Here is a 143804-nt window from a genome sequence, read left to right as displayed (position 1 = left end):
AGCTCATGAGATCCAGCCCTCTGTTGGGCTGACAGCATGGAGCCTGCTGGGATTCTCTCTCCCCGTCTGTCTGCCCCTCCCCGGCTGGCGCGTGTGTTCTCTCTTGAAATAAATAAATAAACATTAAAAAAAAAAAATAAAGCTAGATCAGAGCCATTTTTTCTTCATAATACTGACTTGGAAGAGTCACATGTTCTTTGAAAACTTGTACTTAATGCTATTTGTGATTTTATTTCCATGGTGTGTTTAAATGTTTTCTTTATTTCTTGGAATTTGAGAAAGTGGTAATTGGGTTCAGTATAGGGTTAGTAGACTTTTTGTCTGAAAGGACAGAGGTAGTACATAGCAGGGGTGCAAGGGCAGCTGGCTCCGGGGTTCTAAAATCCCAGGTTCTAAAGCAGACCGGGTTCTGTTACTGGCTGCTTACAAAATCAGAGAAGGGAGTATTGTTGAAACACCACAGGAATGTACGTCAGTAAGGCCCATGCCACGAAAATCAGCTACCTAAAGACTAAATTGTAATGTTACCCTGTAATAATTTGTATATTAATCAAAACAGGAAGGACATAGGGAAAGTGAAAGGCTAGTGTGTGTGTGTGTATATAGTATATAGTATATATAAATAAACACATGCACATAAATAAACAAATACAACAAGCATAGACAAAACATGTCAACCCAGTATATTTTAGGTTTAGTTTAGGTTTCTGGAATTGGCCTTGAGGTGATTGTCCATCGTTCACTTCTTCAAGGCTAATCCCCTACTTCCAGGCCTTGGGTACGTTGGGTGTTGGCATTAGTCTTTGCAGTTCCCCCAGCAGTGTTTGTATTATTTCTGGATGATTATGTCAGTGGTGGGGAGTTCCAGGATCCTCCTTTTAGATTTTCCTGCCATAATGGTTCTTACGCTATGGGTCAGAGATAAGGGAATTCTGCCAGGTGCCAAGCATGTCTGTATTGCAATTACACATTTAGACACTGTGGAAAGAAAACCACAGAGTCGTAGCTTGCTGCAGCTGGGTTTAATCTGAGTTCATTGGAGTTAAGACTTTTTAAAAAGTTATCTACCACCAGCCTCCACTTTGACTTGGTGGGGTGCCACAGTGATATATATATTGGATCCTTAGTACTTTGTCATCTTACAGATGGTGTGGAATAGTATTTTCTTTTCCCCCGTGTATAGTCATTCTCATGAATGCTTATATGAAGGATCTGTATGAAGATTTATAGTATGGATTGTGGTGATGGTGCAAAATCCTTTGCTGAAGCGGTTCTAAGTTTAATTTGTCAATGTCTGGAAGTTGGGTAGTGGGCTGTGATTTTCCACTGGGGTGAGTCAAGTCAGAGTTTTGGTTATTAGAGACTTATTCTTACAGACATCCAGTAAAATTCTAGTACACAGCTTGGCATACTGCGGACCCTGAGTCAAATCTGGCCCTCCAGCTATTTTTGTACGTAGAGCTTTATACAAACTTAAATGTATTCATTGGTTCTTTGAAATCACAATGACAGAGTTCAATATAGCACAGGGACTATTTGGCCTGCTTTGCCTAAAATGTACTGTATGGATCTTTAGAGGAAGTTTGTTGACCTCTGCTATAATAGGCTGCCTGTCTGTTTCGTTGCAAGGGACTAATTAGTTTCCGATTAGTTAGCCACTAAAGATCTCTGCAGGACAAAGCATTCTGATTTCCTGTTTCATTCTCACTGGTCTTGACAGTTCATGTGCCCACTTTGTCTTTGGTAATTAAGTGTTTCCTACTTGACTTCTGCTACTCTGGGTCCTCATCATTCCTACTGAAATCAGGGAGTCCATCTCAGTGATGGTATATCACCTACAATCATACCTGACCTATAGAGGAGAATAACCACTTAGGCTTCAAGGGTGAAGGTGCTCCACTTACCCGTTTCTCAATAAAGTTGTGGAAAGAGTGTTCTGTTCCCTCAAGATGGGATGGGGAATGGGGGCTGTGTATCACACATGATAAATCCGTTGCAACATTCCTATCTCCCTAGGATTTGCTCCTTCACATTTTATTGTGGAGTTCTGCTGGTATGTGAACTCTTTCTGCTGGTATGTGGGTCACCAATGAGTCTGTGGTGCCATCTAAGCTGTTAGAGCTTTCCCCAGACCCATGAGCTAGAATGTATTAAACCCATACTGTCTAAAAAGCGCACCCATGTCAATGAATTTGGCCCAGTTTATTTGTTGTATTTCAGCCTTCTAGGTTTGGCATGCTTACAACTGTTTCTCCCGTAGGGTACCCAGCTTTCTTCTCCATATTACTGGAGTTGGAACTATTTTGTTGTGCAAGCTATTTTATCTTGCACTGTGTTGTATTCCTGTTACTGTGGATTGTGAACTGAACTACTTATGTCACCAGGGGCATAGCACGTAGTTTGGGTGGGTCTTGAGGAGGAGCATTTGCTTCCAAGACTTCTAACCCAAATGAGATTTTTCCTCAGTATTTTTAAGCAGAAGGCTCATTTCAGAAACGAAAGGGCAGGATAATTCCCTAATATGGGAGAGTCAGTGTCTTATGCATTCAAGATTGTGAGCTTCCTGTTGGTCCGACTAGATGCCCCCATTCCAGTTTTCAAGTACTCATTCCTCATCAGTGCCCTAATTTTCACACGAACAACTAGTTGAGACAGCCATTCTAATTGTGGTGTTATTTTTACCTGTGCAATTAAATTTCATGTTTGATTTTCAACAGTGTGAGTCTTGTGGCCACAAGAAATGTGCTTTTTAAGAGCTGTCTTGAAGCTTTCTGGTTCTCAGACCTTGAATTGAGCTTGTCGTAGTAAATCTGAGCATGTCATTTCGTGTGCAAGTCCAGCCATAAGAATCCTTGTACTCATCACTAGTGAGGTAGCAGCCAAACATAGCATTTACTTGGACTCCCAAGCAAGTGCTTTTGTTTGCCTATCTTCACAATGAGCTACAGGTGATAGCTTGATTTTCATAACGCAGCTGAATGGCTTTCCCATTGTCAGGGAGCTTAGCTCCTGGCTCCAGAACAAAGGCTTGATGAAATCACACACTTGATGAATCTCCACATCTTTTTTTAAAAACTTTTTTTTTCAACGTTTATTTATTTTTGGGACAGAGAGAGACAAAGCATGAACGGGGGAGGGTCAGAGAGAGAGGGAGACACGGAATTGGAAACAGGCTCCAGGCTCTGAGCCATCAGCCCAGAGCCCGACGCGGAGCTCAAACTCACGGACCGCGAGATCGTGACCTGGCTGAAGTCGGACGCTTAACCGACTGCGCCACCCAGGCGCCCCATCCACATCTTATCTCTACCAGTGTACCTCCTGCAGTCACTGTCCGTCTCAATTTTGTATAAGTCTGGGTGTATGATCAGGAGACAAAAATCTCTCCTTGATTTCTAGATCTACATGGGAAGAGTTTACAAAGATGTAAAGAGCACTCTATCCTAGAACTGAACAGAATAATAAGGTAAGATTTGTAGGGGTGCCTTCTCCCCAAGACTGGGGTCACATTTTATTTGTGAAGGTATCATTGCAGTCCATTGCTTGTGAATAAGTTGGCTGGGTTTCCTGGGGCAGAGGTGGTCAGCAGGCATTGGGCAAGCATTTGGAATGCAGACAAGCCAAGTATCCACAGCAAATAAGTGTTCAATTTGCAGACATTCCTGGCTGGTGGGTAAGTGCTCAGAAGACTGAGATCCCCATACACTTGTATTTCTAGAACAATTAACTGCATTTCCCAACACTTGGGGTATATACTTTGTTAGAGACTGTTCTTTAAGTGTAATCTAGATGGAGACACATTAAGTGATGTAAAGTAGCTTAGTGGTCTTGGTCAACAATCACTGGGTGCCCTCAATGAGCCAGGCCCCGTGACATGTACTGGAAAATAATGTTCTTCAAGCAGATGTAATGCTACCCTTAATATGCAAAGAGCTCTCCAAAAGAAAGGGGATGCTCCTGTCAGACAGCTTTTTGGGGAGATGAATATATTCTGTATTTTCCTTGTACTGCTCATTACACGACTAAACATAAGTGTCAGAGCTCATCCTCAGAATACTTAAGATCTACGCATTTCATTGCATAGCACTTATATCTCAGTTAAAAAGAAAAACCAAAAGGAAAAATGTACAGGTGTGGCATGAAAGTAAACACATTTGGGTCTGTTCAGCCCAAAGGACTTCAGTTTGAGACCCCTGGCAGTAAGTGCAATCTGTACGAAGCATTTGAGATGCAGTATTGGTGGCAGCATGTAATTTCAGGGTTCTGGTCTTTTCATGGATAGAATGAAGTATCTCGGGTTGTGAGGGTTATTTTGGTTTATGGTAATGAAACTGGAACTTCCAGTGTTTGTCATCACTTGGATAGCATTCTGTAGATCAGCATTTGGGCTGCTGTTCTGTGTTTAATTTATTAAAGAATTATTAATTTTTAACATAGGAGTTATCCTTTGAACTGTATCAGATTAAAAGATAAAGTGAGTAGGAAGCCTTGTTAAGAAAGGAATAAAGGGGCGCCTGCGTGGCTCAGTCAGTTAAGCGTCTGACTTCGGCTCAGGTCGTGATCTCACAGTCGTGAGTTCGAGCCCTGTGTCAGGCTCTGTGCTGACAGCTCAGTGCCTGGAGCCTGCTTCGGATTCTGTGTCTCCCTGTCTCTCTGCCCCTCCCCTGCTCATGCTCTGTCTCTCTCTGTCTCAAAAATAAGTAAAAACATTTAAAAAAAGTTAAAAAAAAAAAGGAATAAAAATGACATAAAAACTTGGTGAAAAACAGAAGTGATAATAGGAAAAGGAGGTTCTCCAGGAAGACTTCTAAATAGACCAGTGTGAAGGTGTCTGATTGGGCATTGCTCCTTTGCCGGGGTGAGAGGAAGTCCATAAACCTTAATTGAACTGAGCCTCAATTAGGACCCACTGAGGCTGTTGAATACTTGTAATGTCTTCTGAGTTTTTTTTTTTTAAATTTTTTTTTTCAACGTTTTTATTTATTTTTGGGACAGAGAGAGACAGAGCGTGAACAGGGGAGGGGCAGAGAGAGAGGGAGACACAGAATCGGAAACAGGCTCCAGGCTGCGAGCCATCAGCCCAGAGCCCGACGCGGGGCTCGAACCCACGGACCGCGAGATCGTGACCTGGCTGAAGTCGGAGGCCTAACCGACTGCGCCACCCAGGCGCCCCTCTTCTGAGTTTAATAAAACCTTTCCACCATTATTTTTCTTATCTTTTTGGGTTATTTAGAATAGCTTATGGTTACTTGCCTTGTTTGTCCTTACCTTGCCCAAAAGAAATCCAAAATATTCGTGTATACATTTGTGTTTGTATATAGGATACTCGATTTTCTCACCTGTTTGAATTTTTGCAACAATGATTGGATGAATCCATTTATAATTGAGTATCTTGTCTCCTTGGAATGTTGGGCCATTAAGCCCTGGGACATTTGCTGTATATGTCACTGTTTTCTACTTAGTGCCTAGCACAAGACCACAATTTCTTAATTATTTGTGGAAAGAATGAAGGAATAAGCCCATTATGATAACTTAAGAGGAGGTTCAGAGCTCCAAGCCACTCTAAGCTCCATCAAATGAAGCCCAAGGGTGTTAACCAAATAGAACACTTCATTTTTATCCTCTGTGTACTATCCAGCAGTATTCTAGGCCAGTGCTGTCCAATGGAAATACAAATGTGTAGGTCATGTATATGAGCAAAGCTTTCCTATACCTGTAATAAAAAAAAAAAGAGATACACTTTATCCCATCTATTCAAAATATTTCGGCATGTAACCCATATAAAAATTGATTTTAAATTCTTTTCGTCATACCAAGTAGTCAGAATTCATTGGACATAAAATTTTTGTGACATGTACTTGATATGTGTTTGAATCGTGTAATAAATACAGTGGAGAAAGTAGATGTAAGTTTACCCAACCATATTTAAGTTCTCTAATAAGTGAATCTGCAAGTGAGTTTTACATTTAAAATATAAAAATAAATAAAACTTAAAATCCTGTTTTACTAACTGCCTATCAAGTACTCAATAGCATGTGTAGCTGCTGGCTACCAAAATGGACAATGCAAGTCTAAAATGATGTCTGATTATTATTTGGGAATAAGAACCTCAGGAGATCAAACATTAGAGACAAGCCTATCTACATTAAATTGTGGATCTCTTTTTTACTAATTGGAAGGTGTTGGACAAATGATTAGTGTTCTCTCTAATTTTATCAGCTATTAAGTAGGGCTAATGATACCTATTGTAGAGAATTGTTATGATAATTAAGTGAGCAGATATACATAGAGCTCCTAGTGAGAAAATGTGTCACATATCCTCAGGAAATTGTAATCGATGTTATTGACTTTCATACCACAGATTATACCATTTTTAGTGAATCTCACATATATCATCTGCAGAGAGAGAGCTAATGTATGATGTTTGATTGATGGATTAGTAATGCTTGCTGATTAATGATTGATGTGGAAAGGACTCCAGTTAACCCTGTGTCAAGAGTAATGAAAATTGCCATATTTACTTAGATTCTTAAGTTGCACTGAAGTGATCTTGGCATCAGATTTCGCATCAGGCAGATTTCACCATCAGTGTCCCAGGATGGCAGCCATTGATTTGACCCATGGTAAGTCATTGTTGATTCTCATTTTCAGAGGATTCTGAAATGTAACCCCTATACAATATAGGGTCCAGGGATCTGGGCCTAAGCAGTTAGGCTGCTGGTTCATTAGAGCTAAAATTTGCCAGAGAATGCTGTTCTCTAAGTCAGCTTCCTGGTGTGTGTGCTTTGGGAGTTGGTGCTGCATAATCCCATTGATGAGTTCTGTTATCTTGGGCAAATAAAGAATCAGATTTCCCAGGGATTGGGTTTCCATACCTGCAAAATAAGACTGTGGCCCCTTTCTACATGGGCAGTGTGTCTGGCACATTCTTTTGTGGCTTCAGGTGTGGCTGGGCTACTCTGGTGTTTAATGGCAATAGTGTGTATTTGCATGAGATTTCTTGAGTGTGTAGGGATATACGGGACTCTCAGAATAGGATGGAATGACTTTCAGGTGGGTGATTCTGGGAGATATGCTTGTGTTGCATTCTAAGAACCTAAGTGTTATTTTTTCCCTGAGATCTTTCTAGAGATCCTTTTCCCCTTCATGAGGAAAACACAGAGGCAGAAAGGATGGTGGCTGTCTGGCTGAAAAATTATCATCAGGTAAGAAATAATCACATCAATCAACAGAATGCCATATTTACATCTACCAGGTGGACACATTCCTTCTAGGCACATCTACGTCCTGAGCTTCCTAAAGCAAATAAAGCCCCACGCAAGGACTGAGTCCCGAATTGAAGCTTCCCTGGAAGTGGAAATTCATTGCAAAGGGATTACAGTGAAAAATAGTCTCAGTATTTCAGTAATCAATCCTGAAGCTCAAGGATTTCAAGTGCAGGCTTCCGCCTTGCTGTGTGCTCTGACATGGTAAGATGTAAGTGTCCTTTTCTTAAAGAATTCAGTCATTTTATGCTGTTTATCGAGAATCCGTAGCGTGCTCAGAAGTCTATTGCAATAGAGGGAAATAAGAAGAGAGCTCCTACTCTGGTTATGCTGAGATAAACTCAAGTTTAAAATGTGACATTAAAACCATATGAGTGGAGAGGAGCAGTGAGTGAGTCTAGATCGAGAGAAGAGTACCTAGGACCACAGAACCATGAGATAATCTCATGACCCTGCATCGGTATTGAGTCTCCCATCCTGAAAAAACGTGTTCCTTTGGGGTTTTTTGGTGAACGTTGGTGGGGATGTTTCTTAGGCCAACCCCGGTGTGATGGTTTAGATTGCAGTGACCTTTGACGACGTGGCATTGGACTTCACCCAGGAGGAGTGGATATTACTGGACCTCTCTCAGAGAAACCTATACAGAAACGTGATGCTAGAGAACTACCAGAACCTGGTCACAGTAGGTAAGTAAGGCTGCCACCATTCCTGATATGGATCATGTACTTAATGTGTTTCCAGGCTTGGTGGTGCCTAATCTGAAACAGAATTGGAAATAGGAGATGCATAGTCCCTGCACTAATGGGCTGTAACCTGCAGTGGGTATTCTGGAAATGTGGCCATAGGGCCCACAGTAACACCATCGCTCTGCTAAGAATTTACATTCTCAGACTCCATTTTTGACATTCTGAATTATAAAGCTGGGGTTGTTGCCCCATCTTCTATGTTCAGTAAGCTATCCTGACGATTGTGATGCGCTCCAACGTTTGAGACCACTGCTCTAGTGATTTCCCCATAGAAAAGGAAGATCTCCTTTCCTTATCTCCTTTATTTCCTTTGGGTTTTTTTTTTTTTTTAATGTTTATTTATTTATTTTGAGAGAGAGAGTAGGGGGAGGGAAGAGAGAAAGGTAGGGAAAGAGTTAGGGGGGTGGGGAGGGGGCGGGGAGAGAATCCTAGGCTTTGACAGTGCAGAGCCTGATGCAGGGCTCGAACTCACAAACCACGAGACCGTGATTTGACCTGAGGCAAAGTCAGATGCTTAATCGACTGAGCCACCCAGGTGCCCCTTCTTTATTTCCTATTTGAATAAATGTCTTATGCTTTTTTTAAATATATATGTACGTTTGTTTTGGCTTTCAGGGGTCAGAGATAATGATTTTTTGTCACAGAAAGGGAGCATTTGCCTTTTTGGTCCTTTGGAATAATTTCACTGCTTTCATTAGAAATAAGAGTTTTAGGGGCATCCGGGTGACTCAGTTGGTTAAATGTCCAACTCTTGATTTTGGCTCAGGTTGTGATCTCATGGTTCGTGAGTTCAAGCCCCACATCCAGCTCTGTGCTGACGGTGCAGAACCTGCTTGGGATTCATTCTCTCTCTCCCTCTCCCTCTCCCTCTCCCTCTCCCTCTCCCTCTCCCTCTCCCTCTGCCTCTCCCTCTCCCTCTGCCTCTCCCTCTCCCTCTCCCTCTCCCTCTCCCTCTCCCTCTCCCTCTCCCTCTCCCTCTCCCTCTGCCTCTGCCTCTCCCTCTCCCTCTCCCTCTCCCTCTCCCTCTCCCTCTCCCTCTCCCTCTCCCTCTCCCTCTGCGCCCCTCCCCTGCTTGTGCTCTCTCTGTCTCTCAAAGTAAATAAGAAACCATTAAAAAAAAAAGAAATATAGTTTTGGATTCATCAGAAGCCTTGTGATCTCTTGCGTGAGTCTCTCCTATTAACGTACCTTTTCCTGTGGACAGAATATCAACTGTCGAAACCTAAGCTGATCGCTTGGTTGGAACAACAAGAGCTAAGGGCAGTGGAGCAGGGTATTTTGCAAGGTGAGTGTGGTGACAGACATCACTGGTGAATGAGAAGCATGTCACTGGTCAATCTGAGGTATGACATCTTTGCAACTTTAATGTGTAACATTTTTAAGATACATTTTGTCTCAGGGCTGAAGCCATTTGTCTTTGATGTTTTGGGATACCTTGAACTTCCTTCAGTCTTCTATTGAAAATTTCTGTGATGTCACAAATGACCTGGTTCTTCTACAGGTTTATCTTTGGCGTGTCCTTGTCCACGTGGTTTTCATGTGTCTACTTGATAATATTGTTACCTGGATAATATTTTGATAGTTTCACATCATATTTGGTTTTCAGAAAGTTATTTTTTAGTAAGCCACTAAAGTGTGTTCCCACACACTTTTCGTTGTATTTTTCCCATGAACAAACTGATGCAATCTTTTTTCTTTCTTATTTCACTAATTTTAATATGAAAATAAAACTGAGTCTTCTTTTAAGATTGTTTAGCCTATGGTTTATTTCTACAGATGTTTGAATCTGTGTCTTTGTTTTACTTCAGAATGGGAGACAGGACTTCAGACTAAAGGGTCAGAATCTCACCAGGATTTTTTTGGAGGAAAAACAGCCAGTGAAATACAAAAAGTAAGACTGATTTGAGATATTTCTTTTCTTTTTTTTTTTTTTTTCTTTTTTTTTTTTTTTTAAGTTTATTTATTTATTTTAAGGGAGAGAAAGCAAGCGACCGGGGGAGGGACAGAGAGAAGGGGAGAGAAAGGGAATCCCAGGCAGGCTCCACAGTGTCAGCCTGACTCAGGGCTTGAACCCACAAACCATGAGATCATGACCTGAGCTGAAATCTGATGCTTAACTGACTGAGCCACCCAGACACCCCTTTTTATGATATTTCTTCTATTCTGCATTCAAAAAAGATTGGTAGTTCTGTTATAAAAACTCAGTGCAGTTTGGAGATATTTGAGACAAATGGCATTGACCAAAGACAAAGCAGAGATACTCTGAATATGATGATTTAGGGTTTATAATCTAAATCTGTTTTGAAAATTGTTGATTCCTCGATACCACAAGTACACATTCCCCAAGATATAACTTGTCATTGAGTCTTTAAACATTTTCATGAAATTTTACTAGAAGGGTGCCTGGGTGGCTCGGTCGGTTATTAAGCGTCCAGCTTCAGCTCAGGTCATGATCTCACGGTTCATGGGTTTGAGCCCTGCCTTGGGCTCTGTGCTGACAGCTCAGAGCGTGGAGCCTGCTTCAGATTCTGTGTCTCCCTCTCTCTGTGCCCCTCCCCTGATTGCACTCTGTCTCTCAAAAATAATAAACATTAAAAAAAAAGTTAGGGGCTCCTGGGTGGCTCAGTCAGTTGAGCGTGCAACTTCAGCTCAGGTCATGATCTTCCGGTTCGTGGGTTTGAGCCCCAAGTTGGGCTCTGTGCTGACAGCTCAGAGCTTGGAGCTTGCTTCAGATTCTGTGTCTCCCTCTCTCTGTGCCCCTCCCCTGCTCACACTCGCGTGCACGCTCTCAAAACAAACAAACAAACAAAAATAAATAAATAAATAAATAAATAAATAAATAAATAAATAAATTTTTACTGGAATGATCACGAGAGTAGAATAATGGCATCAGTTTTTGGCAGAGGAATTCCCTGGTTTAACCTGAAAGAAATCAACAGGAACTGTATTTATGTAATAAAAGTGGTAAGAGTCCTTATCATGTTTTTAGCATTCTAAGGTTGAAACTTATCATCAGTCTGAAAACGCTGTCATCATCTTTCATCCCTTCATCAACAGGAGAGGACCCACCATGGAGTAGAACTCTCTGACTGTCAGCAAAGTGGGAAAGACTTGAGGAAGCACTTCAACCTTAAGACACACGTGAGAACTCAAAATAGAGAGAACGCTTTTGAGTGTAACCCGTATCACAATGGCTTCCTTACTCCTCAAAAGAAAAACTCTACTAGAGAGAAGCTTTCTGAGTTGAATCGGTGTGGTAAAATCTTGCGCCTGACTCCACCTATCATGTATGAGAGAACCAGCCTGGCAGGGAAGTCTTTGGAATGCAGCGACTGTGGGAAAACATTCATTAATCATTCCCATTTTCAGGCGCACATGAGGATTCACACTGGAGGAGATTTTGATGAATGGAAGCCGTTTATAAGAGCTTCAGTCTTCTCAGCAGGCCATACTGAGCATGTGCAGACACACACTCAAGAACCCCATGAATGTAAACAATGTGGGAAATCTTATGCAGATTCCAAGTGCCTCAATAATCACATCATTCGACTTCACACTGGAATAAAACCCTTTGAATGTAGTGAATGTAGGAAAGCCTTCGCTACATCCTCCCGTCTTTATGTGCATTTGAGACATCACACTGGAGAGAAACCCTATCGATGTAAAGAATGTGGGAAACACTTCCAGTGGCCCTCGCTCCTTCGTAAACACGTTCGAACTCACAGTGGTGAGAAGCCCTATAAATGTAAGGAATGTGGAAAAGCCGTCAGTCGTTCGTCAGTTCTTAATGAACATTTGAGAATTCACACTGGAGAGAAGCCGTATAAATGTAAGGAATGTGGGAAACGTTTCGCTTGGCTCTCGGTCCTTCGTAAACATGTTCAAACTCACAGTGGTGAGAAGCCCTATAAATGTAAGGAATGCGGGAAAGCCCTCAGTAGTTCCTCAATTCTTAACGAACATTTGAGAATTCACACTGGAGAGAAGCCGTACAAATGTCAACAATGTGGGAAAGCCTTCACTAATTCCTCACGACTTAGTGTACATTTGAGAACTCACACTGGAGAGAAACCCTATCAATGTAAGGAATGTGGGAAAGCTTTCGTTTGGCCCTCAGTCCTTAAAAAACATTTACGAACTCACGGTGGAGAGAAGCCCTATGAATGTGGTGAATGTGAGAAAGCCCTTGGTAGTTCCTCGTATCTTCATGAACACTTGAGACCTCACACTGGAGACAGACCCTTTCAATGTGGTGAATGTGGGGAAGCCTTTAGGACTTTCTCCTATTTTCGTAGCCATTTGAGAAATCACTCTAGAGAGTAACCCTGTGAATGTAAGCACTGTGGGCAAGCTTTCACTGCTGCTTTCATCTGGATTCAACACTTAAGAATCCACACTGGAGAGAAGCCCTGTTGATGTAAGGAATGTGGGAAAGACCTCACTTGGTCCTCCAGCCTTCACAAGCGTATACAGACTCACAGTAGAGGGAAGCCCTGTGAGTGTACGGGATGTGAGAAAGCCTACACCACTTCCACAACTGCAAATACACATTTGAAGTCCCACTGGAGAGAAGCCCTTTGAGGGTACACACGGAGGGGAGGCGTTCACCGTTTGCTCAAGCCGAACTCCATGTGTGAAAACTGATACCGCAGAGCAACCCCTTAGACATAAAGGAGTGGGAGAAAGCCTTCACGTCATGGTCACAACGTAACACCTAAAAAATGCACCATAGATTATGTACAGAATAATTGTGACCAAATTTGTTACCCAGTTGATTTCAAAAACATGACCACCACACTGGGGGAAAATTGTATGAATATGAGGAATGTGGAAAAGTCTCCAGGTGTCCCACTGAATACATGAAAAAACTCACTAATTAGATGCCCCGTGAAGTTAAGCAGTGTGGGAAGGCAACCAGTCTCCTACAGAGCACGCTGGAGGAACACAGTGAAGTGGTTAAATGTAAGAGACGTGGAACTCCGCTTATAGGATGGGTTTATATATCTGTTATGAACATGTGCCACTCTGCCCTGACCATTTTGGGGAAGGGTCTGGCTTCCTGCCCCTGAGAGTTTTGCTAGTCTAGTTTCTACACCTTGGTTGCAGCCTGGTCCCAAGTGAGACTACCACCGTTAGACTTAATGCTGTTCAAGCCACCCGGGTTGTCTGGTCGCGTGGACCTTGTCTAATACTGTGAAGACGGTGAACATTTGAAGTAGTTAGTTCACTGCTCAGAGAGTCCACTGATGGTGCCTCATGGAGGTGAAGGTGTGGGGGTGGTATATGTCTCTAAATTTCCTGAAAATGCTCTTGGTTCTGTCTCACACCTGATCTTTCTGGGTCAGAAAAGACTTTAGAAATGGTGAGGGTTATACACCCAGATTTCATAGCTCTGCAAAGAGAGCTACACACCCAGTACTGGGTTAGAAAATACTTTCAATCTCAGTGTGCGGAGAGGTGGGGAACAGAGCTCCTAGATCACCACAACCCGGAAGAAACCAATCATGTTGTTTGCCTGTGTTTAGAAATAGCTGCAGCTGGCACGTGACTTGCTGGTTAGTTTCTCATCCTTTCATATGTGGGAGACAGAGAACCTTGTGAACATGGCAAGTCCTGATAATCTGCAGTACTTGCTGCCACCACTGGCAGTTCTTCAAATTGACCTTTGGATAGAGACGCAGAATCCACCAGAACCTTGTTTCCGTACTGAGTTGACACATTCATACACTCGTGACCCTTGAGCAGCCTTTACTTTTGTTGTGGGTGGCCTCGGAGGCCACAGCAGCTTAATGTCATGTTCGTTTGGGTTTAAACCAGTGGAGTACACGCCGAGTCAAATGTAGTGATGATCCTGATCAGAAGTGACCTGGGCACATTTGTCTTAGGTTTATGTTTGGAGGAGGTTGGGATATGAAGTGATTCTCTTGGGTGTAGGTGGGGGTGTAGGCTTCACTGCTTCGTGTGGGTTGCAGTATAGAATATGCTGGCCTTCGGTGGCATCATTGGATTATTGCAAAACCTACCTGTCCTCATTCCAACGATCTGATACCCTCATCAGTAACATCTGTGTTTGTCAATAACCACGCTTGCCGACTTTTTGTCTCATTAGGATCCTCTTTTCGTAGTCTGATTGTCTCTTCCTTAATAAGAATGTCTTCTAGATGGGGAAATGCAAAGCACTTTCCGCCTGGTGGGTCTCACTGCTGTGACCTCCTTTTCCTATGGGAGAAGCCTGGCAGTGTAGTTCAGTTCTGCTGGAACCATTCTTCCCAGAGAAGCTTGATTGCCTCAGTGATGTACACTGTGGTACCCCCCCATGCTGGACCCCTTCATCTACAGCCTGAGGAAAAGGATGTGATGGGGGCCCTGGGAAGTCTTCACCTAAGAGAGATGGGCCCTGATGGGCCACTGGTCTCAGAACCGAGAGGATATTGTGGGCCCCAAATGCAAATGTTGTGGATTTAAATCTTGTGGTTATTTTTCTCTTGTAATAGAAACTTCATTTCCTCTGTTCCCAGAGCACCCATGACGTGCTTGTATTTGTCTTTGTATTTGTTTCTCAACAACCTCTTTAGTAGTTCCTTTGTTACCTTTCTTCCCTAATTACGGTTCCAGAATTCTTTGGTCAGATTTCCTGTAGCCATTCCTGACGTGGCCAACATTAGATGTGAAACACTTCCATCAAGTGCTGGCCTGCTTTCCTCAACTGCCCTCTCAAATGTTGATACTCTTCAAGTGCATTTATTTGGGTGCATTATTCACATGAAGAAGGGGCATGAAAAGGCTACTACAGTTGTAATTAAAGTCCTTGCCATGTCAAAACTGTTCATCCTGTTTTACATGTATAATTTCATGCAATTATGATGTTTCTTACAGAGATCTTCTCATTTACCCCATTTCCCACCAATAGCTTGTGATTGCAATGGATTCTACCATAGAAACAGGGATGTGATTTTCAACTTCCAGTGTAGGAATGTGATTTGAGTGGTAGTTTGCTTAGGAGTTTCTATGTAGTATGTTGCATAGGAGAAGTCTGAGATACTGCCTCATTCTTTGCCTTCTGTCATCCTCCTATCAATCCCTCTTTTCTTATCCACGTTTAATTGCACCTTTATTTTCCATCATTGCTACCTTAAGATATGCCCCGGGACCTCAGGTGGAAACTCCTTTTCTCATTGCATGATTGGCAGCTGGTGGAGGGAAAGAAGAATGAAAAATGAGTGTGTGATGGGTAGAGTTTCCCTTTGGGAATATGAAACCATCTGGAAACAGCGGTAATGGTTGCACAAAACAAAAACAGAAAAAAAACACAATGTATTTGATGTGAACAGAATAGAATTGTACACCTAAGTGTTTAAAATAGTGAATTTTGTTACAGATATTTAAACACAATAAAAAAGTAACAAGAAGAAAAGACTGAGATTCCTTTCTGATAATATCTTTAATTCTGTAATAAGGTAATAGGCAGTTGCTGGGATTTTTTAGAGAAATCTTTTTTTTTTAATTAAAAAAGATTTTTTTTAATGTTTATTTTTGAGAGAGAGACACACAGAGACAGAGCACAAGTTGAGGAGGGGCAGAGAGAGGGAGACACAGAATCCAAAGCACATTCCAGGCTCCAAGCTGTCAGTACAGAGTCCGACACAGGGCTCAAATGCATAAACTACGAGATCGTGACCTGAGCCAAAGTCAGATACTTAACTGACTAAGCCACCCAGGTGCCCCTCGAGAAATCTTTTAATACTAGCCCTGAACAGTCTAGAACAGAATCTCAAAAATTCAATATTGACATTCTGGTCTGTTTAATAATTTCTTGTGAGCGCTGCCCTGTGTAGTGTAGACTTTTAAAAGATCCCTGTTGTCTACCCACTAGGTGCCAACACATACGTGTGATAACTAAAAATGACTAGACATTGCCTTTGCATAGGGGGCCAAACCAGCCTGACAACCGCTGGAGAAAAATTCTATGGGTGCTAGAGTCGATAGTGTTAGCTTTTACACTGATGGCAATAAGAGGAAGAAAATTGTGGGGAGGATAAAACATCAGTTTAATCTTGGAAAGGGTGAGTTGAGGAGCCTACAGAACACCTCACTGGTAACAGAATATCAGAGGTCAGATTTACTCGTGTGTCCATTGGTCTGTACTGATGCAGGTATAAACAAGGACATACTCCAGTTTGAGAGCCTGCTTCTCTCCTCTCCTGCAACACACATACTCACCACCAAATGCAGCAAAGGCTGAAAAGTGACCACATACATTTTGGATACTACTGGCTTAGCCATCTTTTGCTTTGATCTAGTTATATGATAAGTTAACTTAAGATTTCCTTAAGATTAATGCACTGAAATTCCTGGGACCACAAGATGGCAGAATATGAGGTCCCCACTTGGATCCCCCCCCCCCCCCCACAGCAACAATAATCAGTCAGCCTTCCATGAACAAAAGTGCTTTGTGGAAGTTTTGGAATCCAGGTAGGAGACTACAAAACCCGAGTAGAGTCCACAAACTGGGAGGGTCATTTTGAGAAGGGACACCTATGCCCAGATGGCCGGCTCACTGGCTGTGGTTCCAGCTACACATGTGGAAGCAGCCATGTCGTCATGTGGACTTTGCTACAGCCCCATTTGGCCTTGTCACCAGCACCATCACTCAGGCCCTGGAAGGAAACATCCAGCCATGCCTCTCAGGTAATAGGCCTGCTGACCTCACTCTGAGATGCAGACTTTGAGCAAGCCAGCCGGTGACCCACCTGAAGCCTCTCTTTAAAAAAAAATTTTTTTTTGATGCTTACTTATTTTTGAGAGAGAGAGAGAGACAGAGCACGAGCAGGGGAGGAGCAGAGAGAGAGGGAGACACAGAATCCGAAGCAGGATCCAGGCTCCAGGCTCCAAGCTGTCATTGTCAGCACAGAGCCCAACTTGGGGCTTGAACTCACAAACCATGAGATCATGACCGGAGCCGAAGCCGGAAGCTCAACCAACTGAGCCACCCAGGCGCCCCCCACCTGAAGCCTCTCTTAGCTGTGGTCTTCCCCACAGAGGAATCCAGAAGGACATGTGTCCATCTGTGAGCCTGGAGGCAGGCCTACTAACCTTGGTCTGACTGCAGATCTTAAAGCAGCCCACAACCCAGCTCCCGGCACCAGGCCACAATATAGGAGGAGTCCTGCCCATCCTGGGACCCTGGGGGAGACTGGCCCATCAGTGCCCCCTGAGGCAGGCCTGCAGAACCTGGTCATGGCTGTGGGCCCTAAGTAGCCTTGTGAATTGGCTCCAGGCCCTCTCAGCTGTGGTCTGGGGCCATTTGTGCCTGCCTAGTCGCACAACTAGAAATGCTACCACCATCTTTGGACCCTGAAGAGAGTGCTTGTCTTGGTGTTGGCCAAGGTCTTGGAGGGACGACCTTTGACCAGGGTCCAAAAAAGGATGATGGCCCTGACAACGGGACAGTATAGGACAGACTCCAATGCAGACCCAGTAGCAGCCATGTGACTGGTGTCAACCCCACTTGACTATGATTCTGGAGGTAGAACCCATCAGTCCAGGGACCCATACAAGACAGTTTTTACCTATGAAAACAGTCTATACACTCTTAAAGAGATGTTTGCTCTTTCAGTTATGGAGACACAAATGGCAAGCCCCGTTGCCTGCAGATAGAGCCAACAGACCATTAAGTAGCCTACACGGAGCTGAGAGATGAAGGACTTTCTGTAACTATGTGACCCTAGAACGACTGCAAGAGTGATTGATTACTCAAATGTGCAGATCTAACACAGAGGCAATGATCCCAAGAATTAGGTAAACATGTTACCACCAATGCAATTAACCCCAAGCTGAACACCTACAGCGGTAAATGCAACAAACATTACCAACCTTTATATATATACCACTAAATATTAAGACTTGTATACCATTCAAAACAGTGTGATATGAGCATAAGTAAATGCAATACGAGTGCAGGAGTGTCCAGAGACCAATACAGGAATTCACTGTAATCAAGTTGGAATTTCAAATCTATAGGTCAAGAATAGCTTGTAAGTGGTACTGAATCCATCATCTTTTCTAGGGAAAAGAACTACTGGATCCAGTACCCTACCCCACATGTAAAATATATCCTATGAGGATTAAAGACTTTGGTGTTTTGGAGCACCTAGGTGGCCCAGTCAGTTAAGCATCCAACTTCGGCTCAGGTCATGATCTGGAGGTTCATGAGTTTGAGCTCCTTGTCGGGTTCTGTGCTGACAGCTCAGAGCCTGGTTTGGATTCTGTGTCTCCCTCTCTCTCTGCTCCTCCCCTGCTCATGCTCTCTCTCTCAAAAATAAACATTAAAATTTTTTAATAAAAAAAAAAGTTTGGTGTTTTTATTTTTTATTTATCTTTTGGTGTTTTTAAATAGATTATATTTAAGAAGTAAATTACAAAATCTGTATATAATTGAGATTTTTAAGGCAAGTAGGAAATCCATATATAATTTTTAAAAAATATTTATTTTTTGGGAATGCAAGCTGGTGCAGCCACTCTGGAAAACAGTCTGGAGGTTCCTCAAAAAATTAAAAATAGAACTACCCTATAACTCAGCAATTGCACTACTAGGTATTTATCCAAGGGATACAGGTATGCTGTTTCGAAGGGACACACGCACCCCAATGTTTATAGCAGCAGTATCAACAATAGCCAAAGTATGGAAAGAGCCCAAGTGTCCATCGATGGATGAATGGATAAAGAAGATGTGGTATATATATACAATGGAGTATTACTCGGCAATCAAAAAGAATGACATCTTGCCATTTGCAACTACGTGGATGGAACTGGAGGGGATTATGCTAAGCGAAATTAGAGAAAGACAAATGTATGACTTCACTCATATGAGGACTTGAAGGCACAGAACAGATGAACATAAGGGAAGGGAAACAAAAATAATATAAAAACAGGGAGGGGGCAAAACATAAGAGACTCAAATATGGAGAACAAGCTGAGGGTTATGGGAGGGGTTGTGGGAGGGGGGATGGGCTAAATGGGTCAGGGGCACTAAGGAATCTACTCCTGAAATCACCGTTGCACTATATGCTAACTAATTTAGATGTAAATTAAAAAAAAATAAAACTAATAAAAAATATTTATTTTCGGGAGAGTGCAAATGGGGGCAGGGTGGCAGAGAGAGGGGGACAGAGGTTCTAAAGCAGGCTCTGTGCTGACAGGCTGACAGCAGGCTGACAGCCCGATGCAGGGCTCAAACTCACAAACCATGAGATCATGACCCGAGCCAAAGTCGGGTGTTCAACCGACTGAGCCATCCAGGCACCCTCATATACAATTTTTTTTTTATTTTTTTAAGTTTATTTTTTAATTTATTTTGAGAGAGAGAGTGTGGAAGGGGCAGAGAGAGATGGAGAGAGAGAATCCCGAGCAGGCTCTGCACCATCAGCACAGAGTCTGATGTGGGGCTTGAACTCACGAACTGTGAGATCATGACCTGAGCCGAAACCGAGTCAGACACTTAACCGACTGAGCCACCCAGGCTCCCCCCTCATATATAATTTTTAAAAGCACTTTTTTGGGGGCACCTGGGTGGCTCAGTCGGTTAAGCATCCAACTCTTGGTTTCAGCTCAAGTCAGGATCTCATGGTTCCTTGAGTTCGAGATCCACCTCCAGCTCTGTGCTGACAATGCAGAGCCTGCTTGGGATGCTCTGTCTCTCTCCCTCACTCTCTCTGCCCCCCCTGCCCTTGTTCTCTCTTGCTCTCAAAATAAACATTAAAAAAACAACATTCAATGATATTTAAGAAAAATTAAAATAAAAACACTTCTTTGCCTATAAAAATTTAATGATTTATGCAATAAACATGAAATATTAATGTAGCAAAATAGGTATCAATTCAATAGATGGGTACAAAACATTTAATGAGTCACATGAACAAGTCTGGATGAAATATGTTTTAAATCAGTATTTCAAAAGATGTTTTATTAACTGTACAAAGATAACCCACTCAAAATCACAGCAAATATAACTTTAGAACCATTCCTGAATAAGGGAAGAATGCCCAGTGTTAGTGGTTTTTCACAAAGCAAGAACAAAAATATATATGTGAACAAAATATGAAAGATTTATAAAATTGTCATTACATTGAAAACACAAGGAATCAATGATTAGAGTTTACCATTACGTCCAGTGTAACCAAAAACAAATAAGGGGAGGGGCACCTCAGCTCAGGTCATGATCCCAAGGGTTGTGAGATGAAGCCCCCCCCCCCCCCCCCCCCCCCCCCCCCCCCCCCCCCGTCAAACCTGCGTAGGATTCTCTCTCCCCTTTCCCCTCTCCCTGACTCGAGAACTCTCTTGGTCAAAAACAAAAAACAAACCAGACTTCTTAGCTATATAAAAATTAAAAGTTTCTACAGTTATTAATGAAACATTAACTTAACAAGAGACATATCAATTCAATGTATGCATAAAGCACGTTGCATGATGTACATGGACATTTCTTTCACTTTTTATTGATGAACAACTGACATACAATACTGGATTACCTTCAGACGTCCACGTAGCAATTTGATATATATATCCTATACAATGCACACATCCTAAAATAGTCACCACAGTAAGTCTAGTTACCATCTGTCACCAAAGTTGTTACAATGTTGGATTGGCTTATATTCCCTATTGTGAACATTATATCCAGTGTCCCAGTTATTTTACAACCGGAAAACTGTACATCTTAATCCCCTTCACTTATTTCCTCCATTCCCTCCCACTCCCCTCCACTAAGTCTTGAGTAGATGTACTCTAGTCCTGTTTAAAGAGATCTTTACTAACTGCACAAAGGCCATCCAATGAAAACCACAGCAAACGTGATTAGGGGAGCAACTTTATAACCATGCCTGAAGAGAGGAATACCTGGTATCAGTGCGATCTCACAAAAACAGATATACATATTTGACACAGAAAAAGGAACGATTTACAGGAACTGTCATAACAATGAAAGCAAGGCATCAACGACTAGACTTTAGCGTCGTGTCCAACGTAAACGACAATGAGAGGAAATCAAGAAATCAAGGCCTAGAGACGGGATGGACTGCGGCAGACAGACTATGTGATCGACTCTCGGGCTTAACGACAAGGACAACGACCCTAGAGTCTCCAGGACGTGCAGGGAGGCCGGCAGGAAACCATTTACTGAGGATGTGGGGTTGAGCCCATTGGCGCCCTGCCACCGCCCCAGGGAGCTGGGCCCCGCCCCCTACCCCCGGCTCGGTCCCCACCCCGCCCCGCGCAGGGTCCCGCCCCCCGCCCGTAGCCGCGCCCCCATACCTGGTTCCTGCCCCAGCCTTGTCCTCCGGGCGGGATCCAGGCCTCAGGCCCAGCGCGAAGCCCACGCCCGAGAGGAGCCCAGTTCCGCCGTCTCAGGTGGAAGCCCCGCCCCCCCGTTCCCGGCAGGAAGCGGAAGTGGTGTCACGCGTTCGCCGGAGTTTCTTCGCCTGCTGCTTCGCGCAGCATTGAGCACGTTGGGCTGCTGGTGGTTGGACGTGGGCCCGCTGTGGTGGGGAAGGCGTGAAGGGAGGCAGGACGTGGGCGTCCAAGGCCGGTTTTAGTCGGGGTCGGCGGTGGGCCGCGCGGCTCGCATCCGCCTAGACCGCCCGACAGGCCGCTGAGGCCGGCGGTTTTGGCGCGGAGCCGCTGTGGTCCTGCTGGGAGGGCGCGTGCGCGGGGTGTTCGTGGCCACTGTGCTCGCCTGTCCTGCAGTGTGCAAGCGGCCTTTGTGACTTTTGTCCCAAAGGAAAAGAGTTTCTGCTGCTGGGAGTGGCCCAGACTCCGCCGCGTTACTCGCAGCCTCAGGGACCCGGCCGGTGAGCGTTCTGGAAAGTTGGTTCAGCGGGGCCTGTGTTTCCTTTCGGTGGGGAAGAGGCAGTTTTATCTGAGAATGTGGCTTTGTCTGCGCTCGTCTTTTCTTCGGGACACACTGTCTTAGGCAGGTGATATGCTTTTTCGGATGTGTGTAGTGTGCATGTTTCAGTACCTAGTTATACACACGTGCTCCACTGGTCTTTGTACTAAAGAGAAACCGTTTTCACGTCGCTTTTCCTGAGACCCTCCTGAGCCTGTCCATTCCCACCAAGTTGCAAGCCAGGGACTCCGGGAGAAAAGAATGGAGGCGTGAATACTCCATTTTCAGAATAACTGGATTTCCCATTAACGGGGCATTTGGACTAAGTTTTTTCCCGACATTTTTTGCGTAAAATCTTAAACCTAAAGGAAATGTAAGCAACTGTTGCTATGAATGTGCACCGAAGCAGATTCACCCATTTTCGCATTTTGCGTGGTTGCGCTCTTTGGATAAAGAAATGTATTTTTTAGCGGATTGTTTGCGAGTAAATAGGAAATAAATTGTAGACATGATACATGACCTTTAAATACTCGGTAATGCATGTTGTAAGGATGAGGTTTTACTACTGAAATCATAATACAGTGATTCAGCCACAAAAATTAAAAATGTTATGCAATATGTACTGTATAAAAAGTAAAATTTTCCACTTTACCTCAGAATATGTTTTGGATCTCGGATGTATTCAAGGTTTATATATGACAATTGTTTGTCTCTTAGGCTCTTCTAACCTGCGGCAGAGCCATTGTTTCTTCATGATACTGACTTGGAAGCCTCACACGCTCTTTGCGAAACTCAGAGTTTCTGAGATTTCTGATGTTTCCGTGCTGTCTTTATTTAATTTTTTTAAATGGTTTTTATTTTGAGAAAGAGACAGAGTGTGAGCGGGGGAGGGGCAGAGAGAGAGAGAGCCGGGAAGACATAGAATCTGAAGCAGGCTCCAGGCCCTGCGCTCTCAGCACAAGAACTCCACCCAGGGTTCAGATCCTGACCTGAGCGGAAGTCCGACGCTTGGAGCCATCCCAGGAGCCCCTATTTATTTATTTTAAATGTTTGTTTATTTTGGGGAGAGGGAGCCTGAGTGGGGGAGGGGCAGTGAGAGAGAGGGACAGAGATTCCCAAGCGGGCTCTGAGCTGACAGCAGAGAGCCCACTGTGGGGCTCAAACTCAACAAACAGTGAGATCATGACTTGAGCTGAAGTCTGCCTTTTTATTTTTTTTATTTATTTTTATTTTTAATTTTTTAAATTTTCGATAGAGTGGGTGCGAGTGGGGTAGGTCCAGAGAGATAGGGGAACAGAGGTCCAAAGCGGGCTCCCTGCTGACAGTAGAGAGCCTGATACAGGGCTGGAACTCAGAAACTGGAATCATGACCTGAGCTGAAGTCAGACGCTGAACGGACTAAGCCACCAACACCCCTGTCCTCCCAAATCCATGCTTAACCGACTGAGTCACCCCAGGTGCCTTGCATGCTGTCTTTATTTTCTGTAATTTCATACACTGATAAGTGAGTCCAGTAACCAGGCTTGCCAACTTTTTGTCTGAAAAGGCCCAGGTAGTAATGTAGCTAAAGTGCTGAAAATACGGGTTCATATAAGAAAAATGCCAGGTAAAGGTTAGTGAGTAACTGCAGGTGGGCTGTGAAGATCAGGTCCATTACTGTCTTGGAGTCCATCATGCAGGGTCTTGTGGCTCAGGCAGTACTTCTTGCCGAAGGGGGAAGTTTAGGTTTTCATCAGGGGATCGTTTGCCCACATGGTCTTTTGTCTGAGTTCAGAGAGAACCTGGAAAGAAGACCTTAATCAGTTAGAAAGTTTGAGGTGAAAGTGGAGGTGGCTGAAGTCCTCTTGCATTGAGTACATTCTGCTTTGCTGGCCATCCGGCCTGGAATTCTTCAGCTCTGCCTTTGTAGTTGCACAAGCAACCATACCCCTTACTAAACAAATGTGTGTGGTTTTGTCTAGTAAAACTTCATTTGCACAGTAAAAATTTTTTTTAAAAAAAGGGGGGGCGCCTGGGTTGCTCAGTCTGTTGAGTGTCTGACTTCGCTCAGGTCATGATGTCACCGCTTGTGAGTTCGAGCCCCATGTCGGGCTCTGTGCTGACAGCTCGGAGCCTGGAGTCTGCTTGGGATTCTGTGTCTCCCTCTCCCTCTGCCCTAACCCACTCGCGTTCTGTCTCTGTCTCTCTCAAAAATAAATAAACATTAAAAAAACAAAACTTCATTTGCAGAAACAGGCCTGTCAGTTTTAGTTTCCGAACTTCAGTTTCAGAGGCTTCAAAATCTCTGTCACAAACTATTTTGTGGGTGATGTGTACCTAATTATATCGCGTAAGGGAGTTTTAAATGTACATCAAGTGTCATTTGATCTCCATCACAGTCCATTTGTAAAGTACCCCATCAAATTTAGTCATAGTCTCATGAAAATATTTTACCTAAAAACTAATGTTATCCTGTAATAACTTGTATATTAATCAAAATGGGAAGGATGTAGCAGAAGTGAAAGCCTAGTTTATGCAAATAAATACATGGACATAAATAAACAGATACAAGCATAGACAAAATATGTCAACCCAGTACAGTTTAGGTTTAGTTTACGTTTCTGGAATTGGTCTCGAGGTGATTGTAGATGTCCATGGTTTATTTCTTCAAAGCCAATCCTCTATTTCCCAGTCCTTGGGCAAACTGGATGTTGGTGTTAGTCTTTGCAGTTCCCTCAGCAGTGTCGGTATTATTCCTGGATGATTATGTCCAGTGGTGGGGAGTTCCAGAATCCTCCTTTTAACTTTTCCTACTATAATGGCCCTTACCCTATGTGTCAGAGATAAGGGAATTCTGCCAGTTGGCAAGAATGTCTATATTGCAGATACATTTATGCTATAGCTGGGTTTAATCTGAGTTCATTGGACTTTTTATTTATTTTTACTAAAAAAGAATTTTTTTTTACTGTTTATTTTTGAGAAGGGGGGAGACACAGAATCCGAAGCAGGCCCTAGGCTCTGAGCTGTCAGCATACAGCCTGATGTGGGGCTTGAACCCACAGACTGAGATACCTGAGCCGAAGTTGGACGCTTAACCGACTGAGCCACCCAGGCGCCCCTGGAGTTAAGACTTTTTAAAAAACTACTGTGCTACGGGTGCAGAGCCCTACTTGGGGCTTGAACCCACAAAACTGTGAGATCATGACCTGAGCTTCTAAAAGCAAGAATCAGATGCTTAACCATCCAGGTACCCCACTCCTTGATTTGTTGCTATACATTGGAAGAGTAACAGAGATACAAACAACTCACAGACCCTACAGGTGATGGAGAGTAATAGGGAAGTTCACATTTGTATAGGGCCCTTCACCCCAAGACTGGGTCAGACCTTATTGTCAGTGATATCATTGCAGTCAACTGTTTGTAAAGAAGTTTGCTGGGTTGCCTGGGGCAGAGGTAGTTGGCACAATGGGCAAGCATTTGTAAACCTCTGGATTACAGTCAAGCCATGACTGGTGAGCAGATGAGTGGAGGGAACCATGGGTGACAACAGGTATAAGAAACAGCACCCGAGTATCCACATTAGGGGTTCTGTGGGGAAGAAGTTTACAGACATGCCCTAGCTGGTGGGTGAGTGCTCAGAAGCATGAGACCCCACACTCATATTAGAGTACTTAACTACATCTCCTGAAACCTGGGATATATATTTTGTCAGGGACTGTTATTTCAATGTAATCTAGATAGATGTACTGTGTTTTTTATAAATTAAAAAAATTTTTTTATTAAATGAGCCTCCACACCTACTTTGGGGCTTGAGCTCATGACCCTGTGATCCGGAGTTGTGTGCCCTGTTGACTGAGCCAGCCAGGCGCTCCTAGTTAGATGTGCTTTGAGTGACGTAGGGACTCTGTGGTCTTGGTCTGTCAGTCAGCAATCACTTGGTGCCCTCACTGAGCCAGGGCCTATGTCACGTATTGGAAAATAAAGGGCATCTTTGATACCCAAAGAGCTCTCCAAAAGAAAATGGATCTCCATGTCAGACAACATTGTCATAAATCATTACTACACATAGAGTTCTTTACGGTAGGTGATTCAATATCTCTAATGTGATTCAATTTCAAAATTTGTACCCAATAATATTGTTGCACAAGGTATAAACCAATGCTTGACAGAAACATAAGAAGAAGTGGACAAGTCCAAAATCCACTGGGAGATTTAAGAATGTTTTTCCCTTATTGTTTCTTTAAATAGAAAAAAGTCAGCATATATATTTGTAAACGTTTTACAAACTGAGTAACCTATCTAGGAACTGATAGAAACTGAAAGAAATCAGAAACAGATTGTCTGGAATTAGGGTGAGGGAGTGAACTAGAAGGCTGAAGAGGGCTTTTCAGGGAGACGAGTATGTTGTCTGTGTTTTTAGAAGTTCAATATGCTGTCCATTCTCTATTTTTTTTTTTAAGACTGTGATAAGGTGAGTAACTACAGTTGTTAGAGCTCATCCAGAAAATACTTAAGATCTACACTTTTGATTGCATAGCACTTACATCTCCATCAGAAAAGGAAACAAAACCAAATGGAAAAATGTTTGGGCACATGCCACAAAAGTAAACACATTCGTGGGCTTATTCAGCCCAAAGGCCCCATTTTGAGACCCCTAGGAGTAAGTGCAATCTATACTAGCATTTGAGATGCAGTGTTTGTGACAGCTTGTTATTTTCAGGGTTCTGGTCTTTTCACCTGTAGAATAAGAATTCTTGGAAAAAAAGATTTTTGGGTCATGAGGGTTAATTTCATTTATGGTAAAGAAACTGGAACTTCTAGTGTTTACCATCATTTGGATTCAGTTTTGTAGATCAGCATTTGGGCTGCTGTTCTGTGTTTAATTTATTGAAAAGTCATTAATTTTTGTAAGTTCATTTATTTATCACGTGCACACGTGTGGGAGGGGTAGAGAGAGAGAGTGGGGGAGAGACCATCCCAAGGAGGCTCCACACTGTCAGCGTGGAGCCTGATTCCCTCTCGAGCCAATGAACTGTGAGATCATGACCTGAGCTGAAATCAAGAGTAGGATCCTTAACTGACTGAGCTACCCTTGTGTCCCAAAAGTCATTAGTCTTTAACATAGGAGTTATCGTTTGAACTGTATCAGGTTAAAAGATATTAAAGTGAGAAGGAAGCCTTATGATTTTTTTTAATGTTTTATTTTTGAGAGAGACAGAGAGAGCATAAGTAGGGGAGGGGCAGAGAGAGAGGGAGACATAGAATCTGAAGCAGGCTCCAGCTAATATAGCTCAGAGCCTGACGCAGGGCTCGAACTCAAGAGCTGTGAGATCATGATCTGAGCTGAAGTCGGATACTTAGCCGACTGAGCCACCCAGGCAAGAAGGAAGCCTTATTAACAATGGAGTAAATATAAAAACCTGGTGAGAAGTGATAATACAAAAAGAAGGTTTTCTGGGAAGACTCATAAAATAGACCAGTGTGAAACACAGACTGATTTGGCATTGCTCCTTTGCCAGGGTAAGGGGAAGTGGGCAAACCTTAACTGAACTAAGCCTCAGTCAAGACCCGTTGAAGCTGCTGAATACTTGAAATGTCTTCTGGGTCTTTAAAATCCTTCCATCATTATTTTTCGTATATTTTTGGGTCCTGTTTAGAACAGCCTATGGTTTTTTTCTTTTTCTGTCTTTACCTTGCCCAAGAAGCAATCCAAAATATTCATGTATACCTTTGTGCTTGTATATAAGATAGTCTTTATTTTCTCACCTATTTGAGTTTTTCCTCCATAAGCTCTGATGAATGGATGTATCCATTAATAATTGAGTATCTTGTCCCTTAGGAATGTTGGGTCATTAAATCCTGGGACATTTTTTGTATATTTCACTGTTTTCTACTTAGTGCCTAGCACAGGACCACAATTATCTTAATTGTTTGTGGAAAGAATGAAAGAATAAACCTATTATGATAACTTAAAAAAGGAGGTTCAGGGCTCCAAGCCACTGTAAGCTCCATCAACCAAAGCTCAAGGTATTAACTAAATAAAACACTTCATTTTTCTCTTCTATATAATGTCCAGCAGTATTCTAGGCTAATGCTAGCCAATGGACATATGACCTGCAGGCCATGTATATGATTAAAGCTTTTCTGTACATGAAATAAACAAAAAGAGATCATACGTAATAATGTACTTTATCCCATCTATTCCAAATATTTCAGCATGTAACCCATATAAGAATTGAAGTATTTTTTTTTAATTTTCTTCAATTTTTTTTTTTTAATGTTTATTCATTTTTGAGAGACAGACAGCACCAGCAGGGGAGGGGCAGAGAGGGAGACACAGAATCTGAAGCAGACTCCAGGCTCTGAGCTGTTGGCACAGAGCCTGCTGCAGGGCTCGAACCCACAAGTAGTGAGATCATGACCTGAGCTGAAGTTGGACACTTAACTGACTGAGCCACTCAGGCACCGCTAAAATGGAAGTATTTTATTTATTTATTTATTTATTTATTTATTTATTTATTTATTTATTTTTAATTTTTTAAAACAATTTTTTTTTCAACGTTTTTTATTTATTTTTGGGACAGAGAGAGACAGAGCATGAACGGGGGAGGGGCAGAGAGAGAGGGAGACACAGAATCGGAAACAGGCTCCAGGCTCCGAGCCATCAGCCCAAAGCCTGACGCAGGGCTCGAACTCACGGACCGCGAGATCGTGACCTGGCTGAAGTCGGACGCTTAACCGACTGCGCCACCCAGGTGCCCCAAAATGGAAGTATTTTAAATTCTTTAATTCATAGTAAGATTTCAAAATTCACTGGACATAAAATTTTCATGACATGTACTTCGTATGTGCATGTAATAAATACAGTTGAGAATGTAGATGTATTTAAGTTTACCTAAACAAAATTTAAAATCCTGTTTTACTAACTGCATATCAGGTACTCAATAGCGTATGCGACTGGTGGCTACTAAACTGGACAGTGCAGGTCTAGATTGACAACTGATCATATTTGCGAATGAGAACCTCAGATCACACATTTGAGACAAGCCTATCTGCATTCAATTCTGGATTTCTTTTTCCTAATTGGAGGGTGGTGGACCAATGATTAGTGTTCTATGAATCTAGCTTTATCAGCTATTAAGTAGGGCTAGTGATATCTATTGAAATGGGTTGTTATGCTAATTGAGTGAGCTGGTATACATAAAGTTAGTGAGACAGATATTTGTCACATACTGATTTGCAGTGAATGGTAATTGACATTAGTGACTTTCATGCCATGGATTATGCCATTTTCAGTAATTTCCCACATACCACCTTCAGAGAGACAGCTAATGTGTGATGTTTGATGATGGATTGGCAATGCTTGCTGATTAATGATTGGCATGAAAAGGACTGTGGGTATCCCAATGTCAAGAATAATGAAGATTGTCATATTCACCTAGATTCATAAGTTGTACTGAAGTGATCAAATTTCCCAGTAGGTAGACTTCACCGTCACTCTCCCAGGATGGCAACCATTGACTTGACCCATGGTAAGTCATTATTGATTCTCATTTCCAGAGAATTCTAAAGGTCATCCCCACACAACCTGGAGTCCAACAACCTGGTCCTAAATTAGTCATACTGCTGTTCTTTTAGAAAGAGCTGAAATATGCCAGAGAATGCTATTATCTAAGTCAGCTTCCTCGTGTGTGTGTTGGGAATTGGTGGTACATAATCTCATTGATGAGTTTTATTATTTTGGGCAGATAAAGAACCAAATGTTTTAGGGGTTAAGTTTCCATACCTGTAAAATAAGACCATGACCTCTTTCTTCATGGGTAGCATGTCTAGCAAGCCCCTTTTCTGGCTCCAGGTGAGGCAGGGCTATTGTATTTTATGGCAGTAGTGTGTGTTTTTGTGAGATTTCTCATGCAGGGATATATGGGGATCTTAAATTAGGATGGAATGATTTTCAGGTGGGTGATTCTGGGAACTAGGGTCAATTCTGTATTCTGAGGTATCCTTTCCTTTCCCCAAGATCTTCTTTCTAGGAATCCTTTCTCCCATCCTGAGGAAAACACAGAGGTGGAAGGGATGGTGGCTGTCAGGCCGAAAAATTATAATCAGGTAATAAAAAAGCATATCAATCAACAGAAAGCCATATTTACATCCACCAGGTGAACACATTGTTTCTAGGCACACCTGTGTCCTGAGCTTCCTAAAGCAAATAAACTCCAGACAAGGACTGAGTCCCCAGATGAATTTCCTCTGGAAGTAGAAACTCTCCTATCAAAAAGGGATTACCCTGAAAAAATTCTGGTATTTCGGTAATCAATCTGGAAGCTCATGGATTCCAAATGCAGGCTTCCGCCTTGCTGTGAGCTCTGACATGACAGTATAAGTGTCCTTTTCTCAAAGAATTCAGTTATCCTGTGCTGTTCATGAAGGATCTGTAGCATGCTCAGGAGTGTGTTATAGTAGAGGAAACTGTGAAGACCTACTACTGTGGTTAAGCTGACATAAGGTCTTGTTTAAAAGGTGACATCAAAACCATATGAGTGGAGAGGAGCAGTGAGTGAGTCTAGATTGAGAGAAGAGTACCTAGGACCACAGAACCATGGGAGGATAATGAGAAACCTCATAACCCTGCATCGGTATTGAGTCTCCCGTCCTCATTCTCCCATGAATGTTGGCGGAGATGTTTCTTGTGTCAAGCCAATCCCGGTGTGATGGTTTAGATTGCAGTGACCTTTGACGACGTGGCATTGGACTTCACCCAGGAGGAGTGGATATTACTGGACCTTGCTCAGAGAAACCTATACAGAAACGTGATGCTGGAGAACTACCAGAACCTGGTCACAGTAGGTAAGGCTGCCAACATTCCTTGTAACATCTTTAGGAACAAATTTGTACTATGTATTTTTGGTGTTCCAGCCTCGGTGATGCCTAATCTGAAACATAATTGGAAATAAGAGATGCATAGTCCCTGCACTAATGGGTTGTAATCTTTAATGGGTTTTCCATAAATGTGGCATTAGGGCCAACAGTAACTAACACCATCATTGTTAGGAATTTACATTGTCAGACCCTGGGGTTTGTTTTTAACATACATATTTTTTTAATGTTTATTTATTTTTGAGAGAGAGAGACACACAGCACAAGCTGGGGAGGGGCAGAGAGAGGGACACACAGAATCGGAAGCAGGCTCCAGACTCCGAGCTGTTACCACAGAACCTGACGTGGGGCTCGAACTCATAGACCACAAGATCATGACCTGAGCTGAAGTTGGACATTAACTGACTGAGCCACCCAGACACACCAAATCAGACCCTACTTTTGACATTCTGAATTATAAAGCTGGTGCTGTTGCCCTGTCTTCTATGTTCAATAAGCCATCCTGATGATTGCAACACACTCCAGCATTTGAGTACTATAGCTTTAGTGCTTTCCCCATCAAAAGGAAGGTCTCCTTTCCTCACCTCCTTTATTTGCTGTTTGGATAAATGTCTATGTGCTCTGTAAATGTGTACATACCTTTGGGTTAGGCTTTCAGAGTCAGAGATAAGTAATCTTTTGATTTGCTTTTCTAGTCCTTTTGAAATGATTTTACTGTTTTCATCAGAAGCTTTGTCATTTCTTACACAGTCCTCTTCTATTAATGTACCTTTCCCCCTGGACAGGATATCAACAGTCAAAACCCAGCCTAGTAGCTAGGTTGGAACAAGAAGAGTTGAGGACAGTGGAGAAAGGAGTTTTCCCAGGTGAGTGTTGTGACAGATATCGCTGGTGAATGAGAAGAATGTCACTAGTCAGTCTGAAATATGGCATACTCGCAATGTGTAAAATTTAAGATTCATTTTGTCTCATAGTGCTGAAACCATTTGTCTCTGATGTTTTTGTGTATCTTTAACTTCCTTCCCTCTTTTACTTAAGCTTTCTATGATGTCACAAAGTGACCTGTTCTGTTTCTTCTTTAAGATATCATTTTGGGGGGCGCCTGGGTGGCGCAGTCGGTTAAGCGTCCGACTTCAGCCAGGTCACGATCTCGCGGTCCGTGAGTTCGAGCCCCGCGTCAGGCTCTGGGCTGACGGCTCGGAGCCTGGAGCCTGTTTCCGATTCTGTGTCTCCCTCTCTCTCTGCCCCTCCCCCGTTCATGCTCTGTCTCTCTCTGTCCCAAAAATAAATAAAAAACGTTGAAAAAAAAATTAAAAAAAAGAAAGATATCATTTTGGTAAACTTAGTTGTCCAGAGGTTTCCTACTTTTCTACCTTGATAATAGTCTGTTTTTGCTCACTATATTTAATTTTCCAAAAATTATTTTTTAGCAGACCACCAAAGTTTGACCATCTGCACTTAGTGCCAAATTTTCCCATAGACAAACTGCTGAAATCTTTTTTCTTTATTGTTTTATCAACACTTTTTTTAAATGTTTATTTATTTTGAGAGAGAGAGAATCCCAAGCAGGCTCCACCTGTTGGCATGGAGCCTGACATGGGGCTCAATCTCAAAACCGTGAGATCATGACCTGAGCCAAAATCAAGAATCAGATGCTAACTGACTGATCTACCCATGTGCCCCTTTTTCACAGTTTTTAATATGAAAGTAAAGAAAACTGAGTCTTATCTTTTTTTAATTGTTTAACCTATCATTTGTTTCTGCAAATGCTTACATTTGTTTTACTTTAGAATGGCAAACTCAACATCAAAGCAAAGAGTCACCATCTCTCCAGGATTTGGGGGAAGGAAAAACAGCCAGAGAAATTCAAAAAGTAAGGTTGAGTTGTGATATCTCCTATTTTTCCACATTAAAAAAAAGATTGGTAGTTTTGTTTTAAAATCAGTGCAAGTAGGAGGTATTTGAGACAAGTGGCATTCATCCAAGAGAAAGCAATTCAGAGATACTCGATTATGATTTGGGAGGATAATCCAAACCTGTCTTGGAAGTTGTTGCTTCCTAGATACCGCAAGTACAAGTTTCCGCATATATAAGAGGGATTGAGTCTAAACATATTCCTGCAATTTTAATGGAATGTTTCTAAGAGCAGAGTAGATGGCATCGGTTTTTGTCAGAGGAGTTCCCTCATTTAACTTGAAGGCAGTCAGCAGGAGCTGTGTTTATGTAATGAAAATGGGAAGAATCATCATGTTTTTAGCTTTATAAGTGTGAAATCTGTAATGAATCTGAAAATCCGATCATCAACTTTCATCTGTTTATCAACAGGAAAGGACCCACCAGGGAGCAGAGCTCTCTGAGTATGAGCAAAGTGGGAAAATCTTAAGCCAACACTTACTCCTTAAGACACACATGAGAACGGAAAATAGAGAGAACACTTTTGAGCATACTCAGTATGCCAACAGCTTCTGTCCTCTGCAAAAGGAAAGCTCTACGAGAGAGAAGCTTTCTGAATTGAGTCAGGGTGGTAAAGTCTTCCACCTGACTCCATACAGCATGTATGAGAGAACCAGTCTGGCAGAGAAGCCTTCTGAAAATAGTGGCTGTGGGATGACGTTCATTAGTCATTCCCACTTTCAGACACAGGGGAGAAGTCACGGTGGAGGAGACCTCGATGAATGGATGCTTCCATTTCCAGGGATCTCAGTTCCCTCAACAGGTCACCCTGTGTATATGCAAATGCACACGGTTAGAGACCCCTATGAATGTAGGGAGTGTGGGAAGTGTTACGCAAATGTGAAACGTCTCAATAAACACATCAGTCGATTTCACGCTGGAATAAAACCATTTGTATGTAGCAAATGTGGAAAATCTTTCTACACTTCTTCACACCTTTATATACATTTTATGATTCACACTGGAGAGAAGCCCTATGAATGTAAAGAATGCGGGAAACACTTCCAGTGGCCCTCAATGCTTCGTAATCATGTTCAAACTCACACTGGTGAGAAGCCTTATAAATGTATGATATGTGGGAAAGCCCTCAGTAGTTCCTCATATCTTAATCATCATTTGAGAATTCATACTGGAGAGAAGCCCTTTGAATGTCAGGAATGTGGGAAATGCTTTGCTTGGATTTCAGGCTTTCGTAGACATGTTCAAACTCACAGTGGTGAGAAGCCCTATAAATGTAAGGAATGCGGGAAAGCCCTCAGTAGTTCCTCAATTCTTAAAGCACATTTGAGAATTCACACTGGAGAGAGGCCATATAAATGCAAGGAATGTGGGAAAGCCTTCATTAACTCCTCACGACTTAATGAACATTTGAGAATCCACACTGGAGAGAAACCCTATGAATGCAAAGAATGTGGGAAATCCTTCCATCTTTCTTCAAGCTTAGTTGGACATTTAACAGTTCACACTGGAGCGAAACCCTATCAATGTAAGGAATGTGGAAAAGCTTTTGCTTGGCCCTCATTCCTTAAAAAACATTTACGAACTCACAATGGATAGAAGACCTAGGAAGTGGTGAACGTGGGAAATTCCATTTGAGAACTCACACTAGAGCGAAGCCCTGTGAGTGTATGGAATGTGGGAAAGCCTACACCACTTCCACATCTGTAAATACACATTTGAAGTCCCACTGGAGACAAGTCCTTTGAATGTACACACTGACTGAAGGCCTTCACTGTTTCCTCAAGCCTAACTCAACATGTAAAAATTGACCCCAGAGAGAAACTGTGAATGTAAAGAATGTGATAAAGCCTTCACATTGTTGTCATGACTTACTAAAACGCCTAAAAATGCACAATGGATAGAAGACTTACATACATGATAAACGTGGGAAAGCCTCAGTTTTTCCAGTTCATTTCAAAAACACGAAAGAAGCCACATTGGAGGGATACCGACTGAATATGAGAAATGTGGGAAAGTCTACAGGTGTCCCATTGAATACATGGAAGAACTCCCTAACTAGATCTTGTATGAAGTTAGCAACGTTGGAAAGCAATCAGGACACCCTACAACCCACGCTGGAACAACAGTGAAGTTGTTCAATGTGTAAGAGACGTGTGGAACTCCGCTAATAGGGTGGTTTTGTAGACCTGTGAACATGTGCCGCTCTACTCCCACTATTTTTGGGAATATTTTGGCTTTCTTTATTCAGCTGTCTGTGCTATGCTAGTCAAGTTTCTACACCAGGTTGCAGTCTAGACCCATGTGAGACTAGCAGTTTTAGACTTAATGCTATTCAAACCACCTGGGTTCTCTAGTTGTATGGACCTTGTCTAATACTGTGAAGATGGTGACCACTTGAATTAGTTCACTGCTCATGGAATCCATCTGTATTCCCTCCTGCTGGCCAAGGTGGGTGACATATGTCTCTAAATTTTCTGGAAATGCTCTTGTCCCTCTCACACTTGATCCCTTTGGGTCAGGAAAGACTTTAGGAATGGTGTGGGTATACATCCTAATTTCATGGTCCTAGAAGGAGAGCAAGACTCCCAGTAGTAGGGAAGGAAATATTGTGTTAATTTTTGGTAGCTTCCCAGTGAGAGGCTGGGAATGGAGAATGTTCTCTTTGTTCTTACATCACCACATCCTGGAAGAACAATTATGCCATTTGTGTGTGTGTTCAGGAACAACTGCATCTGGCATGTGACTTGGTTAGTTTCTCATCCTTTTGTATGCTATAAAACACAAAACCATGTGATTATGGCAGGTCCTGGTATCCTGATGTACTTGATGCATCACTGGCAGTTCTTGAAAGTGGTCTTTGGATAGAGACACAGACCATCACAACCTAGTTTCAATTTTGTGTGAACACATTCATTATACCTGTGACACTTGAGTAGCCTTTGGTTATGTTGTGGGTGGCCGTGGAGGCTGCAGCTGCTTAATGTCACTTCCTATGGGGCTTAATGAAACCAGTGTAGAACATTCCGGATCAAGCTTAATGATAAATCCTGATCAGAAGTGACCTGGGCACATTTGTGGTATGTTTGTGTTTGGATGAGATTGGGTTACAGTGTGATTCTCTTGGGTATGGGTGTGGTCTTCACTGCTTTGAGTGGGTTGTAGCATATAATACATTGGCCTTCCTTAGGTGACATCATTAGTCATCTCAAAGCCTGCATGTCTTACCTAACGGAACTTGTTCACAGTCAAATGAGACTAAGTCCTTGACTTCACAGTTGAGGTCAGTACTGCAGGTTGGCCTTATCTAACTACTTGGACTAGTAGTAACAGCGTTATTAAGTGCTGCATGAGATAAGTCAAACAGGTGAGCTCCGAATCTCTGGTATTAGTGGATAACAAAGTTGTATATGAAGTGGAAAAAGTGCCAGAAGTCTGTTTATTTTTCATGTTTTCTTAATGAAAAGTTCTTAGTTTTGTGAGTCAGATTTATAATTTTCTCATGTATCCAGATATTTTGTTGTACCTTGTTTATATATATTCTGCGATCTCATATTTTTGTATTTATGTAACCCATCTGAAGTACTTTAATGTATGGTATGACTCTGTGTCTGATTGTTTCTCTTGCTTAGATATCAAAATTACCTGGACCATTTATTGAAAAGATAATCTTTCTTTTTGTCTCTATAGTGCCACTTCTGTCATTGCTTAGATTTCCATATATTTGTGTGTTTCTAAGTATGATTAATTGATTTTCCAATGTTGAACCAATCTTGTAATGATAGAAAAGACTCAATTTGGATATAATGAATTCTGTGTTTAGCCTGAATTATTTTATTTACTGGCAATTTGAGACGTCTTTTGGTATTTATTTTTGGGTAATAATGGGGTGTAGTAGTCTTTGTCATTGCTCGAAACTTTTTTTTTTTTCCTTAAGTAATCTCTGTGCCAAACTAGGGCTCAAACTCAAGACCCTGAGAGTGAGTTGAATGCTCTACCCACTGAGCAAGCCAGCCAACCCTGAAATTTTTAATGAAAATTGGCCTATTCTTTAGTAAGTGCATATACTTACTTTATGAGTCTCTAAATCATTTTTGCAGATTAGAATTAGAATATTTTGTGCACTGGACTTTCAACCCATAAGCAAGGTCTCCCCCTATATTTGCATGCAAAGACATTTAGTGTATTCTAATCTTCAAAAAAAAATATTTGTATTTTTTTGGTCTACATTTCTCTGAAAATCAGTGGTGTTGATCATCTTTTCCTGTGTTGGCCATCTGCCTTTTTTGGAAAAATGTACAGTTGGGGTCCTCTGCTTATTCTTTAATTGGATTTTTTTGATGTTTGTGATTTCTTTTTTTTTTTTTTCTTTTGTTTAAGGATTTTATTTTTAAGTAATCTCTACACCCCACATCGGACTTGAACTCACAACCCTGAGATCAAGAGTTGTAATTTCCACTGAGTGAGTCAGCTAGGGGCCCCTAATTGTGTATTTTCTTTGTGTATTTGGGTATTAGTCTATTAACAGATATGTCCTTTGCAATTATCTTCTCCCATTCACTATGTTGTGTTTTTTTGTTTGTTTCCTTTGCTGATCAATAGCTTTCATTTGGGTGTAGTCATCTAGGGATTTTCTTTGTTGTGAGATTCTTTATTACAGGTTCAATCTCCTTGCTCATTATAGGTTTGTAACAGAATTCTTTTTTCCCTTTATTCTTTTTCTATTTTGTCATTTAGTATTGGTACGTTTTGTGATTTTAGGAATTTTTCCATTTCATCTAGATTATCAAATTTATTGGCATACAGTCTCTCCCAATCCCTTTTCCCCCCTGTAGAATCACAGTAATGCCCCCACTTTCATTTCTGGTTTTAGTAATTTAAGTCTTTTTTTCTTTTTCTCTTACTATGTAAATGTTGATTACACTGATCTTTTCAAAAGATTTTTTGTTCCATTGATAGTTTGTGTTTTTTCCTCCCGTCTATTCTTCTCTAGTTTTTATTGACTTCCTAATGCTACCTGTGTTTTCTCCTTTTCCTGTGGGAGAAGGCTTGTGTTTGACCTCAGTTCTGGTCGATCCATTCTTCCTATAGAAGCTGAATTGCCTCAGTAATGTAGTGTGTTCACTTCCATGCTGAACCCTCTTCATGTACAGCCTGAGGAAGAGTGATGTGATTGGGGCGCTTGGTAGGTTTCTCAGCCAAGGAGCCCCTGTCTGTGATGGGCTACTGGCCTTTGAACCAAGAGGACACCAAGGGATCAAATGCAATTAAGAATTTAAATCTTCTGGTTATTTTTTCCTCTGAAAAGATACATTTCCTCTGTTTCCAAAGCAGCTATGATTTGCTTATAGTTGTCACTGCATTTGTTTTTCCTCAATAACCTTTTCAGTAATTCCTTTGTTCCTTTTCGTCCCTATTTGTAGCACTAAAATTCTGTGCTTGGTCCAATTTTGTATAGCCATTCCTTAGATCTCTAACATTAGATGTGAAGCACAGACATCAAGCACTAGCATGGTTTCCTCAAAAATCATCCTCTCTTGGGGCACCTGACTGGTTCAGTCAGTGGTGCATGCGACTCTTGATCTGAGGGTTTTAAGTTCAAGCCCCAGTTGGGTGTGGAGATCACATAAAAAATAAATCTTAAAAAAATTCTGTCAGCCGTTGATCGATCCTTCACCTTTTCCCCTTAAAATGATGCAAGGGAAAGTTTATTATAGTCAAATAACATGCTTTTCATATCAAGACTGTTGTTTTACACGTATAATTTTATGTAATCCTGACATTTCTTAGAGGTATTTTCTGATTTACCCCGTTTTTTAAAGATCCTAATTGGAATGGCCTTTATCCTGGAAATGTGACACTCTCCTAATAGATTATCATACTTTTCCTGGAAACAGTGACATGATTTGAAACTTTCAGTGTAGGAATCTAGATTTAAATGGTAGTTTGCTGAGGTGTTTGGGTTTCTATGTAGTATATGTTGCATAGGATAAGTCTGAGATATTGCCTCACTCTTTCCCTTCTAGCCTCCTTTTTTCATTCCCTTTTATTGTCCTTGTTTTATCACACCTACACTTTCTTTTTTTTTTTTTTATCTTTGAGAGCGAGAGCTTGTGCATGTGTGAGGGGGGAGGGGCAGAGAGAGAGAGAGGGGGAGAGATTGAGAATTCCAAGCAGGATCTGCACTGTTAGTGCGGAGCTCAATGTGGGGTGCTCAAATTCATGAGTCGTGAGATCATGACCTGAGTCGAAATGAAGAGTTGGATGCTTAACAACCAAACCACCCCTGCGCCCCACACCTTCATTTTCCATCACTGTGGTCTTAAGATACACCTGAAGACCTCAGATACAAACTACTTTTATCAGTGTATGACTGGCAATGAATGGAGGGAGAGAGGAATGAAAAATGAGCATTTAGTGGGTAGAGTTTCAATTTGGGAATATGAAAATGTTTGGGAATGGAGAGTGATAATGGTTGCACAAAATCAATATGCTTCATGCCAAATCAATAGAACTGTACCCCAGAAAGTATTTAAATGTTAAACTTTATGTTATGCCTATTTAACCACAATAACAAAGAAAGTGAAATGGCACAAAGTAATGGAGAAAGACCATGAGACTCCTTTCAGATAATATCTTTAATTCCCTTGTAAGAGAATACTGAATTGTTGAGTGTTTTAGTCAGCAGTTTGTATTGGGATACTGAAATCACAATATTGTGGTCTATTTGATAATTTGTTGTTAAGGGGTTTTCCTGTGTGTTGTAGTTTTTTAAGTGCTCCCTCTTATCCACCCATTAGGTGCCAGCACGGAGTTGTAACTAGAAATGTCTCAAGGAATTGCCAGTTGTCACATAGGGGGCAAAATCAGCCGAGAACCACTGGAGGAAATCAATTCCATGGTGTTAGCTTTCAGAGTGATGAGAATAACAGGAAGAACGACGTGTTGTTGGAGGATAAAACATGAGTAATTTTGGAAATGGTGAGTTGAGGTGCCTAAGGAACACCTCACTGGTGACAGTACCTCAAGAGTTCAGTTGTATTGGTCTGGTGTTCGTCAGTCTACACTGGTGGCAGTATAATCAAGTACATACTTCTGTAGGTTAAGAGCCTACTTCCCTCCCACCCCCTAAAACACAGACATACATACAACACTATATTCAGCAAGGGCTATGAAACTTCAGTAATCACATTTTGAATACTACTGGACTTGCCAGCTTTTGCTTTGATAGATTTACGTGCTAAATTAATGTAAGTAGATTTCCTTAAGTTGAGTACGTTGTAATTACAGTGAAATCAGCCAGACAGCAGAATATGAGGTAGTTCTCCACTTGTATTCTCTGATAGGAACAATAATTCGGCAGGCTTCCATGAACAAAAGTGCCTTTGTTGGATTTTGGGATCCATGTAAGAGACTGTAAAACCTCAGTAGAGCCCAAGAACAAGGAGGGCCATTTTGAGAAGGCAGCCTAGGCCTTGGTGGCAGGATTGTTGACTGTGGTCCCAATTAGACCCAGAAAAAGCCATGTTCCTATGTGGATTTAGCTACCGCCCCATATGGCCTTGACAGCAGCATTATCCCTCAGGCTCCAGTAAGAGTCACGTCCACCCATGCCTCCAGTAACAGGCCTGCTGACTGCAGATATTGAAGCAGCCCATAACCCAGCTCCAGACACTCTGGCCGTGATCTAGAAGGAATCATCCTCACCTAGGGACCTGGGTGGAGACTTCATCCATCAGTGCCCACTGAGGGAGGCCTGCAGAACTTGGTCATGGATATGGACCCTAAGGCAGCTTTGTGACATGGCTACAGCCTCTCTCAGTTGCGTTGTGGGGCCATTAATGCATGTTTAGCGAGAGAGCCATACATTTCCACCTGGAAAAATAGCCCTGCCATATGTGAACCCTGAAGAGATCCCTTGTCTTAGTGTCAGCCGTACTGGCCAAGGTCTTGAAGTGACGTCCTTTCCTGGCCAGGGACCAGACAGGGTCGATTCACCTGGTAACAGGATTGTGTACCACAGACTCCAGTACAGACCCAACAGCAGCCATGTGACCTGGTCTCAAACCCATTTGACTATGATTCTACAGGCAAAACCATCTGTCCGGGGACCTATCACAAGACAGTTTTATCTATGAAAGCAGTCTATATGCTCTGAACTATACAGTTGCCTGCAGGCAAGACCAGCAGACCATTAAATAGCCTAAACTGAGCTGACAGGTGAAGGACTATCTGTCCTGATGTGACCCTGTAAAGACTGGAAGAGTGATTACTCAAATGTGCAGATAAAATGCAAAAAGGCAATGATGACAGGAATTAGGTAATACCACCACAGGAAGTACCCCAAGCTGAGCATCATAACAGTAAATGCAGCAAATTTTACCAACCTTTATATATTTGCCACTAAATATTAACACATTTATAATAGAACTGCATTGGGGCGCCTGGGTGGCGCAGTCGGTTAAGCGTCCGACTTCAGCCAGGTCACGATCTCGCGGTCCGGGAGTTCGAGCCCCGCGTCAGGCTCTGGGCTGATGGCTCAGAGCCTGGAGCCTGTTTCCGATTCTGTGTCTCCTTCTCTCTCTGCCCCTCCCCCGTTCATGCTCTGTCTCTCTCTGTCCCCAAAAATAAATAAACGTTGAAAAAATAAAAATAAAAAAAAAATCTCTCTTATAATAGAACTGCATCAAAACACATACATACTGTCAAAACAGTATATTAGCAGAAGCAAATATATTATTAGCACAGAAGTATCTAGAGCCTAAAATAGGAATTTCTTGTTTAATAAAGTTGGTATTTCAAATTCAAAAAATTTGAATTTGAAGCAGGTCAAGAACAGTTTATAAGTGGTACTGTATCATTTGTCCATTGTTTCTGGGGGAGAAGTGACTGGATCCAGTCCCACACCCCACGTGTTAAACTATATTCCTAAAGAGTTGGGATTAAAGAGTTCAATGTTTTTCGGGCACCTGGGTGACTTAATCATCTCTTGATTTCATCTCAGATCATGATCTCACAGTTCATGAAACTGAGACCCCACACAGGGCTCAGCACCGAAAACACAGAGCCTGCTTGATTCTCTCCCCCCCTTTCTGCCGCTGCCCCACTTGCACGCTCTCAAATACATTTTTTTAAAAAAAAATTTTTTTTTTCAACGTTTATTTATTTTTGGGACAGAGAGAGACAGAGCATGAACAGGGGAGGGGCAGAGAGAGAGGGAGACACAGAATCGGAAACAGGCTCCAGGCTCCGAGCCATCAGCCCAGAGCCCGACGCGGGGCTCGAACTCTCGGACCGCGAGATCGTGACCTGGCTGAAGTCGGACACTTAACCGACTGCGCCACCCAGGCGCCCCACAAATACATTTTTTAAAAATAGAGTTCAATGGTTTTAAACAATACATTTAAGATGAAAATAATAAAATCTGTATATAACCAAGTTTGAATAGATTTTAAAGGCAAGATAGTAAAGCCAGATATTCTCAAAAATGCTCTTTGCCCACATAAAAATTCAATGTTTTGTGCCGTTAAATGTGAATCTCTAACATAACAAAATAGATAATTCAGTTGATGCAGTTATGTTTAAAAATGGACATGTGTAACTAAATCAGTGTTTTAGAAGATTTTTATTAACTCTACAAAGACAATCTACTCAAAATCAATGCAAACATGATTAATGGAGTAACTTTAGAACCATTCCTGAATAAGGGAAGAATGCCCAGTGTCAGTACTTCTTCACAAAACAAGTACAAAAATAGGTATGTGAACAAAAATATGAAAGATTTATAAAATGTCATTACATTGAAAGCACAAGGAATCCATGATTCGAGTTGACCATTGTGTCCAATGTTAAATAAAACGAAAGAAGGGGAAATAAAGGCCTAAATACAAGGTTGATGGAATAGGGGCAATACACTGGTTTTATTTTTATTTATTTTTAATTTTTTTTTTAACGTTTATTTATTTTTGAGACAGAGACAGAGCATGAACAGGGGAGGGTCAGAGAGAGGGAGACACAGAATCTCAAACAGGCTCCAGGCTCCGAGCTGTCAGCACAGAGACACGGGGCTCGAATTCACGGACCGCGAGATCATGACCTGAGCCGAAGTCGGACGCCTAACCGACCGAGCCACCCAGGCGCCCCATCTGGTTTTAAAATTAGGGAGAGATAAATACTGAAAAAAATGAGATGCTAGACCTAAGTCCTTTATTTACTAGTAACTACATGATATTATGGACTAATGTTCCAAATGAAAGAAAAGGATTTAAAGTGTGATTTAAAACAGAACTCTACATATAGTATGCATAAAAGGAGACTAATAAAAAAAAGGCTAGAGGAAGATTAACAAGTTGAGGAGAAGCAAGCTGATGTAACTGCACTATAGCACTTAAACAACTTCTGTGAATAGGTAGGAGCATATGGCTCCAAGTCCCTCTTCTCACCCATATCATGAGGAAACCTCTCGAGGCAGAAATTTCATGACTGCCTTGCAGACACTCATGTCTTCACGCACAGCCTGGCCACCATTGTTCTCCCTCCCTGAAAAGCCATGACTATATTAACATGTCATCCCCAATGCCAAAATTCTTGAACGTGTGATATTACTCCTTTCTTCCAAGGCCTTCAGTTAGCCTGTCACTATCTCATTGATGTTGGCAGAGAAGCTGAGACATTGACGTCAGAGACAAAGGCCGTTAACTCAATCATGGTCTAGCCAGCAGCACAAGCATCAGCATGTCTGAATTGGCTCCCTTTGTCCCCACGTCTGTCTAGGGTTACAGAGGGCCTACATGGATGTTTCCGTACGCCCTGGTTGCTAAAGGAAAGGAATACTGAGCTTGTAGAATCTAGCTTATTTGAAGCAGTAAGCAAGCCTGCTCTTTGTCTCAATGGGAGAGATGATCTCATCGTTCAAGTTTCTTCACTGCAAAGGTACATTTAGCAAATTGCCTAGGGAGAGTGTTGAGGGACTTGCCTTCTTCCCAGGTATAAAAGTGATGGAGGGCAAGAGAGAAAGGTACACAGGTAATTCCCATTCAGGATTGACTGTGAAGCTTGATTTGGATGATCATTACAATGGTCTGATTAAGCCTCAAGAAAAGTGTCACCAAGCAGCTGCAGCCCTGATGGCCACCCATGATGTAACCCAGTGTTGCTGGGGATCAGAGTTGTATGAATTTCTATCACTAAGGCTGAAATGAATTTGTGTCTGTCCCTTTCCACACCCAACGTTCACACTTAGGAACTGTCAGGGATGGCATCAAGCACAGGAGATTGTCAAGACCAGCTATATTCACACCATTTTTCTGTTTTCACAGCACACGGATAGAATGACAAGCAGAGTCAGACCCCCGCTGCGACACCTGTTGCTTGAGCTACATAGATGATATGGTTGCTTTGCCAGATTGTGGTACTGGATAAAGGGGCGGAAGAGCACATTCATTATTCTCCCCCTCCTGCTGCACAGCTTGAATAGAAGAGTGTATGGGCCTCCCCAGTTGGTAGGGCGGTGTTCCCAGGGCATGTGTTCATGGTGTCTCACATCACTAGGTGTAATCTCACCTTTTCGCCACTCGTCCTATGCTTCATCCTGAGATTTCATGGGATAGGATCAGGTGAGAGAGGGACACAAGGTCATCCTTCCAAAACTGACAGACACGGTTTACATCCCCTACCCTGGCCAGTGTGAACAGTGTAGATGGACTCCATGAGCACTTTCAATGGTGATGTAGTCCCTGTGTTAGCAATGTCCGATCATGCCAGTCAAGTAAGAGCATTCAGGTGGTAGAAGACAAAGTGTGAATTGTGTAGGCCCGCTTTGGGGCAGGATGCAACCTGGAAGGCGCAGCAACTAGACTGGTCTAGCCATCAGGGCAAGGATACATCATGCCCGCCAAGAAAAGATCATGATACAATGATAAATTTTAAAACAGACCTATACAACCACCCACAGTAGATAAAAGGTCTGAATCAGGCTGAGCCTGATGTGGCTTGAACCCACGTACCTTGAGACCATGACCTGAGCTGAAGTCGGACACTTAACCAAATGGGCCACCCAGGTGCCCATTACTGTTTTTAAATCCATAAGCAGTTGAAGACTAACATTATGTTTGCTAGACCTGACAGTTAGTACATAAGATTTAAAGTTGCCTTTCTTGGGAAGGGAGGGATTGCTTGTAGCCACATAAAACCCCTGCCTAGTTTTTTTTTTTTCCTTTTGGACTCTATTTTTCCCCATTTTTTTTTTTTATTTTTAATGTTTATTTATTTTTGAGAGACAGAGTGTGAGTGGGGAGGGACACCCAGAATCTGAAGCAGGCTCCAGGCTCTGAGCTGTCAGCACAGAGCCTGATGTGGGACTTGAACTCATGAACCGCAAGATCATGACCTGAGCTGAGTCGGCGCTTAACCGACTAAGCCACCCAGGTGTCCCTCCTTTTTTTTTTTCTTTAGGTATTTACCTATAAACTCTCGATGGTCCTGAGTGGCCCTTTGCTATGAGCGGTGGTCTCCTTTTCTAGATGGTCCCTTTCAACCTCAGAGGGACTGGAGTCTATCTCCAAGACAGCAACACAGGGAATCCCCAATTTTATAACAGTTTGACTTTCAAGAAGATGCTCTTACATATTGATAGGCAGTGGCACTCAAGGGAGCCCACGCACACTGACCAGATTTACAAACTGGTTTGAGTTGAGAAACCTCCTGAGGTTTCTTAGGAAACCTCATGGATAAAATCGGTAAGATCCCTCATAGTCCGCCAGGTAGGCAGGGGAACACATCATGACAGAAGCGAAGCAAGAACAACAGAGACATATGTGAGGGCCACTGCTGTCTTTGGCAGAGAAGGCTGCTGAGGACCTCCTGATCTCTTTGTCCCCCACGGGGGATGTAGTGGATGAGGAGACTCCCTCACCCCCCACCTTGAGGTTGCAAGGAACACCACCACATAGTATGGAGGAGAGGTAAGTTGTTTCTGGTTGTCCTTACGAGTTGGTAGGGAGAAAATGTTACTGACTAGGTCTACAGTTTGCATTTATACCAGCGAATCATAACATTTATTATTAGGGAAGACAGATGGGCCCTATAGAAGAACAAAAGGGCAATTTACCAGAAATATAGGATGACAACATTTGTATGCATCTAGTTATAGTGCCTCAAAATAAAAGAGACAGAGTTAAAAAAAACAACAACCTTACTATCCACAGTGATAGTGACACATTTTAACATACCTCTCTCAATAAAGGACAAAGAAGGTTTGTAATGACACAAATTTTAAAAACACAGTAAGATTCATCCAACAGATGCACTGACAGTCAATTATACCAAATAATTACAGAAGAGGTGGTGTTTCCAACCACACTTAAAGGATTCATAAAACTTGACTACACATGAAATGTATTAGTTAGGGGCACCTGGGTGGCTCAGTTGGTTAAGTGTCCGACTTTGGCTCAGGTCATGGTCTCGTAGTTCATGATCTCATGGGTTCAAGCCCCACATTGGGCTCTGTGCTGACAGCTCATAGCCTGGAACCTGCTTCAGATGATGTGTCTCCCTCTCTCTCTTCCCCTCCCTGCTCACACTCTCTCTCTCTCTCTCTCTCAAAATGAAATACACCTTAAGAAAAATTGAAATTTATTAGTTAACTGAAATCCGTTTTAACAGAATCTTCCCTCCAGAGTGGTTTAAAACAGTTAGGAATTTATTTTTTCTTGTGTTACAGGAAGTCCAGAAATAGGCAATCCAGGGTTAGTACAGATAAATAATACTGTATATATCCCTGACATATCATCAGTAGCCTCTGACTGTCATCCTCTTGGTCTATCTTCTAGGAAAGAAGAAGAGATAGAATAGAGGGGAAATGGTAGAGAGAAAATTCCAGATGAGACATTCCCATTTCCATGAGCTTTTCTAGAACCCACAAGCAGTGACCTCTATTTCTCACAGGCCAGAACTATGGGCTTATGGGCAAAGTGGCAAAGAAGTTGGGAGATGAATCCTTAAAAAACTGTCCACACTGCCAACTTGAATACAATTATATAGTTTGTTACTTTAGGAAAAGAAGGGTGGGATAGATCTGGGGATAGCAACTCATTGTATCTGACACATTAGCCCACACAGAAAGTCTCCAACAATTTTCTGTTTGAATCTATGTCATACAGAATCTGTCATGAAGACCATGCATTTTGTGTATAATGCAATTAAGTTAGAAATCTATCAAAAATAACATATGCATGGAGTCTTCACATTAAAAAATACATTTCTAAATAAACTATAGGTCCAAGACATCTTGATGAGGACTGGAAAACATTTAGTAGTAAATTACGGTGAAAACATTATTTATCAACACTTCTGTGACGTAGATTAAGGGGACTATAGAGCACCCTATAACCTTTAATACTTAACAGTTAACATGGTGTTGCTCTTTCAGGATGAAACACTTGCTGATAAAGACAATCACAGACCCATAACATTTGTAAGATTGGCCCCAGGAAGTCAGGAATTGTGCCTGGAGGCTTTCTACATTGGTCACAACAGGGCTGCTCTCCAGTGTGACTTCTACAATGAGGAATGAAGTGTCAAAGATCAGTAAAGACTTTCCTGTAGTTATTTCATTCATACTTTCGGCCCAGTGTGTATTCGCTTGTGCATTATAAGGTTAGTGCTGGTGCTGAATGCTTTTCCACACTGAGTACATTTATAGGGCTTCTCTCCTGTGTGAGTTCTCACATGCACCCTCAGGCAAGAGGAATTCCTAAAGGCCTTCCCACATTCTTTACACTCATAGGTTTTCTCTCCAGTGTGAGTTCTCTTGTGCACAATGAGGTAAGAGCCCGTGCTGAAGGATTTTCCACACTGACTACACTCGTAAGGTTTCTCTCCAGTGTGAGATCGTGTATGTTTCTTAAGGGATGACTGATCAATGAAGGCCTTCCCACAGTCACTGCATTCGTAGGGTTTCTCTCCGGTGTGGGTTCTCATGTGCTTCTGAAGGGATGAAGGAACAGTGAAAGCCTTGCCACATTCCTTACAGTCATAGGGTTTCTCTCCAGTGTGAGTCCTTCTGTGCACGTTAAGATGGGAGCTCTGGCTGAAGGACTTTCCGCAGTGATTACACTCATAAGGTTTCTCTCCAGTGTGAGATCTCACATGTTTTTTAAGGGAAGACTGAAAAATGAAGGCTTTCCCACAGTCACTGCATTCATAAGGCTTCTCTCCAGTGTGAGGTCTCACACATTTCTGAAGGGACAAGGGGCCAGCGAACACTTTCCCACGCTCATTACGTTCTGAGCTTTCCTCCACAGTACACAGTTTTTGGTGGGTGCTAAGCAAAGCTCTTTCTCTATAATCACTGCATTCACAGAGCTTCTCTCCAGTAGGTATCTGGTCATATACTGGAAAGGAAGAGTGTATGCTGAGGGACAAAAGACACTGGTTACACTCGTGAGGTTTCTCTCCTGTGACAGTCCTTAAGTGTTTCCTAAGGGAGGACTCTTGATTGAAAGCTTTGCCACAATCCTTAAACTCAAAGGTCTTCTCTCCACTGTGAGTACTTACATGACTCCTAGGAACTGAGGGGTGGCCAAGGTCTTTCCCATTATCCTTATATTTGTGGCATTTCTCTCCCTTGCAATGTCTTGTACACATCAAGTGACAGTTCTTTCTGAAGAATTTTCCACAACGATCAAATTCCAAGGGTTTCTTGCTGGGTTGAGTTGGTACCTGCTGAACAAGGAGTAAGTAAGTAAAGATTTCCTCACTTTCTTTACATTCATGGGAATTCTCTTCCAAGTGGATTTGGCCATACACAGGAAACACATGATTACGACTGACATTTTTACTATTTTTCAGTGCATGTACGTGAATTTTTTTTGCTCTATTCTTTCAAGTTGTATCAGCTCCAACCCAGGACTCCATCATCCCTAATAAAGGACATCCTAAATACGGAGTTTTGCCAATAATGAGTAAAGACTGAATTAATTATGTATTAAATACTTCACAATGGAATCATATTTAAATAAATGTTTACTTTTTGGCATTCTCTGTGAAACAGCAAATGTTGAGCCAAGTTTAGAGATTCCTCTAATTCTATGAGATTCAGGAATACTTTCCCAAGACAGCTTTATGGTGAGTGAATGCCACCTGCCTCACTGTCTCTCCTCATTTGGAAGCTAGTGCTTTAACTCCATGACATTCACAGACTTCTCCTCCTGTAAAAGACCAGGAATCATTCCTAGTGAATCTTACCGTCTTTATGTCATTGCAAGTTTTTTCTCTAGGAACATTCTGTACAGGAAATGCATCTTTTGATTTCAGTTGAATATCCAAGCCTGAAATTGAAAATTTTTATAACTATTGGATAAAAAAATAGGGATAACAGAAGAAAGGACACAGGCACCCCATAGATGTGTTTTCAATAACACTAAATATAGAGAGGAAATGTGAAACAGAAGATGTAACCCATGACCAGAGAAATTATTCTAGGAACTCGGTTCTTTGAGAAGATGCCATTGATAGGAATGAGCAATGGAATGGGAAGTGTTTTACTTAGAAAGGATTCTGGAGGTTTGAGACAATAGGAGAGTATATTATCTGGAAAGCAAAGTAGGGAGAATGGCACAAAAAGTACTCAAAGTAAAATTTACAGAGGAATTAAAACAGTATTTTTCTCAGGGCGCCTGGGTGGCTTAGTTGGTTGACTGTCTGACTCTGGTACAGGTCATGATCTCCCGGTTCATGAGTTTGAGCCCCGAAGCCCCGCTTTGGATCCTCTCTCTCCTTCTTTCTCTGGCCCTCCCCTGCTTATGCTCTCTCAAAAAGAAATATTAAAAAAAAAGAAGAAAAAAACCCAGTTTTTTTTTTTTTTTTCTCTGAGACCACACGAAGATATGAATGAGGGGAGAGATGGTCAAGGAGGGAAAGTTCAAATAATGGCCTCAGTGTTGTCAACACAAATCGACATTCCTAAAAGGACCATCCCACATCAGCTATGGCTGCTCCACACAATGACTCCCTTCTGCCTGGGACTCACCTACACAGGCACCTTGGAGCATTCCTCTCTCCTCTGTGCTCAGTGCTTCCTGCCCCACCTCAGTGATCAGACTGTGCTTGCAGAGAGGGTACCCTGCTCGTAGAGAAAGACACGTGAGGTGGGAGGACTGTGAAGGAGACAAGAAGTCTGTCCACAAAAGTGGTTCCAATACTTTGATACTAAAGGATTCTGAAGCCAGGCAAGTACCACTTCAGGAGTGACAAAGGAATCAGATCCAAACTTTTCCACAAGGTCCCCCAAACAAACACCTACATAACGCCCTGTCCACATGGAACAGACCCTTGACACCCAAACCCAAGAACAAATACACACTGCAATTACCTAAATGTTGTAATAATACTGAAAATGAAATCAATGCATTTTTACTGGAAGCCACAAGATTCCCACAAGAGCAGGGGCCACTCATTTCGTGTTGACTGTATACTGCCGTTCTTTTCACAAAACCCAGAACACGGTGTGTGATGAAGGACTACCTGCTGCATGAAGAAATGGAAAAATGAAGGAAGGAGGCCAGTCTCACCCACAGAGGCCAGGTTCCTGTAGTTCTCCAGCATCACGTCTCTGTACAGGATTTTCTGAGTAGGGTCCAGAAGTGCCCACTCCTCCTGGGAGAAATCCACTGCCACTTCCTCAAAGGTCACTGAATCCTGAAACATTGCACACATTCAGGCTCAGCCAAGGCCCATTTCTAACTATGTAGCAAAAGAATGGTGGGAGAGGCTGCCAGGACCGAGGAAGGAGACCAGCGCACTGCTTGGGAAGTGCAGTTGTGCTCTGAAGGCCTCCTGTTATCTACCCCAAGGCTCAGTTCTTGGAACTCTCCTCTTTTGCTCTCCTTGCCTGGACCACCTCATCCAGACTCAAGCTTTTAGCAGCTTTTCTAACACATAGTTGACCTGATATTTCCACCCAGTAGGTTGTGAGGACCCTTCCAGTCTTAGTCAAGATCCAGTACAGACTGACCATACTGCAGGAGGAGAAAAATACTTGGAAAATGAATGATTTTCCTAGTGAAAAATCTCTTTTCCTTCATAGCACCCTGCAGAATATGGAACGAATACTCAACCTGGAGGAATATCTGGAAAAAAACAAAAAATTTACAAATGTTGTAGTAATAGAAGCCTTTCCAAAGGCATTCTTTCTCTTGTTCTGAGACGCCCAAAGAACTGGGAAAGCCTGAGGCCAGCCCGCTGGAAGCTGTGGGTTGTGGGCAAGACACGTATCCTTTGGAAACAGCATTTTTTTCTTTGAAACAGAATAATTTCCTATATACCTGTGACCAGGTGGTCAGCAATCCTGCAGCCATTCTTCCTCTTGTGTGTCTCCCTCGTCACCAGACAGGGTTCTGAGCAAGCCGACCTAGAGAAGACAGAAGCCACGAAAGTCTAGGCTTGACAGATATTCAACGCTTACAACCTAGAAGCTTCCTCATACTAGCTTCAGAGGGACCACACACCCACACACACAGTACAGTTCACCTTAAGAGTTTATCTCCCTATCCAAGAACTAGGAATTAGAAATCTAATATGTTCTTTTTCTTTTTAAACTTTTTTTCTGGGCCAAACTCCTAAAAATGTCTAGGGCCAATAGGCATTGCAAGGACAATGAGCCCCCACTAGTTCCAGAATGCCTCTAAATGTCACTTGCCCATGAAAGAAACCAAGGCTCATTTGAGAAATAGCTGAGTCCAGTGCAGAACGTGAAGTGTTCAAGGTGAGTCTGGAACATCTTTTTTAAGTTATTTTTTTTAATGTTTATTTATTTATCTATTTGAGAGAGAGAGGGAGAGACAGAGTGTGAATGGGGAAGGGGCAGAGAGAGAGAGAGAGAGAGAGACAAAGAATCTGAAGCAGGCTCCAGGCTCTGAGCTGTCAGCATGGAGCCTGATGCAGGGCTCGAACTCACAAACTGCGAGATCATGACCTGAGCTGAAGTCGGACGCTTAACCGACTGAGCCACCCAGGTGCCCCAAGTCTGGAATATCTTATAGCAGAAAATAAGAATCCCAGCAAAGGCTAATGGAGTTGTGTCAAAAATACACAGGAGAAAACTTAAAGGAGCTCTCCTTGGCTTAAGATGGAATAATTTAGGGGCCCCCAGCTGGCTCAGTCAGAAGAGCGTGTGACTCTTGATCTCAGGGTTGTGAGTTTGAGCCCCATGCTGGGTATAGAGATTACTCAAAAAAATAAAATCTTAAAAAAGAAAAGAACAATTTAATAAATAATGACTGCAGTCAATTGAAATCATCAAATGTAAAACAAAATCATGAGTTCATAATGATATTTTAAAAAAACCTTAATGGTCAGTATTGGAGAAGGCCAGGATATCAAGTCATAATTCTGAAAATTCATGAGAGGCAAGAATCAAGCATGTGTCTCTCTCTCCTTTATGAACAATAGTTTACGACTGCTAAGTTGTTGTGATGGGGAAGAGTTCTTCTTTATACAAGAATTGTACACGCTTTATAAGCTTTGTTTATTATAAAGAAAATGCTAGAGTCAGAAAGTCACCTTTTGCAACCAATAGTAAATTAATGAATCTAAGCAATAACAATCAGTGGTTACTCAATTATTAGGGGAAAAGAGAATGGGGATGTTTACTTATAGTTTTCAATTTTGAAAATATGTTAAAACTAAAAGGAAGAAAGATCTGTGTGAATATAGACTTCCACAGATTCTTTGCCATTAAAATTTGTCTTCTCTCCCCCCCCCCCCCCCATTTCCTCTGTGCTTCAGCAAGAATGTTATTGAGAAGAATCTATTCGAGAAGAAATATCAGATTCCATGACCCTTTTCTCCTACATACTTCAGAGTGGCCCAGGAACTTGGACATTCTCTAACATAACCGCAGTGATCAAAATCAGGAACATTTAAACATGGATTTAATATTATACACTCTCTATGCAGAATATCACTAACTGGTCCAGTAATATCCTTTATAGCAATCATCTTTTTTTGTTTTTCAGTTTTTTTAACGTTTATTCATTTTTGAGAGACAGAGAGAGACAGAGTGCAAGCAGGAGTAGGGCAGAGACAGAGAAGGAGACACAGAATCCAAAGCCGGCTTCAGGCTCTGAGCTGTCAGCACAAAGCCCAACGTGGGGCTTGAACTCATGAACCGTGAGCTCATGACCGGAGCCTAGGCCGGACGCTTAATTGATAGCCACCCAGGTGCTCCAGCAATCACCTTTTTTAAAGTGTATTTATTTACTGGGGGGAGGGGCACAGAGAGAAAGAGGGCGACAGAGAATCCAAAGAAATCAAGAGTTGGCCGCTCAACTGACTGAGCCAGCTGGGTGCCCCTCCAGCAATCACTTTTTAAATTTCCCATACGGCATCATGCCCTCAAACCATGGTTCTTTATGCTTCTTTAATCGGAACCCATCCCTCAGCCTTTCTTCATCTTTCAAGATACAAAGAGTCCAGGTCCGATGTTTGACGGATTCCACCTCAGTTTTGGCTTTTCTGATGTTTTCTCATGATTAGATTCAGGAAGTTCAGTTTTTTTTTTTTTTTTTTTTTTTAAATTTTTGATGTTTATTTATTTTTGAGAGAGACAGAAACAGAATGTGAGTGGGTTGGGGCAGAGAGAGAGGGAGACACAGAATCTGAAACAGGCTCCAGGCTCTGAGCCGTCAGCCCAGAGCCCGATGCGGGTCTCGAACTCATGAGCTGTGAGATCATGACCTGAGCTGAAGTCGGACGCTCAACCGACTGAGCCACCCAGGTGCCCCAGGAAGTTCAGTTTTGGATGAAGGACTACCTGACTGATGAGTGTCCTCCTCAGCGTGCCACCTTAGGAGGCCTTAGGTGCCAGTCTGTCTCATTATAGGTGAGAACTATGGTCAGTTGGTTAAGGTGGCATGCCACAGGTTTTTCTATGAAGTTACCATTTTCTCCTTTTGTAATTAATGAGGAGTCTTATTAACTAGGGGGATAATTGGAGACTGTATAGATAAGCTGGGAACCTTTATCAAGGAAGGATCAAGCTGACACTGGAACCAAGTGATAAATCTTAACATCACAAAGACGATGTCTGGATAGCAGGTAAGTTCTGATATGATGTAAAAAGAAACAGCACCATCTATAAAGTACTTTTGCCAAAAAAAAAACAAAAACCCTGACAAATCCTTTCATCTAATTAGCAATTTACAGAAGAAAGAGTCTGAGGGGACATGTTAACATCATGAAGATATATAAGATGATATCACGAAGATACAAGCAGCCAAACCCAGTCTGGGGGACAGACAGGAAGGACTTGTAACAGCTCACAGAAGCATGTGGACCTTCCATCTCGATTCCAATAACACCAACTGCAGAAACACACTTTGAGACATTCTGAGGGAACTGAACACAGACTGGGTATTAGATGATACTGGCAAAGAGAAAAGCAGCCCCTGACATCCAGGAGCAGCCCTGGGACCATCAGCGAGGCCTGTGTGTTCTATTGAACATGAACGACGTCACAGAACAGCAACAGCAGACACGGCCACTCTGACCACGGCATACGAAGACACAACAGGGCTGTTCTGTAGTCATGTCTGAACACAGAACATTATCTAGGCCTCAGAAATGACTCAGCGTGCCCCCTTTCTGGCCGAAATGAACAACGCTGCTTCCTTATCAATTACAGCTTCACCCTGGTTTATTTTCCCTCCTTCTTGGTAAGCTTTACTAATAAATTCGATGGCAGAATTGCCCTCACTTCCTGACAACATCTAATCCGGAACCCTCCACCAAGAGCACCTGCCACGAGCTCACACCCTGGAGGTCTAACACCCTTGGACTGAGAGGTCCCCCGGTGCACAATGCTGTGCATTCTGCCTTGCTGCAAGGAGTGACAGACCCAACCTGTGCAACTACTTGTAGCCAAAGACCACTGAAAATATCAAGAAATGTTCATTTAGGGAGTGTGATAACGGTATTGTGACAATGCTAAAAACTTCTGTTAAACATTTATTTTTATTAGTGGATTGCCTCCTTAGTCTCTTGATCTGTAACAGCTCTCCCTTCCTCGTTTAGCCCCAAACCGGGTTAGGTAGTTATATCCTCATGTTGTCCTTTCCTTTTACTTTATTATTATTATTTAAAATTTTTAAAGTTCATTTATTTATTTGGAGAGAGAGGCAGAAAGAAGCAGAGAGAGAGGGAGTCAGCACTCCCTGCACTGTCAGCACAGAGCCTGACGCAGGGCTTGAAGTCATCAACTGTCAGGTCATGACCTAAACTGAAACCAAGAGTTGGATGCTTAACCAACTATGCCACCCAGGTGCCCCATTATTATTTCTTTTTTTTTTTTTTATTTTTTTTTTCAACGTTTTTATTTTTATTTTTGGGACAGAGAGAGACAGAGCATGAATGGGGGAGGGGCAGAGAAAGAGGGAGACACAGAATCGGAAACAGGCTCCAGGCTCCGAGCCATCAGCCCAGAGCCTGACGCGGGGCTCGAACTCCCGGACCGCGAGATCGTGACCTGGCTGAAGTCGGACGCTTAACCGACTGCGCCACCCAGGTGCCCATTATTTCTTTAATGTTTATTTATTTTGAGAGACAGAGAGAGCGAGCAAGGGAACATGAGCAGGGGAGGGTCAGAGAGAGGGAGAGAGAAAATCCCAAGCAGGCTCAGTGCTGTCGGGACAGGGCCCGATGCAGGGACTGATCCCACCAACCGTGAGATCATGACCTGAGCTGAAAAGAAGAGCTGGATGCTTAACCAACTAAGCCACCCAGGCGCCCTACACGTCCTTTTCTCTTATTAGAGAGACAACTCAAATTATGGGTAAAATGATATGATGTCTGATATTTGTTCTAACAGGAAAATAAAACTCAGTAATAATATACAAAGGGAGGAACAGACATTATAAGAATGGCAAGCAGTGGTAATCACTGAAGCTGGGTGATGAGTACAGGGAGACTTTATCATAGCACTCTTGACTCCTGAGTATGTTTGAAAGTCCATAATTAAAACTTTTAAGGAAAAGAAAAACCTTCCATGCAGAAAGGGACATTGAGGATGTGCACCTGTCTAGACCCTGGCATCAGATTCAGTAGCAAAAGCAAATCTTAGGTTTTAGTCCAAATTCACATTCTTCGTGTAGTCCAGAAAACACCAAGAATAATTTCATTTCGAGGGCGCCTGGGTGGCTCAGTCAGTTAAGCATCCGACTTCAGCTCAGGTCATGATCTCACAGTTTGTGAGTTTGAGCCCTGTGTCGGGCTTTGTGCTGACAGGGTGGAGCCTGGAGCCCAGAGCTTGCTTTGAGTTCTGTGTTTCCCTCTCTCTCTCTCTGCCCCTCTCTGCTCGTATTCTCTCTCTCTCTCTCTCAAAAATAAACATTAAACAATCTTTTTAAAAAGCATGATTTCATTTCAAGAGGGTCCTAGGTGGCATTGCCACACTAATTGCAATTAGTATGAGCAAATGGACTTATCTCTGGAAAACTCAACTTCAAGCCAAGCCTCAAAAAATTCCCTCACATAAAGTTCTAAGTAAATTGAGAACTTTAAAATGTTATAAATTACACTTTATAAAGTTTATAACACTTTAAAATGTTATAAATGCAAATACACAATGTACCATGAAAGAAAAGCAGCCAAAAACACAGCAGGAAGTAAAGGCAAAAAATACTACTTCAGATATTCAACTTTTTAGACAGGGAATATAAAAAACTGTTAAATTAAGAGAAACTCAGATGAATATGGAGTAAGATGCTATAAAGATAGTCAAGCAATTTAAGAAAGCTAATATAACTTCTGGAAAGGAAAAATATACTCATGAAGTCAGAAAGAAACTCAATGCAAAGTTCTAACCAGATTAGAACTTTGTTAGCACCGTTTGATAAGAAACTAGCTACAAATTTCCTAGTATTAGTAAATGACACTAACCTTTAGATTCTGAAAGCACAATAAATCCCAAGCTGGATGAATAAAAAGAAATCCACACCTAGATTCATTGTAATTTTTTTCTTCTTCGGTGTTTAATTTTTTGCCCACCATCTTAAGAGCAGCCAGGGGAAAACAAAAATCATCCAAAAAGGAGAAACAAGCGACGACCCAGTTCTGACAGCAATAATGGATGTCACACAAGAGCAGAACAGTCCCCTCACTGTGCCAAGAAAAAATAACCATCAACTTAGAATCCTAAATCCAGTTAAAACATCTCCGTTAGTTTAAGAGCGAATTTATGACATCAAGCCTGAATCTAGTCAAGCTTCTAGACTAGCTACTTTTTAACGTTTATTTATTTTTGGGACAGAGAGAGACAGAGCATGAACGGGGGAGGGGCAGAGAGAGAGGGAGACACAGAATTGGAAACAGGCTCCAGGCTCCGAGCCATCAGCCCAGAGCCCGACGCGGGGCTCGAACTCACGGACCGCGAGATCGTGACCTGGCTGAAGTCGGACGCTTAACCGACTGCGCCACCCAGGCGCCCCTAGACTAGCTACTTTTAACAGGAAATATAGGGATCAACAAGTTAAACACAAAGACATGATATCAGCCAAATATATAATGGAGAACATTTTAAGGACAAATGACTTAGTATCTCCACTAAGTCAATGGAATTAAAAAGAAAATAAAAAGGAGAAAGGAGAGGGGGATGAACAAAAACCAAAGTGATACATACTTCAAAAACAATATGGGGGGAAGAGTTAAGATGGTGGAGAAGTAGGGGAATCCGGGGCTTTCCTTGTCCCTCAATCACAGTTGTATTCAGGTCAGATCAATTGGAACACCCAGGAAATCAATCTGCAGACCGGCAGAAGGATCTCCACAGCTGGAGGGAGACAGTATGGCAGGTGTGAGGTGCATGGAAGTGAAATGGGGGAGAGGAAAAATTGGTGCGGTGGAGAGGGAGGAAACCCTTTCCCTGGAGAGACAAAATGGAGAAAGAGAGAGGGGCTAAGAGAGTGCAGGAAAACCTCTGTGGACCACAGACTGGGGAGCAAGTACTGACAGTCACAGGTTTTTTTTTTTTTTTTTTTTTTTGGCAGTGTTTGGAGCTCACATTCTGAGGTTTTGGAAGTGTGCAACTTTCTTCAGAGTGGAGCTGTGGTGCGTGCTCCTAGGGAGAGGGAGCTGGCCCCCAGAGTGCACAGCATGGGGTAGTGATTTTGGGGCACACTGGGAAAAAACATTTTCTTTCCTGGCATACTTGTAGCATACTTATCCTCAAGGACAAAAGACCCTGCAGGCGGCAGCAAAAGGCCTTTCATTGCAGGGGACAGGGGCACACCCTGAGGAAATTTAACCTTTGCTGATTTTAATTAATTATTATATTTTTTAAAATGTTTATTTATTTTTGAGAGAGAGAGAGAGAGATGGAGAGAGAGAGGGAGACAGAATCCAAAGCAGGCTCCAGGCTCTGAGCTGTCAGCACAGAGCCTGATGCGGGGCTTGAACTCAGGAACAGCAAGATCATGACCTAGGCCGAAGTCAGTCACTCAACCGACTCAGCCACCCAGATGCCCCTAACCTTTGCTGATTTTAGTGGTGCTACATCATAGATTCTATGCACTGTGCAGGCAGCAGACATGGTACTATTATTCAGGGACAAAGGACTTCAGGCAGAGCGTGGAGAGGTTCTACACCAGAAGAGGGGAGTGGATCCGTGTGGTGCTGGGTCCTTTAAGACTTCGAGTTCTGAATGCCAGTCACACCAAAGAAAAAAAGCAGGAGAGCTGTGGCGCAGGGCAAGCTGACTGCCCTTGCTATTCTGTGAGGGCTGCCTGAACAGCGGAGGCTGTGAGATCCTCTGTTCAGGGATGAGATTGGGGTGGCGCCATTTACCCCCAACACCAGCAGGGTGGGACTTCGGAGGGCAGCAAAGCGGCCCCCAGTGGAGGTGGGCCCTGCTGACACCGAACTCCATCCCCCTGGGCCCGGCAACTGCTTATTTACTGGGCCAAGACTGACGCTGAGCCAACGCAGTGGGACTCTCCTACATCAGACCAGCATGGCCAGCACCCTGCATGCACCAAGTGTACTGAAAATCAAGTGCTTCAAAATGACACCTGCAGTTCTGGTGGAAATAGGACCAGGCTTACTTTTTTTCTTTTCTTTTCTTTTTTTTTTTTTAATGTTTATTTTTGAGAGAGAGAGAGAGAGAGAGGCAGAGTGTGTGAGTGGGGGAGGGGCAGAGAGACACACACAGAGAATTCTTTTTAACGTTTGTTTGTTTGTTTGTTTATTTTTTGAGACAGAGAGAGACAGAGCTTGAACAGGGGAGGGTCAGAGAGAGAGAGGGAGACACAGAATCTGAAACAGGCTCCAGGCTGAGCTGTCAGCACAGAGCCCGATGCGGGGCTCGAACTCACGGAGTGTGAGATCATGACCTGAGCCAAAGTCAGATGCTCAACCTACTGAGCCACCCAGGAGCCCCTGGGCTTACTTTTTTTCTTTCTTCTTTTTTTTTCTTTGGAATCAGGCTCAGGGTTTCTTGTTTGTTTGTTTCATTTCCTTTTCTTTCTTTTTTGGATCAGGCTTGAATTTTGATTTTCTTTCTCCCCTCCTCCCCTCCCCCTTTTCTTTGGAATCAGTCTTACATGTGTTTGATTCTCTATTTGTTTTTCTTTATTTCCTTTCCTTTTCTTGGGATCAGGCTCCCCCCCCCCCACCCGCTTATTCTAACAAAGAATCAAAGCATACCTAGGTAAAGGTCCAAACACTCCCCACTCCAAGCAAGGAGGAGCTCTTTCCAATGGGAAAGAGCAGCCAAAATGCAACAACAGAGTGCACACAGCATATACCAGAAACACTTCCTGAAGTGTCAGGCCCTGGGCAGTGTATGACCCCTTTCTAATACAGCATTATTCTCAGGTGCAGGATACATAACAAGCTTTCAAAACACACAAAAGACAGAAACTTAGCAAAAATGACAAGAAGGAGGAATTTTCCCCAAAAGAAAGGTCAAAAGAAACCCCAGCAAGGGACTTGCTATCTGAACAGAAATTTAGAACAACAGTCATGGAGACAACTAGCTGGGCCTGAAAAAATCACAGAAGACACCAGAGAATTCCTTGCTTCAAGGATCAAAGACCTACAAACTAAAGTCAGGTTGAAATAAAAAAAATGCTATAACTGAGATGCAAAACCAACTGGATACAGTCATAACAAGGACTGAAAAAGCAGAGGAGAGAATATATGATATAGGAGATAAAAATGGAAAATAATAAAGCTGAAGAGGGAAAGAAAGCTGTTAGATCGTGAAGGTAGGCTTAGGGAACTTAGTGATTCTATAAAATGAAACAATATCCATATCACAGAAGTCCCAGAACAGCAGGAAGAGGGGGTAGAAGTTTAATTTGAACAAAATATAACTGAGAACTTCCCGAATCTGGGGAAGGACATAGGCATTCAAGTCCAAGAGGCACAGAGAACTCCCCTCAAAATCAAAAATAAGTCAACACCATGACATATCATAGTGAAACTTATAAAATACAAAGATAAAATGAGAATTCTGAAAGCAGCTAGGGACAAAAAGTCCTTAACCTAGAAGGGTAGACACATAAGGTTAGCAGAAGACTTGTCCACAGAAACTTGGCAGGCCAGAAGAGAGTGGCAGGGAATATTCAATGTGCTGATAGGAAAAATATGCAACCGAGAATCCTTTATCCAGTAAGGCTGTCATTCAGAATAGAAGGAGAGATAAAGAATTTTCCCAAACAAAGGCTAAAGGAGTTTGTGACCACTAAATCAGTAAGAAATTTTAAGGGGGACTCTCTGAGTGGAAGGAAAAACAAACAAACAAACAAACAAAAAACAAAAAACCAAAGCGAAAAAGCTACAAAGGACCAGAGAACATCACCAAAACCACCAACTCTGCAAGCAACACAATGGCACTAAATTCATATCTTTCAATAATCGCTTTGAATGTAATGGACTAAATGTTCCAATCAAAAGACACGTGTATCAGAATGGATTAAAAAAATCTGTCTATTTGTTGCCTACAAGAGACTCAGTTTAGACCTAAAGACACCTGCAGATTGAAAGTGAGGGGATGGAGAACCATCTATCATGCTAATGGATGTCAAAGGAAAGCCAGAGTAGCCATACTTATATCAGACAAACTAGATTCTAAAACAAAGACTATAACAAGAGATGAAGAAGGGCATTATATCATAACTAAGGGGTCTATTCATCAAGAAGATCTAACAACTGTAAATATTTATGCCCCCAAAGTGGGAGAAACCACATATATAAATCAATTGATCACAAACATGAAGAAACTAGTTGATAATAATACAATAATAGTAGGGGACTTCAACACCCCACTTACAACAACGGACAGATCATCTAAACAGAAAATCAACAAGGAAACTGGCTTTGGATGACACACAGGGCTGGAGAGACTTCATAGATATATTCATAACATTTCATCCTAAAACAGCAGAATACACATTTTTCTCGAGTGCACATGAAACATTCTCCAGAATAGATCACATACTGGATCACAAGTCAGTCCTAAACAGGTACAAAAAGATTGAGATCATACCATTCATATTATTAGATCACAATACTATGAACTTGAAGTCAACCACAAGAAAAAATTTTGAAAGCCCTCAAATACATGGAGGTTCAATAACATCTTACTAAAGAGTGAATGAGTTAACCAGGAAATTCAAGAATAAAAGTACATGGAAACCAATGAAAATGAAAACACGACAATCCAAACCCTTTGGAATGCAGCAAATACAATCCTAAGAAGAAAGTATATTGCAGTTCAGGCCTATCTCAAGAAGTGAGAAAGGTCCCAAATACACAATCTAACCTTACACCTGAAGGAGCTAGAAAAAGAACAGCAAATAAAGCCTAAAGCCAGCAGGAGGGAAATTATAAGGATTAGAGCAGAAATAAATAATACAGAAATAGGAAAACCAGATCAACAAAACTGGTTGTTGGTTGGTTCTTTCAAAGAATTGACAAAATCGGGGTACTCAGTCAGTTAAGTGGCGGACCTCGGCTCAGGTCATGATCTCATGGTTTGTGAGCTCAAGCCCCGGGTCCGGCTCTGTGCTGACAGCTCAGAGCCTGGAGCCTGCTTCAGATTCTGTGTCTCCCTCTCTCTCTCTCTGCCTCTCCCCTGCTCGTACTCTCTCTCTGTCTCTCTCTCAAAAATAAATAAACATTAAAAAAAATTTAGGGGCACCTAGGTGGCTCAGCCGGTTAAATGTCCAACTTCTGCTCAGGTCATGATCTCACATTTCATGAGTTCAAGTCCCATATTGGGCTCTGTGCTGACAGCTCAGAGCCTGGAGCCTGCTTCGAATTCTGTGTCTCCCTCTCTCTCTCTGCCCTTCCCTCGCTCGTGCTCTGTCTCTCTCTCCTTCAAAAATAAATTTAAAAAAATTTTTTAATTTAAAAATTAAAAAAAAAAGAATTAACAAAATTGATAAACTCCTAGCCAGACTTCTCAAAATGAGAAAGGACCCAAATTGACAAAATCAAAAGTGAAAGAGGAGAGATCACAAACAACACCACAGAAATACAAACAATTATAAGAGAACACTATGAAAAATTATATGCCAACAAACTGGGCAATCTGGAAGAAATGGACAAATTCCTAGAAACATACAAACTATCAAAACTGAAACAGGAAGAAATAGAAAATTTGAACAGGCCCATAACCAGAAAATAAATGAATTAGTTATCTAAAATCTCCCAACAAACAAGAGTCCTGGGCCAGATGGCTTCCCAGGGGAATTCTATCAGACATTTAAAGCAGAGTTAATACCTATTCTTAAACGGTTCCAAAAACAGAAATGGAAAGAAAGCTTCCAAATTCATTCTATGAAACCAGCATTATCTTGATTCCAAAACCAGACTTAGACCCCAGTGAAAAGGAGAATTACAGGCCAATATCCCTGATGATCCTGGGTGCAAAAATTCTTGACAAGATACTAGCAAAATAAATTCAACAGTACATTAAATTAATTATCCACACCATGATCAAGTGGGGTTTATTCCTGGGCTGCAGGACTGATTCAGTATTTGCAAGTCAATCAAAGTGATACACCACATTAATAAAAGAAAGGATAAGAAACATATGATTCTCTCAATAGATGCAGAAAAAGCATTTGACAAAATACAACATCCTTTCTTGATAAAAACCCTCAAGAGAGTAGGGATAGAAGGAACATACCTTAAGATCATAAAGGCAATATATGAAAGACCCACAGTTAATATCATCCTGAATGGGGAAAAACTGAGAGCTTTCCCTCTAAGGTCAGGAACACGACAGGGATATCCACTTTCACCACTGTTGTTCAATATAGTACTGGAAGTCCTAGCCTCAGCAATCAGACAACAAAAAGAAATAAAAGGCATCTAATTGGCAGCCAAGAAGTCAAACTTTCACTCTGCAGATGACATGATACTCTACATGGGAAGCTCGAAAGACTCCACCAAAAGACTGCAAGAGCTGATACATTAATTCACTAAAGTCGCAGACTATAAAATCAGTCTACAGAAATCACCTGCATTTCTATACACCAATAATAGAGCAGCAGAAAGAGAAATCAAGGAATTGATCCCATTTACAATTACATCAAAAACTGAAAGATACTTGGGAATAAACCTAACCAAAGAGGTACAAGAGCTGTATGCTGAAAATTATAGAAAGCTTATGAAAGAAACTGAAGGAGACACAAAGAAATGGGAAAAAAACATTCCATGCTCATGGATTAGAATAACAAATATTGTTAAAATCCCAATACTACCCAAAGCAATCTACACACTCAATGCAATCCCTATCAAAATAACACCAGGATTCTTCCCAGAGCTAGAACAAACAATTCTAAAATTTGTATGGAACCACAAAAGACCCCAAATAGCCAAGTAATGATGAAAAAGAAAACCAAAGCTGGAGGCATCATAATTCTGGTCTTCAAGCTGTATTATAAAGCTATAATTATCAAGACAGTATAGTAGTAGCACAAAATGAGACACAGAGATCAAGAACAGAATAGAGAACCCAGAAATGGACCCAGAAATGTATGCCCAACTAATCTTTGACAAAGCAGGAAAGAAATATCTAATGGAAAAAAGACAGTCTCTTCAGCAAATGGTGCTGGGAAAACTGGACTGAGACATGCAGAAGAATGAAACTGGACCACGCTCTTACATCATACACAAAAATAAATTCAAAATGGATGAAAGACCTAAATATGAGACAGGAAACCATCAAAATCCTAGGGGAGAACATAGGCAGCAACCTCTTTGACTTCAGCCACAGCAACTTCTCACTAGACACGTCTCAAGAGGCAAGGGAAACAAAAGTAAAAATGAACTATTGGGATCTCATCAAGACAAAAAACTTTTGCACGGGGAAAGAAACAATCAACAAAACTAAAAGGCAACCGATGGAATAGAAGAAAATATTTGCAAATGACAAATTGGATAAAGGGTTAGTATCCAAAGTGTATAAAGAATTTAAGAAATTCAACACCCAGAAAACAAATAATCCAGTGAAGAAATGGGCAGAAGACATAAACAGACACTTTTCCAATGAAGAATCCAGATGCTACAACAGACACATGAAGAGATGTCCAACATCAGTCATCATCAGGGAAATACAAATCAAAACCACAATGAGATATCACCTCATACCTGTCAGAATGGCTAAAATTAACAACTCAAGGAGCAACAGATGTTGGAAAGGATTTGGAGAAAGTGGAATCCTTTTGCACTGCTGGTGGGAATGCAAACTGGTGCAGTCACTCTGGAGAACAGTATGGAGGTTCCTCAAAAAATTAAAAATAGAACTACCCTATTGAATTGACCCAGCAATTGCGCTACTAGGTATTTATCAAAGGGATACAGCTATGCTGTTTCGACGGGGCACATGCACCCCAGTGTTTATACCAGCACTATCAACAATAGCGAAAGGATGGAAAGAGTCAAATGTCCAGCGATGGGTGAATGGATAAAGAAGGTGTGGTATGTGTATACAGTGGAATATTACTTAGCAGTCAAAAAATTTGAAATCTTTCCATTTACAACAACATAGATGGAACTAGAGTATAATGCTAAGTGAAATCAGTCAGTCAGAGAAAGACAAATATGTAATTTCCCTCATATATGGAATTTAAGAAACACAACACATGAACATAGGGGAAAGGAAGGAAAAAGATAAAAAGAGAGAGGGAAGCAAACCATAAGAGACTCTTAACTACAGAGAACAAATTGAGGGTTCCTGGAGGGGAGATGGTTTGGGGGATGGGCTAAATGGGTGACGGGCATTAAGGAGGGCACTTATGTAAATGTAAGTGATGAATCTACCCCTGAAACCAATACTATACTATATGTTAAGTAACTTGAATTTAAATGAAAAAATGTGGTGGCCCTGATACCATCCTGATTTGAATAAACCGACTGTAAAAAGATATTCTGGATACAATCAGGGAACTTTGGAGTTTGCCAGATGAGAAAACAGATGCATAGTACTGATGAAAGGACATGATTTCTGAAATTTGCTTTAAAAAAAAAAAAAATTTAAAATCTCCAGAAATAAGAAAAAGCAGGTGGACAGGTTACCAGCACTGTCCAACATGATTACCTGCCCTAATACAGTAGCCACCAGTCACATACGGCTTTGAGCCCTTGAAATGAGGCTAGTGCGATTTAAGTAATTGATATTTTAACTTAAATAGCCAAAGGGGTGCCCTGCTGGGTCTGTCGGTGGAGCGTGTGACTCTTGATCTTGGGGTTGCAAGTTTGAGCCCCACATTAGGTGTAGAGATTACTCAAAAATAAAATCTCAAAAAAATTAAATAGCCACATGTGTATAGTGTATTATACAGTCAGGTCAAGATGATCCGAGATTGGTAAAATATTGGTAATTGTCACAGCTGAGTGTTGATGACTGGAGGATGCACTATACTATTTTTGTGTGTGCTTCAAAATTCCCATATGAAAAGCTTAAAAATGTAAAAGAATCCCAATCTGGTAGTAGAGAAAAGGATACATTTTTAAGGTGCTTTGGGGTTATTACTACATTTAGACACTCCAAACTCAGGATTTATAAAAACTTCATAGCCCCTTGTTGAGCCTTTTCTTGACACCCCCATGAATAAAACATCTGCCTGGACACAGAAGGATTTAAGAATAATTAAGAGGACTATTGTTAATATTATTTAATGGTGGTACCTAGAAGTGGAGATCTGTGGTTAAAAGAAATTTCAATACCTCCTGGTGGGCTGTGCTTCTCAGGCAGACCAGCTCCAGAAAATACCTGCCAGTAAACTGAAGGCCCTTTAAGTGCCAGGGACTCTATTACTAATATTAAGTTTACAGATCAGAACCATGTTTTTAAAATGGCAAGTTTTCTGGAGCCTGGCAGGCTCAGTCAGTGGAGCATGTGACTCAATCTCGAAGTTGTAAAGTCAAGCACCTCGGTGGGTATAGAGATTATTTAAACTTCAAAAATTTTTAAATCTTTAAAAAAAAATGGAAAATTTTCAACCTACATTCCACCCCCCCCCCCCCAAAAAAAAAAAAAAGATTTTGAAGAGGCTAGGTTCTTTTCTTCACTACATAATGAGCATAGCGAGACACGGTACTGTTAGGTGAACTATGAGGATGCTTACACACATTTACTGATCACTGATTCTTGGCTTTGTTCTGTGGACAAAGAATATTTTGTGACAGAAGTAAAATGCCCTAGCCCCCATGAGCTCCCCGCCAACACACAGCTTTGGCCAATAACTCTATCCTGACCATCTGCTTATGCACTGCACTGGAAACCCAGGACCTCTCATTTCTAGAGGTCGTGACAAAGGTGCACCTGCAGATGCAGAGGTCAGGCTGTTTATTCATAAAAATACAGCTAGGTAAGAGTTCACTAATGAAATCGGATTCCTTGATTTAACTTTTCTAAGGGGGGGGCGGGGAGGAAGGAAATTCCAGAGAACCAAATGGTCCAGAAATTCAGAGAGTGGAATGTCTCTTCTCACTGCCTGCTCTGCTCCCTTCTGCTACAGTGAACAATCCTGGACCCTCACCTCAATGTTCTTCTACTCAAAAGACTACCAAGGGCTGACCCCACCTCCCATGGATGCAAACATTTGGGGCAGGGGAGTGGGTGTGGGGTGTTGCACCGATTTTTATGTCAAAGGTAAGTGGAGGGAACCCACACAAGATGCCTTCAAAGTGCCAAGCAGAACCTGGGGACATGAATGGGGTTGGCATAAAACTACTGCACCAGATGTGAATTTCCCATTTGTATGAATCTCATTTGAGAACTAATGACATAGGCTTCTCTTACTGGGAACCTTATGGGCTTTGACAGTCCAGTTAGGTTTGGGGTAAGCAGTGTAGAAATGCTGGAGATTTCCTCACAAGCATTTGTAAAAGTCATGTTAGAATAACTACATTTAGGGGGTGCCTGGGTGGCGCAGTCGGTTAAGCGTCCGACTTCAGCCAGGTCACGATCTCGCGGTCCGGGAGTTCGAGCCCCGCGTCAGGCTCTGGGCTGATGGCTCGGAGCCTGGAGCCTGTTTCCGATTCTGTGTCTCCCTCTCTCTCTGCCCCTCCCCCATTCGTGCTCTGTCTCTCTCTGTCCCAAAAATAAATGAACGTTGAAAAAAAAAAAAAAAGAATAACTACATTTATACCAACCCACCATAGGCTTCTACAAATCCAGGAACACTTTGCCATGCATTTGCCTAGAATCTTTGATCTCTTAAAAAAAAAAAAAAAGACCTCAAACTGAAAACAAGCCTTCAATCTCAATGGGTAACTCTTCTTTGATTAGAAACCTCTGTATTTCCAATCTGTGCATTATTACTGACCAAATTTTCAGATCAAAAAAAAAAAATTTCTACTCTAGAATTTTCTTAAAAAAATTTTTTTTCAACGTTTATTTATTTTTGAGAGAGACAGAATGCGAGTGGGTTAGAGGCAGAGAGAGAGAGGGAGACACAGAATCTGAAGCAGACTCCAGGCTCTGAGCTGTCAGCACAGAGCCTGACGTGGGGCTCGAACTCACGAGTTGTGAGATCATGTCCTGAACTGAAGTCGGACACTCAACTGAGCCACCCAGGTGCCCCAGAATTTTTGTTTAAAAAACAAAAATACCTCAGTGGCTCAGTCAGTTAAGCATCCAACTTTGGCTCAGGTCATGATCTTGCGGTTCGTGGGTTCGAGCCCTGCATTGGGCTCTCTGCTGTCAGTGCTGCCCCTCCCCTGCTCACTCTCTCTCAAATAAACAAACATTAAAAAAAAAAAAAAAGAAAAAAAAGTCCCTCTCACCACTAATACCAAGATCATTGTACCACATATGGGGTAAGAACGGAGATGTATTTCAATACAAATTTCCAAAAACTAAACCTGAGGGATTTCAGGATTCCAAAACTAAAACTTCTGGCTTCATTAAATGCTCATGTATACTTTATTTTTTTTTTGTTTAAAAAAAAATTTTTTTTTTTAATTTTTTTTTTTTCTTCAACGTTTTTATTTATTTTTGGGACAGAGAGAGACAGAGCATGAACGGGGGAGGGGCAGAGAGAGAGGGAGACACAGAACCGGAAACAGGCTCCAGGCTCTGAGCCATCAGCCCAGAGCCCGACGGGGGGGCTCGAACTCACGGACCGCGAGATTGTGACCTGGCTGAAGTCGGACGCTCAACGGACTGCGCCACCCAGGCGCCCCCCCAAAAAATTCTTTTTAATGCTTATTTATTTTTGAGACAGAGAGACAGAGCATGAACGGGGGAGGGTCAGAGAGAGGGAGACACAGAATCCGAAACAGGCTCCAGGCTCCGAGCTGTCAGCACAGAGCCCGACGCGGGGCTCGAACTCACGGATTGCGACATCATGACCTGAGCCGAAGTCGGCCGCTCAACCGACTGAGCCACCCAGGCGCCCCTCTCATGTATACTTTAAAATTATCTACCTTCCCTTGTCAAATGCTAAGTTTTTTTTTATAATAGACAGATGTACTCTTGATGACAGTAACAAATTTTTCATTTTCTTGAGATTCCTGAAAATCAACACATATAACTGGGATAACCTGAAATCAAATCATTTGTACTGTTACTAGTGCCAAAACAAAGGAGAAAATATACATCCCTTTTATTTCTCCTGGAGTTTTTGTGGCTCTAAATCTGAACAACTACTAAGAAGCAAAAAGGTCAGTCTTGTTGATATTTTACTCTGACTTAATAGGTCTCTGCGACCAACCACTGGGGGGAGTTTTCAGGTTTATCTTGGGATCTAGTGAGTAAGTGGCTTAATAATAATAATAATAATGTCCTTATTTAATAATAAAATCATGTCCTTAATTATTGTCATACTCATATTCTGAAATATTTGATGTCTAACAAGACTGTATAGGGACGTGTGGGTGGCTCAGTTGGTTGAGGGTCCGACTCTTGGTTTAGGCTCAGATCATGATCTCACAGTTTCATAGAGATGGAGACCCACATCGGGCTCTGTGCTGACAGAGGGGAGCCTGCTTGGGATTCTCTCCTCCTTGCTCTCTGCCTCTCCCCCACTCACATTGTCTCTCTCTCTCAAAATAAACTTAGGAAAACAACAAAAAGACTGTACATGATGTGAAATCAAATGGATGAAATTTGCTGTGTAATTTCCACAATAAGAGAGGGGAAATAAACAGGAGGAGTAAAATAGGGAGATAAAAATTATTAAAACTATTAAAAAAAACTCATAAAAATTATTCATTCACAGCTGCAAAACCACGGGCTTGTCTTCATTCCTGTCAAGACCCAGCCTACGACTGTCTACTGTCCTAACTATTCACTTTCGTCAAAATGCGTGTTTCACATTCTTTACAATCAGTTGTTGGCCACATCTTGAAAGCAAGGGCAGATTCAGTTCTGCTGGCAGTTCTGGGTCAGCTGCAACATCAACAATGGGTTTCTGTGTGGAGATACCTGTGTTCTAATTGTGAGTTCTCTGCCCAGAGGAACACAATAATTCTGAAAATCTGTCCACTTGTAATATAGAACCTGGAGGAACACAATTTGGCTATTGTTAATTCTGGATGAGGCCACAAAGCCTGGAGTCAGTGACTAGGGTTCCTGTTAGCTCTAAAAACTGCATGATTTAAAGTGAAACACTGAACTAGAATCTAACAGAAATGACAGAGGATACTTCATGTCATATAAATCACATAAAACCGAATAAGAACAGAGGCTCCCTCAGAGAGCTGTGATGAAGTGACTCAATCCATGGAAAGCTTTCAGGGCATACAGTAAGTGCAAAATAACTGTGAGCTCTCACCAGCCCTTTTAAGTCAAGACTGTTAGAAATCTGTTTCCGTGGCATTTAGTAACAAAAGCATCTGATGTATTAATGATCTCATTTAACAAACGGAAATGGGGCTTAGGAGAGGCTAAGGAAGTACCCCAAACACACAGCTCAAAAGCAACAAGGGAAAGGACCCACACTCCAGCTCTAGTCAGGCTCCAGTCTGAGCCCTTAACACACACACTCTACTTGGGCAAAAAGAAAGCCAATTTCTGAAGCACACTAGAACCCTGGGATTTTCCCAGTTAATAGTTTAGACCACTGAAGAGACTAACAATGAAGAAGAGAGTTAAGGCTGTTATAGTTATTTCTGCAGTATAACAAACCACTCCAAACATGGTCATACATAACAGTGGTTCTCAAAATGTGGTTGTCAGCCTGCTGAGGGACTCCAGACACTTTCAGTCTGTGAGGCCAAGACTATTGTTAAAATAGTTCTATTATTTACCTTTTCATCGTGTTGACATTTGTATTGATGATATAAAAGCAATGGTGGGTAAAAGTGCTAGCACCTTAGCAGAAATCAAGACAGTGGCGGCAAGTGCCACATTGTATTCCTTATTGCCACATATTCATGAGAAATAAAAAATCCAGTTTTCCTTAAAAATGTCCTTGAGGCAACAGAAAATTTAGAAAATATATACCTGGGACCATGATGTTGGCTGTTTCTTAACATTTACAAACCTTTCTGCTATGATCAAGAATTGTATTAGTGTATGATGCTTGATGCTGGATAATAAAATAGGCCAACATTTGAAAAATATGCATAACGTAGTGAACTATTTCCCATATGACTAACACATGATGGCACAAGGTCGCGCATGGGTAAAATATCGATTCAAAATACAAGAAAAATCAATGGACTTTAATGTAACAGAATAGGAAGAATTCACTGACAGAACTTCATACTTCACAGTGCAACTGACCTTTAAGAAACTACATTAGTTGAGTTCTGGTGAAGTATCAAATATCCAAAATTATCTGAAAATACTTCTTTTTTCCAATTATATATCTCACTGAAACCGAATTTTCTATATATACTTCATCCGAAACAACTTACGGGAAAAAACTGAATTCAGAAGCAGGTACGAGACTCCAGTTGTCATTAAGCTAGGCAAAATGATTTATAAAATTTTTTGGTAAAACTTGTCACTCATCTGGTAAGGAAGAAAAAATACTTAAAGACACCTGTTAAAGATGGTAAAGTGGACTTTTTTCAGCCATTGAGACAGGTATAGGGACCACTGCAACAAGACTTTGCAGTGAGGGGGAAGGGGAGTGATTGGGCTTAAGTCTGAATACAGCATGGGTAAGTTGGAACTTACAGCCAAGGAACAGGATACACAGGTCAGTGGGTGGAAAATTATTGAGAAAAGATCAGGGGTAAGGGGGATTCTGGCTGAACTGACCTAACAGAATCTTTGCTGAAGACAGGCCAGGGTGATTAGAAACCACCTGAAGGATGGTGGAGGATGAGGAACCCAACTAGGTATCAAGAATGCTCATTAATGGAGAATGGGAAACTCTTGCTGAGTTAGCATGGTTCTTGCTATAATTGGATTTTACAAGTAAGTGCACAGATGGACCCAGGAGAAGGTTCAGGACCCTCACTGAAGTTTGGACAAGAAGAGACTCTCACTTCTCACATTTGTTATCATTTTGAAAAAGTTATTCATAAATGTTAGGTACACTATGAAATTAGTTATAAAAATTTAAAACATGTCTTATTTTCTAATATGTCAAATACTCAGATACAATGCCCATAAAATAAAGATGCTCAATTTTAGAGTATAAAGGAGTCCTGAAGTCAAAAAGTTTGAAAAGTGCTGGTGTGGAACCACCACCATTCTGTTATTTTCACAGATCATAGGTCAGGAATTTGGACAAGATGCAGTGGGAATGAATGAATGGCTTGTCTCTGCCCTACAATGACCAGGGCCTTCCCTACCTGGGAAGACTCACACAGCTCAAGCCAAGGGCTGGAGTCATCTGGGGACTCATACATGCATCTGGTGCCTTCCGTGAAATGGCTAGAAGGCTGAGGGCAGCTGGACGGCTGAGAGAAGCATCTCCATGTAGCCCCTCCATGTTACAGTATAACTCCTTGTTTCCAAGGGAAGAATACTAACTGGGAGTATCCCAAAAGAGAACATGCGAAGATAACCAGGAGGGAATTGCATGGCTCCTTATGGCCTAGACTGGGAAATTATATGGCATCGTTTATATTGTACTCCTCTAGGTAAAAGTCAAGGGAAGGCAACAAGGTCAAAGAATTTGTGGGCCATGTTTTAAAACCATCAATCTGCCACAAATTTTTTATGTACCTCCACACATACAATAGTCATTGCCTATTAAAACCATGCCAAAATCTTGTGCCTATAGTATCAGACTCAAGTTCTATGTCCAGAATCTTAACATCCAAGTCAGGGCCAATCTGGAAAAGGCTATTTTAAAAGGTTTGGCTTGAGTATGTTATTCTCAGTTTGAAGATTTGTGAAGTAAAGAGACAAGCTATTTACTCCCCACACACTCAACATATAATTGTGAGAGAAGGAAAGGATAATCAGAAGAGATATTCATATTAATAAATGGGTGGGAGGCACCTGGCTAACTCAGTTGGAAGAGCACATGACTCTTGATCTTGGGGTCGGGAGTTTGAACCCCACTAGGTGAAGAGAAGACTGAAAAAAATAATAAACTTAAAAAAAATAATAAAATGCTGGCTGCTTATCATAGAAAGAAAGGGGGTGGGTCGGTGGGAAGAATGGAAGACCCACTGCAGCCAATGGTCCATAGCAATTCTGAAAGTCAAACAGGAACATCTTGCCTATTCCTTAAGGGGCACTACTGAGCCACAGGAATGATTGATTCTTTGCGGAGTTCTGCTACCTGAATCATACTTGCTTTCCCGTACGACCATATTTTTAACTGAAGAGTTTGAGACCTATTTCATCTTGCTCCCTGCCCACAGTTTGGGGGTTCAAGATCTCTATTCACTTTAAGACTTTTTTTTTTTTAAACAAGTTTTAGGTTCAGTGAAACTGGGCAAGGTACACAGATTTCCCATATACCCCTGCCCCCACACATGCATAACCTCTACCATTACTAACATCTCATACCTGAGTGGTTAATTTGTTACAACTGATGAGCCAACATTGACATGTCATAATCAGGCAGTCCCGTGGGGTTCACTTTTGGTGTGCATTCTATGGTTTCGACAAATATAGAATGACATATTCACCACTATAGCATCATACAAGGTATTTTCACTGCCTTCAAAATCCCAGGTGCTTTGCCCATTCATACCCCCAGCCACCTCCCTCCACTCTTGACAACCACTGATCTCCAAGTTTGCCTTTTCCAGGATGTCATAGAGTTGGAATCATAAAGGATATAACCTTTCCAGATTGGCTTCTTTCATTTAGTAATGTGTATGAAAGGTGCGTCCAGGTCTTTACAAATCCTGATAGTTCATTCCTTTCAAATGCTGGATATTCCATTGTCTGGATGCACCAGTTTATTTACCTAGAAGATATTCATTTGCCTACTGAAGTTTTGGCAATTAGGAATAGAACTGCTATAAACATCCATGACCAAACAAAACAAAAAAAACCCAACACCATGCATGTGCTGGTTTCTGAACGGACAGAAGTTTTCAACTTCTCTGGGGAAATACCAAGGACCCTAGATACTGGATCATTTGGTAAGAGTATGTTTAGTTTTATAAGAAACCACCAAACTATTCCAAACTGGCTGTACGATTTTGTATTCCCACCAGCAAAGCATTTGGCGCTGTTAGTGTTCCAGATTTTGGCCATTCTCATAGACGTGTAGTGGGATCTCCTTTTAACTTGTATTTTTCTGGTGACATATGGTGTGGAGCCTCTTTTCATAAATGCTTATTTGCCATCTGTACATCTTCTGTGGAGAAGTGTCTGTTAAGGTCTTTGACCAATTATTAATAGGCTATTTTCTCACTGTTGTTTTAATATTCTTTGTACACTTTGGATAACAGTCCTTTACCCAAATACGTCTTTTGCAAATATTTTCTCCCAACCTGTGCATCTTCTCACTTGCTTGACAATGTCTTTCACAGAGCATATTAAATTTTAATAAAGTCCAGTTTATCAATTATTTCTTTTTATGGATCATGCCTTTGGTGTTTTATTTATTTATTTATTTATTTATTTATTTATTTATTTATTTATTTATTTATTTATTTATTTAGATGTTCTATTTTAAAAGGATTGCCACACCCAAGGACATCCAGGTTTTCTCCTATGTTATCTTCTAGGAGTTCACAGTTTTGTGTTTTCTACTTAAGTCTATAATGCATCTTGAATTAATCTTTATAAATATAGACTGCAAAGATTCATGGTTTTGCATGTGGATTTCTGGTTGTTCCAGCACCATATGTTGGAAAGAATTATCTTTACTCCATTCCACTGCCTCTGCTCCTCTGTCAGAGATCAGTTGACTATTTATGTGGCCTATTTGAGCTCTCTGTTCTGTTCCATTGATCTATTCTTTTATCAATACCACACTGTTTTAATTAATGTATTTATAGTAGATCTAGTTTTTTAATCTTAAGTAATCTCTATACCCAACGTGGGGCTCAAACTCATGACCCCAAGATCACATTCTTCTTAGTGAGGCAGCCAGCTGCCCCAAGGTTTATAGTAAGTCTTGAAGGCAGGCAGTTTCAGTCCTCCAACTTTGTTCTTCTCTTTCAATGCTGTGTTAGCTATTCTAGGTCTTTTGCTTCTTCATATAAACATCAGAATCAGCTTGTCAATACCCACAAAATAAGTTGCTGGAATTTTGTCTGGATTGAACCCATTAGTGAGATTGGGAAGAACTAACACCTTGACAATTACTGAGTATATCCATGAACATTAAATATCTCTCCATTCATTCAGTTCTTTGATTTTGTTCATCAGAATTTTGCAGTATTCCTCTAGATCTAGAGAGATCTAGTACATATTTTGTTGTGTGAACAGTATTGTGTTTGCAATTTCAAATTCTATTTGTTCATTGTTAGTGTACAGGAAAACAACTGATGGTTTCATGGATATGTGCATGCATTAAAACTTAAACTGTACACTTAAAATATGTGCAATCTGTTGCATGGCAATTATACCTCAATAAACCTGTTAAGAAAACCAAACTTCATAATAACCAAAGACTCTAACAAGAAAAAAGATATTGAACATACACTTCATCAACAATAAATGGATGATAAGTACATGAAAAGATGTTCAACATCATTAGTCTTTAAAACTGTGGGTCTACTTTGAAAAAAAGACATACACACAGAAAGGCAACTTATTTAAATAAAAATGCTTTTCTTGGTTTTCTTTCCAAGTATCAATTTTCTTATACGCAGTAAGTGAAAATTTGTACTCTATACTTTACCAAAATTTTTATACTTTTATAGATTTTGTTTAAAAACCCTTTGTAGCAAAGGCTTTTCATTTTAAAAACCCTTTTAGGATTTCAATTTTTATAAAAATATATGTAAGTTATTTACTGAAAGTATTGCTTTTACATTCATAATCTAACATGACTTACTACATGTAAAATAAACAAAGCCTTTTTCCACATTCCCTACATTTATAATTTACCATTCCTGTCCAGTGTGAGTTGTGTTTCCTAATAACAAAGATCAAAGACATTCCTATATCTCTTTCAGTCATAGGATCTCTTCAAATCCTATGTGTGCTTTCAAATGTGTGCACACATTTTCAAACCAAATGTGTGCTTTCATATTTCCCCCAAATGAAGGATAAAACTAAAAAACAAAAAAACCGAAAAAACAAAACAAAACCCCCTACCCTTCTTACATTTATAAGATTTTTCACAACTGTGAAATCATAGCTGAACAGTAAAATACAAGACAGAGCTAAAGGTTTCCTACATTCCTCATAAGGTTACCTTTATAATGAATTAGTACAAGTTAAAAAGAGAAAGTATTTAAGGCTTTCCCACATTCTCTGCAAGCATAAGCTTCTCTCAAGTGTGAATTCTTATGCGTTTAGTAAGGCATGAAGTACTAAATGTTTCCCCACATTCCTCATCTATATATGGCTTTTCCCCACTGTGAGTTCTTAAATGTCAAATAAGATATGTGGGTTGAGTAAAAGCTTTCCCACATTCCTTACATTCAAAAGGTCGTTCACCAGTGTGAGTTCTCACATGTACTGTAAGGCCTGATGAAATAGTGAAGGCTCTCCCACATTTTTTACACTCATATGGCTTCTATCCAGTATGTGTTCTTTCATGTTGACTAACGTATGAGGAATATCTAAGTGATTTCCCACATTCCTCACATTCAAAATGCCTTTCTACACTGTGAATTTTTAAATGCTGAATAAGAAAGGAGGATCAAATAAAGGCTTTCCCACACTGCTTACAACCATAGGGTTTCATTTCAGGGTGAGTTTGCATGGGATTTTCAAAGCAAGATGAGTTACTAAAGGCTTTCTTTCCCACATTCCTTACATTGATAAGGCTTCTCACCAGTGTGAGTTCTTATATGTACAGTAAAGTGTGATGACCTAACAAACGCTTCTCCACATTCCTCACGTTGATAAGGCTTCTCTCCAGTGCAAGTTCCTCTGTGTTTTTTAAGACCTGAAGAATCAGTGAAGGTTTTCTCACATTTACTACACTTGTGGTTTTTCTCCAGTGTGATTTCGCATGTGAGTATTCAGTTTTGATAAACAAGTAAACTCTTTACTACACTCTTTGCAAACATAATGTTACTCTCTAGTATAAAATTGTACACGTTTAGCAAGATCTAGGGAACAAGAAAAAGCTTTCTCAAATTTCTTACATTCCACAGGCATTAATTCACTTTGAGTTCTTAAATGTTGAATAAGATATGAAGATCAACTAAAGGTTTTCCCACATTCTTTAGATTTATAGGACCTTTTTTCTACTGCGAATCTGCACATGTACAAAAAGGCTTGTAGAATGATAAATAGCTTTCCCACATTTCTTAAAGGCATATGGCCTCTCTCCACTACGAATTCTTACATATTCTCTAAGGTGTGAGGAAGAAGGAATTCCTTTCTGACAGTGCATTTATAAGGTTTCTTTGGAGTACAAGGTTTCTTGTGAACCAGATGTGCATTTTGGCTTAAGGTGTTTCACACTGATTACAGTTAGGGGGGTTCTCTCCATTATCAGTTTTGTTGTATGGATAAAGGCAGAGTTCTTTGTAAAGGCTTTTACACACTGATCACACAAGTTTTCTTTCTATTGTGAGCTCTCTTGTCTTAAAGCAGCAGTGTTCACTCAAGGTTTCTTCCCAATGATTAAACAATTCCTCTCCAATGTGTTTCTCTCTTGTTGATGAACAGATTGGTGAGGTCTTATAAAAGTTTTCCAGCTTTATTACATTCAGAGATCCTCTCCTCTGCCTTGAATTGTTATACTATAGAGGAAACCAATCAGTATGACTAAAGTTTTTTGTTTTCTCTTCCATTTTCACTGTATGCAACGCATGGTTCCAGACCTGAGTGCTTTCAAGCAGAATAAAGAGACCATTCTGCTAAAAAGTTCTTTTGTAGTCTTTTTTTTTTCCTTTTGTAGTCTTTAGTTTCACAGGGATTCTTATAGCATTTAGCTGATAACTGATCAAGATGAAATTACTTTTCAAAAACTTTATCTGAATTCTATATATGAAATATTGAGCTAACAATGTGTGAATGTATTTTGGGGAGTGTTTAAAGTACTTGTCAAATTCATAATGCTCAGAGACTCTATGAGAAACAGTTTCATTTAGGATGAATAACACTAGCCCCAAGTGTCTGTTATGGTTTTGTGCTGCTTTTCTATCTTATGGAATTTCCAAACTTCCACTGTTGTGGAAGGCAAGGAATTACACAGTGTGAAATTTTACCATTTCTACCCATTGGGTGTTTTCCCCTGCAAAATATTCTGCTGAGGTGCTGACCATTTGGTATTAAGACAAATCTCCCAATCTGAAATAAGATTAAAAAAAAAATTAAGGTCTTGGAGGAATAAATGATGGAAAGAAGTTGTTAAAAATAAAGACCAATGCCTATTTATTTTCAAAGACTGAATTAATATAGATTACAAAATAAAAAAGACATGAACATATAGAGATTGAAAAGTCTGACTATATTAAGAGTTTGGCAATGAAAAAGGGTGCTGGTCAAACTGGTAGGTGACTCTCTAAGAAATGATTCTATACATGTTGAGACTGATGGTGAACAGAGAGCAACATAACCGGGAAAACAAAGTTGAAAGAAAATGAATGAAGAATTAAATGCAGAATTTAAAGAAGAAATAGATCTTACTGTCAGGTCAAAAGGAAGTTTCAGAAAGTAGATGAAAAGTTAAAGAGAAGTTTGAAGGACCCAAGGAACCTCAGAAACCAAAGGCACCAGCATTCTCAGGAAAAATCCATCTTCAAAAGCTTCCTGTTTAACATTTCCAAATGGACTGCAGCTCTCATGGATTCCTGCTGTTTTTCATAAAGAATCACATCTCCCTTTTCCCTTACTTTGCAGAACTTCTCCCACTATCCTCAGCTTTCCTTCTTGTTCCACCTGAAAGATCAGAACAGGTCTGCATAGCTAGCACCTGGCTCTCAGAAGAAGACACTTGATGTAAGAAGAACATGCAAGGGATGACAAATAGTTCCACAAACCAGGACCAAGATTCTGCTCTGCAGGGACACCAGATACGGTCAGGTAGAACTTGAGAAACAAAATGTTTGTGCTAACTTTATCAAACCAATAAACTTTCTTTCTTTTTTTTTTTTCAAACCAATAAACTTCCAAATGAAACTAATAAAACACAAGCACACACTTCCTCATTGCTCACCAAAAAAGGTGCCGATCTTTCCCCTAAAACCCAGGCTCAAACTTGTATACAAGTTTTTTAAGTCCTAAGCCTTTCAATCCATACAGACAATAAGGCCAGTACAATGAACAGACCTTCGTTTTCAAGAGGAAGTCACTTCAAGGTAAGGTCAGTGAGAGCAGAAACAACATCTGCTCTTTTTACCACTGCATTGCCAGTAGTCAGCACAGACACTAGGACACAGTTAAGCAAGGGGTGCCTGGCTGGCTCAGTCGGTAGAGCATGCGACTCTTGATCTCAGGGTCTTGAGTTTAAGCCCCACAATGGGCACGGAGCCTACCTTAAAAAAAAAAAAAAAAAAAAAAAGGAAAGATTTCTTCCAGAAAAAGCTAAATGAAGAAATGGTACCAGCCTTACCTACTGCAACCAGATTCTTGTGGTTCCCCAGCATCACATCTCTGTACAGGTTTCTCTGAGTTGGATCCAGCAAAGTCCACTCCTCCTGGGTGAATTCCACAGCCACATCCTCAAGGATCACCAGATCCTAAACCATCACAAACATTCTGGCATCAAGCAATTGCCATCTAAACCAATGTTCACTGGAGAAAGAGAATGGGAGACCCAAAGCTTAGACAGGTTTCCATGTTCTCCCATCATCTCTTCCAGGGCTTGATGGTCCTCATGCCCATTCTCCTCTCTACCTGGACATATCCACTGCTGAGCTCATCCAGTCATGTAGCTTTAAGAGCACCTCATTCACCTGACTGCAGGTATCTCACCACAGCTACATTGTACTCTTTTCTAATCATATTTTTCTCTAATGACAGGATTTACCATGGTCTGAGTACATTACAGACACAATAAATGCTGGCAATGAATGAATCATTCCTCCAGGGACAGCACAAATTCTGAAAAACACATGTCCACTCCCTCATAGAGTATCAAAGCAAGACAAGAGCACACAATCAACATGAATGAGAGTTGGACTGGATTAGTAGATACTGCGATAATAGTATCATCTCCTTATGTCATCTGTCAACCACATAAAATATCCTGAAACCTGAGGAGATTTAGCTGGGTATTCAGTCCCTATGCAGGCCCTATATGCACAAAGAAACTCTGTGTTCTATTAAAAAAAAACAAACATGTCTATCTGGCAGGAAGAATATGTACTTTTATAAAAGAATAAACTTCCTACTTACCTGAGAATAATCTGTCAGACACCTAGTCACTGTCCTTTCTCCCTCTGATTTCTCCTCATGAAGACAGAAAAAATCTTGAAAAAGATGACCTGAGGAAGAAGAAATAAAACCTGAGAACCCAGGCTACCCAAAGTTTCTACTCACAAGCCTAGAAGCCACTCCAGAGTTGACACACATGCTAAGCAGCCTGCCTCATCTGAAACCAGAAGGAGGGTTTGGGCTTTGGGAGGAAGAGTTTAATATTCCCATTTTATAGACAATGAAATTTAAAGTTTAGACAGGTAAAGATGTTGTTTTCTAAGTTTACTTATTTATTTTGAGAGAGAGAGAGAGAGAGAGACAGAGAGCAGAAGTGGGGCAGGGGCAGAGAGAGGGAGAGAGAGAGAATCCCAACGTGGGGCTTCAACTCATGAACCGTGAAATTATGACCTGAGCTGAAGTTGGACCACCCAGGTGCCCCAAAGTTGTTGTTTTCTTTGGCCAACAATAATGAATCTCACGTAAAAAAAGAATCTCATGTTGATTAAGCAGAACATCTCCCACATCCTTATCCCTCCTTCCCAATCTAAGGATTCAGACATCAGGATGTTCTTATCTACTTAAGCCCTCTCTTAGCACAGAAACAGGACTGCTTAGACCTTGACAAGACAGGCCGTTCACAGGCCAGTTTAAACCAGTCCCTGACAGGAGCATCAAAAAGGACTTACCACAGGAGAAAAGATCAATGGCTGGCATCCTGTGGGTGTGACAGTAGAATCTGACTGAACCCTTCTCGTTCCCAAAGTCCCTCAAGATGGTGTCTGAATTTAGCGGAGAGGTCAATCTCAATTCCTCTTGATTAAGTACCAGTGGATTCTCGCCACGTACCATCAATCTTTAAGCAACAGGCATCACTCAGCTATCATGAAGCATTATTCATTAGTCAGCTCTCTGCAAAAGATAAAGCTGTATTACATAAAAGCCGTTAGAAACTGTAGAGTAGTATACTACAGAAATATACATAACAGTCGCCACTTACGGAGTACCTATTCTGTGCCACAAGCAGTGGTAGCTCAAAGGATTACCAACATAGTAACTATTACTGCTATTTAACAGCCGAGGCAACCTCATTGAGACAGGAGTAGTCACTGACCCAAGATCACCAATTAGGAAGAGCCAGAGTCTGAATACAGGTTACTCTACCTCAAAAGCCTGAACTCCTGAGGTTACTGTTACTCTCTAACATACCTGGATGACCGTGACAAGGTGATGTGCAAGAAATGATTAACCCAGGTCTGGGTTGCTCAAATCCTGCACTTTCCTGAGAAAGGCCTGTCTTCAGACCTACTCTAGGCTGGGCTTGTGGGAGACGTCCATGGACTATCCCACCTGGTAAGAATGTTTTTGTATGCCTGAGGCCTTGGGTCACACAATACCAGTCTGGGTGAATTCCAGATAGTTTAGGCTAACAACGTGATTTACTGATTTACGGTAAACATGTTTTTATACGCCTGAGGCTTTGGGCAATGTTCTAACAGTTTGAACTCAGGCTGGAGCCTAAGTGGCTGAAGTCAGTCACGCAGGTGGTGTAGGCCTACAGGACTGACCCACGATAAAACCTTAGGACACCAGAGCTCAGGTGCTATAGGCTGAATGTTTGCACCTCCCTGCATCTTCATATATTGAAACCTAATCCCCAGTGTGACAGTTTGTGGAGGTGAAGACTCTGAGAGGTAATTATGGGATTAGTGCCTTTGTGAGAGACCCCAAAGAGCTACCTTGCCCCTTCTGCCATGTGATGACACAGTGAGAAGACTGCCTTCATTAATCAGTAAGTAGGTCCTAACCTGACACCAAATCTGCTGGCGTCTTGATCTTGAGTTTTCCCAACCATCAGAACTGTGAGAAACGTCTGTTGTTGACAAGCCACCCAATCTAGATTTTTGTTACCACAGCCCAACTGAACAGCCTACTGTATCAGCTGAGCTTCCTTGGTAATTTATTATTACTAGGAATATTAAGCAATGCCCATTTGACTGCACTGGGAAAAGACACCTGGATGCTTGTGCCTGGTTTGTCCTGGAATTAATCCTGTGTCTTACTTATCCCTTTGCTGATTCTAATCTGTATCCTTTGGTTGTAATAAACCATAACGGGTTTAACAGCAGGAGTCTTGTGCATCCTACTGCATTGCAGAGCATAAGGGTGTTCTTGAGGATCCCCAGCACAAATGGTTTATTTAATTTAGACATCTTTGAGCTCATCCAGCTGGCAAAACCACCTAGCCCCAGTTGCCTTCAAATCCTTACATCAGCCTATGCCTTCATTCATTATGCAAGTATCTTGAAGGTCCTTCTCTTTGCAACATAACACAGTAGGCAATGAGGAGAGAGCAGTGAACAGAAAATGCCCCATACCTTAGATTTTTTATCACTTTCCAAGGCCCAAGCAGATAATAAACACATAAATTTGTATTCTATCAGCTGGTGATAAGTGCTAGGGAAAAAATATGAACAGATCAGGAATATTATCCTCTGCCTCCCCCAACACATACACATACACCCAAGGATTTTTCTTATCAAACTTAGGACTAGCTCTGGGAAAGATAAAGTCAGAACAGGAAAACAATCATTTTTCAGAAAACTCTTGAATGAGATTCAACTTTTGATCTAAAGCACTAGCATAATTCAAACAAACAAAATAAAATAAACTCAGAATACATTTCAAATACTGCTCTACTTCAATGGGGAATCAATCAGCTTAGAAACCCCTCACATAAAAGATGTGACCCTCTCCCCTAGGTCTTACAGGTATAAGATGGATGGAGTAGGTGGAGTGCTAAATCAGACTTTGCCCAAAGTTTATTTATTTATGTATTAATTTTTTGGAAAAAACCTCACCTTTTTTTTCCATTAAATTTTGCCTTTTTTATTCCTTCTTTACCTATGCTTTATGTTCATTTCGTTGGTTCTTTCAAACATTTAGAAATTATAGTTGAGTTCCTTTTTCAAACATTTTGAATTATACATTCAAACAAGTTCAGAATTATAAGTGTACAGTACACTACCATGAATTTCTTGACCCGAAGCACTCATATGCCTCATCTAAACTACTCCTTTCTCCTCTCCAAATGGAAGCACTATTCTGCCTTATAAAACTGTAATTCTGCCTGTTTTTGAACTTCATATCAAATCATATGGTGTGCATTAATTTGTGTCTAGCATTTGCCATTCAGTGTCCTAGAACTATCTGTGCACTTCCTTGTAAAACCTAGTTTTAGCAAGAACCCTAATTAAGTCAGTTTAATTACATGATCACCCTCAATATCTGATCAAGTTCCTAATCCTCTACCATTTCCCAGGTGATGTCTGATCACTCCTTTATTTATTATTTATTTTTAATGTTTATTTATATGACAGAGAGACAGACAGACACACAGACAGCGCAGGTGCGAACGCACGCACGCACGCAAGAGGAAGGGCAGGGAGAGGCAGTTAAAATCTGAAGCAGGCTCCAGGCTCCCAGCTGTCAGCACACAGCCTGACCGGGGTGAGATCATGACCTGAGCTTAAGTCAGATGCTTAACCAACTGATTCACCCAGGTCCCCCTGTCTTTTGTTTTTAAGTTTATTTATTTTCAGACAGAGACAGCATGGGTGGAGGACTGGCAGGGGGGGCGGGGGGAGAGAATGAATCTCAAGCAGGTTCCACGCTGCTAGCGCAGAGCCCGATGCAGGGCTTGAACCCATGAAACTGTGAGGTTTGACCTGAGCCAAAATCAAGGGTCAGATACTTAACCGACTGAGCCACCCAGGCACCCGCTGATCTGTCTTCAGTAAGAACCCTGTTAGGTCATTTTAGCCAGAATCCCCCTTACCTCAGATGTTTCCTCTTAGTAATTTTCTATTCATTAACCTGGCTATAGATTCCGGTCCCTGGCTATAGATTTCCACTTATGCGGTACTCAGTTGGAGTAGAGCCCGAGCTCTCACCTACGCTGTAAATTCCCACTGCAGTGATTCCTACACCTATCTCAATGCCCCAAGAAAAGTTTGCCTTACCATCTTTAACAAATGTCACTGAATATTTTTTTCTTGAACACCTTGCCTAAATCTCCCCTAGTCATAATACTCAGTGCCCTAAAACATCCCGTATTAGACATTTGCTCTAACATAATGAATGATAAATTAAAATTCAATCTTTAGCAGTCATGGATTGGCTTATTAAAATGTAATCCCATGGACCCCCAGGTAAAATAGTTAATAGGACCAATGTAATTTAAAAGAAGGTCTTCAAGGGGGGAAACTCATGATATAAAACCTAATTAATAGAGGGGTGATTATTTGCAACAACTTTTCCATTTGACAGCCCAATTTTGCCTCTTTTTAAAACTGGAGAAAAAAAGAGGTGCCTTATGATGTATTACGAGAACTGTAACACTGTGGTTCCATCCAATTAGGGCCCCCGTACCCAACATTCAATATTATTAAAAATCCTGGCTCCATCCAATCAACAACCAGTAAATATTTTGCTCTTACAGACTGGGCTAACATATTTCTGTTCAGTGCCTATTTAAAGAGCCTCTCAGCTGCAATTTGCCTTCACCTCTGAAGTGTATCAAATTGATCACCTAACCATGCAAAGACTCAGAGTACATGCAAATATTTGAGCAGAGTACTCTGAACTTCATATCCTTAATATAAACTATAAGGACAAAAAGAAATGCAAATAAATTTAATAGTTTACTGAGTAAATCTACAGTTGATACTAACATTGGTATTACACTTTTTGAAACCACTATACACATACTGTAGCATAAACAATATATTAATGCTAGTGTTTATTATAACAGAAAAGAGGTACGAGTATAAAATAAGATAAAGCAAACAAAAAAAATCCCATATTAAACTTTTACTGGAAATATGAGTACAAACTTACGAGTAAGGAAACATGTACTTTAGATATCCACTGAAAGGCCTAGACAGGATTATACCCAAATAGCACCGAGCCCATGTATCACACCAACCTTGGTGTCTAAAAGGAAACAGGCTTTCTGGAGAAATCATTGGTTACAGGTTTGTAACAAGAAAGTACAAAGTGAACTGGGGCTTTGTTTTACACTTAAAGACTAATAGGGTTGTGTTTAAAGGCTAATAGGATTCATGTTGAAGGGACACTGATTCAAAAGGCAAATGTGGGGCAGCTGGAGCATCAAAATAAATGACAGGAATTGATTATAAAATAGTGAATGAAAGAAAAGCCCAAGAATATGTTGTGATACTCCAAAAAGAAAAAAAAGGTATATTGGGGCGCCTGGGTGGTGCAGTCGGTTAAGCGTCCGACTTCAGCCAGGTCACGATCTCGTGGTCCGTGGGTTCGAGCCCCGCGTCAGGCTCTGGGCTGATGGCTCGGAGCCTGGAGCCTGTTTCCGATTCTGTGTCTCCCTCTCTCTCTGCCCCTCCCCCGTTCCTGCTCTGTCTCTCTCTGTCCCAAAAATAAATAAACGTTGAAAAAAAAAATTTAAAAGAAAAAAAAGTATAGAGGGCAGGGGAAGTGGGGAAGGAAAGCTGCTCAGCTAAAGAATGGAGAAGGATTGACACAATTAGCAAAAACATCACTTTGTAACCCCCCCCCCCCAAGCCCACTATGTAAAAATAGGTTGAGGCAAAGATTGACAAGTGATGTTGAAACCCTTAGATGAAAGGCTGTTGGGGAACAGAATATCCCTCTGTTGCCAAGTATCACCCAAGGATTACCAAAAAAAAAAAAAAAAAAAAAAAAAAAAAAAAGTGTGCCTATATGAGACAGAAGGGCACCTTAACTAAATGCTTCTCATCCCTCCTAATGGGACGTGCTTCCTGAATGGAATACAATACAAAGTACACAGAAACATTCCAGTGTCTAAACTTGCGTCTAACCCAGGAGCCACTGGGGGGTTCTCTGTGGCTACCATGAACATGTAACGTGGCTAGTGTGACTAAGAAGCTACATTCTCAACTTTATTTACTTTTAATTAATTAATTTTAGAAATAAAATTGATTCAGTTACTTAAAAAAAACCACCACTTTTCAGTATGTTCCAACAATCTCGGTTTGGAGACCTTTTTCAACAGTAGAACAGTAAAAGCTAAATACAGATCAAGAATTCCCAATGAAAATTCAGCATCCACACGGAGATCCGGCATACACGCCAGATTCCAGCAACTTATTACAAAAGAAACGTAAAATTTCTCATTAAGAATTCCCTATTAGCTGCATTTGTCATTAATTCCACTAATTTGAAACTGATAGCTGGATAAATTGGGTTAAATAAAACATATTAGAAATGATTTCCCAGGTACAAAGTTTTTACTTGGCTATTAAGAATTATAAAAAATTACATCTGTACCTCACGTTATATTTCTAGGAGACAGTACGGCTCTAGACCCAACGACCACTTTACAAGGAACAGTCAAGTTAATTAGATAATTAAATAAAACCATAAGAGAACAACATCGTATCTGAACGCCAACATTTTACGATATAACCTTCCTGGAACCTTCAAGAACCAAAATTAATTTCAGTTTTAAATGCAGGCAACTGTTTTAGGGACGAGAGAGCTAAAGCAAAATGCAATGTGCATTTTGCAATCTTGTTCGGGTTCTAGCTCCAAAACCCCCGACAACTGTAACAGATACTTTCGGAAAACTGGAGAAAGTCTACTTTCTTGGACGGACAGTGGAGTTTTGATGTTCGAAGACTGTCCTGATTCTCAGAGGATGCACGCTTACGGTTAAAAGGTGAAGCGAATGTCTGCAATTTACCATTAAATGGCTCATCGTTAAGAATACACAGGACTAGAGATAAAATCTTAACGATTAGCGAACGTGGATGAAGGTTCCACGGATGTTCGTTATAGTGGCGCTGCAGATTTTAAGGAAGAATTTCTACACGGACACCCGAAAGAAAAACCTACCTGTCAAAACTTCACCCTTACTTAGGGTGAATTCAATTCCAGCTAACGGCAACCGGCCCCCCGCGTCTTTGCGCTCTAACTGCTACAGTCGAAGCTTCGGGCATTTGCAAGGCTCTGCCGCGCTGAGTTTTCTAACTTAACGCGAATTCACTCACTCAAGGCGTTTAACGTCGATAACCGACAACGCCAAGAGCACCGCGTGCCCGCCAGGATGCGACACAACCGCCACGCTGGGGGGGCGGGGACGTCGGGGCCGGAGTCGCCGCGACCAGGAAAGGCCTGGCTCCCACGCCTCCCCCGGGGCTGCTCCCCGCCTCGGGGGCCCAGCCGGCCCAGGCTCTCGGAGGAAGGGGCTTTGGACTCCGCGCCTCTCTCTTGGGTTCCCCCCTTCCCACGTATCCACTCAGAGGCCGGGCGGCGACAAGCAATGACTCTCCCTCCGACGCGGGAGTGGCGCGCGGCCAAGATGGCCGCCGCCCCGCGCACGCGCTTTTCCGGTCTCCGCAAACGGCGCGGGGGGCGGGGCCTCGGAAGCTGGGCGGGCCGCGCCGACGCCTCTTCTCGCGCCCGCTAGCTGAGAGAGGCAGTTTTCCTCCTGCCGGGAGGCGGGGAGCCGCTCGGAAGGAGCCGGAGCGGAAGGTGGGGTTGTGGTCCTGGGCCGGCGCGGTGCTCTTACCAGTCTTACCTGGATGACAGTTGCTTTCAAATTTTGGTGCATACGTGAACCGTCCTCCTCATTGCACAACTGTGCCTGCACGTTCCCCGCGGAGGTCATGAATACAATCGCTACATAGCTGCACTTGACCTTTTCCTAGGGCACTATGCGTGATTCATTTTTTTCAATGTAGTTCAGCCTCCTGTTTGTGGAGGGAGCTGCAAACTACACTTGAGGCAAGAGGGAGAAACGCTACAGCGTCTCAGTCTGAAGTCGCTGACACTACACTGGAGGTGAAGAGGTGACCTAAGTTTAAATGAAATGGCTTGTCTAGATGTGCGGCTGAAGCTACATGTCTTCTTTACTGGGTTAGGAGAGCAACTTATGCCTAATGAGCCTCTGATTTCCATTATGATTTTGAGTTAAAAAGTTTTAAGAGCTTGGCCATCCCTTTCAGGTACCAACTAAAAGGAAACGGCTTATCATTTGGGAGACCCAGAGTGGGAGAGTTCTCCCTATTATTAGCCTTGAGTTGGCCTTAAGGCTAAGGCTACAGTGACCTCCCATGGCAGAGCTTCAGGGGTGTCATTAGTCATTTCCTAGAAGGAGGCAGATAAATCATTAAGTTGGCAATGGACGGTCTACAATAAGTCTTAGGAATCCTCTATCTTTTAGTGAAAGGGGAGGGAATTTTGAATGGCTGTAATTTTTCTTGGTTTCAGGGATTTGCTTCCCAGGGATAAGTCATGGACTAGGTAGTGAACCTGCTGGTCTGACAGAATTGTAATTTATTCTCAGAAACTTTGTCTTGTGGGAAAAGGAACCTTACTAAAATGCAGTCAGGAGGCCAGAGGGGGAACTCTCACAGGGTACCACTCCTTTTTTTTTTTTTTAATTTTTTTTTCAACGTTTATTTATTTTTGGGACAGAGAGAGACAGAGCATGAACGGGGGAGAGGCAGAGAGAGAGGGTGACACAGAATCGGAAACAGGCTCCAGGCTCTGAGCCATCAGCCCAGAGCCCGACGCGGGGCTCGAACTCACGGACCGCGAGATTGTGACCTGGCTGAAGTCGGACGCTTAACCGCTTAACCGACTGCGCCACCCAGGCGCCCCAGGGTACCACTCCTTAATCACAGTAAGAATGATCAATTATAGGCACCCCCAAAAGAAGAACTGCAATAGGAAATTACAGCCCCCAACAGATGTACATCTCCTACAAGAAATAGACTACTCCAGCAATTTAGCCAATGAGAAACCATCATCAACCTGAACTCTTCCTTTTCTCCAATGGACCCGTTGGAAACAACCCCTCCCAACTTTCTCCTGCTCCATAAAATAATGTTCCTCCTCTTTGTTGGACTAGCCTATGGTTTTTGCTGTAGGTTGCTTGTCCCAAATTACAATTCTCTGCTATTCCCCAAAAAACCTTCGTACACTGTCCCCAGCTCCTCCCTTTTCTCCTACTTGGGAGATCAGAAAGAGTGTGTGTAGCCAACACACCGGTCAGAGAAAAATGCACACAATGAGATAAGACTGTGAAGGACAACAAACGTTTTTAAAATGCAGTAAAATATACATAAAATTAACCGCTTTAGCCGTCTTTAAGTGTACAACTCAGTGGCATTCAGTACATTTAGAAAGTTGTCCGACGATCCCCACTGTCCATCTCCATAAATTTTTCAACATCCCAAGCAGAAACTCTGTAGGGAAACAAATCTTTATGAGATCCGGCCAATGTTTTGGTCTCCAGGATTTCTGGAAACAGGAAAATGTGAGTTTAACTGCAGCAAAATGAGGATGCTGAATTGTAATGAACTTTAACAAGGTGTCAATCCATAAACTTTCTGTGCCTCAAGATAACCTCTGAAATGAAGACATTTAGACACTTCAAAGAACCTCCAGGGATAAGCAGTTCCCTTGGTATTGAACTTGAATTAACAGCACAAAATTAACTTTCTGGACACTATATGATTCCCTTTGGCCTCATCCTATTATTATTGGCTTATTTTGTACATTTCCCACAGGTGATGACAATGTTCTAAACACTCTAATGTGAGTGGTAATGAACAACTGTGTTACCCTGGACCTCCTGCTGGCCAGCTGAAGCAGGGTATGTTTCGCTGCTGACACATGTTGCTGCACCCGGCTTACTGATTTAATTGGCTTGGGTCTGCATGGGGAGCCTAGCTGAAGCCATGTCCCCCTCATTACCCTGCTGGGAGTCATGGTCCTGGCCAGTCTTGTCTGAAGTTCCCTAAAAGAACAGAATCAATTTGGTATAAGCCCCTATGGCTACAGTTAATTACAATATCTGTGTTAGTCTCCTCTTGCTGCTGTAACAAGTTACCAGAAACTTAGTAGCTTAAAACAAAACAAATGTACGGTCTCATAATTGTGAAGGTCAGGCATCTGAAATGGGTCTCACTGGGCTACATTCAGGGTATCCACAGGCTGTGTTTTTTCTGGAGGCTGTAGGGGAGAATTCATTTCCTTGCCTTTCCAGCATCCAGAGGCTGTCTCCATTCCCTGGCTTGTGGCCATACATCACTCTGATCACTGCTTCCATTCTCACATCTCTTCCTCTGACTCTGACCCTACTGCCTCCCACTTTTGCTTAGAAAGGTCCCTGTGATTACACTCAGCCCACCTTAATAACCTGGGGTGCCCCCCCCATCTCAAGAACCTTAATTTAGCCACACCTGCATAGTCCCCTTTGGCATACAAAGGAATATATTCACAGGTTCATGGACATCTTTGGCAGGGGCATTATTCTGCCTACCGCACAAAGCATCTACAAAGAATTCTTGGCTAGATACACGAAAAATCAGGGGCCAGAGTTGTAGAGAAATGGCTCTGCCACAGTGCCCTTGAGACTTTGTATCTATCCACTTAGGCCATGCAGGCAAAGGGCCTGACTGTGGCAAATGTGAGTGTCGGCAGAAAGCCCTGTGATCTTCCCAGAACGTGAGGGATGGGAGGCCTGGAAGTAAGGAGCTACTATGAGGCCACCTCCCACTTACCTCCCCTGGGAAACTGTCAGAGGACAATTTCTCATTGCCTTTTAGGTTCTGAGGAGGTAAGGGAGTTTTTTGCCTTGCCCCATTCAGAACAGAAGTGCAGAACGTAAAACTGCTTGGTCACAGTCTAGGTTGGGCTCTTCAGCTACGGGGAAGTGGCACAAAGAGTACAGGTTAAAGTTGATGGTCTTTGTGTCCGCCAGTAGAGGAACCTCCCCACCCTGCCCCCGGGGAGTATGCCAAAATGATGCTATCTGTGTAGTCTGAAGGCATGAGTTCTACTTCCCGGGTACTTGCCTGTCTCTCCTGTGAAACTTTTACACAACAGAACATTTTAGCCAAATGTAGAACTTCAAATCAAATGTCATCCATCTAGGCGGTGATATCTGGGAGGGGTGCTCTAATGAAGGGAATAATCATGTTTAATTATAGTCTACAGTCAGCCTCATTGATGCTTAGTGGCTCTAAGCACAGGCCGACCAGGGAATTAAAAGGTGAAATGGCAGGAATCTATACCCTTTCAGAGCCTTTGCTTGGCCAGTAATTATTGCAGCATATTGACCACCAACCTCCACTGGTTAACTGGTTCTTAACAGCTGGTGCCCACCAACAGCAAAAAGCTTTAGGCTCATTTCATGAGGGTGGCTCAGCAGGTCCCATTCTAATCATGGGAAAAGGTGATTGTCTGGAACACCCAGGACAGAATCTTGTAGCCGAAGTGCCCGATTTTAACAGTTAAGCTGGTTCCTGCCCTTTTTGTTAATCCTCCTCCCAAAGTATTCATTTCCTGGGGCTGGGGAAAGGGTTAGGCCCTTAAGGAAAGAGATGATTTGTATTACTTCCTCCAAGAGTCAACCCTTTTTTTTTTTTTTTTTTTTTTGCCGTCCCCTTTTGCCTTTTGGTCTTTTACAAGTTTTTGGATGGTCACTGGCAAAGTGGAGGATAAAATGTCTTCGTTCTTACAGTGGTGACACTGCATTTTTTTTCTAGCAGAGAATGTCAGTCATTCCCCCCCCCCCCCCCCCCCCCCCCCCAGGATCCTTCACTCTGTCCTGTCTCATCTCCCCCAGGAGCTTGGGCTCTCTCCTCCTCTGGGTGGTATGAAGTTGTGGTAAGCAGGACGCAACACCCATCTCATGGTTCAGAACATTTTTTCAGTAAAACAGCCACCTTCTTTGGGCTCCTGGGAAAGGCAAAGATATAAACTTCTTTGACTTTAGTTACTTTAATGTTTTGGCTGGCTGGGCCCAAGAGTTGGGGGTCTCAATGGCCCTCTGGGGAGGGGCTGGAATGCCATCCTAGACAGTAGATCTGAGTGGGACCACAGCTAAAGCCTGCTGGCTGTGGACAAAGGGACCTCCCCCAACTGTGCTTAGGAGACCTGCCATCCCTGCCTTATGGGCTTATGAACCTGTTGTAGCAATTCCTAGGGACTTGTCTAGTCTCAGAGTATCCCAAAACACCAGTTGGCCATGGGGACCTCCTCTCACTACAGCCCATGATGGGGTCAGAGGCAGCCCACCCTTGGTCCAGATTTAGGCACTTCTCCCCTTTTCCTGCTTGGGCCCGTAAGTCTTACAGGGTCTAGAGCTGCTTAGTGGGGGACCAAGCAGGCAGGCTTACCTCTCTCCCCAAGCTGCTGCACCTCTGACCCCAAAAGTCAGTTCCAGTGATGTTCACTCAAATACCTATGAGGTAGGGAAGCTGAAGGGACTCCATTTTATTTATTTATATTTATAAATGTTTAAAAATGTTTTTATTTTTGAGAGGGAGAGCACGAGTGGGGGAGGGGCAGAGAGAGAGGGAGACACAGAATCCAAAGCAGGCTCCAGGCACTGAGCCGTCAGCACAGAGCCTGACACGGGGCTGTAACTCATGAATCATGAGATCATGACCTGAGCTAAGTTGGACACTTAACTGACTGAGCGCCCCAGGTATTTTACACAGGTATTTTAGAGTTTCAACCACTTGAAACTGTCCAGTAGTTTTGTCAATCGATTGTCCTGTTGACTGGTGGTCCCTATTATCTATTTCCTGATTACCTTAGTCGCATCCTGATCACCTGTAGGGAATTTGAGAGATCTGAGGACTGATCTAGGGAGAAGACAGGACCACAAGAGGTAGAAAATCCAATGACCTTTACTGGGTTGACAAAGATTTACCATCCATTGACCTCCACCGTACCTCTTGCCTATAAATTCTCATTTACCCATAAGATACTTGGATTTGAACCTGCTTTTATACTAAGGTCTCTTTTCCCCTGTTGTGATAGTGCTGAATAAAATTGGTTTTACCACTTTAAGTCCACCACTGTTTTTCCTTCAACAGGGTGGCTCTTGGACAGGGTTGTGTGACAGGGGAAGTCCCAACATGAGACCATCCAAAGGCTTAGGGCACAGAAGCCACCATCCAGAAGGGGAGGAGGGCAAGGGAACCCCTGGGGGAAAAGGGCATCTGGGAGTGGTCTTACTGTCTAGGTGACTTTGCTCAGCACAATGGAGGAGTCAGAGAGCTCTGAAAGGCCACAGCAGCTTGGTGTTTTACTAGGCTCTATGTCTTATCAGTGTTCAGTAGATGCTGGGTGACATTTTCACAGTGTCCAAAGCAGGGAGGCTCTGAATGGCTAAAAATATGCTTGTTGGGCTATTTTAAAAGTTGGATATGCAAAAGTTTGAGTTTGGCCCCAGAGGGCTTTTGAGTTAATGGGTCACAGCCTATAGTGAAGAAATAAACAACCCAAAGGCCAATACACAGAGTGGCTTATTAGCATAACAGACCTTTATCTCACACTACACACTAAAACGCATTCCTTGAGGAGTAAACATTTAGAAGTTTTAAAAATAATAAAATGTGGAAGAAAATTAGGAAAATGACTTTTATACTCTAGAGTTTAGGAAGATTTAAAAGCAAGCTAGGAGGGGCACCTGGGTGGGCCAGTTGGTTAAGCCTCTGACTCTTGATCTCAGCTCAGGTCTTGATCTCAGGGTTGTGAGTTCAAGGCTCCCCTGCTTAAAAAAAAAAAAAAAAAAAAAGCAACCTAGGAAACCCAGAAAACATTCTTTTTTTAAAAAAAATTTTTTTTTCAACGTTTATTTATTTTTGGGACAGAGAGAGACAGAGCATGAACGGGGGAGGGGCAGAGAGAGAGGGAGACACAGAATCGGAAACAGGCTCCAGGCTCTGAGCCATCAGCCCAGAGCCTGACGCGGGACTCGAACTCACGGACCGCGGGATCGTGACCTGGCTGAAGTCGGACGCTTAACCGACTGCACCACCCAGACGCCCCAAAACATTCTTTAAAAAGTATAGGCTTGGGTGCCTGAGTGGCTCAGTAGGTTAAGCGTCAGATTCCTGATTTTGGCTCAGGTCATGATCTCACAGTTCATGAGTTTGAGCCCTACATCAGGCTCTGCACTGTCAGAGAGGAGCCTGCTTGGGATTCTCGCTTTCTCTCTGCCCTCTCCTGCTTCATGAGGTTTTTTGGGGGTGATAGTGGGGCTTGTGGGGTCCAGGTTTGACGACCAAGAAAGAAATTTTGAAGACGTTTTTGGTGCAAAAAGGTGATTTTATTGAAACATGGGGACAGGACCCATGGGCAGGAAGAGCTGCCCAGGGACCATGAGGAGAGACTGGTTATATACTATGGGGTTGGGGGAGGTAAAGTCCAGGGGAAGTTTTCAGTGAGATTTTCATATGCTAAAGAAGACACACAGAATAGTGGAGGCCCAGCCATTGTCAAGCTAGGGTTGTTTTTCCCTCTAGCAAAGCATTAGCATTAAGACCATAAGGAGTTCCTGTAGAAACATTTTAATGTGCCGGCCTCAAGTATTTGTCAATGGGCTGGAGGTTATAGGGAAATTTATTTCTGTCATTTCCTTCTGCCTTTGTTTACCACTTTACTATGGAGGAGTGATGGAGACTTAGGTCCTGCAGGACTATGATCTCTATCAGATAACCATTTGTTTTTCCTTTTCCTTTGTTCTTGGGCAGCCAGGAGTGTGGGAGGAATATCACACATATCCTACCTGGGGTGTTTGCAGCCTGTCAGCTTGCCTTATGCTTCCTCCTTACTGCTCATTCTCTCTCTCTCTCTCTCTCTCTCTCTCTCTCTCTCAAAATTAAATAAACATTAAAAAAAAAAAAAGTATAGACTCGGGGCGCCTGAGTGGCTCAGTCAGTTAAACATCTGACTTTGGCTCTGGTCATGATCTCACGGTTGTGGGTTTGAGCCCCAAGTCAGGGCTCAGAGCCTGGAGCCTGCTTCAGATTCTGGGTCTCCCTCTCTCCCTGCCCCTCCCCACTTGTACTCTGTCTCTCTCAAAAAATAAATAAACATTAAACAAAAAAGTATAGACTCGAAAGTATAGACTATTGGGTTATGTAAAATTAAATATTGTATACAGATATGACATCATAAAGTTAAAGAAGCAAAGTTATGTTATCAGTTAATAGATGCATGAACATTTGATTACATTGATCAAAAACTGATAATACATCTTCATAAACCAGATTTTAAAAGGTACTTCATTAACTTAAAGACACAAAACATAAAGAACACAATCTGAGTTTTTTGTGTCTCATGTCCATGAAATACAGCCAGACCAATACTAAACCATCCTGCACACCTAGAAAACTGATCTGAGGATTAACACAACGATCTGCACAACCTGAACCACAGAATCCAGCAGGGATACAGATGGTTCCTGGCTTAAGATGTTAGATTTAAAGTTTTTTGACTTTATGATGGTGTGAAAGTAATATGCATTCAGTAGAAACCATACTTTGAATTTTTAATTTTGATCACATCCCAGGCTACTGATAGGTGGTATGATACTCTCTTTTGATGCTGGGCGGGGGGTAGCCAGCTGCAACCCCAGTCAGCCATGAGATCATGAGAATAAACCACCAGTACACTTAAAACCATTCTATGTCCATATACCCTTTCTGTTTTTCAAGTTCAGTACACTGCTTAATAAATTGCATGAGATACTTAACACTTTATAAAAGATAAAATAAGCTTTGTGTTAGATAATTTTGCCCAACTGTAGGCTAATGTAGGTATTCTAGGCATGCTCCAAGTAGGCTAGGCTAAGCTATGATGTTAGCTAGGTTAGGTGTATTAAATGCATTCTAGACTTAATGGTATTTTCTACCTGGGATGGGTTTGTCAGGGCATAGCCCCATTGTAAAGTCAAGGGAAACTGTAAATATACTTCCTTTAATAGATTCAGGACTATGTAGCTCTTCAACTTCTTTTCACAGCTTCAGTTTGTTGTAAGTTTCAAAATTTGTCAATTTTATGTAAAATCTATTTTAAATAGAATGATGGATGAATGAATACATCTCGATGCATAAGCGTGTAAAAAAACAAACAAACAAACACAATCTACAGCAAATAGCTTACCTAGCATCCTTGATAATCATTACCGACCAAGACAAGAATGCTTGATTTCTTTCTGACTTTACAACAGTTTGAGAGGTCCTGCACAAAGAAACGAGGTAGTATTAGAACAAGAAAAAAACAGGGACAGAAAATTGTATTTATACGGAAAATCAAATAACGTAATGACAACTATTAGAGGAGAGCCAGGTTTCCAGGTAACTGGACTTGCATAAACAATTATCAATAGCCTTTCTCTACAAGAGCAGTAATCAATAAAACAATGAAAGGGAAAACTAAAGACCTAAGAAAGGACTGAATTAATGGAAGGGAGATCTTAGGAAGTGGTATAGGGTTAAAGTTATAACTATCGTGTCCTGTGCATAACAAAGTGGAGAAGGGTATAAATTCAAAAAAACGCAATTGAGCATCCAGATGTCTGGCTTCGGAGCCTGAATGGGAGCCCCTAACCCCATCCCCGCAGCCCCGCCCCCTAGACCTCAGCTCCCCAAGAATTGCCAACCAAGTCTCGCCCTTCCACCTGGTCTCACCGTAAACCGTGCCCTTCGGAATAGTCAACTAAGCCACGCCCCTAGGCGTTGTCTCGACCCAGCTCCGCCCCACAGTCCTCGTCAACCAAACCCCGCCACGGACCTGATGTCCCCCCAGTCCCGTCCAATTCCAATTCCTGCGCTGATTCGCCCCCACGGCCCAACCGCCTCTCTCCCCAGAAGAAAACTAGCATTTCTTTTCCACTCGAGGCCAGAAAGAGACGCCTCCCGCCCGACCACCCCTCGTAATCTTACGGCTCAGCTACCGAGGCTCCGCCCCTTACGCTGTGCGAGGCCCAGAAACCGGAAGCAGAAGTGGACTCGTGCGCCTGCGCGAGCTGGCGGCCATATCTCTTCGGGCCCCGTCTGGAGTCTGAGGTAGTTAATTACCTCCGTTCGTGTCCTTCCCCGGCTGCCCCTGGCCAGCGCCAGGTCCGACCCGCTGGAGGCGGAGAGGTCGGCATTTACAGGACGGCCTCTCGGCCGTGCCTCCTATCCCCGCTGGAACCCAGCGGCACGCCGCCGTTCGTCCCGAACTCACTGAATCCGGAGCTCTGGGCTGCGTCCAGCAGCCGGGGTGAGTCGGCTGTAGGTTAGAGTTAGAGAACCACCTTCGTATTTAATCGGCCTTCCAAAGCATCTTTTGGTGTCTTCTCAGAAAGTAAAAGCATCCCTGCCATTCGGGTTACGGGGACGAGCGCCTCCACCTCGTCTGTACGTTGGTCTGGATTTCAGCGTGTTCGGTGAGCACGGGGTGGTGACATTTCCTTCAACTCCGTTCCCATCTCTCCCCTCCTGGGGCAGGAGATATTTGATCGGTGAACTTTACCTTGCCTGTGGGCATCAATTTGATACATTATATCCAGGTACATAAATGTGAACTGATTACTTACTATCCCTGTTACCCCTCCCTCGTGGAATGCAGCTATACATTTTAATCATTTATCTGTAGATTGTTTTGAATTTCATACCGAGAGTGCGGTCTTGTGCCATTCTCAGCATTTCTCTTTTATTCTTGTACCTTGCATTCCTTTTTCTTTCTTTCTTTCCTTCTTTTTAATGTTTATTTGTTTGAGAGAGAAAGCACGAACAGGTGAGGGGCAGAGAGAGAGAGAGACAGAGAGAATATCCCAAGCAGACTCTTTGCTCTCAACGTAGGGGCCGGATCTGGATCTCCCCATCCCTGAGATCATGACCTCAGCGGAAATCTAGAGCCAGTGGCTTAACCGACTGAGCCACCCAGGCGCCCCTTCCTTTTATTTCTTTAGGGTATTTGCTAGGACTTCCACTACGGTAGACAGACAGTACTAGAATAGTGTATAATTTGCATCCTTGCCTTGTTCCTGATCCCAGAGTTATTCTATCATTTCAGCAGTTAAATAGGATGTTTGCTGTAGATGTTTGTAGATAATAATTATTTTTTTCCAACTAAAGCTGTTCTCTAATTTTGGTGGGTTAAATTATCACCAATGGATATTCATAGAGATCAGTGACTATTTTGTATCTAAGAGGAATAGTCATGGTTTTCTGTTAATGTGATGATTATATTAATTGAAGATTCAGTTTTTAACCACTATTCATTTCTTGACTGCACTAATATTTTTATATTACCTTGCATTCATATGTATGAATGAGATCTTGCCTATTTTATTTTGAGTTGTACTTTTCTGGTCTTGGAAACATTCAGGAAAATCGTATTTTCCACCCCTGCAATGGAATTAGGAACCCTTTACTTACTTGGTGAGCTTGCCTGTGAAACAATTTGTAATTTATATTTCCTTTGTGGGCATGTTTTAAACTACTGTTTTGTTTAATTAAGGGCTGGTTGTAATCAAGTTTTGTATTTATTTTAGAATGTTGCCAGAAAGGGGCGCCTGGGTGGCTCAGTTGGTTGGGTGACCAACCTCCGCTCAGGTCATGATCTCCCAGTTCGTGAGTTTGAGCCCCGCGTCGCGGGCTCTGTGCTGACAGCTTGGAGCCTGGAGCCTACTTCAGATTCTGTGTCTCCCCATCTCTCTACCCCTCCCCTGCTCATGCTCTGTATCTCTGTCTCTCATTAATAAATAAACGTTTAAAAAAAAAAAAAAAGAATGTCGCCAGAAAGTTATACTTCTTTTAGAAATTCATTCATGTCTTACATTTTCATATGTTTCCTTAATATTTGGGTTATATTCTCCCTGCAATATCTGTGGTTGTGACCCATTCATAATTCTATTAAAATTGCTAAAGGTATGTTGATTTCATTAGTTTTCAAAGGGCACATTTTTAGTTTTTGTTCTTTTTATTTAAAAAAATTTTTTTAGCATTTATTTATTTTTGAGACACAGAGAGTGAGTGGGGGAGGGGCAGAGAGAGGGAGACACAGAATCTGAAGCAGGCTCCAGGCTCCGAGTTGTCAGCACAGAGTCTGACATGGGGCTTGAGCTCACGGACCCTGAGATCATGACCTGAGCTGAAGTTGGACACTTAACTGACTGAGCCACCCAGGCGCCCCTCTTTTTATTAATTTTAAAAAATATTAATTTTGTCTTATTTTCATTTTTCTGAACGTTTGTGCTGTTCTTTTTCCAACCTTTACATTAATCGTTAGCCCACCATTACTGATTTTTTTTCGTCTGGAGTTGATGATATTTATAAATATATAAATCACACCAGCTGTGGATTTCCAGTGTTCTCTGAAACACTTTTTTTTTTTTTTATGTTTATTTATTTAGAGAGAGCGAACATGAGCGAGAGGGGCAGAAAGGGAGAAAGAGAATCCTAAGCCTGCTCCACGCTTAGTGTCGAGCCCGCATGTGAGGCTTGATCTCACAACTGTGAGATCATGACCTGAGCCAAAATTAAGAGTTGCAAGCTTAACCCACTGAGCCACCCAGGTGCACCTGAAACACTTCTTTTAATTTTCTACTTCTTCCCTGCCACAAAAGTAGTCCTGACTCACTAAAGATAAATATGTGTGTGCCTCTCTATCCCTATACTGTGCTGGCTACATTAATATGTATCCTGATATGTTTCTCTGTTTATTCCCCTCCTTTAAAAGATTATAACATCCCTGTGCTTCAGGACTTTTCTGTTCTGTTTAGTGCTATATCCCCTGTGACTGTATGTAGTGGGATCAGGGTAAATATTACCTAAGTAAATATGAAATAAAGAAGCAAGAGGTAAGGGCCTTAAGGGAAGTGTCCTTGCTCAAGACAGGAGGCTTAGTCAAGAGAAGGAGCTCACGAAGATAAAACATTTCAGTAGATAGAATACTTCGTTTGTGTACTCTCCAGAATGCACAGCAGGGTTCCAGGCCAGACTCTGGTAATGTTAGTAATGACAGCCTCATTAACAACTAAATTGTAAGGTCTGTGTTCAGAAATACGCCCATTGGGATTTTAGGCTCTGAAGGAAAATAGGCCTGCATTCACACGCCTGTATATGTAGTATATACGCCCTTTCTGACTGAGTAGCATTGAGTATGTGGTTAATCGATGCTAGGATTTCTCAACTCTAAACTAGTTGTAATATCTGGTTTGCAGAGCTTCTCTGAGAGGAAAGGCCTTGGCAAAGTCATCCTCACATCATGGTTGCTCAAATGGCACATTACTAATGTAGTAAAGATGTTGCAGTTTTTACTAGATTTAAAACATACTGCTGGATCCACTGCACGGACAAAACGGTTGTGTTTTTGTTATTTTAAGTTTGCGTAACAGCTGCAGAGAACGCCATCGGAGATGACATAGTTTGCTAACTTGAGGTGCTCTTCCCCTGCCGCTGCCGTCCTCTGTACAGGCAAACTTTAGCAAGAGAGTCAAGCATGGCAGTCTTCACTGCCTCCGACACGTGGAATTGAGTCGGTTGATGCTCTTTCTCAAAAACCAAGTTTCAGGGGCGCCTGGGTGGCGCAGTCGGTTAAGCGTCCGACTTCAGCCAGGTCACGATCTCGCGGTCCGGGAGTTCGAGCCCCGCGTCAGGCTCTGGGCTGATGGCTCAGAGCCTGGAGCCTGTTTCCGATTCTGTGTCTCCCTCTCTCTCTGCCCCTCCCCCGTTCATGCTCTGTCTCTCTCTGTCCCAAAAATAAATAAACGTTGAAAAAAAAAAAAAAAAAAAAAAAAACCAAGTTTCAGAGACCCTGCAGCCCCTGGAGGGAGGATTCGGTGGTCAGGCTGGGAAGCAATGCCTGTTAGCCTGCCAGGAGTGCAGAAGAAATGTGGGGAGTGGAGCCCCCAGAAGTTGGATATATAAGTGCTGTTTTGGATTTGACACCGTGTGTATTTTTATGGTTGAAGGCATCGTGTCATAGGTTTTGCTTTTCATTATCATGGGAAAATTGACAGCTAAACTTTTAAAAATTTCAGTTAACTTACAAAATGGGATGTTTAACCTTTTTTTTTTTTTTTTTTAATGATCAACACGGACCACAGCAATGGTTTCTAGCTCTAGAGGAGATAAGATTACTTCACCTTCTTAGCAGATCAGTGTGTGTTTGGTTGGGTGTCTTGGGGCTGTGCGTGTGTGCGTTTGTTTTGAGGGGCGTGGTCCCTCGTAACGGACCTGCCGTAGCATCTCGCCTCGTGAGTTGTGGGGAGATCTGGATTCTCGTGTCTTCTTTCCCTTGCTTCAGCTCTAACTTCTCAGTACTCTGGCTTTCTTCATGAAGGGAACATGAAAGAAGAAAGAGCTGCTGAGTTGCAGAAAAATATGACACAGGTAAGTAGGGGCTAATAATTCGCCAAAAGAATTTTCCATTCCTCCAGGTCGTTGACCTCCTAATTGTGTGGAGCAGTGGTCAGCAGTCTGCTTCTCTGTTGGACCACATAGTAAGTATTTTAGGCTCTGAAGGCTATAGAGTCTCTATTGCAATTGAACTGCCAACTTAGCCTAAAGCAGCCCCAGACGGTGCTTAAACAAATGTTTTATTGTGGTCCAGTAAAACTTTATTTACACAAGCAAGTAGTAGGCTGGATTTAGCCCATGTGCTGTAGTTTGCTGACCCCTGGCCTAGAGGACAAGAAAATATGGCTAGCTGTGGGCCTGAGATGAAAGTTGTATTTCTGCAGTCCCCTGGGTCTCAGGTTAGTGAAAAAAAGAAGAGCTCTCTGTTCCTCGGTGTGTTTTTATGCATTTAAACCTCATTCCGATATGACCCAGTGTTTCATCTTGTGCTCAGTGCTATGGTGGGAAAGAAGGAAGCAGGTGAAATTGTTTCTGTAACAAGTAACTGCTGGTGTCAATGTGGAATTTATTTCATTTCTAGAGCATTTCTCTCATTTCAGCCATATGCTCTGGACTGTTCTGGATTCTTATAAGACTGGAATTGGTCACCATCAAACTGTGGAAGAGATAAATTTAACATTTTAGACGTGTAGTTAGATGCGGGAGACAGGATTGGATCAGTTAGGAAGAGAGTTACGGGGAGAGCAAAAGATCTGATGACTGCATTCTGGGGTAGATGTCAGGAGACCATAGTATCTTCAGAACTTACTATGAGTTAGTTAGTTCTCAGTTCCCCAGTATTATCAACCTCATCAGTTCTGCATATATGGGGAGAGTTGGTACCTTCCTGAAGAGAATATGCGTGGTGTGTTTTAGGACTCAGTGGTCTTTGAGGATGTGGCTGTGGACTTTACCCAGGAGGAGTGGGCTTTGCTGGATCTTGCTCAGAGGAACCTCTACCGAGATGTGATGCTGGAAAACTTCCAGAACCTGGCCTCATTAGGTAAGAGTGGCAACATTCCTTCATTTAGTTGTTGAGAAAACAATTTTACTAATTGACCTTGTTCTAGGATTTGGACTGAGGAATTAGAATATAGTGGTAAATACGACAGACACTCACTGACCCCAAGGAACTTACTGTGTCTAGTGGTTTCATCATGAAAATAAACATCTGTGTAGTGAACTGTCTTTGTCTTGTGGTTAAAAGCGTTGATGCTTATTACGTGTTGAAAGTGTGGGCATAGACTTCGGGCATCCCTTTGGGTCTTAGGGAGGTTTGTGGTTTCGGTCCTTAGGATAATTTTACTGATGTCAGTGTTCTTTACTCAGAGACTACCAGGAACATAACCTGTAAACAGGTGGGGTTTATTACTCAGTGACCTGGGGAGCTGTGGTATGTCTCAGAAAGGTGTTAAAAGTACATATTATAGGGTTTGTGCTTTGGTTGAGTGATTTGGGGATGGGCCTGTGGAAGCTGGCTGTATTAGTTTCCTAGGCCTTTCATAACAAAGTACCACAAACTGTGGCTAAAAACAGCAGAGACTTATTTCGTATTTCTGGACACTGGAAGTATAAGGCCAGACTCCTTTTGAAGGCTCTATGGGAAAATTTCTCCTGTCTCTTCCCAGCTTCTGGTGGTTGCCAGCAATCCTGGGTGTTTCTTGGTACACAGCATATCATTCTCTTTTTTTTTTTTTAAGATTTTCTTTTTAAATAATCTCTCTACCCAATGTGGGGCTCAGACCCACAACCCCACGATCAAAAGTTGCATGCTCCACCAACTGAGCCAGCCAGGTGCCCCATGCAGCTCTCTCATTCTAATCTTTGCCTTTTTTAAAAGAAAATGTTTATTAATTTTTTTTTTTTAATAAATTTTTTTTTCAACGTTTATTTATTTTTGGGACAGAGAGAGACAGAGCATGAATGGGGGAGGGGCAGAGAGAGAGGGAGACACAGAATCGGAAGCAGGCTCCAGGCTCTGAGCCATCAGCCCAGAGCCCGACGCGGGGCTCGAACTCACGGACCGCGAAATCGTGACCTGGCTGAAGTCGGACGCTCAACCGACTGCGCCACCCAGGCGCCCCGAATGTTTATTAATTTTTAAGAGAGAGACAGAGCAGGAGCTGGGGAGGTGCAGAGGGAAAGAGGGAAATAGGGTCCAAAGCAGGCTTTGTGCTGACAGCAGAGAGCCCGATGTGGGGCTCGAACTCATGAACTGTGAGATCATGACCTGAGCCAAAGTCGGACATTCAATCGACTGAGCAACCCAGGCGCCCCTCTAATCTTTGCCTTTATCTTCACATGGCCTTTTTCCCTTTTTATGTTAATCCTTATAAGGACACTAGTCAATGGATTGAAGACCGACTTCAATCCAGTGTAACTTCATTTTTACTTGATTATATCTACAAAGACCCTATTTCCAAAGTAACATTCTGAGGTTTCAAGTGAACATGACTTTTTTTTTTAAATTTTAGACAGAACACACGCTAGTGGGGGAGAGGAAGGGGGGGGGAGAGGGAGAGGGAGAGGGTGGGGAGAGGGAGAGAAAATCTTAAGCAGGCTCCATGCTCAGCGAGGAGCCTGACTAGGGGCCTGATCCCATGACCCTGGCTGGGATCATGACCTGAGCTGAAATCAAGAGTCACTTAACCGACTGAGCCACCCAGGCATCCCTGACATTTTGTTTTAAGACACTTTTTTTTTAGAGCAGTTGTAGATTCACAGCAGAATGGAGCAGTAGATGCAGAGATTTCTCATATATGCCCTGCCCCTGTACAGGTACAGTGTGTCTTCTGCTATCAACATCTACCAGAGTGGTACGTTTGTTACAACTGATAAACCTGAATTGACACATCATCATCACCCTGCATCCATAGTTTACATTAGGATTCACTCTTGGTGTTATACATTATGTGGTTTGGACAAATACGTAATGGTATATATATCAATCATTATAGTATCATACAGAGTGGTTTAACTGCCTTAAAATTCTTGGGGCGCCTGGGTGGCGCAGTCGGTTGAGCGTCCGACTTCAGCCAGGTCACGATCTCGCGGTCCGTGAGTTTGAGCCCCGCGTCGGGCTCTGGGCTGATGGCTCAGAGCCTGGAGCCTGTTTCGGATTCTGTGTCTCCCTCTCTCTCTGCCCCTCCCCCATTCATGCTCTGTCTCTCTCTGTCCCAAAAATAAATAAACGTTGAAAAAAAAAAATTTAAAATTCTCTTTGCTTTGTCAGTTCATCTCTTCTTCCCCTCTAACCTGTGGCAGCCACTGACCTTTTTACTGTCTTCATAGTTTTGGCTTTTCCAGAATGTCACGTAGTTGGAATCATATGGACCAAATCGTATTGGTTTTCCCATGGCTTCTTTCACTTAGTAATATGCATTTATGATTCTTCCATGTCTTTTTGTGGCTTGATAGTTCATTTCTTTTTGGTTCTGAATGATATTTCATTGTCTGGATGTACCACAGTTTTAGTTATCCATTCACCCACTGAATGACATCTTTTTTATTTTTTTATTTTATTATTATTATTATTTTTTAACGTTTATTCATCTTTGAGAAACAGAGAAGACAGAGCATGAGTGGGGAAGGGGCAGAGAGAGGGAGACACAGAATCGGAAGCAGGCTCCAGGCTCCAAGCTGTCAGCACAGAGCCCGACGCGGGGCTCGAACTCAGGAACTGTGAGATCATGACCTGAGCCGAAGTCGGATGCTCAACCGACTGAGCAACCCAGGAGCCCCATGAAGGACATCTTAATTGTTTCGATGCTTGGGCAGTTTTGACTAAAGCTGCAGTAAACCTGTGTGTGCAGGTTTTTGTGTGGACATGTTTTCATCTCCTTTGGGTAAATTGCCCTATCATACTATCTTCCAAAGAGGGTGTCGCTATTTGCATTCCCTCCAGCAACAAATGAGAGTTCCTTGCCAGCGTTTGTTGGTGTCAGTGTTCTGGATATTAGCTGTTCTCATAAGCGTGTGGTAGTATCTCATTGTTTCAATTTGTGTTTTCCTGATGACATTTTGAACTATATTTTCATGTTTATTTGTCATCTGTATCTCTTCTTTGGTGAGGTGTCTGTTGAGGTCTTTGGCCCGCTTTTTACTCAGGTTGTTTGTTTTCTTATTGTTGAATTTTAAGAGTTCTTTGTTTATGGGGGTGCCTGGCTGGCTTAGTAGAGCATGTGGCTCTTGATCTCGGGGTTGTGAGTTTGAGTCCCACATGGGTGTAGAGATTACTTAAATAAATAAACTTTAAAAAAATTATTTATTTTGGATAACAGTCCTTTATCAGATGTGTCTTTTCTAGATGTTTTCTCCCAGTCTGTGGCTTATCTTTTCATTCTCTTGCCAGTGTCTTTTGCAGAGCAATACTTTTTTAATTTTAATGTAGTCCAGCTTGTGAATTTCTCTTATGGGTCATGCCTTTGGTGTTGTATCTAAGAAGTCATCTCCAGACCCTAGGTCATCTAGATTTTCTCCTATGTTTTCTTCCAGATATTTCATAGTTTTGCACTTTACATTTAGGTCTTTGATCCATGTGATCCCTTTTTGAGTTGATTTTTGTGAAAAGTATAAAAGTCTGTGTCTAGGTTAATTTTTTTCCATGTTGGGGTCTAGTTGTTTCAGTCTTTGTTGAAAAGACTATCTTCTCTATTACCTTTGCTCCTTTGTCAAAGATCAGCTGACTGTGTTTATGTAGGTCTATTTCTGGGCTCTCTGTTTCATTGATCTGTTTGGACATAAATTTTCAAGGGACACTGTTCAGTCCACAGGTGGTCACTTTAGATTGGATGCTGACAAAAAGAGGTAGAAATTTTATTACGGAGTAGTGTGTGTGTATTGCGGGGGGGGGGGGGTCACCCTTAGATTAAATTACATAGTGGCCTTGTTTTGCTTAATTTTATCATGGTCTCAGCATAACCTTGTTTAAGATTGGTATTCTGTGAGATTTTTATATTCAATAGGAGAACAAAGGGTCCTGAGTATCAGACCAGCTTCTAATATTGAAGTTTAGATATGATTGTCACATTGGTTCTAGAAATCAGAGGCTGTGTCATTGTCTCTGTCACTGTCAACCCCCCCTACCGTGCCCCCACTTGAAAAACTTTTTTGACGTCTTGTTGAAATTAAATTTACCTTGCCCATAATTAGAGTATCAGAAGAGCAAAATTTTGACTGTCATGGAAATATTCATGGTTTGTCATTGTTTTCCTTCATGATAAGCCTTTCTGCATTACTAGGGTATCCACTCCACACACCGTATCTGATCTCCCAGTGGAAACAAGAGGAGGACCTGGAAACAGTGGAAAGAGGACCTATCCAGGGGGAGCACCAGGAAGGCAAGAATCCTTGGGAGAAACTATTCTGGTTGGGGGGATATTACGTTTGGAAAAATCAAATAAAAGCAGAGCAAAATTTTGTTTTGTTTGAGGGGTCTGATCTTCCAGATTCCTTGTTTTGATTTTTTATCAGTATTCTCACGGTGTCCTTGTTCTTGGACAGATCTGTATTTCCTCTTGTAAGTTAGTATTTGGTCATGTGCACTTTATCCGGTTCCTTTGTGTTTTGTTCTCCTAATAATTCCCTATTTGTGTCACTATCAGTCCTAGTCTTCATAGAATTATTTCTTAGTTGCATACCATTTTGACCATTGTGCATATTATTACCAAAGTCCTGAAACAGCCACACTTCCAGAAGTCCTTTGCTTATAGGTGCCTTTACTTTTTTGTTTCAGGTTTTGAGACTCAACTTAAAACTAGAGAATCAGTTACTCCACAAGATACTTATGGACAAAAAATATCCAATGAACAGAAGATAGTTAGATTCAAAAGGAATGATTCTTCGTCATCCATTTTACACAAAAACGGGGAATACCGGGGTATTTATTATCAGAACAAAAACCATGAGAGACATTTGAGGTAAGTAAGAAAAAGTAGTGCCTGAGGAGAGGATCTTAAAATATCATAAAACTTAAAAAAACATGTATATAGAACTTGGTCAAAAATTGTGAATTCATAAAGAATTTTTCCAAGATTTTTTTTTTTTGAAAATTACATTGAGATCTTCACTATTTGACACATAGTTCAGTTGTAAGCAATTATCAGAAAAATTATATAAGTCAAAACAACTCATTGATAATATTGGCTATGGTAGAGCCCTCTGGGAGAACTTTGAACTTGTAATTTGATGGGGCAGAAAATGTACATAATCCCTGAAAATGGTAAAAATTTATTTACCACTAATAATGCGCTTTTTATTTTTAAAAGAAGCCCCGTGGTGGAGAACGTCCATGAACACAGTGAAGAAAATCGGCGTGGACCAACCTTCGGCCAAATCTCACATCTGAATATACTGAAGAGAACTACTGAAGTAAAGTCCTATGAATGCCGCGAGTGTAAAACGGCCTTCGCAGATCATTTATCCCTGAAAAATCACATCAGGTCTCACGCCGGAAGCAAACCCTATCAGTGTAAAGAATGTGGGAAAGGTTTTCATTTTCTTGCTTGTTTTAAGAAGCACGTGAAAACTCCCACGGAAGGGAAACCCTATGAATGTAAGGAGTGTATGAAAGCCTTCGCTTGTTCTTCATTCTTTAGGGCACATATGAAGATTCACACTGGAAAGACGAACTATGAATGTAAAGAATGTGGAAAGACCTTTAGCTGTTCTTCATCCCTCACGGAACACAAAAGGATTCATAGTGGAGATAAGCCTTATGAATGTCGGGAATGTGGGAAGGCCTTTAGTTGTTCCTCCTCACTCTCCAAACACAAGAGGATTCATAGTGGAGATAAGCCATATGAATGTAAGGAATGTGGGAAGGCCTTTAGTTCTTCCTCTCACCTTATAATACACATAAGAATTCATACTGGAGAGAAGCCTTACGAATGTAAAGAGTGTGGGAAGGCCTTCAGTGAGTCCTCAAAACTCACTGTCCACGTCAGAACACACACAGGAGACAAACCATATAAATGTAAGGAATGTGGGAAAGCCTACAATTGTCCCTCCTCCTTAAGTATCCACATGAGAAAACACACTGGAGAGAAACCCTATGAATGTCTGGAATGTGGAAAAGCCTTCTATCTTCCCACTTCCCTGAATACACACGTGAAAAATCAAAGTAGAGAGAAACCCTATGAATGTAAGGAATGTGGAAAAGCCTTCAGTTGTCCCTCATCCTTCAGAGCACACGTGAGAGATCACACTGGAAAGATACAATATGAATGTAAGGAATGTGGGAAGGCCTTTAGCCGTTCTTCATCCCTCACGGAACATTTAAGAACTCACAGTGGAGAGAAGCCTTATGAATGTAAGGAATGTGGGAAAGCCTTTATTAGTTCCTCCCACCTTACAGTACATATAAGAACTCACACTGGAGAGAAACCTTATGAATGTAAGAAATGTGGAAAAGCCTTCATTTATCCCTCAGCCCTTAGGATCCACATGAGAACACACACTGGGGAGAAGCCCTATGAATGTAAGGACTGTGGGAAAGCCTTTCGCCATTCTTCATACCTTACCGTCCATGCAAGAATGCACACTGGAGAGAAGCCCTTTGAATGTCTGGAGTGTGGGAAAGCCTTCAGTTGTCCCTCATCCTTTCGAAGACATGTAAGAAGCCACACTGGAGAGAAACCCTATGAATGTAAGGAATGTGGGAAAGCCTTTGTGTGCCCTGCCTACTTTCGAAGACATGTGAAAACTCACAGCAGAGAAAATACATAAATGTCAGAAATATGGGAGTGTCTTCAAGGCATTTTCACATCCTCCGTCTAACATTGCGGAGATACCCTATGAATGTAAGAAAGCAGGAAGTTGTTGCTTATCTGTTTGAAGACTCGAGAACTCACAGCTGAGAGAAACCTGTGTATGTAAACCTTGTGGTAATACCTTCAATGAACATCACTTAACTGTGGATAAGGAAGCTTAACTAGAAGCGCAGATCAGTGACTCACCTTGAAAGTGGACTGCTGGCTCATTGATTTTCACTTTCTGTTTTCTGGTGTGAATATTTAAAGTGATAAGTTTTCCTCTAATACTTTTTCAGCTCTAACCATGCTTAAATTGTGAGGTACTTTTATTTGGGCTGAGATGTAAATGTTCTTCATAACAAAATCTTTTGGACCCATAAGGGGATTTGAGGTGTTTTTCATAGGCAGGCAGGAGTGTTTTTTTTTTTTTTTTTAATTTCTAATTAATGCTCATTGTTCTCTAAGTATACGAACATTATGATATCAACACTTTGGTATTTGTGATTTCTTTTGTAATTTTTTTCTTGTAATTGGTAGTTTCATTTTGATCCAGCATGGTAGATACTGGAAATTGCCTACTCGGTATTTTTTTCTTTTTTCATATTTATTTTGGGGAGAGTGCAAGTGGGGGAGGGGCACAGAGAAGGAGAATAGAGTATCTGAAGCGGGCTTTGTGCTGACCGGCTGACAGCAGTGAGCCCGATGTGGGGCTTGAACCCACAACCCTTGAGATCATGATCTGAGCTGAAGTCAGATGTTTAACGGACTGAGCCACTCAGGTGCTCCTTTTCTTTTTCTTTCTTTCTTTTTTTTTTTTTTTTTAACTAAGAACTTCTAGTTTTTGATGTTATCAGTTTTTACTATTAAAAGCTTTTCCTGTCTAATACGCAATTTCAGCAGAAATTAATAAGTGCAAAGTTCTCGAAAGAAGAGTCACCTCTGATACCTTGTTTTTGTATGTTGTTCTTTGTCCTTACTCAAGGCTGGGAGTTGGACCCAGTGTTTTGAGTTTAAAAAGAGACCTTGTGAGAAGAAAGCTAGAAGTAAAGTTGGTTGAGCTGGCTTGTATGTGTTGGACATGGTTGGGACTTCATTTCTCAAAATCATTTCCTTTATCCAGTTCCAGGTTAGAGTTGTTGAAAGTAGTTTGCATGAAATGGGAAGGCAGAAGAAGCCATTATTCTTCATTTAGTGGAGCCATCCAATGAAGACAGATGCATAGGGGCCAGGTGGGCTTCAGTTTCCAGCTCATTTTCCTGATTACTGACCCACCAATGAATTCTAGCTTGAAACGGAACATTATATGTTTTCACTTCAGTAACCTCAGAGACAGCAGCTCTGTAGACCTCTCCATAAGTTCCTCCATCATGGTCATACACAGCTTCTTAGATTTTCTGGCAAGTTCCAGCACTGTCATTTTGCTGATACTATAGTCCCTCTGGCACATCAACTGAATATGTAGAATTGGCGCCATTTTGGAGCAGGATTGTTATCTGTGGTCCAATCCATCACGTCACTTTGCTCAAGGGGAAAGACAGCTATGTAAATCCCCTGGGACCTCAAGTGAGAAGAGCTGTGGACGGCAGGGAAGATTAGTTATAATTGTAAGCATCAGACAGGGTGTCATCCTATTTTACTGGAGGAAGATGTATATTTGACACCTTCAAACATTTTTCTGCTTTTTTGAGAAAGGAGTTCTTTAGTTTATGCTTCTTCAGGTACATTTAGCTATACTTTTCCCTTCCGTTACATTTCCACTTTATTTCTGAAAGTATACCTATGGCACTTTCCCTTTATCATTTTCTGCTCTTTTAGTAAAGCATATATATACCAATATGCATGAAGTGTGCTACTCCTAAGTGTATAACTTGATGAAATTTTTCTTATGTACACACCCTGATAATCAGAACATTCCCAGGATTCCAGAAAGTTTATTTATCTGCCTTGTCAATAATTGTTCCACAAAGGAAACCACAATTTTGACTTTTCATTCAATTTATTAGGTTTGCTTATTCTTGATTTTCTTGATCCTTATCTAAGTGCTTAAATACAATATGTACAATTACGTGTTTGGTTTCTTAGTGTGGTGTCTGGTTTACGTTTTAATTGCTCCTTTCACAGACTTAACACTCATTTCTCTTGATATACGTTTTGTATGTAGGAATGAGATCACTGGATAGACTTTATCTTTAGTTTCGATAGTTACTGCAGTTTTTCAAAAAGGTAGATTACACCTATCATCCTAAAAGCAATGTGGGGAAATTGCGATTATTCCATTTAGCTGGCCAAACTTTCTAATTTCAGCCATCCAGCAGAGGATATGGTAACATACTGCTTTGGTTTTAGTTTGCAGTTACCTGATATGTAAGGATGAGAAGTACGTTTTACATGCTTGTTGGATATCTTTTATGAGGGCATCCTGTTGAAGCATTTCACCCATGCTTGGTTCCTTTTTTATTTGAAGGGTTTCTAGGTATTTATCCTTTCTTGTATGTATGTGTATCTCTATATCTAAGTACATATACATACATATATAAAACCTTTATATATATGTGTGTGTGTATATGTTACGTATATTATATATACATATATTACAAATAACATTTCCCAGTCTCTGGCTTCTCTTTTCACTCTTCTCATTTTTGTAAGCTATAGTTTATTATCTTGACGAATTCTGTGTGTCTTGGCTGTGCATTTTTGGGTTAGCTATTCTTCCTGGCAGGCTATTTCTCTCTGCTGTAGGTCCCAGAAGATCCAGGCTCTTTCTTTCCATGTTGAAGTCTCAGGGAGAAAAGAATCGATGGCCTTTTTGAATAACTCCAATATGCTGATTATAGTAGAATCTGACTGGCTCACTTGCTAATTGTTATCGAGTCACAGTGCAGTGTCCCGATTTGTTTAAGGCAGGCTCCCATGCTCATCCAGAAACCAGAGTAGAGTCTGCACTGAGTCAGAGTCCTGACAACTGTCATGTATACAGAGAGGGGAGGAGGCAGCAGTGGGCAAGTGCGGATATGGGAATAGAGGTAATCTTGTCTGCTAGCATGTTGTGCTTCTGTGGTCTTAGCAATAGTGGGGAACTGAAGTCTGGTAACTCAACAAGGGCTAAGTAATTGTAGAAATCCTTTCATAAAGGTTAGACGCCATCTGTTAACATATCTTTAGATTGCTAAAGATGGCTTCTCAATCTCTATGTTGCTTTGTAGTATGTAGGGAAATCTGGTAGTGAGACACAATTTTTCTATTCTTCATTTGTTTCTATATTTTTAGAATTTCCTTATCAATTTTCACAAATACGCTGAGAATATGCTTGGAATTGGCATTGACTTGATGCAATAACCTGAATGAAATTGACATCTTTATGATACTGAGTCTTCCGATTGAACATAATATAATCATCCATTTACCAAGGTTGTCTGTAATTTCTCTTAACAGTATTTCATGGTTTAATTGTAGAGGTCTTGAATATTTTTAATTTATTTCTAGGTATGTGGTATGTTTTGCTTTGTAAATATTTTTATTTATTTCCTTTTTTTCAGCTAGCGCGAATTGCAATTTCTTTTTGTACTTTGATCTTTTTATCCAATGACATTCATAAATTAAATTATTATTTGAAATATTATTCAAATAGTTTGTGGATTATTTTGGATTTTCTGTGTATACAATCCTGTCAGTTACGAAAGAAAGTCTTACTTGATTCTCCCCCTCCCTTTTCTTTTTTTAAGCAGGCTTCACGCCCAGTGTGGAGCCCAATGCAGGGATTCAACTCATGACCTTGAGATCAAGAGTTGGATGCTTAACTGACTGAGCCATCCAGGCACCCCAAAACGTCTTAACTTGGTTTCTAAACTTTGTGGGTTTTTTTTTCACCTCATTGCTTTATAATGATGAATAGAAATGATGAATATGAGCATCTTTGTCCTGTTCCTGATCTTAGGGGGAAATGTGCCATATTTCAGAAGTATAATAATAACTATAGTTTTCATACATTAATTTTATTAATTTATTATTTTTTTTTAAATTTACATTCATTAGTTATCAGATAGGGCAACAATGATTTCAGTAGATTCCTTAATGTCCCTTACCCATTTAGCCCGTACCCCCTCCCACAACCCCTCCAATAACCCTCAGTTTGTTCTCCGTATTTAAGAGTCTCTTATGTTTTGTCCCTCTCTCTGTTTCTATATGATTTTTGCTTCCCTTCTCTTATGTCCATCTGTTTTGTATCATAAAGTTCTCATATGAGTGAAGTCATATGATACTTGTTTTTCTCTAATTTTGCTTACCATAATACCTTCTAGTTTCATCCACATAGTTGCAAATGGCAAGATTTCATTCTTTTTGATTGCTGAGTAATACTCCATTGTCTTATATATACCACATCTTCATTCATCTGTCGATGGACATTTGGGCTCTTTCCATACTTTGGTTATTGTTGATAGTGCTGCTATAAACATTGGGGTGCATGTGTCCCTTCAAAACAGCATATCTGTGTCCCTTGGATGAATACCTATTAGTGCAGTGGCTGGGTCAAAGGGTAGTTCTATTTTTAATTTTTTGAGGAAATTCCGTACTATTTTCCAGATTGGCTGCACGAGTTTGCATTCCCACCAGCAGTGCAAAAGAGATCATCTTTCTCTGCACCTCGCCAACAACTTTTGTTGCCTGAGTTGTTAATGTTAGCCATTCTGACAGGTGTGAGGTGGTATCATATTGTGATTTTGATTTCTATTTTCCTGATGACGAGTCATGTTGACCATTTTTTCATGTGTCAGTTGGCCATGGATGACAAGGCCAGGGATGTCTTCTTTGGAGAAGTATCTATTCATGTCTTTTGCCCATTTCTTCACTGGATTAGTTGCTTTTGGGTGTTGAGTTTGAGAAGTTCTTAATAGATTTTGGATACTAACCCTTTATCTGATATGTCGTTTGCAAATATCTTCTCCCATTCCGTCGGTTGCCTTTTACTTTTGCTGATGTTTCCTTCACTGTGCAGAAGCTTTTTATTTTGATGAGGTCCCAATAGTTCATTTTTGCTTTTGTTTCCTTTGCATCTGGAGACGTGTTGAGTAAGAAGTTGCAGCCAAGGTCAAAGAGGTTTTTGCCTGCTTTCTCTTTGAGATTTTGATGGCTTCCTGTCTTATGTTTAGGTCTTTCATCCATTTTGAGTTTATTTTTTGTGTATGGTGTAAGAAAGTCGTCCAACTTCATTCTTCTGCATGTTGCTGTTCAGTTTTCCCAGCGCCACTTGCTGAAGGGACTGTCTTTATTCCATTGGATATTCTTTCCTGCTACATCAAAGATTAGTTGGCCATACGTTTGTGGGTCCATTTCTGGGTTTTCTGTTCTGTTCCATTGAGTGTTTTTGTGCCAGTACCATAGTTTCTTGATGATTACAGCTTTGTAATATAGCTTGAAGTCCGGGATTGTGATGCCTTCTGCTTTGGGTTTTTTTTTTTTTTTTTTTTTTTCAAGATTGCTGTGGCTATTCAGGGTCTTTGCTGGTTCCACACACATTTTAGGATTGTTTCTTCTAGCTCTGTGAAGAATGCTGGTGTTATTTTGATAGGTATTGCATTAAATATGCATATTGCTTTGGGTGGTATTGACATTTTAACAATATTTGTTCTTCCTATCCAGGAGCATGGAATATTTTTCCATTTTTTGTGTCTTCTTCAATTTCTGTCATAACCTTTCTATGGTTTTCAGTGTATAGATTTTTTACCTCTTTGGTTAGATTTATTCCTACATATTTTATGGTTTTTGGTGCAACGGTAAATGGGATCGATTCCTTGCTTTCTCTTTCTGTTGCTTCATTATTGGTGTATAGGAATGCAACCGATTTCTGTACATTGATTTTATATCCTGAGACTGTGCTGAATTCATGGATCAGTTCTAGCAGTTTTTTTTGTGGAATCTTGTGGGTTTCCATATAAAGTATCATGTCATCTGCGAAGAGTGAAAGTTTGACCTCCTGGCTGATCTGGATGCCTTTTATTTTTTTGTGTTGTCTGATTGCTGAGGCTAAGACTTCCAATACTATGTTGAATAACAGTGGCGAGAATGGACATCCTTGTCTTGTTCCTGACCTTAGGGGGAAAGCTCTCAGTTTTTCCCCATTGAGGATGATAATAGCAGTTGTTCTCTCATATATGGCTTTTATGATCTCGAGATATGATCCTTCTATCCCTACTTTCTTGAGGGTTTTTATCAAATAATAATGCTGTATTTGGTCAAATGCTTTCTTTGCATCTATTGAGAGGATCATGTGGTTCTTGTCCTTTGTTTTATTGATATGATGAATCACGTTGATTGTTTTGTGGATATTGAACCAGTCCTGCAACCCAGGTATAAATCCCACTTGGTTGTGGTAAATCATTTTTTTAATGTAGGATCCGGTTTGTTAATATCTTGTTGAGAAATTTTGAATCTATGTTCATCAGGGAAATTGGTCTATAGTTCTTTTTTTCGTGGAATCTTTGTCTGGTTTTGGAATCAAGGTAATGCTGGCTTCATAGAATGAGTTTGGAAGTTTTCCTTCCATTTCTATTTCTTGGTACAGCTTCAAGAGAAGAAGTGTTAACTCTTGCTTGAATGTTTGGTAGAATTCCTCTGGAAAGCCATCTGGCCCTGGACTCTTGTTTTTTGGAAGATTTTTGATTACTAATTTGATTTCTTTACTGTTTATGGGTCAATTCAAATTTTCTATTTCTTCTTGTTTCAGTTTTGGTAGTTTGTAGGTTTCTAGGAATTTGTCCATTTCTTCTAGATTGCCCATTTTATTGGCGTATAGTTGCTCATAATATTCTATTATTGCTTATTATTATTATCTGTAGTGTTGGTTGTGATCTCTCCTCTTTCATTCTTGATTTTATTTATTTGGGTCCTTTCCCTTTTTTTTTTTTTTTTTTTTTTGCTCAAACTTGCTAGGGGGTTATCAATTTTTTAAATTCTTTCAAAGAACCAGCTTCTGGTTTCGTTGATCTGTTGTACTGTTTTTTTTTTTTTGTTTGTTTGTTTGTTTTGTTTTGTTTTGTTTCGTTTTTTGTTTTGGTTTCAATAGCATTGATTTCTGCTCTAATCTTTATTATTTCCTGTCATCTGCTGGGTTGGGGTTTTATTTGCTGTTCTTTTTCCAGCTCTTTAGGGTGTAAGGTTAGGTCATATATTGAGACCTTTCTTCTTTCTTTAGGAAGGCCTGGATTGCTATATACTTCCCTCTTATGACTGCCTTTGTTGCATCCCAGAGGTTTTGGGCTGTGGTGTTACCATTTTCATTGGCTTCCATGTACTTTTTAATTTCCTCTTTAATTTCTTGTTTAGCCCATTCATTCTTTACTAGGATGTTCTTTAGTCTACAAGTGTTTGTTTTTCCAAATTTTTTCTTGTGGCTGATTTTGAGTTTCATAGCTTTGTGGTCTGAAGATAAGCACAGTGTGATCTTGATCCTTTTGTACTTGTTGAGGGCTTGTTTGTGTCCCAGTATGCGATCTATTCTGGAGAACGTTCCATGTACACTGCAGAAGAATGTATATTCCCTTGCTTTAGGATGAAATGTTCTGAATATATGTTAAGTCCATCTGGTCCAGTGTGTCATTCAAAGCCATTGTTTCCTGTTGATTTTCTGTTTAGATATCTGTCCATTGCTGTAAGTGAGGTGTTGAAGTCCCTACTATTATGATATTATCATCAATGAGTTTATGTTTGTGATTGATTTATATATTTGGGCGCTTCACATTTAGAGCATAAATATTTACAATTGTTAGGTCTTCTTAGTGGATAGTCCCCTTAATTATGATATAATACCCTTCTTCATCTCTTGTTAAAGTTCTTATTTTAAAGTCTAGATTGTCTGATATAAGTATGGCTACTCCAGCTTTCTTTTGGTGACATTAGCATGATAGATGGTTCTTCATCCCCTTTCAATCTGAAGGTGTCTTTAGGTCTAAAATGGGTGTCTTGTAAACAGCATATAGATGGATCTTGTTTTCTTATCCATTCTGTTACCCTGTGTGTTTTGATTGGAGCATTTAGTCCATTGATGTTTAGAGTGAGTACTAAAGATAGAGTTTATTACCATTATGTTTCTTGTAGAGTTGGAGTTTCTGGTGTTCTCTGGTCCTTTTTAGTCTTTTTTGCTTTTGGTCCTTTTTTTTTTCCCCATCGTTTCTCCCCTCTTTCCGTCTTCTCTCCCCCTTAAAATTTCTTGCAGTGCTGGTTTACTGGTCACAAACCCCTTTAATTTTTGTTTGGGAAATTTTTAATCTCTTCTATTTTGAATGACTGCATTGCTGGATGAAGAATTCTTGGCTGCATATTTTTCCGATTCAGCACATTGAATATATCCTGCTTCTCCTTTCTGGCCTGCCAATTTTCTGTGGATAGGTCTGCTGCAAACCTGAACTGTCTTCCCTTGTAGGTTAGGGACTGTTTTTCCCTTGCTGCTTTCATGATTCTTTCCTTGCCTGAGTATTTTGTTTGACTATCATATACCTAGCTGATGGTCAGTTTTTGTTGAATCTAATGGGACTCTTCTGTGCTCTCTGGAATTTGATGTCTGTCTTTCCCTGGGTTAGGAAAGTTTTCTGCATGATTTTCTCACATAACCCTCTACCCCTTTTACTGTCTCTTCATCTTCTGGGACCCCTGTGATTCTGATGTTATTCCTTTTTAATGAGTCACTGATTTCTGTCATTCTTTAATTGTGTTCTTTCACCTTGTCTCCTCTTTTATTTTTTTTCTTTTTGCTTCATTATTCTCCATAAGTTTGTTTTCTGTATGGCTGATTTGCTGCTCTGACTCCTCTATCCTTGCCACCATGGCATCCATTGGAAAGTGAAGCTCAGTTACAGCATTTTTTATTTCATCCTGGCTAGCTTTTACTTCTTTTATCTCTGCAGAGAGGCATTCTAATCTATTTTCGGCCCCAGCTAGTATTCTTACTATTATGATTCTAAGTTCTGGTTTGGACATCTTGCTTGTACCTGTGTTGGTTAAGTCCCTGGGCCTCGTTTCTTCCTGCTCTTTCTTTTGGGGTAAATTCCTTTACTTCGTCATTTAGAATGGTGAAAAGAAGTTAATAAGATAAAAATTTAAACACACACACACACAAGTCAAATAAATGTTGCTAGATCTTAGATGTGTTTTGGTCTGGTTGTTGAAAGGAGCTTGATAGATTAGAGAAAAAGGGGGTGGGGGGGAGGGAAAACCTGAAAATTTGAAAAAAATGAATAAAATAGGATAAAGTGAAATGATGGAAGTAAAATAGATTTTGAAAAATTTACAAAAGTGTAAAAAATATAGTAGAAAAAGTTAAAGAAAAATATTTTTAATAAAAATTGAAAATGAAATTTTTCTGTTTCTGTATTAAAGAAAAAGAAATAAAAAAGAAGAAAAAAAATTGAATAGGTGGACCAGCAAACAGAAATACAATTTAAATTACATCATTTTCCCCTAACATCAAACTATGAAGCAATTTACAGTATGTAAACTAAGCGGGCAGAGAGACTTGTGGTGTTTCTGAAGAGCGAGGTTGGCCCGGTTGGGTGGGGTTTAGTGTAAAGGCTCTGTTCTCCACTAGGTGGCGCTGCTTAATTTACTAGGGTCGATTGTTGTGGCCCCTGTAGGTGTGTATGCACATGCGCGAGCGGGGTGAAAATGGCGTCATCCAGCTAGTCAGACTAGTATCGGAACTCTGTTCTCCCTGACCAGCAATCGTGTACCTGTCCTTTGTCTCTGGCTTCCGTCCACTCCCTGCTTTTACACTGTCCGTGAGCAAGCCATCAGGTTGCCAGGTGGCACCTCCCTACTGAGTTTTATCCCAGACGCGGCTGTGTTTCCTGACCCCTTACTTATGAAGGAATGCGGCTCCCCCTCCCCCCCACTCAGACCTTCAGGGGGAGGGTCTCACCGAACAATGGCGGGTGCTAGCAGCACCCAGGAACATTCGAGGGACTGTGCTGCCGCCGATGCTCAGAGACTGTGGCCGGGTGCCCACCCGCCCCAGAAAAAGTTCCCGTTTCAGGGATTATGGGAAATCGCAGCACGCGTCTGGCACCGGACTTCCCCCTTAACGACCTTGTTCCAGCACCAGCGAATGTTGTTCTCCTGTCTGCTGGCACCTTTGCCTGTGTGGGGGCCACACAGCCTCTACCAGCTGTCCTCCCAGCAGGGGAACCGCCTCTCCCCATGTGGCCCGAAGCCCCCCCCCCGGACTCCACTCTGCTCCTGGGGACTTGCCCTTCCCACCAGAGCACCCCCAGGTATGGAACTGGAGAGTTTCAGACTCTGCGCTCCCTCTTTGTAGAGTTTTAGTGGAATTTAAACCCTCTCCTTTCTCCTTTCTCCCTTTTTAGTTCAGCCCCTGTGGCTGTTTCCACTTTTCCACTTTCTCTCCAGCTGCTTTGGGGGGGAGGGGTGCTTTTCCCGTACTCCCCACATCTGTGTCCTCTCTGCATAAGCAAAAACAGCTCCCTGCTTTCTGTGGCTTCTCTCTCCCCCAGTTCACCTCTCTGTGCCACATACCTGCTGAGTTCTGTGGTTCAGATTGTGTGGATTGTTGTGTTAATCCTCAAATCAGTTTTCTAGGTGTGCAGGATGGTTCAGTGTTGATCTGGCTGCATTTCATGGACGTGAGATGCAAAAAAAGCTTCCATGCTGTTCTGCCATCTTGGCTCCTCCTCCGACCATAAGACAATCTGACTCTTGGTCTCAGGGTCATGAGTTCGAGCCCCACGTTGGGTGTAGAGATTACTTAAACAAAAATGTTAAAAAAAAAAATAGAGAATGTCTTTCAAAAAATAATAATGAAGGCGATTTCATTTTATCCCCAATTTGTCGAGTATTTTCTTATTGTTGTGAGTGAATATTGATATTTATCCAGTGCCTTTTCTGCATGAATCATGGTCTTAACAACAACAACAAAAATCCTTCAGTTTATTAATATGGTGAATTAACTACATTCCTTGATTTTCAGATGGTAAAATAACATGTGTATCTGGAATGAGCCACACTTGGATGTGGTATATATTAGCCAATTAGCCTTTTCACTTTGCTAGAATTAGTTATGTCTGGTAATTAGAGGCTTATCTTGTAGTTTCTTTTAATATACTTGTCTGTGTTTTATATCAGATTTATATTGCCTCTTAAAAGGAGCTAGAAACTGTTCTGAAACACTTTGTGTAAAATTGAACCTGTTAGGCCTTTTATGTTTGGAATAATTCACCAGTGAATCTTTTGGGTTTTCTTCACAAAAGTTTTTTTAAGATAGTTTCACTGATGAATTACACCAAATTATTTATATATGACAAAAGATTATTCAGGTTTTTTTATTTGTTTTTGTGTTAGTTTTGCTAAATTGTATCTGTCCATTTCATAACTTTTCAAACATGTTGACATAAATTTGTTGAAAATAGCCTTTAATTCCTTTTTAATGTCTGAAAGCTGTAATTCTATCCCCTTTTCATTTCTGATGGTGGTAATATGTGTGTTTTCTTCCTTTTTCTTCATCCTGTTAGGGATTTAGATATTTTTTCAAAGAAACTTTAGATATATTAATTTTTTCAAAGAAAGGAGAACTTTACTCTTCTTTCTGATTCTTTAATTTCTGGTTTTATTCCCTTCTATTATATTTGGGTTTAATTTAATTCTAGTTTTTTGAGATAGATACTTGTATCAGGGCCTGTCTTCTGCTATGCCCAGTCTACTTATAAGCCTATCCAGTCAGAACTTTCTACCATTAACATTATCAGTAGCAATATGTTTGAGATAGGTGCAGAAAAATACTGTTTATGTGTCTGTTATCCTAAGGTCCTGGGTCTTCCTTGGTGGAATGGAAAGAAAACTGGACTGGGGAATGCAGACACCTAATTCCTAGTATTCAATTTTTGACCCTACCTCTATGACTTTTAAAAAGCCACTTAAGCTTTCTCATCCTGAGTTTGGGGTATGTGTGTATAAATTCTTTTCTACTGAAATAATTATAGATTCAAAGTAAAAAAAAAAAATATGTATGGGGAAATCCCATGTATCCCTCACTCAGTTTTCCCCAGTAGAAATCCAAGAGCTTATTCAGATTTCACCAATATGAATGGAGTGTGTGTGTGTGTGTGTGTGTGTGTGTGTGTGTGTGTGTTTCTTTGCAGTTTGAGCACTTGTGTAGATGAATGGACCTACTACCACAGTCAAGATACAGAACTGTTTCATCAGCACAAAAGAACTTTAAACTACTTTGTATTCAGACCCAAACCTCTACATCACTAGCCTCAACAAGTACAATATGTTCTCCATCTGTGTAATGTTGTTTTTTCAAGAATATTATATAAATGAAATCATACAGTATGTAACCTTCTGGAGATAGACTTTTTTTCACTCAGCATAATCCCCTTGAGATCCATCCAAGTTGTGTGAAGCTGTGTCCTTTTTTATTGCTAACAGTGTGTTTGCTTTTCATCAAATTAAGTTCTCTTCCTAGTTTGCAGAGATTTTTTTTTTTTTCAACGTTTATTTATTTTTGGGACAGAGAGAGACAGAGCATGAACGGGGGAGGGGCAGAGAGAGAGGGAGACACAGAATCGGAAACAGGCTCCAGGCTCTGAGCCATCAGCCCAGAGCCTGACGCGGGGCTCGAACTCACGGACCGCGAGATCGTGACCTGGCTGAAGTCGGACGCTTAACCGACTGCGCCACCCAGGCGCCCCGAGATTTTTTTTTTTAATCATGAATATAGGTTTTGGATTTTGTCAGATGCCTTTTCTGCATCAATTGATATCCTAGCCTAGTCGATACAGTAGATCACACTGATTTTCAAATAATGGACCAGTCTTGCACATCTGGACTACATCTCCAGTCATGGTGATTGGCGGATTCAGTTTACTAATAGTTGCTTTTCTGTTACTTTCTCAATTATGAAATCTATTTTAAGGCTAATATATTAAATCTGTAAGGTGTTAAAAATAGGCAAGGAACAAGAAACAAGTTTTTGTGTTTAGTCTAAGGCAGATATATTATCAACATTGGCCATAAACCAAAGCCATTCAGCAACATAAGAGATACAGATAGAAAGTACTGGTCGAGTGGCTTGGATGGGGCAGGGATCACATCCATTCTGTTGGATCAGAAACACTTCCTTCACTGCCCCCACGTTTTTAGACTCTGGAAGAGTTTAAAGAACTAAGATTTGTTTCAGAGATGACTTGAAGAGAAGGGGCTGCCCTGGTTTTATGAAAAGAGAAGAGGTGAAAGGAAGTATTTAACCTTTAATGAGCTTTTATTCTGTGTCATTCACTGTTTTAACTTCCATGTATTAACTTATTTGATCACAAAGATTTTATGAGTTGGGTACTTATTATCAACATAATATACATGGTGAAATAGAGTTACAAATGAGCTCATTAATTGCCTGGAATTGCATGGTATGTGGTGGAACTATGTCTGAATCCAGAACCCATGATTTTTAATATTAAACTATACTGCCTCCAGAGACCAAAGAATTTTGAAGAGTCTAGACAGCTATTGGGGTCAGATGGGGCTGAGAGCAACATTCTAGTGCAAACTCACTTGACATCTTTTAGGCAAGCACCAAGTATCTTCTCAGCCATCCATATGACATGAGCTCCCTATGTTATGGAAGGAGTGTGGTTATAAGGGAAGGAGAGAATCCAGTTCATAAAATGTGAAAGACCAACCTTGCTTTATCTTTGAAAACATGTGGCACATTGTTAGCATTATATAAATATTGACAGCTTGATTTAACTAAAAGGTTTATTGAGTAATTACATCAGCTACTACTTGAAACACCTTATAGCTGTAATGTGTTGACTGTTCACAGTGATGAGTAATTTCAGATAAAATAATTCTACTCAAACAACTAGAAACACTCAGAATAAACAAGAGTGCTAGATAATGGAAATAAACAGTTTAAATTAAAAAAAGATACGTTCAAATATAGAGATGTTTTCAGGTTCTAGCATGGGAAATGTTAACAATAAAGATGCCAATATTCCTGGTATCATTTCATCATCAATGTTCAACAAATCAAAATTGCAATGGAAATTTTAAGTGGAAAAAGTCTTTACAGGAAGAGCCTTCCTTGTGGGTATATGACTAGAGGAGGCCAGATGAACTTCCCCTGGGAAGAGGTGGGACTCAGAAGTAATTGAGCTGGACCAAGGACACGTTTTCTCCTCTGGTTGTCCAGGATTGTGAAGTCTACAGGGAATGGAGTTCGTGAACCACTTCAGCTAATTATGAGCTCTGCATCCAGCTCTCAAGGCCACAATACCATAATCAGCCTGTGTCTCCAATCTTTCAGGTTGCTAGTCCCTGTCTAGTGGGCTTCTTACCTGTATCTCCTCGCAGAGTATTAATCTACATCAGGAGGCCTGGCTGGAGTCTGTCTGCCAGTCCTGGGGACAAACCCTCTGCCATTACCACTCACCAGGCAGGAGAGGGGCAGCACACTGTCCCTCCTTGGTCATGCACCAGCAAAGTCACAGTGTAGCCAGTGAGTGCCATGACAGGTAGTGGATGGAGGAGGCACTGGGGGAGCACAGTTTCCTTATTGTCAGGACAAGCAGGACATTTGGGTTAGACAGATGGTAGGGCACCAACATGCAAAGTTTCCACTCCAAGCAATATGAAGTTTACTCCATTCAGTGTTCTGCTTTCCTCCCACACTGGTTCTAGCTCCCATAGGCATTACTCCCACATGGCATGATCAGGTCTTTCTAAACTGTCCCTTGAGTACTCCAAAATCACAAAGTGATGATGATGATGAAGACAGTAGGTATGATATTAATTTTCATTGGTTTCCTAAGCGGCAGGCTGTGAGCTAAGTGTTTTGTGTAGATTGTTTCATTTCATCTGTGTAATGACGCCCCAAGAAACAGGAACACACATTATCATTTTACAGATGAAGAGGACACGGTATTTAAATGTAACTTGTATTAAGTCATGAAATAAAATGGGTATGAATTCAGAGTTGAATCCTCACATCCAGACTCCAGACATAGGACACCTAGCCATTATTCCCTCCTACTAACCCAGTCTGTCATTTTACTTGCTGGATCACTTCAGGCAGAGACATGCCCCCCCCCCCCCCCCCAGTGCTTTTCCCTTTGGTGGTTTCCAGTAGACCTAAGGGGAGAGTAATAGGTACCCCTTGCTGCACCAGCTAGGCTATAGTAATAAGCTGTAGGAAAGATAGCTGAGATCAAGGTAGGGATCATAGAAGGATCAGCCACTTATTATTCAGGGCAGATCTCTCTTGTCCCTGCTCCTAGATTTTCCTTAAACTATCTTCCTCCTTTGTGCTAGTTGCAAGGATTAAATGGTATATTAGAAACTGTATATGTGATGAATGTGTATAGAAATGTCAAAGTTTAGATATCCTTATGATTAACAGGCTAGTTTCATACTATTTGATTAAAATATCCTGTAATTTCAAGGTATGGATTTCCCTGGATATCTGACACGACATTTTATTTTGTCCTTATACAAGCATACTGAGTATACTGAGTGAAGGGAAATGACTTGAGTCTCATTCATTTCTGATTTTTGGTCTTTAGCACAGAACTGGCAACAAAAACAAATAAAAATCTCTGTTAAACATTACATAGCCCCTTAGTTCACATGAACGTAGAGTCGGCGATATGGTTTATACCCACTGGATGCTTTCTTGCCTGTGCGTTTATCTTTTTCAGCAATATCCCACAGGACTACAGACAAGATAGAGTAGGCTTATGTGTTTCCATGGCATGGACTTTCTATGAACCTCTTATTTTCTTTTTGTAATATATACATCATTCAGTTATCAAAAATTTGTGGAGATTTTAAATAATGAAAGGTTTAAAAGAGGGAGAAAGAGAAGCTAAATTTTACTTTATGAACAGAGACACTTTTAGGATTTCACATTTAAGATATAGGATCATATCACGCTCAAGTTCCCTCGGACAAGAAAAGCTTTGACCTCTCTGTCATGTCATTAAATAAAAGTTATTAAATATTTCTCAAGATTAAATTTCATCAAACCAGCTACTGAAAAGTCACTTAATACTGATTAAAATACCATAACTGAATATTACAAGCCAAACTTCTGGGAATATCATTTTCCCCATTTCTGGTAAAGAATGCTATCAGAAAGAGGTTGAGACATTTATGCATACTCCAAATTTAGTGTGTGATAGATGTGGGGCTCAGACTTTGGTCTCCTGACTCCTGTCTCAGGGCTATGTCTCTTACATTAAAGCTGAATAAATATATATTTTTTCAAGCTTGCTTTGTCCCAGAGGAACAAATGGAGACAGAACCATTGGTTTCTCATCTATGACTCAGTGAGGTTATCTGTGAATTAGGAGAATGCGCTAAGTGGTTCATAGAGGTCTTTCTGGCATGAATATTGTAGTTAATAGGATTTTCTATGAAGAGTAATGTTATTTCCATCTCACTACAAAAATCTGAGATGTGCAAATATTGTTTCCTCTACAAGTTGAGAATTTCATGTGAGCTATCATGGAATGAGATTACTAGATAGACTTTAGGGATATTCCTGATTCTATATCTCAGAAGTAAAAATGTGGGCACCTAATAGGAAAATTAAATGTGCACTGATTTGTACAATGCAAACAACTATACTTCATATATATATGAATATGTATGTATATATGTATGTATATATTATAGATATTCTCAGTTGTGTGATAATGGAGAAGTAAAAGAATGGTTTTTTTTTTTTTTGGCTTATGAACACTTAAAAGTTTTTTTTAACTTTGTTTATTTTGAGAGAGAGAGAGAGAGAGCGCACCTGGGAGGGGCACAGAAGGAGAGAGAGAGAGAGAGAGAGAGAGAGAGAGAGAGAGAGAGAGAATCTCAAGCAGGCTCCACAGTGTCATCATGGAGCCTCGTGAAGGGTTCAAACTCATGAACCATGAGATCATGACCTGAGCCTAAATCAAGAGTCAGCCTTAACCAACTGAGCTACCTAGGTGGCCCTATGAACACTTTTTTAATGGCAACAGATGGTAAATTGATATAAGTTACAGGTTAGAATATAATGGATACAAAATCCATCCAGGTAACAGAAAAGTATCACTCAACAAAAGTAAATCTGATTCAAGTGGCTAAAGAATTCAGACACCCCATTTTGATAATTACACAGAATTTTCATAGGAAGGAATTGAAAAATAAAAATAAGTCTATTCCTCTGGCAGAACTATGCATCGCTAAAGCGTTTGAACCAGATAGATCACAGAAGTCTTTCACAGAAAGACTTAAAGTTTAATGAGAACATTTCAGGGACAACATGTGTAGTATGATACTTTTCAGCTATGTTTTCAGGAAGACTGTTTATGGATATGAACTCAGTCCTAACACCATGGAAACATTGGCAGGAAAAATATACCTGCCAAATTCATGACAGTGGTTGCCTTTGTGGGATAAGTATGCCCAGGAACAAGGTCATGAAGGGAGAGTAAGAAAACTGAAATTTTATTGGTAATATTGCAAATCTGTATAAATATAAGTTTTTTTTTCTTAAGTTTGTTTACTTAGAGACAGAGATAGTGGGGGATAAGGGCAGAGAGAGAGGGAGAGAGAAACCCAAGCAGGCTCCACATTATCAGTATGGAGCCTGATGCAGGGACTGATCCCACAAACTGTCAGATCATGACCTAAGCCCAAGTCAGATGCTTAACGGACTGAGCCACCCACGTGCCCCTGAATGTTCACATTTTTTAAAAGTTTTACTTATTAAGTAATCGCTACATGCAACATGGGGCTCGAGCTCATAACCCAGAGATCAAGAGTCATAACCCAGAGATCAAGAGTCACATTCTTTTCTGAGCCAGCCAGGTGCCCCTGAATGTTTACATTTTTAATATAGTGAGTGGGTATTAATATTAGTAGATAAAATTAATGGGGCATTTACCAAGTGGTAATATTCTAAGGCAAAGATTCTCAACTGTGGCTGTATGTTACAATTACAGTAACAGTCTATACAATTACAACGGACTCACATGTAGAGATTCTGACTTAACTGGTTCTAGTTCTAACTGATTTAACCTGTAGCCATGCTATTCAGGGTATCTTAAAAGACATACAGATAATTACAGTGGTCAGTGAAGAGTGAGACCCACTGGCCTAAGCACTTTATTATTTAATTTTTTTATTGTGTGATTTCATTTTTTAATACTTTTATTACAGTATAATTAGCATACAGTGTTATATTAGTTTCAGGTGTCCAATATAATGGTTCAACAATCTATACATTTCTCCGTGCTCATCAAGATAAGTGTACTCTTAATCCACTTAGTATTCCCCCCTCTCCCACCCACCTTTTAAATTTAATTTTTATGGGGTGTCTGGGTGGCTCAGTTGGTTAAGCATCCAACTTCGGCTCAGGTCATGATCTCACGGTTTGTGAGTTCGAGCCCCGTGTTGGAGTCCGTGCTGACAGCTTGGAGCCTGGGGCCTGCTTCAGATTCTCTGTCTCCATCTCTCTCTGCCCCTCCCCTGCTCACGGTCTGTCTCTCTCTGTCTCTCAATAATAAATAAGCGTTAAAAAAAATTAAATTTTTTACAACACTGTAGGGTAGTTCCATTTCCTTTTTTAAGTGTTTATTTATTTTTGAGAGAGAGAGTACAAGCAAGCAAGCGGGGGAGGAGCAGAGAGAGAGGGAGACAGAGGATCCAAAGCAGGTTCTGCTCTGTCAGCCAAGAGCCAGATGCAGGGCTTGAACCCATGAACTGTGAGATCATGACCTGAGCCAAAGTTGGACACTTAACCAACTGACCCATCCAGGGGGCCTGTATGTCCATTTTTAAAAAAATGTTCATTTATTTTTGAGAGAGCAAGTGAGCTGGGGAGGGGCAGATAGAGTGGGGGGGGGATCAGAAACAGGTTCTGCACTGACAGCAGTGAACCCAATGTGGGGCTCCAACTCATAAACCCAGAGATCATGACCTGAGTGGAAGGTGGATGTTCAACTGACTGAGCCACCCAAGCACCCCTAAGGTAGTTTCATTTTTGTCCCCATTTTATACATGAAGAAATGATTCAGGTTTTTATAATATTATTCTCTGTACTTTGGTCTTTTGCATTTTTCTCAAATCACATTGTTACCTGCCAGGAGGTCCAAGTTGCCTTCAGGGAGCTGATTTAAGAAGTGTAAGTTCTTAATTAGGGTTAAGAAGACTGGATTTCAGACATAGCTTTGGGATTTCCCCTGGTTGTAAAACCTTGACTGTAAATAAGAGAGTTGATTTGATAAGGAAACAATGCTTCACAAATTTTAGGATTAGAAACTTTATTAAACACTTTTACCAAGCCACTATGTGATGGAGACAAGAAATGCCAACGGCAGTCACAAAGACAGTCCCTGAAATGGTGTGAAGTTAATACAGATAACCCTGGATAAAAAGTCTAGGGTTAAAATTAATATCAAAAAGACTTTTTTTATTTTAATTTTTTTAAACATTTATTTTTGAGAGACAGGGTATGAGCAGGGGAGGAGCAGAGAGAGAGGGAGACAAAGAATTTGAAGCAGGCTCCAGGCTCCGAGCTGTCAGCACACAGCCTGACCCAGGGCCCGAACCCACAAACCATGAGATCATGACCTGAGCTGAAGTTGGATGCTTAACCGACTGAGCCACCCAGGTGCCCCCATTATCAAAAAGACTTTTAAAAGACAACTTACATTTAAGTGAGCACTCATTCCTTTTTTTTTTTTTTTTTTTTTTTTTTTTTTTAAAGCAGACTCCATGCCCAAAGTGGGACTTGAACTCGTAATGTCAGGATAAACAGTTGCATGCTCTACTGACTGAGCCAACCAGATGCCCCGTGAGCATTCATTTCCATTGAGGATAGGTATCAGAAAACCAAATAAGGATGAAAATCCATGAAAATAGCTATCATATTAAATTCTAACTGATTAAGGGTGCCTGGGTGGCTCAGTCGGTTTTGCATTTGACTTCAGCTCAGGTCATGATCTCACAGTTCAGGAGTTCGAGTCCCGTGTCGGGCTCTGTGCTGACAGCTCAGAGCCTGGAGCCTGTTTCAGATTCTGTGTCTCCCTCTCTCTCTGCCCCTCCTTCCCTCATGCTCTGTCTCTCCTCCAAAAATGAATAAACAGTAAACAATTTTTTTAAATTCTGATTAAATATATTTGACTTTAATTTAGAATGCAGGTAACATTACAGAATATTTATAAATATTTTAAATTAAAAGAATTTCTTGCGCTGCATATAGATAAATTATATTTGACTGCTTCCTAGTGTTTTTCATTGGAGTGATTTTTTTGGGGGGAAGGTGGGAGAAAGATACTTCTTTCATATATTTCCTTCAGCAGAGGGGACTGATATTTTACTGTGTTCATTGATTTATTTACTCTAAGTTGCCTCGTTCCTCTATCACACTTCGGTTCAGTCTCTCTAAAATGTGTTTAATTTTTTTTAATGTTTATTTTTGAGAGAGAGAGAGAGACAGAGAGAGAGAGAGAGAGAGAGCGAGCGAGCGAGCATGAACGGGGGAGAGGGAGAGAGAGAGAGTGAGATCCAGAATCTGAAACAGGCTCCAGGCTCTGAGCTGTCAGCACAGGGCCCAACGTGGGGCTCCAACTCAGGAGCCATGAGATCATGGCCTAAGCCGAAGTTGGGCACTCAACCTACTGAATCACCCAGGCTCCCCTCTAAAGTGTGTTTATATAGAAACAGGTAACTAGCTAAGAAATCAATGAGGAAAGAATTCTGAGAGGAGATGAGTTTGCCACCACTGAGAAATATAGCTGGAAGTACTGGAGTATACAGTCGTCAAGTGTGAATGCTTTATTTTGATTTGCTTGAATACAAAATGCAGACACACTTGCTGCCTGTTTGCTTGTGCCATTTATTCCAAGATTCTTTTCCTTCCTGGGAGGGGTCTCAGCCACATGGGATTAAAGACTCTAACACTCATCTCAGAATTCTTCTTCCTGAGCCTCTTGGAGGATCCAGAATGACAGCCTCTCCTCTTTGGGATGTTCCTGTCCATGTACCTGGTCACTGTGCTCAGGAACCTGCTGATCATCCTGGCCGTCAGCCCTGACCCCCACCTCCACACCCCCATGTACTTTTTCCTCTCCAACCTGTCCTTGGCTGACATCGTTTCACCTCTACTACTGTCCCCAACGTGATTGCGGACATCCATACTCACAGAAGAATCATCTCTTATGTAGTCTCAGATGTCTATTTTTATTCTTTTTGGATGTTAAGACAATCTACTGACCGCAATGGCCTATGATCGGTTTGTGGCCATCTGTCATCCCTTGCACTACCCACCTCTGTGTCCTGCTGGTTTTGGTGTCTTTTTTCATCAGCTTTTCACCAGTTGCACAGTCTGATGGTGTCACAACTTACCTTCTTCACAGATGTGGAAGTATACCTCATTTCCTTCATGGCCCTTCTCAGCTATTCAAACTTTCCTCCTTGGAAATCCCCACCAATAACCCATGAATTTATTTTACTGGTGCCGTTTTTGGTGGTGTTCCACTCTCAGGGATCCTTTTCTCTTATACTCAAATTGTTGCCTCCATTCCGAGAGTCCCATCCACAGGTGGGAAGTAACAAAGCCTTTTCTACCTGTGGCTGTCACCTGTTAGTTACTGGCTTATTTTCTGCAACAGGTCTTGGAGTGTACCTCAGTTTAGCTGTCTCATATTTTCCCAGGAAGGGTGAGGTGGCCTTGGTGGTGTATACTGTGGTCACCCCCATGCTCACTCCCCTTCATCTAGTCTGAGGTACAGGGCCATCAAGAGGGCCACAGAGAGGTACCTCAGAACAGCCCATTCTTAATACTTGTCCCCCTTTTTTAGTGTGGGAGCTGGAAAAGTCAGTCAAACCAAACACTTGGAACTGGAAATTCTGCCCATTTGGTTCCATAATTTTGGTAGTTTTGTGCCTTTCAATCTGTTCAGTGCTTCATATCTGAATATTGCTTATTTTGATACATCTTAAATAGGATTGAGGGAGTTTTGTGGGATCCTACCTATATTAGAATCAATGCATGAATGAATCATATTGTAACTATAGAGCTTTCTTTATTTCTCATCTATGACCCAGGCATTCTTTTTTTTTTTTTTTAAATAATTACAATTGGGGCACTGGGTGGCTCAGTTGATCAAATGTCTGACTCTTGATTTCAGCTCAGGTCGTAATCTCACAGTTTGTGGGTTTGAGCCCCTGCATCAGGCTCCATGCTGGCAGTGCAGAGCCTGCTTGAGATTCTCTCTGCCCCTTCCCTGCTCACTCAATTTCTCAGACTAAATAAATAAACTTAAAAATAAACTTAAAAAAATTTGATGACTGCTTCTCACCACAGATTATGGTTTAATTGGACTGAAGTATAGCCTTAGCATAAGGGTTTAAAAATTATCCTGGTTGGCTCTCACGCATAACCAAGGTTGGGGGCTACTGATCTAACTACATGTTTTGTTCAGAGATAACTAGTATGTTTGGGTCTTTTAATGCTCACGAGCAGGTGCTGAAGTTCTTAAAGTAATCTGAGCTCATAAGAGAGATGATGTGAAAAAGTTCACCCTAGCAACAGCCAGTGTGATTTTTCCTAAAATTCCTGATATTCCTTTGCATATATTCTCCTTCCATGCCATACAACTAGTCATCTGTGCTGGTGAATTAGATATTGTCACCTTGCTCCAAACTCACCTATCTATACTTTACCTCAGCAAAGGGTGGCTCTTCTCTTTCACTAGTAAAAGTATCTTTAGGACTTTACTTTAAAACCTTTGTCTTGTCTCGACACATCTGTCTTTGGGCTCTGTTCTGTGTCCACTATATGGTACATAGTAAAGGCCACTTCCTTTAGAGATGTCACATATAGTTTCTGAGACAATAATTGGGGACTCTTTGAAACCTGCCTAATAAGTTGTTTAATTTACTTACCCTTTGGCCACTAAGCTAAGTCATCTATCAGCATCACTGACCAGGAACTTTAATACTGGAGAAGGGTAGTCCTTTATAGAGGAGAAAGCCATACTAGCCAGTGAGAAGAAATACATCCTATTAAAAATGACTAAATTACGGTTTTGATTCCTTGGTTTTCATGAACTGAGATAAAATACTTTGGGTCTGATCTACTCTGGAACAATGAATAGGGTGTGTCTCTATTTCTGAAAACCTAAATAATGGGCAAAAATGCTTGGAATTTGCCAAGATAATTGTGATGGTTAATTTTATGTGTCAACTTGGCTGGGCCATAGTGCCCAGATATTTGGTCAAACATTATTCTGGAAGTCTCTATGAAAGTATTTTTTGGGTGAGATTAACATTTAGATCAGTGGATTTTGAGTAAAGCAGATTACCCTCTATAATATAGGCGGGCTTTATCCACTCAGTTGAAGGCTTTAATAGAACAAAGACTGACCTTCCCAAGGGAGTGAGAATCCTGCCAGCAAACTGTCTTTGGACTTGAATTGCAGTTCTTCCTGTGTTTCCTGCCTGCTAGCCTACCCTTTATAATTGGAGCTTACGAAGCCTCCACAATCATGTGAACCAACTTCTTAAGTCTCTCTTTATATATAAATATATACATATACTGTTGGGTCTCTTTCTCCAGAGAACACTGACTAATACAGTAATACTGATGTTGATATCTCATTTAACATTCTCCCCACAGGTGATGCTTTCTTTTTCTTCTTCAAATTCAAAATTTAGAATGAGTGCTAATTGATTAACACTAGGCATGGAGGTGAAAGCCTGGATAGGGAAATGTGTCAGGTAGGTCCACAGTAGCTATCTAAGAGTGGTGCTAATATCCTTGATATGAGAGAGGCACCACAGATAATAGAAAGGGTATGGGATTCAAAGACACAATTCTATCTCATCTCAACAACAATTTGAAACCTGTGGCAAATCAGTGTACTTCAGATTCCTCATCAGTGAAAAGGTAACCTATGGAATGGGAGAAAACATTTGCAAACCCTATGACTGATCACTGGTTAATCTCCAAAATATGCAAGAACTCCTACAATTCAATGATAAACAACAACAACAACAACAACAACAACAACTAATTTGTTTAAAAAAAATGGGTTACAGTGAAGAAATGGGCAGAAAACATGAATAGACACTTCTCTAAAGAAGACATCCGGATGGCCAACAGGCACATGAAAAGATGTTCAGTGTCGCTCCTTATCAGGGAAATACAAATCAAAACCACACTCAGGTATCACCTCACGCCAGTCAGAGTGGCCAAAATGAACAAATCAGGAGACTATAGATGCTGGAGAGGATGTGGAGAAACGGGAACCCTCTTGCACTGTTGGTGGGAATGCAAATTGGTGCAGCCACTCTGGAAAACAGTGTGGAGGTTCCTCAGAAAATTAAAAATAGACCTACCCTATGACCCAGCAATAGCACTGCTAGGAATTTATCCAAGGGATACAGGAGTACTGATGCATAGGGGCACTTGTACCCCAATGTTCATAGCAGCACTCTCAACAATAGCCAAATTATGGAAAGAGCCTAAATGTCCATCAACTGATGAATGGATAAAGAAATTGTGGTTTATATACACAATGGAATATTATGTGGCAGTGAGAAAAAATGAAATATGGCCTTTTGTAGCAACGTGGATGGAACTGGAGAGTGTGATGCTAAGTGAAATAAGCCATACAGAGAAAGACAGATACCATATGGTTTCACTCTTATGTGGATCCTGAGAAACTTAACAGGAACCCATGGGGGAGGGGAAGGAAAAAAAAAAAAAAAAGAGGTTAGAGTGGGAGAGAGCCAAAGCATAAGAGACTGTTAAAAACTGAGAACAAACTGAGGGTTGATGGGGGGTGGGAGGGAGGAGAGGGTGGGTGATGGGTATTGAGGAGGGCACTTTTGGGATGAGCACTGGGTGTTGTATGGAAACCAATTTGTCAATAAATTTCATATACATATATAAAAAAAGGATAATAAAAGAAGGCATAAATAACATGATAAAAAAAATGGGTTAAGGACTTAAATAGACATTTCTCCAAAGGAGATATATAAGTAGCTAAAAAGTATATGAAAAGGTGCTCAATATCACTCACTATTCATCAAAGAAATGCAAATCAAAACCACAATGAGATGTCACTTCACACCTGTCCTGTTGGTGTGTGTGTGTGTGTGTGTGTGTGTGTGTGTGTGTGAGTATCTCCAAAAGAATTGAAATCAAGATCCCAAAGAGAGATCTATGTTCCCTGTAGTACTACTCAAAATAGCCAAGATCTGGGAACAACCTAAATGTCCACTGACAGATGAATGGATAAAAAAACTGTGATCTATCTATCTATCTAGTATATATACATATATATACTATTCAGCCTGAAGAAAGAAGGACATTCTGTTATTTGAAACAACATGGTGAGCCTTAAGGAGATTATGCTAAATGAAATAAGCCAATCACAGAAAGATAAATACTGCATGATTCCGTTTATGTATCTAAAATAGTAAAATTCATAGAGTCAGAGTAGAGTTGTGGCAGGAGGGGGAAATGGGCAATCAAAGGGCATAAAGTTTCAGTCAAGCAAGATGAATAAGCTCTAGAGATGTACAACATTGTACCTAAAGTCGACAATAATATATGAATACTTCAAAGTTTGTTAAAAGGGTAGATCTCATGTTAAGTGTTCTTAGAGCCACAAATATTAACTGAGAAAATGGAAGTACTACCAGATTCCTGATATAGAAGTCCTAATTCTCCCTAAATTGCTCAGTCATATGAATGCATTTGATGAATGATAAACTCACATTTATGTACATTAATTTAAAAATTAAGTCTCGGTTTTTTATTGATATGTGAAACCTGAAAATCAGAAGCGTACAGGTGCAATTCCCCCTGAGAAGTGGAAGGCCTCAGAGCCGACCAAAGACATTTCCTTTCCCTATGTTCCTGGTCCATTAATATTAACAAGTCTTCAGAGATTGGGAGAACACAGACCAATCTGGCTAATTAGGAGCTCTGTACATTGAGCTTTCAGGCCCACACGACTATAAATAATTGGCCTGTGCTCTGCAGACTTTCAGTTGGCCTGTCCCAGCACAGTTGGATCTGTATGTGTGTCCTCTCTTCCCAGAATCATTATATGCATCAAGGGGTCCATACCTGACTCTGTCTTCCTGCAGGTCCTGAGAACAGAGCCTGAGCCTTCATCACTCACCAGGCACAAGAAGGGTGATGGATCGTAATTCCTTTGTTATTCCCCAACACAGAGGCAGCACAGTGCCGTGAGTGATGCTGGGGATATTGGATACAGGAATGGCTTGGGGAGCGTTGTTTCTTCATCATCAGGATAAGCAGGATAGTTGGAGAAGCCAGATGGAAGGGAACCATATGTAGTTTCAGCTCAGAGGCTGTGAGGTTTATGTTCTTGGTTCTGGTGGGAATCTGAAAATTCTCAAAGTTCTGCTTTCCTCCCACACGGGTTCTAGCTCCTGTAGGAACCTTTCTAAATACTTCTTTTTAAACAAATTTTTTTAAACGTTTATTTTTGAGACAGAGAGAGAGAAAGCGAGCATGAGCGGGAGAGGGGCAGAGGGAGAGAGGGAGACAAAGAATCCAAAGCAGGTTCCAGGCTCTGAGCTGTCAGCCCAGAGTCTGATGCAGGGCTCAAACTCACAAACTGCAAGATCATGACCTGAGCCAAAGTCAGAAGCCCAACTGAATGAGCCACCCAGACGCCCCTCCTGTAAGAACCTTTCTAACCAGAGCAGGAAACAAGTCCCTCTAAACCTTCTCTTAAACATTCCAAAATGATCATGAAAGTGGAAGATGAGCAGGGGAATGATGACAGATGACTATGTACTTGATATCATGAAGACTTTTTAAGGATTCGCAAGTACCAGGCTCTGAAATAAAGTGCTTTATGTAGACTGTTTCTTTTCACTTACGTAGTCACCCCTAAAATATGTGTACATATTATTGTTCTTTTAAAGAGGAGAGGATTATAGCCTTTTAATGTAACTTGTACCAGGTCATGGGATAGAATGGGATGAAGCCAGGTTTGAATCAAACGGTCTGTCTCCAGACACAGTGCCCCTGGCCAGTATTCTCTCCTTGCCAATGCAACCAACCACTTCACTTCTCTGGTCATTCCACCCATACACTCTCTGCTCACTGTGCTCTTCTATTTGGAGGTAACTGGTAAACCACAGTGGTGAGCCGTTGGTGTATCATCTATAGGGAGGGTGTCTGAGATCGCTGGCCCAGATCACAGAAAGAGCCGGCTCATGACAGTACAGCTTAGGGTAGGTCTTTCTCTGGCCCTGGTTCCTGGACTTTGCCTCAGTTGTCCACTTCCTCCTCCATTTTCTCTTTATTTCTTTCTTCTTTTCTTTTCTTTTCTTTTCTTTTCTTTTCTTTTCTTTTCTTTTCTTTTCCTTTCTTTTCTTTCTTTCTTCTTTTCTTTCTTCTTTTCTTTCTTTCTTTCTTTCTTTCTTTCTTTCTTTCTTTCTTTCTTTCTTTCTTTCTTTCTTTCTTTCTTTCTTTCTTTCTTTCTTTCTTTCTTTCAGAGATTGCAAGTGGGGAAGAGGGGCAGAAAGAATCTTAAGCAGACTCCATGCCCAGAGTGGAGTCGGCCATAGGACTCGATCCTATGACCATGAGATCATGACCTGAGCCAAAATCAAAAGTCAGACTCTTAACTGACTGGGCCACCCAGGTGCCCCTCCTACTCCATGCTTATAATTTAGCCCTTCTCCATTTCAAAGGGAGACATAACGTCAATGTCTCAGTTTCTATGCACAATCAGGAAAACAGAAATTATTAAAAGATGTATAATAGATGTGTTATTGTGAAGACCTGTGGATCCCTGCTTTAAAGTTTCTGAGTTAAAAAAAATTTTTTTTTCAACCTTTATTTATTTTTGGGACAGAGAGAGACAGAGTATGAACGGGGGATGGGCAGAGAGAGAGGGAGACGCAGAATCGGAAACAGGCTCCAGGCTCCGAGCCATCAGCCCAGAGCCTGACGTGGGGCTCGAACTCACAGACCGCAAGATCGTGACCTGGCTGAAGTCGGACGCTTAGTCGACTGTGCCACCCAGGCGCCCCTAAAGTTTCTGAGTTTTAACAGAGTGAAGAAGTAAAATGCATGTGCCTCAGAACCATAATATAATTTTTTTAAAACAAAGATTGCTGGAAATCCGTATTTCTTTTTTTTTTTTATGTTTATTTATTTTTGAGAGAGAGAGAGAGAAGAACCAGGGAAGAGGCAGAGAGATAGGGAGACAGAAGATCCAAATCAAGCTCTGCATTGACAGCAGAAAGCTCAATGTGGGACTTGAACTCACGAACCTCGAGATCATGACCTGAGCTGAAGTCAGACACTGAACCAACTGAGCCACCCAGGTGCCCCATTCATAATATAATTTTAAGTCCTATGTTCTCTACTTATTATCTAGTGACCTGGAGCAAGTCCTTAGTATCTCTGAGCCTCAAAATTGTCATCTGAATAGATTCCTGGTTGATACTACTCCACCGAGTAAGGACTAAATAGATAATGAATACTAACAATGTCGTTAAATATGTGATGGATCCATATAGTAAGGGCAAAAGATTTAGATATTATTATTGATAATGTTGATTAATATTGTTAATACCAAGCTTTATTATACCATTCAACCCAAATATCCTGTGATCTGATTGATTTTCAACGGATACTAATAAAAATTTCAATTTTTGTCCCTGTACAAGTATTCAGTACTTGGAAGGGAATAACTGAGTCACATTCATTTCTGATTCTCCAGAACTTATATTATCTTTGTCCCAGAGTAGGCAACAACAACGAAACCCTCAAATATGTTAAATATTGAATAGACCCTTCTTTGAGTCACAGGAACGAAGCATAGTCAATATGGCTTGCACAAACTGCTGCTTTCCTGCTTGACCCTTCATCCGTCCTGGGGACATCCCATAGGACAAGGGATAAGAAAAAATACCACTTGTTTGTATCTATGTCATAAACTTTCAATAGGATCTATTATTTTCTATTTAATAGCATCTACAACATTCAGTTACTAAGAAATCGTTACAGTGATTTTCATAAGTATCAAAAAGAAAAGGCAGAATGCGAAGGGGAAGATAAATTTTACTGTGTCAGCTTAGACACATTTTAAGATTCCTAGCACCTTGAGAAGAGAGCCTTCATATTTTCTCCATATAATCGAGTAAAAGGTGATTCAAATGTGCATAGGATTGCATTTCATCAAGAAACCCACTATTACAATAATGATTCAAATTCTGGGTACAAAGTGACCAAATATTTATTAAGTTCCTCTTCCTTTAAGTGCCACACATCTCTGGAGATGGCTCTTATCCTCTCCATTTCCAGAGAAGGGAGTCCAACACAGAGAGGTTGAGGGATTTACACATATTTCTGTGAATTAGGTTACTGTGGTTTTGGGGAGTACTTACAGCACTAATATAGTGGATTATAGGATTTCCTATGAATAGTAATGCACTTTACGGCCAAGTTTGAAAATCTGAGATATGGAAATATATTCCCTACATAAAATGTGAATATTTAAACGGAGATATCACAGAATGACTATTATTAGATACTTGAGAAATATTTCTGATTCTATACCTTTAAAAATTTTTTAAAAATGTTTATTTATTATTGAGAGACAGAGAGATACAGAGCATGAGCATGGGAGGGGCACAGAGAGGAGGAGACACAGAATCCAAAGCAGGCTCCAGGGTCTGAGCTGTCAGCACAGAGCCACCGCAGGGCTCGAACTCACAAACCACGAGATCATGACCTGAGTCAAAGTCAGACGCTTAACCAACTGAGCTACCCAGGTGCTCCTGATTCTATACCTTAATAATAGCATGTAGTTGTACCAACTAATTTTTCTACTGGGAAAACAAATGTAGGCAATAAATAGTGAAATTGGACTTGCACTGATTTTTACAACACAAACAACTATTTTCCATGCACATGTCATATAGAAATCTCACCTGCATGATATGCAAAAAGGATTTTCATAGAGTTATTGAAATAAGGAATTGACAAATCAAATGAAGTTAATTCCTCGGATAGTACTATGTATCACTTAAAGTATTATATCTAGATTTAAACACAATGTAGTAAACAAGAACACTTTAGATGCAGTGTATGTAGTAATATACTGTTTAGGTAAATTTTCAAGAAAAGTTTGTAAATATGTAAATAAGTACTAACATTATGGAAACACCGACAGAAAATATACTCACCTAATTGATGACAGTGGTTGCTTTGGGGGCAGGTGTGCAGGACAATTAGATTCCGCAGGAATTTATTTATTTATTCATTTATTTATATTTATTTATTTATTTATTTATTTATTTATTTATTTATTTCTAATTTACATCCAAGTTAGCATGTAGTGCAATAATGATTTCAGGAGTAGATTCCAGTGATTCATCCCCTATGTATAACATCCAGTGCTCATCCCAACATGTGTCTTCCTTAATACCCCTTACCCATTTAGCCCATCCCTGCCCCCCCACAGCCCATCCAACAACCCTCAGTTTGTTCTCTGTATTTAAGAGTCTCTTAAGGTTTGTTCCCCTCCCTGTTTTTACATTATTTTTGCTTCCCTTATGTCCATCTGTTTTGTATCTTAAATTTCACTTACGAGTGAAGTCATATGATATTTGTCTTTCTCTGACTGAGTTAGTTTGCTTAGCATAACAACCTCTAGTTCCATCCACATAGTTGCAAATGGCAAGATTTCATTCTTTTTGGTTGCCAAGTAATATTCCATTATGTGTGTGTGTGTGTGTGTGTATGTGTGTATATATATATACACACACCACATCTTCTTTATCCATTCATCCATCAATGGGCATTTGGTCTCTTTCCATACTTTGGCTGTTGTCAATAGTGCTGCTATAAACATTGGGGTGCATGTGCCCCTTTGAAACAGCACACCTGTATCCCTCGGATATACACCTAGTAGTACAATTGCTGGGTCATAGGGTAGTTCTATTTTTAATTTTTTGAGGAACCTCCATACTGTTTTCCAGAGTGGCTTGCACCAGTTTGCATTCCCACCAGCAGTGCAAAAGAGATCCTCTTTCTCCGCATCCTCACCAACATCTGTTGTTGCCTGAGTTGTTAATGTTAGCCATTCTGACAGGTGTGAGGTGGTATCTCATTGTGGTTTTGATTTGTATTTCCCTGATGATGAGTGATGTTGAGCATTTTTTCATGTGTCTGTCAGTCATCTGGATGTCTTTGGAAAAGTGTCTATTCATGTCTCTTGGCCATTTCTTCACTGGATTAGTTGTTTTTGGGTGTTGAGTTTGAGAAGTCCTTTGTAGATTTTGTATACTAACCCTATATGTGTTATGTCATTTGCAAATATCTTCTCCCATTCTGTCAGTTGCCTTTTAGTTTTGCCAATTGTTTCCTTTGCCGTGCAGAAGCTTTTTATCTTGATGAGGTCCCAATAGTTCATTTTTGCTTTTGTTTCCCTTGCCTCCGGAGACGTGTTGAGTAAGAAGTTGCTGTAGCCAAGATCAAAGAGGTTTTTGCCTGTGTTCTCTAGGATTTTGATGGTTTCCTGTCTTACATTTAGGTCTTTCATCCATTTTGAGTTTCTTTTTGTGTCTGGTATAAGAAAGTGGTCCAAGTTCATTTTTCTGCATGTTGCTGTCCAGTTTTTCCAGCACCACTTGCTGAAGAAACTGTCTTTATCCCATTGGGTATTCTTTCCTGCTTGTCAAAGATTAGTTGGCCATATGTTTGTGGGTCCATTTCTGGGTTCTCTATTCTGTTCCATTGATCTGAGTGTCTGTTCTTGTGCCAGTAGCATACTGTCTTGATGATTGCAGCTTTGTAATACAGCTTAAAGTCAAGGATTGTGATGCCTCCAGGTTTGGTTTTCTCTTTCAGGATTTCTTTGGCTATTCAGGGTCTTTTGTGGTTCCCTACAAATTTTAGGATTGTTTCTTCTAGCTCTGTGAAGAATGCTGGTATTATTTTGATAGGGATTACATTGACTATGTAGATTGCTTTGTGTAGTATTGACATTTTAACAATATTTGTTCTTCCAACCCATGAGCATGGAATGTTTTTCCATTTTTTTGGTGTCTTCTTCAATTTCTTTCATAAACTTTCTATAGTTTTCAGTGTATAGGTTTTTCACCTCTTTGGTTAGGTGTATTCCAAGGTATTTTATGGTTTTTGGTGCAATTGTAAATGAGATCGATTCCTTGATTTCTCTTTCTGTTGCTTCATTATTGGTGTATAGGAATGCAACCAATTTCTGTGCATTGATTTTATATCCTGAGACTTTGCAAATTCATGGACCAATTATAGCAGTTTTTTTTTATGGATTTTTTTGGGTTTTCCATATAGAGTATCATGTCATCTGCAAAGAGTGAAAGTTTGACCTCCTCCTGGCTGATTTGGATGCCTTTTATTTCTTTGTGTTGTCTGATTGCTGAGGCTAAGACTTCCAATACTATGTTGAATAACAGTGGCTAGATTGGACATCCCTGTCTTGTTCCTGACCTTAGGGGGAAAGCTCTCAGTTTTTCCCCATTGAGGATGATATTAGCAGTTGTTCTTTCATATATGGCTTTTATGATCTCGCGGTATGATCCTTCTATCCCTACTTTCTTGAGGGTTTTTATCAAGTAATAATGCTGTATTTGGTCAAATGCTTTCTCTGCATCTATTGAGAGGATCATATGGTTCTTGTCCTTTCTTTTATTGATGTGATGAATCACGTTAATTGTTTTGTGGATATTGAACCAGTCCTGCAACCCAGGTATAAATTCCACTTGGTTGGTGAAAAATTCTTTGAATATATTGTTGGATCCAGTTGGCTAGTATCTTGTTGAGGATGTTCATCAGGAAATGGATCTGTAGTTCTCCTTTTTATAGGGGGTCTTTGTCTGGTTTTGGAGTCAAGGTAATGCTGGCTTCATAGAGTGAGTTTGGAAGATTCCCTTTGATTTCTATTTTTTGGAACAGCTTCAAAATAGTAAGTGTTAACTCTAAATGTTTGGTAGAATTACCCTGGAAAGCCATCTGGCCTTGGACTTTTGTTTTTGGGGAGATATTTGATTACTAATTTGATGGTTTTTACTGGTTATGGTCTGTTAAAATTTTCTATTTCTTCCTGTTTCAGTTGTGGTAGTTTATATGTTTCTAGGAATTTTTCCATTTCTTCCAGATTGCCCATTTTATTGGCGTATAATTACTCACAATATTCTCTTATTATTGTTTTTATTTCTGCTGTGTTGGTTGTGATCTCTCCTCTTTCATTCTTGATTTTATTTATTTGGGTCCTTTCCTTTTTCTTTTTGATCAAACTTGCTAGAAGGTTATCAATTTTGTGAGTTCTTTCAAAGAACCAGCTTCTGGTTTTGTTGATCTGTTGTACTGGTTTTTTGGTTTCAATAGCATTGATTTCTGCTCTAATCTTTATTATTTCCTGTCTTCTGCTGGTTTTGAGTTTTATTTGCTGTTCTTCTTCCAGCTCTTTAAGGTGTAAGGTTAAGTTGTATATCTGAGACCTTTCTTCTTTCTTTAGGAAAGTTTGGATTGCTATATACTTCCCTCTTATGACTGCCTTTGCTGCATCCCAGAGGTTTTAGGCTGTGGTGTTATCATTTTCATTGGCTTCCATCTACCTTTTAATTTCTTGGTTAGACCATTCATTCTTTACTAGGATGTTCTTTAGTCTACAAGTGTTTGTTGTCTTTTCAAATATTTTCTTGTGGTTGATTTTGAGTTTTATAGCTTTGTGGTCTGAAAATATGCAGTGTGATCTCGATCCTTTTGTACTTGTTGAGGGCTGATTTGTGTCCCAGTATGTAATCTATTCTGGAGAATGTTCCATGTGCACTACAGAAGGATGTATATTCCCCTGCTTTAGGATGAAATGTTCTGAATATATCTGTTAAGTCCATCTGGTCCAGTGTGTCATTCAAAGCCATTGTTTCCATGTTCATTTTCTGTTTAGATATCTGTCCATTGCTGTAAGTGAGGTGTTGAAGTCCCCTACTATTATGGTATTATCAATGAGCTTCTGTATGTCCATGATTAATTGATTTATATATTTGGGCGCTTCACGTTGGGGTCATAGGTGTTTACAACTGTTTGGTCATCTTGGTGGATAGTCCCCTTAATTATGATATAATGTCCTTCTTAATCTCTTGTTAGTCTTTATTTTAAAATCTAGATTGTCTAAGTATGGCTACCAGCTTCCTTTTGGCGACCATTAGCATGATAGATGGTTCTCCATCCCTTTACTTTCAACCTGAAGGTGTCTTTAGGTCTAAAATGGGTGTCTTGTAAACAGCATATAGATGGATCTTGTTTTCTTATCCATTCGGTTACTCTACGTCTTTTATTGGAGCATTTAGTTCATTGACATTTAGGGTAAGTACTGAAAGATATGAATTTATTGCCATTGTGTTACCTGTAGAGTTGGGAGTTTCTGGTGGTGTTCTCTGCTCCTTTCTAGTCTTTGTTGCTTTTGGTCTTTTTCGTTGTCTTTCATCTTTTCTTGCCTCAGAGAGTCCCCCTTAAAATTTCTTGCAGTGCTGGTTTAGTGGTCACGAACTCCTTTAGTTTTTGTTTGTCTGGGAAACTTTTTATCTCTCCTATTTTAAATTACAGTCTTGCTGGATGAAGAATTCTCGGCTGCATATTTTTTCTGACTCAGGACATTGAATGTATCCTGCCACTCCTTTCTGGTCTGCCAAGTTTCTGTGAATAGGTCTGCTATGAACCTCATCTGTCTTCCCTTGTAGGTTAAGGACTTTTTTTTCCCCCTTGCTGCTTTCT

The 143804-nt window shown here is 41.1% G+C and overlaps 5 protein-coding genes, 1 long non-coding RNA gene and 2 pseudogenes across 9 annotated transcripts in view; 5 read left to right on the top strand and 3 right to left on the bottom strand.

The window, feature by feature from the left end:
• The window catches only part of LOC101086878 (zinc finger protein 426), a 16530-nt gene extending 1108 nt beyond the window's left edge, over nt 1-15422 (top strand). The window contains exons 2-8 of the mRNA XM_023244958.2: nt 3397-3463; nt 6523-6620; nt 7117-7202; nt 7822-7948; nt 9213-9293; nt 9817-9899; nt 11066-15422. Of these exons, the coding sequence (XP_023100726.2) occupies nt 3397-3463; nt 6523-6620; nt 7117-7202; nt 7822-7948; nt 9213-9293; nt 9817-9899; nt 11066-12331 (1808 nt within the window). The 3' untranslated portion in view covers nt 12332-15422. The remainder of the gene's footprint in view (nt 1-3396; nt 3464-6522; nt 6621-7116; nt 7203-7821; nt 7949-9212; nt 9294-9816; nt 9900-11065) is intronic.
• A 6175-nt stretch (nt 15423-21597) lies between these two features.
• LOC101086629 (zinc finger protein 501-like) lies at nt 21598-36468 on the top strand. 4 transcript variants are annotated; one of them, XM_045053112.1, is made up of 7 exons: nt 21598-21852; nt 29351-29401; nt 29890-29978; nt 30590-30716; nt 31532-31612; nt 32537-32619; nt 33072-36468. In XM_045053112.1, exons 2-7 carry the CDS (start codon nt 29377-29379, stop codon nt 34254-34256), a joined length of 1590 nt encoding a protein of 529 aa, XP_044909047.1. In that variant the 5' UTR covers nt 21598-21852; nt 29351-29376; the 3' UTR covers nt 34257-36468. The 4 variants fall into 4 exon arrangements, with proteins under 4 accessions (XP_044909047.1, XP_023100742.2, XP_023100731.2 ...); XM_023244974.2 differs by having other exon boundaries at nt 29348-29401; XM_023244963.2 differs by having other exon boundaries at nt 29312-29401.
• A 9867-nt stretch (nt 36469-46335) lies between these two features.
• LOC101086373 (zinc finger protein 177) lies at nt 46336-79349 on the bottom strand. Its single transcript, XM_045053124.1, has 6 exons — nt 79223-79349; nt 50981-51066; nt 50228-50354; nt 49687-49779; nt 48903-48985; nt 46336-48380 (listed from the first exon to the last, which is right to left on the bottom strand). The coding sequence occupies exons 2-6, from the start codon at nt 51011-51013 to the stop codon at nt 47271-47273; spliced, it is 1446 nt and encodes a 481-aa protein (XP_044909059.1). The 5' UTR covers nt 51014-51066; nt 79223-79349; the 3' UTR covers nt 46336-47270.
• LOC123381401 lies at nt 68606-77521 on the bottom strand (annotated as a pseudogene).
• On the bottom strand, nt 72923-80877 carry LOC102899257 (zinc finger protein 426). The gene is made up of 4 exons (XM_045053126.1): nt 80715-80877; nt 80008-80096; nt 79223-79349; nt 72923-78549 (listed from the first exon to the last, which is right to left on the bottom strand). Exons 1-4 carry the CDS (start codon nt 80875-80877, stop codon nt 78500-78502), a joined length of 429 nt encoding a protein of 142 aa, XP_044909061.1. The 3' UTR covers nt 72923-78499.
• A 6883-nt stretch (nt 80878-87760) lies between these two features.
• On the top strand, nt 87761-88949 carry LOC123384108. Its single transcript, XR_006594739.1, has 2 exons — nt 87761-87896; nt 88753-88949. It is a non-coding gene; the product is annotated as an uncharacterized LOC123384108 (long non-coding RNA).
• Nucleotides 88950-96868: 7919 nt separating this feature from the next.
• On the top strand, nt 96869-109704 carry LOC105261156 (zinc finger protein 699). The gene is made up of 6 exons (XM_011288921.4): nt 96869-97411; nt 101155-101240; nt 102123-102249; nt 106487-106585; nt 106981-107164; nt 107513-109704. The coding sequence occupies exons 2-6, from the start codon at nt 101196-101198 to the stop codon at nt 108969-108971; spliced, it is 1914 nt and encodes a 637-aa protein (XP_011287223.3). The 5' UTR covers nt 96869-97411; nt 101155-101195; the 3' UTR covers nt 108972-109704.
• Nucleotides 109705-129682: 19978 nt separating this feature from the next.
• Nucleotides 129683-131051, top strand: LOC101085861 (annotated as a pseudogene).
• The last annotated feature ends 12753 nt before the right edge of the window (nt 131052-143804 follow it).

Source organism: Felis catus, chromosome A2 (genome assembly GCF_018350175.1).
Source record: "Felis catus isolate Fca126 chromosome A2, F.catus_Fca126_mat1.0, whole genome shotgun sequence".
NCBI classification, from domain to species: domain Eukaryota; kingdom Metazoa; phylum Chordata; class Mammalia; order Carnivora; family Felidae; genus Felis; species Felis catus.
This window is presented reverse-complemented; position numbering and strand designations above follow the sequence as displayed.

Bases quoted from the DNA above. Each gene is read 5' to 3' on its own strand.
- LOC101086629 (XM_045053112.1), top strand. From the start codon at position 29,377: ATGGCAACCATTGACTTGACCCATG. The intron at 31,613-32,536 runs GTGAGTGTTGTG...GTTTTACTTTAG, and splicing joins GGAGAAAGGAGTTTTCCCAG to AATGGCAAACTCAACATCAA. The intron at 32,620-33,071 runs GTAAGGTTGAGT...GTTTATCAACAG, and splicing joins CAGCCAGAGAAATTCAAAAA to GAAAGGACCCACCAGGGAGC.
- LOC101086373 (XM_045053124.1), bottom strand. From the start codon at position 51,013: ATGGCTGCAGGATTGCTGACCACCTGGTCACAG. The intron at 50,355-50,980 runs GTATATAGGAAA...GCAATGTTTCAG, and splicing joins TGCTGACCACCTGGTCACAG to GATTCAGTGACCTTTGAGGA. The intron at 48,986-49,686 runs GTGAGTCCCAGG...TTTCAATTTCAG, and splicing joins GCTCCAAGGTGCCTGTGTAG to GCTTGGATATTCAACTGAAA.
- LOC102899257 (XM_045053126.1), bottom strand. From the start codon at position 80,877: ATGGTACGTGGCGAGAATCCACTGGTACTTAATCAAGAGGAATTGAGA. The intron at 79,350-80,007 runs GTAAGTAGGAAG...GTGATGGTTTAG, and splicing joins GTCTGACAGATTATTCTCAG to GATCTGGTGATCCTTGAGGA. The intron at 78,550-79,222 runs GTAAGGCTGGTA...CTGATCTTTCAG, and splicing joins CAAGAATCTGGTTGCAGTAG to GTGGAACAAGAAGGAAAGCT.
- LOC105261156 (XM_011288921.4), top strand. From the start codon at position 101,196: ATGAAAGAAGAAAGAGCTGCTGAGTTGCAGAAAAATATGACACAG. The intron at 106,586-106,980 runs GCAAGAATCCTT...TTTTTGTTTCAG, and splicing joins CCAGGGGGAGCACCAGGAAG to GTTTTGAGACTCAACTTAAA. The intron at 107,165-107,512 runs GTAAGTAAGAAA...TATTTTTAAAAG, and splicing joins AACCATGAGAGACATTTGAG to AAGCCCCGTGGTGGAGAACG.